The following is a 144179-nucleotide window of genomic DNA, read 5'->3' on the forward strand; positions in this document are numbered from 1 at the left end:
AAGGTTAAAAGCAAATATTTGTGTTACAGTCAAACATTTAAGTCCAGGAAATATTTAACTTGATGAGAAAGCATTTTAAGGGCAGTAATGATAAGCTGGAGGAGAAAAAGAATAGAGTTATGTAGTTTTCAGGTGGATAATATATTTTGCTTCGTATGACATTGGTCTACCTAGACAGGAAATATGTAAAGTCGTTAAAGGCTGAAAAGATGCATCTCCCGGCTCATCCTTTATGTCTTTGTTTCAGTTATCACATGTAACAGTACAAACCTGGTACCTGCAACATTTTCAGAATGAATAATAGTACATTAATCATTAGTAATGACACAGTCCTAATTGACAGCTTCCAGTTCTCAGAATAAAAAAAATCTGTAAATATTCAGATTAGGTGCTAATCTGTGTTTGGCCTCATACTTAATCTCATACTGACTAACTTGTGCATATTTTCTCTGATCTTAAAAGGCTTTTTTCTTCCTTTTGTATTTCTTGGCCTGCCGGGATCCAGCTGGGACGCACAAACCTGTTCAAGAGGATTTCTTAGTATTTGGATTGCAAAGTAGATATTATCCAAAAAACTCCTCCAGACTCTTTGTTCAGGCATAATGTCCACATCGCACACTTTCTGCCCCTCACTAACACTCTTGTTCGCTCAATAAAATTAAATCCAACATGTTTATACAATAACAGTGAAGTGAAAAAAACTAATAATTTTAGTATTTTCTTTTCAGAAAAGTTTCGTGTTTACACAGCAAGATTTTTAAAATGATGTCGAAAAGACAGAAACACTGAAAACGATGTAGTTTCTAATGTAGGGCCACCAGTGGTTGCTGTTGTTTGTTTTTTGTCAGGAAACCACATACGTCCGCAGAGAACAATATGCTGTAAACATTAACAAAAGACAATGACGTTTAATTGCTATCACAGGTGACTCTCAACTATAAAACTGCCAAGTCCCTGGAGAATGTGGACGGGGAGTCATGACACTTTCGCGAGAGTAAAACTAAATTTGTCCGATCAAAATTGTCTTCAGAAGCTGGATCCTTTTTTTTTTTTTTTATAACTTACACACACACACATCTGCAGCATTTTAATCAAACACGACTTCTCAACCGTGAGCATCATTGAAACGGGCTCTTCTTTACAGTCCATTCGGAAAAGCATTGGAGAGTAAATAGATAGTGAAGGAGGGGACGAAGTGGATGACTGATGGATGGATCATTCATTCTGCTCTGGTTGGGAAGCCCTCTGGGCGATGAGTGGAGCTCCATCACTCCGTTCATGGCCATCACTTTGTCTCTGATAATCTCTCTCTCTTCTTTCTCATGTATCTCCAGGTTTCTTTTTTTTTATTTTTTATATGGAGGTATAGTGTGTGTCTAATATTCTTCTCCTGTGTTAACATGCCACCCGTTCTCTCAATCGTGTGGTAACATTAAAGGTCATAGGTCACAGGTTGTCCCTGACTCGGTCATCAGTCTTGTGCAGGTTTGAAAGCATGGCCCTGACCATGGCTCCGACAGATTGGTAGCCTAACTGTGCTGCGTATTGATAAATCACATGATGAATGCTCCCACTCGGTCAGTCTCCCCTTTTAGAAAAAGAACAAATCATCTCCTGCATACAGATGTGCCTCCATGCAATGATCGGTACATCAGAAACCATAGCCGGCCGGGATGGGCTCCAACTCGGTTAGTTTTTTAGAATTTGCCCCGGATTGATGCCATTCTTGCAGCCAGCGTCACTCTAATCCACTTTGAACACTATCTTCTCTTTCTCTACTATTCCTTTATCTCACAGTGCTCTCTCTTGTTTTCACTCACACTGAAACGAGGACATTCAAAACAAGTCCAGCTAAATGAATAAACGGCAGAAAAAGGGAGCAAGCAGCGTGGAGGCGATGAGTGACTGCTGAGCGTCTGTGACTCACCACCTGGGACTATGGGCTTCTCTGCAGGATGCCGTCCACAGGCTGCACGTTGTGCATACGAGTGTATAGACTAGGAATAGTTATGTGCACATGAAACACACACCGATAAGGAAGCAATGAGTTTTTAATCCAGAAGTTCATTTATTCACATGAAGGCGCTGTCATTTATGTATTGATTCAAAAATTGCTGCTTGTTTCAGTTGTGTAATAATGATGGTGACAGGCCAAACTGTGTATATGTCGTAGCTTCATTCGGCAATCCTGGAGTATCCTGGCGGTAAAAAATGCAGTTCTTCACTTGGGAATCCCCCGGCGGGATCAAGTTCCAGCTCGTATTCATCGTCCTTGAACACGACACCAATCAAAGGCACTCTGACCTCCCCTGTGAAAGCCATTAATGTTTGATGCTGTGTAGAACTGACCGCATCGTCTATGTTGTTGCTGCAGGACTGGGCACTCACCACGGGCCTCGGCCTTCAATATTGGTATATGCTATTCTTCATCTGTACTCTGGTGGGGATATAGCTCAACACTAAGACCCAGAACTGAACGTTAAGATGCCAAAAGAAAACAGGATTAGAATGAAAATGATGACTAAAAAGTTCCCTGCACAGCTTTGTGTCACTCGTGCGTTGTGGGTAATGTAGATCCTTCATTAGATATGTGTCTATTTGAAGAATGTGTTTCTGGGACGAAGCAACACGCTTTGGAGTCGAGCTTTCATTGAATAAAATGAAAAATTTAGAAAAAATGATCTATTTAAACTGTGATGTAGTTGAATATCCAGCTATATTTTGTTCCCCTATCATAACTTCAAGCCTTGATGTGAAGTCCTTGATCTTAAAATAGTTTTCACTGACTGCATGTCGGCTGTTTGATCTGATGATGTGCGTACAGCAGATTTCGGTGAAAGCTTGACGGGGTCTTCAGCGCGCTCCTCCCTGCAGACCGACCGTTGGATCAGCATTTTAACTCGCTTCGTCTGAGTGGCTGCTCAATAACAACGCTGAATGGAAGTAAAGGAATATGTAAGAGATACGGCGAAAACTAGCTTTCCCCTGTGTTTACAGCCTGTTACAAGAAATTCTAATCCTCAGAGGTGAAATAACGACAATGTTCCTGTCACTAAAATGATTTACTTCATTTATATTTAAACCTATTGAGGAAAACTATGAAAAAATGGCTTGTGTTATGTGAAGGGTCTCAAAGCAAATCCTAAACTCCATGCAGCTCATATCCTCTCAGATCGAGTGATTTTTTAAGTTTAAAACAGCTGAAATAATCCACAGATTTCACCTTTCATCACTTGTTACAGCCCGAGACACGACACCCACCTGGTACTTTATGGCTGGTGAGATGTAGCGTATCATCATGATTCTAATTGCAGAAACCCTGAACTAAATCAGAAAATCATCACACTGCTTTTCCCTGCTAAATAGGTCAAGAGCAAACTGTTTGCTCCAGGGCTTTAAGGTACTTCATATTATAGCACGTATAATTTGAGCGTACTGGATTAAAAGCCTGAGGTAGCTGGTGAAAAATTACAAAATCTTTAGATTATAGGATGTTTTTGAATTGAAACTCGACACTGTGTGAGCACTGAAATATTTTGACATGTTGGAAAATTTGGAATACAGTGAACTGTGTTTATGTTGTAACATAGAGGCTAACTGTGTAACAGCTGTGAGCTTTGGCACATTAATGCCTTATGCCATCATATTGAGCCAACCAGTAGTTTTAGGCCCCGTTTACACATTTCCAGTGAAAAAGCATTGGTTTTTGCGTTCACGTGTCAGAAAAATCTGGCATTGACACAAAAACGGAAATGGTAGAAACGCTGAAAATTATGAACTACATGCGAACGGGGTTTGCAAACCGGATTTTCAAAGCTAAACCATGCAATAATATGGTTTGATGGAGATTTTGATCATCTTAATCAGAATACTGTTACAAAATGCTTCAATCTTGCAGTAATCTACTGTTTGTCTTCTTGGGAAGGTCATATGATTGAGATGACTGAAAACGGTTGTGTCAACCCGGTCGATAACCCCCACTCCACCCCACCCCCCCACCCCCCACCCCCAGCGGCTGATCAATTAGTCAAATGCAGCAGGCGAAGACAAAAGATCATTATGGAGGCGAAGCTCAAACGATCACCTCTGGCCCAGTGTGGATGTGTGTGTGTGTGTGGGTGTGTGTGTTTGGTTGATTGCTGTTTGTGTCTGTCAGTAAACATGTAGGTTGTGCTGCTTCTGGTGCAGAAAATCATTAGTGGCTTCTGGTTTTCCGGTTCTCGGCCTCTTCTCCACCCTCTCCTCCCTCTAAGTAGACGCAATGCTGAATCTGTCCGCTTTTAAAGCGGTCCAATGCCCCGGTGAGGTTCGACAGATGTCATCAATAATCTTAAGGGATGTATTGTTTGCCATTTTAATGTGGCAGGAAAATGTAGATCTCGGTCTGGTTAACATTTCCGGGATGCAGCATCAGCACACTCTAGTCTCTCTCGTATTTCCTGTCCCTCCATCCTCCTTAGAATGTCTTCACTGTCAATATCTTCCACGCTTCAAACACACCAGATCTGACCCTCCACTAAGTCCACAGGGTCCGCCTTACTCTGCTGTCTATGGAGCTCTCCCCCCACGTTTACCCTTTTCAAATCCAGGTTGATTCTCCTAAATCCAGAGAAGAGGAAATAGAGTAGATGGATTACTGATGTCTGACAGTAAGAGTTACTACTACAACCTTAAAAGACATAAACTGGCATCAAGTTATAGGCTCAGTTTCCTCACCGCAGACGGAGTGTCTTCATTTGGTTTAATGGTTGACCGTACAGCCCTTTTTAGACGAGTTCTGTGACTTCATCAAGGGTGATATTCACCTTTTAAAATGTCTCGGTGTGAAAGTGTACAGCTCTCTGAGAGTTTCATGCAAATGAAGTCTCTGCACAAACAATGTTTCTGCAAGTAAACTGCCTCTTCAGCACCGAGCGCAAAAGCATTCCTCAGCCGCGACTCCGCCAAGCCCGGCAGCTGTGAGCTCCACCGAGCTTTTCACAGCTGATGGGCTCTCCCTCCCGGTCTGACCTCGAAGTGGATGACCGCCCGTCAATCAGCTTGACGGTTGTGACTCTGCGCTGCATGTTTAACCGCAGAAATTCACAGGGGAGTGAATGAGAAAAACAACTCGCAGCACCAGACTCGGAACAACATGAAGTCATTGAAATGTGGATGTTGATCATAATGTATATAGGTTAATGCAGGGGCGTCCAACTCGGCAGACAAACAGCACAATTTCATTATATAGACGTTGGGTCAGTTTCCGCTTTGCCTTGATTACTATATTTATTTTTTGATATTTTTCCGTACTAACATTTCATTACGTTAAAAGGGTGACAGACTGAGTCAGACACAAAGAGGTTCAGAGATCATCTGCAAAGTATTAGGCGTGATACTGTTGCAGTAAACAGGCAGAAATCACAGGTGTAACAGTGGGTCCAGAAACACAAAAACTGGTGATTGTAGTAAAGGAAATAGTATGAGTTTGTTACTTTGACTCGGTTTTCCACGGAAACTCAACTTTTCGGAAACAACTGCCACTGGTCATGTGCACCACAACCGTAGTAAGAGGTTCTTCTGCACACGCTCATCTGCTAAACAGATCAACATGCAAACCAGGAATGTTCTTACTTTGAAGTAAGAGTGCTGTGCCGCACGATGCCGCCGTTAATGGCACCATTACTTTCCATCACTTGTATGAAGGATCAATCTAAATGTGAAGGGGAAATCAATACGGTGATGTATACCTCGGTATTCGAAATGTTTCAGAGGCAAACCGAACCACAGGAGATCATTTATCAAAAAGAGGACCACAGCTGTTAGCCGAACGCACGAGAGTGACAGAGAGTCAGCTGAAAGGTTGAGGATGCGATCACACCCAGCTTCACCTCAGACACCAGCAGAATGTAAAACGTGTGGGACGGCATGCGCGTGACAGTGTCTTGCATTGATTCTGGTTGGGCACACTCCGTCCTTAAGGTCAGTTCTGACATCGAGGGTTCACTGTGACTGCGGGTCTTGTTGATGGTGGAGTTCAGAGTCTGAATGAGTCACATCGTGCTGTTATGTATATAGATATACGAGTAACAGGAAAATGCATCTGAAACACGCAATGCACAAAGGCTTGTATTAGATGTTTCACGGACGAATGTGACTGATGAATACAAAGAGAAGAGATGGAGCAGGAAATGAGTGAGGGGGTGGCATGGGAGAGATCAAAGGAAAGTTATTTTTTTTTCCTCGCTTCAGGCTACAAACGCATGTTCACGACACATGAAATTCACACCGATCCCACACTGGCGCCCGATCCTCCGTGTTCAGGTTCGGTTGCGCTTTTGATCTTCCCCCTGCTTTCCTCTCTCTGCAGACCGACAGCCACACTTTCCCTCCATCTCTGCAAGTTACTGTGAAGACGCAGGAATGATATAAATGATGAAGGGGGATGGGAGGGAGGGAGAGAGGGAGGGAGGGAAGACTGGAAACTTAATTCCAAAACCCTCCGCTTTGCTTGAAGACAAATGTCTACAAGGCAGCAGACTGTAAATAATTCAGTGGCGACTGCTGGGTATATCCCTGCATTTCTCTAAACGCATAAAAAATAGATCGGGATCAGATTTGGATTTCCTGACGCCTATTCCAATTGGCTCTAGTCTTAACTGAATTAAGAAATCTGTTATATTTCAGTGTGAAAGTATTGCTTCGAGTGCAGAAAGTTACTATAGCTGTTGCTTGAAAGTCAAAAACCTCAAATTACAATTTATTAACAAATTACATTTATTGCCAATAGATCTAATATTGGCAAAGTTTTGGAGCATTTGGCTGGAACCAGAAATATAATGCAACTCTAATTTAGCTTGATTCACTACATTTAAGTGAACAGTCAAGTCTGAAGGGAGAAGGTATATCCCTCCATATTATGCATCTATCATAAATTTATATGTATGTGAGGAAAAGTCTTTAAACTGTGTTCACCCAGTGGACAGCAGAGACAGTTCAGCACATAACTAAGCTTTTTATTCCCTAGCCAAAAAGCATCACCACAGCAAATAAGAGTTCCCAGAAGGCTGTGGGTGATCTAACGCCCAACAAAATGAAAAATTGACTGACTTAAGAAAAAAAAATCAATCATGGATTCCTTCTCCTCTCGGAGGACCAGCAGCTTTTGGTTCTCAGTGCGCTCGGCAAGATTCAGAGTCAGGAGTGCGTCACAAACTAATCGGGGAGAAAAAAGTTGAATGGATTTTTGAGACTCTTTAAAAGCTTAAGATTGAAAAATGTTTAGGAAGGTCGGATAAGTTGTGGGATGACATTTCGATAGTGGTCATATCAGATCTTAATGTTTTGTTGTGTTTTGTGTCTGTTTACAGGACAACGTTGCTACGAACCACTGAAATGCGCACTTTTTTGAAAATGGCTTGCATGGAAACGTGGGAAAATGCAATCATAACCCATCCATTTTCACTTGAAATGTTGTGTAAACAGTTGCAGAATTTTTTTTAAAAGTTAAATGCATTTACTCACTTTTGTAGTGCAGCAGAGTCAGCTCACACACATGCACACACAGTGTTTGTTACAGTTAAATTGATGGTGAAACAGTTTATGAATCCTGAGACATTTCAAGAAAAGTCAACATGGTGTGTTTTTGGTGGACATCTTTTCATCCTGAACAACCTTAAATCTGCATTTAACATCTGCAGGCAGTTACAGGAACGACCCTGTGTCCCTGTTGCATGTCTTATTCATAACCATCAATCCATCAAATATGTTTTACACTCTGCGTTCACCTCCAGGTAAATTGAGGAGACTGTTCGCCTGATTCCTCCATAAACACGGGGGACACACCTCAGTGCCGACGGCAGAAACTTATCAGTGTTGTGCCAGGCGTTTTTTCTTTCATGCCCATTATCTCGCTCTACCTCCTTTCCGTTCCTTCTGCCTCCTCGGCAGTCTGACGGAGCAGGACCGCTCAGGCTGACGGAGTTATCCGCCCCCTCACTCTCTCTCCTTCCCACCTCGGTTTTCTCAGCTCTGAAATGCTCTGCCTTCTGCTTGACATTCCTCCTCCTTCGATTCCGATGTCTCTTCCTCCACTTGTTATCATAGGCCTGCACTGCACCGCCCTCCTACCTTGGAAGTACTACAGTGCTCTGTTGCCATGACAGCGAAGGTAATGTCGAAGCAAGGGCTCAGAAAGCCTGTATTTAACCTTTGTTTACGCGTACAAACGACACATACGCGGAAAGACACAGTTTGCAGCCCTCAGGTGACTGCAGGTTTATAGGTTCTGCCTTATAGACTCAATAAGATTTTGTTGTCGATTTCATTTAGTGGCCGCTCTCAAAGATGGGGCACCTGTGGCCTTCACACTGTTGCTATAGCAACCCAGATGGATCGCCTCACTTGATCAGACTTCGGAGGCAATGCTCCAGCTTGCCACAGTTCATTATCTGCTGCCTCCGAATCTCTGCGGACCGTCTGGATGTCGGCGCACACGGAGACGATCTATAGGTCAGCTGGAGTTAACAGTGGAATTAAAGCCACAAACATTTCCTTCACCACTGTGGATGCACGGTGACCTGATTGATGTTTCATTCTCACCGTTTTATGTCCCGCATGTACCACCTGGGATTTTCACTTGAGCTTTGTAGTTCTGTTCTAGATGTTGGAAATCCTCTGATATTTTTATGGTAGAACATCTAAACAGGAAGAGGGTAAGATTTCATAACAAAAGCAAGGCAGGTGTGATCGCAAAAAGGAAAGAATACATCTTAGAAAATGGATGAAAGGACAAAACAAGGCACAGCAGACAACAATCACAGGGAAATCAGGCAAGGAACATGTGATCATAAAGGTGTGTTTTGGTGCAACTTTCTGAAAATGGCTCCCGAGGTGTAATTTTTGGGAAACCGTCCAAGTCGGTCTCCGTGGAAACGGCCTCGCTATGGCTGTAGTAAAAAGTTCTTCTGCACATTAAAAAAACAAATAACAAAGTCAACTTATGGCCTGGCATTCTCGCTACATTGTTTTCAGTGTTCCCGCCATTTCTGTGTAAATGGACATCATTTTCAAAACACAAAACTTTTGAAAAATTATGCGTTTTCGCTCCAAATATCGTGTAAACGGGGCTTCAGTCAATTCAGTGTCTTCATTCCATCAGTAAAATGTGCCCCAACGCTTCATCGCAAAAACAAGCGGAAATGCCACCAATGATCTGTAGAAACCTTTTTCTTCTCGGATGTCTACTTTAAGACAGAAAACTAAAAGTTTTACAACTGAACTCTCCAGAGAATCACAAAAGCTTTAAAATGGTATCCTGCTCCAACACACTTTTGCCGCTGTAGTAAAAACACAAGGCTTTAGCACTAAATTCAAGGGAACTCTTGTTCACGTCTGTCTCAGAGCTTCTGCTGTGGATCGTGAGACTTCAAACTGAAAGGGTGAGGCGGGAAGAGCAGCTGCAGCTCATACAAATATATTTCTGTTATAACGGAAAGAACCCTGTGTCTTTTTTTCCAACAAAACACACTGCAGAGTTATTCTTTTTTCTTTCACAGCAATTTTTTGTTGTTGTTGCCGCCCTTCTGTGAGAAACCCAACCTTCACTTTCAAATCTAGTTGTCTGTCAGTGTTCAACACGCTTCTGTTTCACATTTCATCATTCCCTTGATATGTTTGAAGCCTCCAGTATCACTGGCAGCAAAACGGCCCCACCCACTTCTATATTTTAATGACACTCTATTGCTCCTCCCTACAACAAAAATGACAACATATAGAGAACAAAAGGATTCCAAACAACAGAATGGGAGTGACCTGAACACAATTTGTGTTGTTCTGCTTAGATGTCCATTACATTTAGCACGCTTACAAACAAGTCCCCAGTCTGTCCTGTTGTTTAAATATTGCATTAAAGTAAACAGACTAGATTAGCTAATTTTAACGTTAACAAGCTTGAACAGTAAGCACAATAATGTCTGAAATTATATATTCACTCGTCACGAGAAATTAAAGATGCTGTAGTGCTGGATGCTACATGTTGTCATATATTAGGTCTCGTAATAAAATAACCATGAACAAGGGTGTCAAAAAAGGAAACGTTGACATAGATTCTAACTCAAGAACAACAAAGCTCAGCGATGCATAAATAAACAGGGTGTACCAACCAAATATTTTGTCTTTTAGATAAGCTGAGTCAGCTAAAAATCATCAGCCTGCGATTCTGCTGCTTTTATCCGTAAAACCAGGAAAGAACTGGCTGGACATGATCTGTAGCTGGATAACAATCAGGCCAGTCGAATTTATAATAAACACACGTAGCACAAACTGTGACCCTGACAATGGACCATGCTGTTTTTCTGGCTTATTTTCTGTAGAAGCGAAAGTTAATGCGAGCTGGTGATTAATGGGTCCATATACTTTATTACATGGAAGAGATTTTACCTCCCGACAAACACAAAAGCAGCTGATTACTGCCTGTTTGCAGTGCTTATAATCACCGCATGAGATCGTTGCCCCTGAATGACAGCGTGCATATAGATGGAGTCGTTTGTCACGGATTAATGGCATATTTAAAATAAATAAATAAATAAATAAATAAATAAATAAATAACAGCATCTCGATTCACACGTCATCACACTGACTAATTAAATGGGAAACCAAAAAGATATATTTATCCCTCTGACGAGTGACTGCGAAGTTCGCTTCACGTTCTGCTCTCATTTCTCCACGAGCATTACCCAAAAGTTATTGTGGTCATTAACCAGTGCCAGCTTTCTTCTCTCTAATGGCATCGACTGCACACTAATCTGTCTCTGTGTGTGCTTCCTCAGCCTGACTGAACCAGCCTCCAGTCCCCATTACCTCGCCCTAATTAGTTTCTGTGTTTTCTTGGAACATGCTTACTTTCGATGCCACACTGCCGTGGATTATAGCGGCTGATTCGAACACGTACTGAAATGCCAGGAATCTGTGCACACAGCATGCCGTGAATATGTATGTACATGTGTGTATACAGTATATAAAGGTCTCTGAAAGTTGTTTAATTGTGTGCATCAGTGAAGGTCATTCGCAGGATGACTCATTCCCTCCATCCTACAGTGCATTGGGGACAGATATCTCCACACGGACCGACACATAGAGGCTTTAAAGAGGAGCAGAACGAGAGATTGGAAGGCCTCCAGGGGACGAGACAATAACACTGGTGACTCAGACTGCATTCAGTCTTACACCGAGCTCAGAAATGGAATGTTCATCATTCATGGTAATAATAGAGAGGAAACTGTATATACTTAAACGGCAACTATAATGTGTTTATATCGATTTCTGGTGGGTAAAATCAGGTGGAAGGTAACTTGAGAGAAGCTTGACTCATCGTAGATAACGATAAATACGGTCAGGGTCCTTGACTGCCGTCGCTTTTTAAGCAAAGATTGGAAACACTCAAATTAATCCAGGAGAAAATCTGCATGTAATGGGACGGATAGATGAGTAACGGTTCCAAAACACTTAATAAGATGAGCACTTGTACTCTCATCTTCAAGGATATTTAACAGGTTGAACGCCTGATATAAACACTGGCTTAATAGATTTTAACATATCATGCTACAACATAAAATCTCTTTGCTTTTTCAGGGATTATAAAAAAAAGGCTCTTTTTCTTGGAAAACATGAATATTATTTTAAAAAATAACCATGTGTTTTTAAATACTGGTAATACGACAAACAAAGACATGCTTAATCATGAAATTAATAAAGCTCATTGTTAAACAATAACTTTTGTCTTCCTATGGTTGTATTCAGGCTTCAAAAAAGGTATAAATAATCTCTTATGTTTCTGCTTTGATTGTTTTATTGGCGGACCTGTTTGTCCTTGTTGGACTGCACCATGTTAAATGGTTGAGGGTTTGAATCCATGTGGATTTGAACCATCAGTCAAAACAACATGCATGAGAAATTACTTCATAACTCTCAATTAAGTGTTTCTACTGTGTCTTTTGTTGGTGCATTGCACTTGTACTTAAAAAAAACTAATCTATAATCTGTCAGATGACACAATCGCTTAGTTTTGAACTTATCTTGAGTATGGAGAGAACCGGACTTGATCTATCCTGTCAACTGAACCTGCCAATGTGGGATCATGCTCCAACTCCAGGGCCCATCATTTTAGATTTTAAATATTTAATGGGTCATATTATACACCTTTTCAACACTTTCACATGGGTCTCGTTGGTCCAAACTTTGTATTCAAACTTTATTTCCCTAAATCAAGATAGGTGTTTTTTCATCCATTTGAATATTGGATCATAGGAGCTGCATTCAGAATCTGCTGTGTCTGTGTGAGCTGGACTGGCTCCGCCCACACATGCCCATCTTGGGAAGAGGAGGAAGTACTTCCTCTTGTGGTACCATGTGCCAGAGCAGAGCTGTCTAATTGTGGGAGGAGTCAAAGGGAGGACCTACCTTGATTGGGATTGGCTAAACCTCCGATGACACTATATAGGGTTTGATTTCTGATTGGCTGGTTGGAGCGACACACTTTTTAAAAACTGAAACAAGCCAGGGAGAGAGAGGACAGACTGTCTTCACTTCTGGGGCGTCATTCCAGGTATGGGGACGATTATTACTGTTGGAGAACCATCAGAAAGTGAAGTTTGCATATTTAGTATATATTGTAGTTTGCTTTAATGTCCTCTCAGTTTTATTGTCAGATGAGATCAACTTGAGCGACCTACAGGTTGGAAAATGAAACAAACCGACAAACATTACACTACATAATGATTTTATTCTTTATTTTATTTCATTTTTATTCCTGTATTTAATCACTATGCATATCATCTGTGTGTTATTTGACATAAAATATCATTTAATTAAATTTGTGCATGTGTGTGAACATTGATCATTTTCTTCATGTGGAAGATTTCTGACATAATGTCTTATATATGAGAATATCATCTCTATTAATAATTCCTCGGCCGCGCTGAAGTTCTGTTTTGAATGCCCACTTCTTCTCTGTCTCTCTCCTGCCACTTCTCTTTGTCTTCCTCAGGTGAAGTTACGTCACTGAAAGGAGCCGGTATGAATATGTTTGATTCTCCGCAGTGTCGGCTGTGTCACTTCAACAACAGAGCAGCCTTGATGAAAGGCTTTGTGTCGAGCCAAGTCTTGCATGTACAGTGTGTATAAAGGGCTCCCATGACTGAAACCTTGATACTGTAGATACGAAAAGAGAAATGGCGACTGGTGGAAAAAAAGCAAACACTTTCTTGGAATCACATTTCTTGGAAATTACATAAGAAGATTGTAGAATAATTTCAATAATGCAATGTTGGACCGAAAGGCCGATTTTATCCAAAACATTGATTAAGACAAGACATGATCGTGTTTTATTAAAGTAGAATCCAATAAGGAAGATTACTATTGGGATTTGGCTCAGTTGGTGGATCAGATCGTATTCTCAGAGGTTTGATGTTCCAGCTCCTATTTCTTCCTGTCCATGTGTCTCAGTGTCCTCTGGCGAGATTGTGTAAGCACACAAAGTCATCATTGTGTGTATGTAGGTGTGTGTGTGTGTGTGTGTGTGTGTGTGTGTGTGTGTGTGTGTGTGTGTGTGTGTGTGTGTGTGTGTGTGTGTGTGTGTGTGTGTGTGTGTGTGTGTGTGTGTGTGTGTGTGTGTGTGTGTGTGTGTGTGTGTGTGTGTGTGTGTGTGTGTGTGTGTGTGACTAAAAACAAATAGTCTAAGTGTAACTTCTTTCCCAGCAAGCTTGATATTTTATATGCTATTTTGTCTCATTACACTATATTTGTTATGCCTAGGTGTGCTTTTTTTATTCCCCATATTTCATATTATTTGATTGCCTCGATTTACTTTAAACTTTTAATTCTGGTGATATATTTTTATTATTGTTGTCTGTTTTATAATTTCATATGTTTTAGTCGACTTTGAAAGCTTCCTCTCTTGATCGCATTCATTCTTAATGTATTTCATATGCTTTTTAAATTGTGACGCAATATCACCCGTATTTCATGTGTGAAGGATGCGATTGAAATCAAATCGTTTTAATCTGTTTGGGTTTATAAAAATATGAATGATTTTTATTTTATTTTTTTTTAAGTTTGATTTATTCATTAAGTTGAGATATTAAAGAATAACTCCTTACAGATGTCTTAATAAAATGCCACATGCACAGTTGTATTGCTCATGTCTGGTGGTGTAAATTATCCAGCACCCACATGTGCGCAGGAAGAACACGCAAACACTGGACATTCTCGCTATGCTGTACTTTACTATACTACACCACAGTGCGTGTAAATAAACAGAATTAGGATGTGACTCATTTCTGTTTTTTTTTGTTTTGTTTTTTTAAATCTTGTGGCCGTCTAGTTATTTCACCGAGTTTATTTTACACTGACTTTTTACTCAACAACGCTCTCTGCCTTGTCCTTCACAACTACAACTCATTGAACCTGCATTTTCCACCGCAGACATCAACTTTTGTCCTCGGTCCTTCAGTGTCTCTGCCTCCTCATTCCACTTCTTTTCATCTTTTCATCAGCCACAAAATGACCCTCGAACGCAGCAGACGGCTGTCTCCAAACCCACACGCATCTGCCTGACTCATCTCACCCTCTCCTGAACTAAGCTGTTCTGATGTCTTGATTTCACTCCCCCTTCGCTTCCACACCTTCTGTCATCGCGTTCCACACCTCCCCTCCAACACCAGCCAAAGTCTCTGGTCATCTATCTCCTCCAGCTCTTCTGCAATCTCACTTTTCACTTTTTCTTAATTCTTTTTTTTTTTTTTTTATATATCATATACTTTACGAACTAGGCTTCGGTGTAGTTAGAATAAGATATGGCACAAAAGATGAACTGACTATCTGTTTTATAGAACTGGTAAGATGATAGATAGATGAATAGAAAAACTGCAATTTATTTAGCATGTATGTAACAGAATATTTAGTAGTAATAACATTAATTACTGTATAACACTTAGTATATTACCAAAAAGGATAAAAAACTATAAATGTAATAATATAACATATCATCATTATATGATATAGCATCAATATAGATACACTGTTATAGACTATAGAAAAAAAGCAACTATATAAACAAAAGTAACCAAAACTTAGGCCTATATCTATCTATCTATCTATCTATCTATCTATCTATCTATCTATCTATCTATCTATCTATCTATCTATCTATCTATCTATCTATCTATCTATCTATCTATCTATCTATCTATCTATCTATCTATCTATCTATCTATCTATCTATCTATCTATCTATCTATCTATCTATCTATCTATCTATCTATCTATCTATCTATCTATCTATCTATCTATCTATCTATCTATCTATCTATCTATCTATCTATCTATCTATCTATCTATCTATCTATCTATCTATCTATCTATCGAATAAACTAATGCATACAAATGAATAGATAGTCAAATTACTTAGCTCAGGTGGGTTTAACCATGTATGCAAACCAGGTTTCATACCATTGACACATGAATATGTGTCCAACAATTGTAATGAGGTATCATGCGGTTTACTATATCCATTATTTGTACTTAATTCCAATAAAGAAAATCTCTATCTTTGACTTTCCGTACATGTTTTGTATGTTATCCTAATTTTTTTAATAATAATCTAATAAACTCCAGAATGCGTATTAATAATGTATGAATATCCAGAATCATACAGTGTTATTTTGTATTTAAAGGCTTGAGTCAGTCATTGAGCTTAAGTAACTAAAATAGACTTGGAAAGTTGGTTTAAGTACACGTAAGAAAGATTTATTTGTCACTTCTCTTAGTTCCTGTAAAATCTTAGAAAAACCTTTCCAGGAAAGTTATTCATGAATGTATTCAGTGTCATCCGATATATTAAGTCTCTTGTTTGAAACTTACTTGAGAAAGAATATAGCAATTTCTTCACAAAGCTTGTGTGGCTCAGAGCAGTAGTATTTTTTCTTCTTCTTTTTTTAATCAGAAAAGCTTTATATTAAAGCTTTGCTGGTAAATTGAGCCTTGATGTCTGTTTATGACCAAAATCACGACCGTGTCCGAGCATGAAAAGAGCAGGGGGATTTATAAAGCGTGGGGATGTTGCCCAACCATGAAGATGACGGCTTTAATAAGAACAGGAATAACTAATGTGATTCCTATGTTCTCCGAGAAGTTCCCTAAGTAGGACAAATTTCTCGAGTCTAATGGGCACACATACACACACACACACACACACACACACACACACACACACACACACACACACACACACACACACACACACACACACACACACACACACACACACACACACACACACACACACACACGCACACACATGGATTCCTAAGAAGAGAATTGACTCCGATTCACTCGACCTAACCGATGGGCTACATATCGATGTACAACGAGGCCTTGTGTGTCGGAGCTCGTCTCCGCTGTATCACTGCAGATCGTATTGGAAAGAGCGAGAGTCTGTTTCTGCACCATTGAAGGCTTTCCTTGATTAGGTCCGGAGGGATTAACCCCTGACTGCTCCGCTGAACCTACTGTGGCCCGCATGCGCCTCTCAAAGACACCCATGCAAACACTTGGCATGCTAATATGCCGTTACTGCGCACGCAGCACGTCCCGGCAGCCATATCACTCTGTGGAGTAGTTATAGCATCCGAAGGGCATGGATTCATGTGGGCGTCTGGACGTTTCTCCCTGTGAAGATGACATTAACGTGGTTGAATGGTCGCTGCCCTGGCTGCAATCTGCAAAGAACATATTAAAGCCTGCTTCAATAAACAGATACAAAGTGATTGTCTGAGCCTAATGGCCGTGAACAAAAGATGGAGATCTTTTGAAAAGTCTCTCTGCTGCATTATTGATTTCGCATCTCATAATTCAATGTTGTATTTTGTGGTGTTGGTAAAAAAGAAAAAGATGATTACATAGTGTTAGTTGACAGAAAGACCGAACAAAAGAGGCATTGTAAAGGAAACGGATGATGATAATAATCAATGTGTCTGAACATTATTATACAACTCTTCAGAAAGACCTGTCCGCAGAAATAAAGGGAACTGTGAGCGATAAAACATAAAGCGGTAATAGCTGTAAACACAAACTTGACATTTAATGATGCTCAAGCTGACAGTTTGCTTGTTGTCAAGATGTACAGAGACAATATTGGTTTGAAAGTTAGAACTATATTGTTAAAAATTACAAGGAAAACACGTCGATCAATGAGCCTGGTATGGTATAAAAACATCTCCCCGAGTGCCTGAAAAAGTACTAAATTTACCACATTGCTTTGAATTACATAGGTTTTTTTTCACTTTGTGTCTTTCTAATTCTGCTGATTCCTCACTTCTACGCACTGTTCTCATCGCCCTTCGGTACATTATCTGTTCTGTCAGTGCAGTGTACCTTACTTTCTCGGCCAATTTCACATTAACTCTGTTGAGTTTTATGTGCTCTTCGTGTTGTCTTCGCTCCATCGGCTCTTGTCCAGACTTCTTTACACATTATCTCACCTGCCTGCACACTGTCCCAGCTTCACTTCTGCCACCCTGTCTGTTACAGCGCACCCTGCTTACGCCTCACCCCATCTCACTTTTTCAAAGATATTCTATTTTCTTTGAAAAAGTGGTGATTTCAATCACAGTGTTGTACCAAACTATTCTACTTTCAAATATGTCTTTTGGCCATTTTCCCCTGAAACTATAGAAACATGACATCGTGCAACTGAATACTTTTTTTAAGGCCCCAAAAGATCCCTACGAATACGTCAGTGCCTGCCTCGTGGTGCATGCATGGGTTTCCTCTCCAGTTTCCTCCCGCAGTCCCAAAACATTTGAGGTTGAATGGTGACTCTAATACTTCTCCAAGATGCATCCTGCTTTCGTTTATTCTCAGCTGGGATTGACTCCAGCCCCCCATGACCGGTGGTGGGCCCTTTATTACTTTAAAGAGACGACAGCCAGGTTTTAAAATAGAAGGCAGCATCAGACGTTCTGACCTCGCGGGTCAAAGTACAGAGTGACAGAACATCATGCTTCCGCCGAGGCTCGGCCATCAAACACCTGATGTCACTTCAATGCGAGATGAGAGACGGGAGAAGTGGAGCGTAAACACAGAGGGGCTATAACCGGGGATATTTTGTGGTATTTCTAAGGGAAGAAAGGAGAGAGGCATAGATTTGGGGGTGGGGGTGGAGGGGATGAGCAGCTCACCAAACCACTTAGCTGATATTAAATTCAGGCTCGATGACTTCATCCCTCAGCACTTAGCCACTCAGCAGTTACTACATCATCAGACTTGGATGGCAGCCCACGATGATGTCATCCTAGGGGAGGGGGAGGGTCACATACTCCTCATGTTTCGAATTAAAAAATTGCTTTTTTCACCCCAGGCAGAAGAATGTATATTATTTTATATGTAATAGATATGTTGGATATAACCACCTTATTAGGATATCTTTCAAGGTGGTATTATGTTTCTGACATCTCAGGCAGGGAAAGGAAAGAAAAATGCACACTCATCATTGTTTTCTCAGAACTTGCCATATTTTATAATAAGGTACGTACATTTACATTTCAGCTGTCTTTGTGCTCACAGTAAGGGGACAAAACACCTACAGTAAACATTATGTGGCAGACACAAGCTCACGCAGTCGCATCAGCGCAAACGCTCACAGACTCACACACCCAGGCACGCTCGCGCACATGCATCCACAATTACTGTCCCCAGTGCACTCAATCTGCTCCATTCTGTCGTCAAACAACCTAATTTAGGCTCTCCTGTACTTCGGTAATGATATATGAAATACCACTTATACTTACAAAACATGTTCAACAAATCAACCAGAAAAGTAAAAAACAACTGAACATAAATGAAAAAAACAAACAAAAAAAACCAACAATCTACATCTTCATGAAGAAAACATTGTCATTATAAAATAAACTTTAATCGTCCACATTTTTTACAGCGTTGTCAGACGGGGTGTTCATGTTTTTTTTTCTTTTTTTCTGGATTGTATATGATGGGCTCCAGGTTACTATTTATAGGAGGGAGAGCTGAAGAAAGAGCAGAAAAGGGAAAGAAGGAAAAGAGGAGGAATAGCGACATTTAAGACATTCTGCACTGCACGCGGTTACAGTGACGACTGGTTGTTGCCATGGTGACGATGCTGCATGTTACCAGGTGACTTTATGTGACAGTCTTTGGGATTGTTTAAAGCCATGGAGGGGGGGGTCCTCGAGATCATGTCCCGCCTCCCACTCCCCCACCCCAATAACTTCAAAGACAAGTTGTTGAATGATTGATTTGGATTATGACATCACTTGAAATGATTCTCCCCACAACATCCCGGCCCCCCCACCCCATCGTCCCACCCCCAAAAAACTCAAAGTCCAATGGGAACAGGCAAGCAGGACATCCGGCCCTGTCAGTCCACATTTGATCCGTTCCTGTTGTTGGACAGGATTCAACAAGGATGACGACACGTTGAGCTCTCTAATCCTCCGACATGACGTGCCACCTGGCGATCTGGCGGCGCGGGTGGTCGCAGATCTCCCTCCAGTGCTCGCCTGGGATGCCCTCCACCGACGTGCCCAGCGTCAGGCGCCCGATAACGGTGTTGGGGCAGCGCGAGTTGCCTGTTTCCGAGTCCAGCAGCAGCAGCTCCACACTGGTGTCCCTCAGGCCCTCCTCGGAGGGCAGGTCAAAGACAAAGAGCTCGTTGAAGACCGGGTTGGGGGAGCACTTCTTGACGTGGGTCTTCTTCTTGCACACTCGCTTCTTTCCGTGATACATGTTCACCTTCACGTAGGAATCTGGAGGAGAGCCAGAAAAGTCTGTGAACACCTATTCGTCCGGCCGGCATTTTATTCCCCAAACCAGATCAATACGGCAATCGATGGAGCGGAAATGATGGATGACACTGATGAGGACAAAATAGGCTGGCTGTGTAAACACTCTTATGTGTATCCGTATGTGTGTGTGTGTCATTTAAGTGCTCTCCATCACATCCTGCTCAGATTACTTTGCTGCAGTGGTGCTGTCATTATGGAAACTATCACAGCATTAAAGTAGCCGGGCGGTGTGGCAGGAAGAGAGAGATGATTTTGGTCTCATCTGTTTGAGGTAAATGAGATGAAAGCGCAAAGCCATGATGAAAGGCTGAGTTGGAAAAAATTCTTGTTTACCTGTGAGTCCGCTGTTTTCGGTCTTGGGCAGGTGGCGAGCTTTGAGGACGACCACAGTCAGAGTGTTGGTGGTGGACTGGTAGCACAGGGAGAGCAGCAGCTCGCCGCGGCCCGACGACTTCTGTCGAGAGAGGAGCAAACGGGTGAGGAGAGGTGGAGGATAAAGACGGGATGAAGTGAGACATGAGCACAAGGTGACGTAAAACCAGATGACAGGTGGGAAAAGGCACGCAGAAGAAGAGTTCCAAAACAGAATTGGTGCCAATTGACATGAGCCAAACAGCAATGTCAAAATATTGTAAGAACCATGATTAATAATGATGAAAATGTATTTCGTCTGTGCAGCCATTACACGTATGAATAGTTATAGTCTAAATTTAAATACTGCTTAATGTATTGTATTCATAATAGGAATTGACTGGTTTCAAACATTTGAATAATTGCATCAGTTATCAGTGTTCAGAGAGGCTGCATTAAAGGAATTCCATAAAGTCATTTGAGTGATAATTGATCAATTATGATATTAATTTATAAAAAAAAAAAAAGACAACCTTATACACTGTATTGGTGACATCTAAAATAAATATAATCAATTTAAAAAGGCCAAATATAATTATTGAGTACACCTCGGTTACACGGCAATTCAAAGTGGTTTACATCAACAAACATGAACAGCAACAAATACAGAAGAAAAGCAACAATGACAATTAATATATATATATATATATATATATATATATATTGCTGAAGTGAAATGCAATAAAAGGATGTTTAAGAAACATTGTATGTGAAATTGTCGTAATATTGAATATTTCTCCATGCTTCACTGATTACATTTATTTGTAAAATTGTGTTATATCTCTGGCACAAAAATCAGGCTCAGAAACTATTATAATTAAGTGCTAGAAGAAAATGAAACTACATTCACGGTGCAGGATAAACAAGTCAACCTCACATATAAATGCACAAAGCATGAGACTTAAAACAAAAAAAGTCTTATCACTGCTGGGAGTCACGGCCAGCTGACTGTCTGTCCCCTAAGCATTCTCATAACTTGACTCGCAAAATGTGTCACTGAGAGACTGACTCGTCTTTCCATCCGAGCTTTGGCTTCATCACCGCAACACACCGCACCCAGAGGTGGTAGCGTCTCGCATGCTGCGACCACACCTAGCAACATGTACAGCTTTTGTTTCTTTATTCTTGAGCCAATTCAAAGTAGCACAGCACGTCCTGACCTGACCTGAAAATACAGCAGATGGGCTTCTCTTGCGCACAATGATTGCTTATTACTGTGTCGTCTTCCTTGGTGATAACAGGGCAGTGGTTGTTAAATCTATGCCAGGCAGACAAAGGGAGCCACCACCCTTTCAGCAAGAGGCAGCATCTCATCAGAAATGACATTATATGTCTTATACCAAAACAATTAGATGATGATCTTGATCACTGAACATAATACTGTTTATTCTCTCTCTCTTAAGGTTCTGCAAAGCATCAAAATATATATTTTTTTATTCTTATGTAGTGGGAAAAAGCTGACACACAGCCAATGGACACAAAGGACCAAGCAATTCTCCCCTGTGTTTAGCTGAAAATCCATCAAAGGAATCTCAGAATAACCCTCTGCGAAGAAAAATCACAGATCCTACAACCAATGACTGATGCACAAAAGCATGTTCAGCCTCCTCTCTACAGGCTTATGAGATTTGTCTCCTCTGGGACCCAAATGAGAAATGCAATTGAAACAAAATATGGGTAGTTTGAATGTAAGCAGAGCAGAGGAGATGCTGAGAAATCTCCTCCTCTTGATTGGGGAATTTCGAGAGGGCGTTCAGTGGAGATGGAATGAAATTTTCATGCTTCTCGGAAACAAACTTCCATTTGCACACACTTCTCTGGAGTGCTCTACCGTATCGGGGATCGTTAAAGATATTCCAGATAGTTTTTTATTCCTCCCAGCAAAAGCGAGGTATGAGGGAACATTTCCACTTCCATCTGGTATGTGCTCAGCTTCCATTTTAGAAGAGCTCAGCAGAGAGAAATAATCAGCCCGGAAATCTTTAATTACTCTGATACTGGCTCCAAGTGCAACCTGAGATATGCTCACGTATGTCCGGTATGAATGGTGCTGTTTAATAGACCACATATCAGTGATACAGATCATATTATCTAACCCTGCCATGATTGAGCACTATATCTTAGAATTACAGCCATGAGCCTGTTTCTCTACAGCTGCTCTTATTACTAACATTTCTCTGAAACAATGCCCGACTGGAAATGAGCAGCTGTGCATTTGTGGTTATCTCGGCTGCTGGGAACAGCCGGTGTGGAGCAGAAGTTTATTGACCACCTGCCCACAGATCCCTGATGGTGTGGTGTTGGTGTCGCTCCATCTATTCAATACACCTTTGGGACTGGAATGATCATGTGATATCTTTACTAAGACCAAAGCAGAGACACACTCGGAAAGGAAACATGCAGCATGAGATCCACTACGGACATTACATTACATTTTTTCTTTAAATATACAAACAGCCACAAGCAGCAGCTTTAAGCAGTCCTGAGTCCAGCATCCAAAAACAAACCAAAAGCAAAGATCCACATAATTAAATCATCAGCAGTTTGTTCAAGCACAAAGTTGGACCTCATCATCAGTTTGTGAATCCTCGATGTTCCAACAGATCTCGCCTCGCCTTCAGAGGGATACAGCTTCCATCTGCTCATTTTTCTCCATTTATTCAGTCCTAAATATTTTATAACCCCACCACAGAACTTCTTCGATGTAAAACTTGAGCCACCAAGCTTGTAATTACTGAAATGATGAATTTTTTAAGAATTGTTATGAAGAAAAAGTCATGCATTTGCATGATTTGAATTAATGCCTGTGATTTACATACTGTTACATTTAAGTGAATGTAAATGATATCCAATGAGTTTCCTGGCCTGACCCATTCCAGAGAAGAGTGGTGGTTTGATAACAGAAACAAGCAGACATTGTGGAATGGAATGGTAGTTTGGGAAATCAACAGATTTTACCTTGACGTTTCTCTTGATGATGTCTCGGCTCATTAGGACACGCCCCTCAGACAAGTCGATGCCAGACAAGGGCACCAGCGTTTCGCCGATGACTTCGTCACGAGAGAACCGGTCGAAGCTCAGCACCATGAAGTGAAGGGACAACTCCGACACCCGGGCCAGCGGGATCCCGTAGAAGCTGAAGGTCTCGTCGAACGCCGGGTCCAGCGTCTTCCTCAAGACTCGGGTCTTCACCCGGTGCTTCTTTTCTGGCAGCAGGGTCAGTTTGATGTAGGGGTCGGAGGTCAGCGACTGCTCATCAGTTGGGCTCAGACCATGGGCTTCCTGGATGAACAAGCAAGTTGTGAGTCTATGAAATCAACAGCGATTTTATCATTTCAACGTATGATCGACACAAACTGCCACCACAGCGAAACACCCACATACCTTGATGTGGACGATGAACGCCTTCTTCTCCGGTTGGTACTCCAGGGAGAAGTGAAGGGTCCCCAGGCCACTTTCCTTCTCCTCCGCCTGAGGCCTGTCCACAGCCGGGGTGGGTGCCTGGCTGGAAAGGGTGCTGGTCGGGGAGGGAAGGTCACGGCGGTCTATCACACCCGGCTGGGTGAACCCTGCATGAGGAGAAGGCAGCTCCAGGTCTGGGGAGCTTCGCACTTTCTGGTGGTGGTGATGAAAGGGTTTGGTGGTAAAGTTGCCATTCAGGTCCCTCTTCTCCAGATCCAGATGCAGAGCTGTTCTCGAACCGTTTGGACTTAAAGCCAGTTTACTGGCGCTGGTCGGACTCATGGGCAGAGTGGCATGGCAGTTCCCGTTGACGTCGGTTTTACCGGCGTCATTGGACGTGTTGGCAGGTGCAGCAAACTTCTTCTTGCCGCTGAGGCTCTCCGGGTAGATGTCGACCCCTTTGAGCATGTGCACAAACTTGTAAGGAGGGGTCTTCTGGGATTTTGTGTTTTTGCGTTGGCAGCAGATCCACGCAAACGCTGACACACTGAAGACGAGGCCAAAGACGCTCACCACAGCAACGCCGACTGGCACAGCCACTGTGGGGGTGGACAGAGAGCAGGAAGGAAGGAAAATAGAAGCCAAATTAAACTGCAGAACAATCACCAATGTTCAAATTACACAACTTCAACCAATTTCATTGTGGCACAAAAGCAATCAAAGGCCTTTTTGTTTGTTTGTGGATGACACAGACTGAAGTCTTGACTCAGATCGAAGAAGAAAAAAATCGATTCAACCCTGATCTTCATTCCTGTCTTCATTTACCAAACATGGTTACAGAACAGGATTCAGCCGGCGTGCGTAATAGCATGCTGGGAAAAACGATGCAGCGTCATAGGCGACTGATTGACGTCTTGTTGGCAGGTTGACAATGATGCGCTGATCATTACATGGATTACCTGAATGATTGTTTTTATTAAAGCAGAAATCCAGGTAACCCTATAAAGTAAACAAGTGAACAAAAACAACAATGATGTTTTCACAAGTCAGAAGTATAAGAGTACCTTGCATCCATACTATGTATGGTCAAGTTTCCTTATATTGGTACTGTAAACTGTTTTACATATATAAATATGCTCTTTTATATTCGTCCCACCATAGAGGCAAACATCCGCCAACTCAGTAAGGAAAATGGTCACCACTTTTCAAAACCATTTTCTCATATTCAGCGGTGGTGGTGCGTTCAGGGACATAATTCCTCTTAATGGCACTTCTGTTTCCTGGAGGACCATTATGGAGACACATTAGAGGGATATTCGCCCGTGAAAAAGCTTCGGTCCTTCTGTTTTGCGGCGTTGAACCGTGACTCAACAACAGCGGAGCGGCTTTCTCATGCATCTCATTTAATGGACTCGTTTTAGAGGAAATGCAGACCATTTCCTACAGTCACGAGGGGCAACCCGGTGGAAAAGCACTCAGGTCAACCCGTACAAGGAGAAGTGATGTTTGATTATTCACTTTGTAATCAAAAGTGTGTTGAAGAAATCAAATGATTTTTCATTGTTTATTTACAATTTCCTCATGGCATCAAGATAAATCTGACACTGAAAGACATATTTTGACTTAATGTTACGTCATTACGTTGTTGTAGCAATAGTAAATGTTTTATGGTTTAATATTTGTATATCTAGTTTTTTTTTTCTTTTTTGAATTAATCTGTTTGAGATAGTTGTAAATCCACATTTAAAGAGATGACTCTAGGATCAGTTGGGTCTTTTCAGTGTCAGATCACAGCCTCGTTCACACTGTTTTCTCCCCCATCAATATTTCAGTCGGGGTCCTAGGTGGAGTGGGTTTTCCAGACAAACAGACAGATGGATGAGGCAGAAAATAAACAGGAGCTTCCCAGGCTTTACCCCGACCGGATGAAATCAGGTAATAGATCTGTGTTGATGTGAATACATAGAAACTCCTCCGCCCTTGTTTAGGCTGCAAGATGGAGGCTGGAAATCAATTAAAAACAAACAGGAACCACCTTTCTTTTTGCCGCTGATTATTCTCTAGTCATTTATTTTGGTACTAATATACTGAAATGTCTGAGTAATGTCTGTCTCTTTTAGATTAAATGAGATGTGGGACTCACCGAGCTGAGCTTCATCCTCCAACACTGGAGCCATGATCGCTGTCCAAGGTGCTGAAATGTTCCTTCGGCTTCCACACGGCTCTCTCTCGCTCGCTCTCACGCTCTCTCTCTCTCTCTCTTTCTTTATTTCTCTCTCCGCTTCAGTGAGGTTAAATAATAGAAAGGCTTTTCGTCTGGTATCAATAATTGAAATCAAACCACTGTTCTGTTTCCCAAAAGAGAAAGGCTGCTGTGTCCTCAGCCTGCTGCTGGTACTCTGTGATGCGCGAGTGTGTCTCAGAGGCGGCAACACCCCGTTTCTCCCCCCTCCATCCCTCCTCCCTCCTCCTCTCCCTCCTCCTGCCGGTAACGCTGAGCTCATCCGTGCTGACGCAGTCGTGACGGAGGCTGGCTGTGAAATCAGGACCCCCGGTGAAGCGGCACAGCCGACCCCTCTGATTGATTGTTGAGGAATGGACTCCCTTAGTCGGCATTCTGAGTGTGTGTGTGTGTGTGTGTGCCCTTATTTGGTATTGCCTTCATTCATTACACTAAGTGGAAAATTGGCCATCCTCTGAAACGTACAGTATTAGTGAGTGGTCTCAGTTTGTAATCTGGAGGCTACAATCCATGACATGACATGTAAACATGTCAATTTCATGAAGTTATATGGGCTTATATAGACCCACCGTTCATCCCTATGAATGCATGGGTTTTCTGTTGGTAGTCCAATTTGTTTTTGTTTGTGGTTTGAGGTTCCTGCACCAATCAGACCTGCAGCGAGTGGAATTATGACTTTGTTATGACTAATTGCGTTTTGCTTGTGTCATGGCTGCTGGAACCTGGATCTGTATCCCCCCCCCCCCACAATCTGTCTGTCTGTCCTCTCCTTTTCTCTCTTTGTATCCCCTCACCCCAATCAGAACTGCAGAAAGCTGCCACCTCTGAGTGCAAAAAATGTTGTCCTGTTAAAAGTGGTTTACGAATAACGCTTTATAAATAAAATTGAATCGGGGAAAAAAAAAAGAATGTGAGGTTATTTGGTGTCCGGAATGTGTCACTGTGACTTTGATTCGGCATCCCACAACCCTGATCAGGATGAAGAGTAGGAAGGTTTTCGACATGGGATAAAAAAAAAAAAAAGGCAAAATATATAAAAACAGTAGTAGAGATAGATTAAAAAAAAAAAAAAAAAACGAAAAAACAGGCTTGATGCTGGGCTAGAAACCACAGCATGAGCTTCTTGAACACTTTCAAAAAAACATTCGCTCTCAATATAGTTCACTGTCCAATCCTCATGTTAAAAAATCTCGCCTCCTATAAAAGCGAAACCCTTTTGAAATAGTCTCAGGTGAAATGTAAAGCTGCTCCTCTAGACACTAGAATCAAAGAAGAAAAGACATTTATTTTCTTTCTTCAGTGAAACAGATTGGTGAGAATTTACTCCAACCCCTGTAAACAATGAGGACAGAGACTTCATGAGTGTCTCCGAAGAGGGTTTTTTTTACACATGTGAAAATACACCATCAATGCTTTATAACAGGAGTGTCAAACTCTTTTCCAGCGAGGGCCACGTCAGCATCATGGCTGCCCTCAAAGGGCCAAATGTAACTGTAAGACAGTATAAATGTAACTTAATGTAAATAAATATAATGTAAAATAAATGTAACTCCTCCTCAATTTTAAATAACTCTGACTTTATTACTTACTCATATTACAAATATTACATATGCATTTGCATAGATATGAAAATATATATCTGCTAGTTGCTCTGTTAAGTTTAACTTTGTCATACTTACCACCGTACTTGGTGTCAAGATGTGGACTTATATTTTACTCTTTGACAACCGACGCGCCTCATAACACTAAAAGACAAACTGTTTTTTCTCCTTGAAGCACAAACATGTATTCTCCTCCCCATCGTTCATGAAACAGCCTTTCATCTGCATCAGGTTTTCTCTTCCTGGACAGTTTGGGATCATTTTTATTTCTATATTCTACTTATTGAAAATTGCATTGATGTTTATACACTGCAATCTTCACGTGTAATATAATATAACAATCATATATAAATTGTACACAAATTGTAAATGTGCCAGATTGTAAGAAAACTGGAAGATTAAATCTTTAGTATTTTAAAATTAATAGAATCGGCATGCATTGTGGGAAATGTAGTTTATGGTCAATGCAGTTTTACAAAGATATCGTGAGCACAAAGAAACAAACCTCACTACTTGATAAAATTATATTTTGCAGTTGGTGCAAAAGTGCATAAACAACAGTAAATCAAATTTTTGTAGTTTTTTTTTTTATTTATTCTTAACACCCGGGGCTTGAACTGGGTCTGGGGTGAGCAGTCGTCCCGTCCCTCTTCCAACAGGCCGCACCGCGCACGTCATTCGGCCCTCGTGACCCCGTGTCAGTGCCTCAACGCAGCGCACGCGGGACGGGGGGGGAGTTCGCCGCCGCGTGTGGTTCTCACGGGGGTTTCGTCGGGTGGAACACTGGTCGGCGCGGGGAATATCTTAATCTGGATATGCACAAATTCACCATTATTTCCGCCTCAACAAAGGCACATGTAATTACCGTAGTGTTGCCAATAGACGCGCACCCCAAGGCGTCCTCTGCGCGTCTATTGAAAACAATACGGTATTTTTAAAAAGACAATCAGACCTCGAAGCCCTCGCGGGCCACATAAAATAACGTGGCTGGCCACATTTAGCCCGCGGGCCTTGAGTTTGACGCATGTGCTTTATAAGCTACATCACACTTTAGCGGATGAAGCCAGTGTGCATGAATCCATTACTTCTATGTCGCCAAGCCTTTAAATATTTAATACAGTTAAATACTGACCTCTGGCGTCAAGAAGAAATAATGCATCGATCTAGAAAATAAAATGTACTAATAAGGAAGAGTTGTCGTGTACATCCTTTGATGACTAGATTAACTGTTTTCACTTTGATTTTCTGTGGAATTATGAGTTTAAATTAAAATGCAATTTCTTCTGTCTAGGTCTTTGGGTAATTCTAGTTCTGATCGAGTCCTCAATCTCCTCAACATGTGTTTACTGCTCCAGCACATACACATATGTCAAATGTCACATCATATGTCATGTGAAAGTTTCTCCAACAAAGTTTCTCTTAAAAATAGCAAAAACTGTCTGTAGGTCAACGTGATGACTAGTATATGGGTACAAGGCACAATTTATCTGCTTCCTAATAATTTAAGAATGTTCTATATAGGATCATATTGATAAAAAAAAATAAGAAATGCAATTATTAATAAATAAAAATAAATGAATTAATAAATAAGCATAGTGTCATCCTGCCCAACAAGGGGTCTAAATTGTCTGCTAACTGAGTCGCTATAAATTAAGATTATTGAATCGAATAAAAAGCAAATGATTTTATTGCAGTCGTAGTACGGTGTCCATGAGGCAGAAACGAGTCACAGCCTGTGTCGTGTTTGTTTTCTAAGATATAAAACATCTTCTTTCTTCCTATTTAACCAACTCCAGCTGCTGGCATGTGTTCTGCTCAGCCCGCCTCGGAAAGCTTTTTTTGTGTGGTTGCGTTACTTTGCCCTGTGCAAGTTTTACCGTGTGTTATTTGCTGTGAAACTTTTCATTCGTTCGTGGCCTTGTTTCATCCACCGTGTGTCAAACCATCAGTTTTCCCCTTCTTGTCGGTTGTATTGCCCTGCTTTACTTTTGGAGCAGGTGTTTTTTTTTTCTTCTAACATTTCTCAAACTGCGACCCGTGATAAGATTTCCCCTCCACACAAGCTGCCTCTTCAATCTAATGTTGTTACTGCCTGTACTCACTTCTTCTTTGCTGAGACGAGTTCTAACACGAGTTCTAACACTCTTTGCACCTGCAGCAGCACAAAATGGGCTTTGTGTCTTTCTGTTCTCTCTGCTGGTGTCATCGTCCTTGAGTGCTCGACGCTGAGCTTGTGGGAGTAACGATCCTGCATCTCTGTCTTTGTGTGCCTATAGTTGTTGTGATACAGTAGAAGAAGAACATATGTAAACATCTTGAAGGCCCCGGCTGTTCTGACGCTATGTTCATACCATGGGACGAATGCTCTCTTCACTTCGCACTGATCGATAAGCCTCACAACTCTTTCCTATTGCACAATGCTATAGACATATTTATTGCAATCATAGCACATTATCCAAACAGCAGAAACCTCTGCATATCACAGTCTGCACCCACCACACAGTCCGGATGTCGCTGAAGGCTGGTGTGGACAGATGAAGAATGCTACAATAACAATAAAAATGTATTAAAAAAAAAAAAAAAAGTTTCTTCACACTGCTTTAACAATCTGTTGCTCCCACCAGATAACAGTTTGTATTGTTTGCCTGTTTGTGAAATGGAAACTTAATATGAAGATTTTTGGTAAAATGAAACTAAAGATTCAACAGTCAACTGTTCTATTGTTTTTTTTTTTTTTTTGGGGGCGCTTTCTGAAAGAGAGTGAGAAAAATGCAACCTTGAAAGAGGTGTTGACATTCCACACACACACACACACACACACACACACACACACACACACACACACACACACACACACACACCACACGGACGCACACGCGCCCACGCACACCCACTGGGTGGAGATAACACCAGTAGATGAAGCGTCCCTGCATCAATCCTCTCATTCGTGACTCTCTTTGACATCCCGGTAAGTTAAGGACACTTTAGCTTTGGTCTTCACACTGTCAGACGTTGCTCTTTCATTTGCAATTTAACCAGCTTCCTCTAACAATGACAATTGTTTTTTGTTTACATAAACTGTTTACAGTCAGAACAACGATGGCAGAAGCACAGAAAAGCAGAAGAGTGGTGTTGAATAATTATCCATATATATCTCTAGAGCTGTATTAGGAAAGCCTGTGTGAACAAACATATTATGCATGCAAGTTATACCAAAACAATGTATTAAACTCTTAAATGTTTTTTTTTAAAAATTTGAATGCAACCATGGGCAATTATAACTGTGTCCGCTGTAGATGCTGGAAGAAGCCCAAAATAGACCAGACAGGACCAAACAGAGGACACCATTAGTGTGGTCAAGAGAATGAAATAGTGATAGGGGGGGGGGCCTCCCAAACATGCCCTAATAAGACACGGTTATTTTCGCACTAATGTTGAAATGGGTAGCACCTGTTTAGGAAGGAGGACCCTCTTCAGTGTACATAAGAACTAAGCCCAAGCGACTTATTTTTGTGTTCGATCGTGCCTAGCAATGTGTCTGATCGTTTGTGTCTGTCTGGGGACTGATCTGAGCTCTGTCTGTTCTGTATTAATAGGCATAGCCCAGTACCAGTATAGCTACGACAAGTAGCGGTAAATGTTCGCATAGTCTTCCAACGACGCATCTGGCCCAGGACAGCGGTCCAACAACACGACTGTGACAATGGCTGGTCTCAGGAGCATCCGAGGACTTTCCCTTCTCCTCACGCTGCTGTGCTTCTTTTGCTTCGCAAGAGCAACGAACAACACAGTCACACTGGTAAAATCACAAGTTGGGCCCGACATCTACTGAATGCACTTTCAAATGTTATTTCCATTATTTTGTTTTGTTATGACGTGCACGTCATTACAGGGGCTGTTCTGTGTGTGACCTAAAGAATATCTGCACGTCTGTTGCCTCTGTGTGTCTTCAGGAAATGGCCAAGGAGAGACATCAAGAAGCAACTGAAAGAATGAAAAATCTGAGGGTCGGTTGAATATTTGCTCTTTTGTTTTTTTTTCGTCATGTGATATACAGTAAAATGACATGTCATGAAATACTTTTTTTTTTTTTTCTCCTTCAGACTTCACACAAGAAGCAAATGGATTTCTATCACGGATGGACGGGGGAATTCAAGAGGATTATTGACGCGATGAGGCTGGAGGATGAGGAATTCTCTCACTCTCCTCTGTTCACCTCGTTTCTGAATAGCTCCATGCAGCGATTGAAGGAGTTAGAGGAGTACGCCCAGAATTTGGAAAGCCAAATACGTGAACTTGAAGAGGAACTGGAACAACAGGGGAGAATCATTAAATGGCTTGAGGGTGGCTGATGTGAGCTGTACAGCCAACTGTAATGTGTGTCACTGAATTTCTAGTAGTGGGTCTCATTAAATTTCTTTCAAATAAGTTTGTAGTATCACAGATTATGTCAAATTAGTCACAATTGCATGTGTTTTTATTCTGTCTTAGTGAAATCAATGTCTATCAGTGTACCTTTGATGCATATTTTATGTACCTTTCTTTTTTTTTCTTTTTTTGCATTATTCAACATCCTTTACAAATGCAAACTGCTTAAGGAAGTGGGCTTCCTGTTTAGCTGCAGACAGCGTGAGCAAATCGACGCCCACATGAGGCCACAGGCTGATTTGCAACGGAAAGCTGGTTTCAGTCACTGACGCTCTTCTATTTCTGTATCAAAGATTGACATTAATTTTGCTGCTTCTGCGCTGAATTGCAAATATGATTGCCTTATTTGTTTTTAATCTACTTTGGGAATAAAAAAAAAATTAAAAAAAGACTTCCATTGTGTCTTTATTTTTCCATATTGAAGTAAATATCATGGGCAATAGATTTGTTATTTAGTTTTGCACAAAAAACACAAAACAAATAAAAGCACTATTGAGAGTGTACTGACCTGCTGCTGTAAAGATACTCCATTATAATGTTTTTTTTCAGTTGTTTATGTGCTGATTCGCTGCATGTAACGCTCTGCTGGGAGAACCGATGACGTCGCATCTGTTTGAAATTCAATTCTCCCACAATTCGGAAGAAGAGCACATGACCACTGGGAAACTGCAACGGTTTCATGTTTTATTACAAAACGACATGGCAAAAACAATACATCTCCACAATCACAGAATGAGGTGACGGTGGCTCCGAGTCCGGTAAGGTCCGTTATTCATGAGCGAACTTATTTGTCTTTTAAAAAGTTCTGCTCGCGCCTCAGTACGTGGGGTGGCAGATCTGTGCAGCAGCCCGTCACTTCCATTGCATCTCGCTGCGTCCTCTCCAGGGACAGCCCCGCCGTGGCCACCGCAGCCCGTCCGAAGGCTCTGCAGTGGATTGATAAAAGTTCCAGAGTCTCTGACAGTGACATCTCTCTGGTTAAAGTCCTTTGGTGCCTTTGAACCCGTCGTGGTTTTGGGGTTGGAGTGGTCAGAGAGGAGAATACAAACGCAGAGACGGAGGGGAGGCGCTGGGAGCAAAGTGCATTTTTTTCCCTTTGCAGTGGAAGCGATGGAGAAAGTAAACGACGACAACAAAGGTTTTCAGGAGAACAACAATATGGCTTTTGCGTGTCTACACACGTAGACATTTCATCTTTGATTATTTTAGAACATTTTGAAGAACACAGATTAACAGCTCAGGCTGTTTGTATTTACATGAATTTACACGTCTCTCTCTCTCTCTCTCTCTCGTCCTGAGTGACTCACAATACTCGGCCCGTCAGATACAGTAGCTTCTGTCATCGTACATAACAGGGTTCTCTCACATGCTCGGACATAAACTCACATTTGCATTCATATTTGTCTATTTGTGAGTTTCTCCTGACGCCACAGTTTCCCGCCGTTCAAAGGCGGTGGACACTTTGCAATCCTACTCGTCTTCAGTTCGTTTGGAGGAAGCAAAAAGAAAAAAGAAAAGACAGTATGTTTGAAATCCGCCTCCGTACTTTCATATCGAGCTCTCTTCACACTTTGCCAGCGGTGCGGGCGATTTGAACATCGGGAAGCTCGCGAGCTCCTCGTCCAGTCCTTTCAGTCCCTCGCCCAGCCCGTCTCCCAGGCCCTCGTCCACCTCGTCCCCCTCCCCCGCCTCCCGCTCGCCTCCCTCGGGCCTCACCCTCTCCCGCTCCCCCGTCCTTCCATCCAGCATGTCTGCGGCCAGAATCTCCGAGGCAAACTTCAGCCCGCCGCTTCCCGCGTTGCAGTTGCCGTACAATGAATTTCCGTGGCCGTTGCTGGAGTTGCTGTTTATCAGGGAGCTGCTGTAGCTGTTGCCGTGGTGACCACCGTTACCCTGGTTGCTGAGGAGCGTCGTGGTCGTGGTGGAGGTCCCGTTGCGTTTTTCCGTGAGTCGGAAGCCCTCGGACAGCAGGCTGGCACTGCTGGGCGACTGAGGAGTGGCCGAGGAGCCCAGCAAGTCCCTCCCCTTTTCTGACGACAGTGAGTTGTCTGGGAGGTGACGTCCCTGGCGGGCAATCGTACGCCGTCGTGTCACGAAATAGAGGAGGAACACGCCGAGCACTAAACCTCCACAGAAGACTATGATGTAGATGGCCAGGACATGACGGCCTCCAGCTGTTGTCCCTGTCCCTCCCGCAATGGGGTCTTCTAGCGTCAGCTGATACTCCGCTCTGCGGCAGGGGGTGGGGTCTCTGACATCTGGCCCCGCCTCCTGGAAGGGACAGACAAGTAGAGAGATTTAATGTTTTTAGTAGGTAAAGTAAATATACAATAATTGGAGAAAAATGGAAAAAAAAAACTGAAAAACCAAGAAAAAAGGGAAAAAAGAAAAGGAAAAAGGAGAAAAAAACAAAAAGAAAAAATGAAGTGAGTGAGAAAATGGAAAAAAACAAACAAACAAAAAAAACTAAGAAAAAACGAAAAGAAAAAAGCAGGAAAAAAGGAAAGAAAAAAAGAGAAAAGGAGAAAAAAGGAAAACAAAAAAGAAAGTGGGAAAATGGAAAAAACGAAAAGATAAAAGAAAAGAAAAAAGAGAAAGAGACCACAAAAAGGAAAAGAAAGTGAGACTTCCTGCTCCTCTACCTGGCACGTGCAGACATACGTTCCCACGTTGTCCTGGCTGACGGTCACCTCCAAGTCGGAGTGGTGCTGCCGGGTGTGTCTGTGGGGGGGATACTCCCAGCTGCAGGGCCTGGGGGACAGATGGACGCACTGCAACAGGATACGCATGTCCTTGGAAACGCGCAGCACCCTGGGAGTCGGGGTGCAACGTCCTGGAGGACAAGAAGGAGAAGAGAATCAGCCGAGAAACAAACAAAGTGGAAAGATTCGTCTTTTGTTGACGAGAACATTTCTCCCATTTAAAATTCATTTAACTTATTGACACTCACCTTCACCCGTGGGACATTTTCTCAAGGCAGCATCCACCACATCCCCTGGTCCAGGCCTGGACACAAGACAATTTAGTACTTAATAGAGATCATTTCAGACAAACTGGGTTTTGTGTCTATTTCTCCCTATACATGTGGGTCACGGACTCCCTGCTGTACTCACTCTAGTGCCGAGTCCTTGCAGGCTTCCTCGGATGGGCTCCACACACAGCCCAGTCCTCGGGCTCTGGCACACACCTCACAGGTGGTGTACAGAGCGCAGCCCACAGCTGGAACACGAGCCAGAGACAGGGGGCTGCCCACCAGAGCCCAGCTCTGGAAACACATAGTTTTGTTTTTGTTTTTTTACAACTTATCTGTCACTCACAGACACTTTGTGCAGCATGCAGAGCATGTGTACGGACGCATGTCCTCTACCTCGTGCAGTAAAATGTTGTTAATAGGCTCAGGGGAGGGGAAGAGGGACCGCTCCTCCAGTAAAGTGGCGTTCTGGCCGACTACTGCCACCCGGTGAAGCTCCCCACGATCTGCAACACAAACACAAAGCAAGAGAAATGTTTTAATCTGACTTTATTTATTTGTTTTACGTTAAACGACTTATTTGCTTTTACGATAACATAACTATCCATCCACAAGTCCATCACAGAGGGATAGAGAGTCACATTGACAAGTGTAGTCATGGGTCAGACAGTTAATAAATGTTTTTTTAAGACATGTTCAATTCACCTGAAATTCCACAGCGTATCTGCATAAAGTATTGCTTTGACCCGCATGTAAACGTTTGGTATCCATATGCTTTGCCTCCTCCTCCCCTCACCTGTGCCAAGATGCAGCACCGCCCCCCTGCGCTCCTCCTCGCTGCCCGACAGAGTGACGGCCAGCTTGGTGTATTTGATCCCCTTCCGCACCAGCAGGGGCGCCGCGGTGACGCTGTTCTCCATCAGAGGGTGGTCCCGAACAAACGTCAGCACCTTGTCCGGGAGCTTGAGGGAAGACTCGAATCCCTCTGCCTTCAGTGCGCTGTTTAAGCACTTTAAGGGAAGATAATATTGAGTCACTCGTGAGGTTATAGCAGAATATAAATGGGATAATGCCTCAGTACAGTTTCATACCTGGCCAGGTCTCGGTGTGGGGACAGGTTCAGGGTTGATCCAGTTCTCACAGGTTCTCTTCAGCTCTTTGAAGGGACCGTCCATCACTTTGGTGATGTCCGACAGACTGAAGACGCACACTGCGGACAGCTCGTCACGCTCCCTGCAACAGAAAACACAACAGTTAATAATGTTGTCATGCGAAAGAAGAAACACAAAGAAAGTCAAAAGTATTTGTTCCCAATTATCACTTGCCCGATGAAGGGTTAAAGGCATGTCTGGAATAAATCAAATTGTTTAAATGACTAAAACTAGGACTATTGTTTAAAACTTTATGGTCTATTAGTCTAATCTGCCTGACATATTGATCTTTATTCTTGTGTTTTCACAAAATACAAACAACAACACAGAAAGTCATTTTAACATACCAGTGACTTTTAATTGGTCTAATCGGGGCAAAAACAAAAAATCACCCCTCACTCTTTAGTGTTAATAAGACACAGGGACTCAACACCTTTATAAAACTGAAGATTTTATGGTGAACAATATCTAATCGATTCAAATCAGTACTGAAAAACAATTTCTTTTATTTTTTTGATAATTTTTTTTTTTTTTCATTATCATTTATTTACAATTTTCGACAAAAAACAACAACAACCTGCACAATTGATATTGATAAAGTAATGTATTCCCCTCGCTGCTCAGCTCACCACTGTGAAGTGAACAGTCCGTAGAAGTGTGTGCTGCCGGGGTCGCCTGGGCTGTGCTGGGCGGTGAACACATCAGTGAGGATGTTGTAGCGCTGCCCGCTGGGTTTGTCCTCGCACACCAGCTGGGCCTTGAGGAAGGTGGTCCATCGTCGCTGCAGCGTCTTCATCCCTCCCACATCAGACTGATCAGAGGCCACAGGAGCACAGATCAGCCAATGACAGTCAAGGGATCAGTCAATCGTTTTATCGGGAGGCGGGGCGTGGGGGTGGGGTTTACCTTGCAGACCCGGGCCACCCTGGGCACTTTGACTTTGGTGTAGAGGTCGTACTCTTTGGCCACCTCGGTGAAAAAAAAGTAGATTCTGTCGTCGTCTCCTGACGGGTTGCTGTCCTCGGCCTGCTTTATGAAGGCGGAGCTGACGAACTCCGGGTCTGAAGAAACACCAAACACACACGCACAACATTCCTTATCTCTGCGTGTCGATACGACAGGCAGAAAGACGGTCCGGACGTGTGTCTCACCGCTGAGCCAGTTGATGGAGCGCTCCGTTCGGATGCGCCCCTGCTCGGGGCCCGTCGCCCTGGAGATGTCAAAGAGCGTTCCCAGGAAGTTACTGGTGGCCGCGGTGTAGAGGACCCCGTCTGAAGGAAAGACAGAAACGTGGCAGATACGGTCATTGGCCGCTTATAGAAAAAAAACATCAAACCTTCACTTAAAAGTCCACTGGTTCTTACCCGCCATTACAGCCGTGTAATGCTGGCTGGGTTCAAAGGGACATTTGCCCTTTCCCGTCTCCATCTTCACTCCTCCATCCTCGGCTTTCTCCAGAGTGAAGGACGGAAGATCCTGCAGGTACAGAAACAACAATACACTTTATTTATATAGACTAGTGTTTACAAACCTTCTTTGTGAGGGACTCAAATATGGGGAGAAATATAAAATCACTGAATAACAAGCCATCAATCTTGGATTGCGAGAGGAAATCGGAGCCACACTCGCACAGGCAGGACCACTAACCACTATACCACTGTGTAACCTGACACAGAACATTCCGGTAGCAATTATAAGGGTGTGTGTGTGTGAATGTGTGTGTGCCACTAACCAGGAAGGCACACTGGGGATCGAAGGCGTACGTCCCACACACGTAGATTTGTTCATTTCCCAGAAACTTCAGCAGGCGGATGTAGTTCTTGCAGTCCACCTGCAGAGGGAGACATACACAGAGAAATGAGGAACTATAGCTTAACCTCCATATATTATTAGGTTAAAAGTCCTGATTCAGCCAAACACAATGAATATTCCAAATAAATATAAATGCATGTTATGGATTACAGTTAAAACTTAGACAAAAAAAATAACTAATGTAGTACTGATATATCCTCACATTGATTACCTTCTAAATGGAAAATACATTTTAAGATCATCTATATAGGTGTAAAACAGGTTTTGTGACCTGTATATGACAGTATGGGACAGAATCTATGTGCATTTTTTTTTTTTTATAATGATAACACATGATCCCACAATAACCATACTGGATCTCCACAGAAAGGCTGGATTGAATTCTGAGAACAGTTGGAGTGTCAATAAATCCAACAGGAAATTAGAGATCCCCACTGGTGTGAGTGTTACCCGAGATCCCCACCGAGACCACCTTAACCCACTCACTCATATAGTACAGCTCATTTTCATGAAAATTAAATACAAAAAAAAACAACACACATGTTCCTTTGTAAAACCTTGTACACAAAGCAGGTGGAATATTCAGTCTGTTGTGGAAAAAACAGCCCCGCTGTCCCACCCAGGTTACCATGAAACCATGACGTAGGGTGTTTTTTTTTATATGTGTGTGTGTGTGTGTGTGTGTGTGTGTGTGTGTGTGTGTGTGTGTGTGTGTGTGTGTGTGTGTGTGTGTGTGTGTGTGTGTGTGTGTGTGTGTGTGTGTGTGTGTGTGTGTGTGTGTGTGTTTGTGTGTGTCTCATTGCGTGCTGTTCTGGCTGAACTCCAGGCTTGAGTCACCTTCTCCTCATGGGACCTCATCCTCGATGATGCCCAGATCATGTCACCCAAATCATCCCTCACCACACACACACACACACACACACACACACACACACACACACACACACACACACACACACACACACACACACACACACACACACACACACACACACACACACACACACACACACACACACACACACACACACACACACACACACACACCTCTACCGAGTCAGCTCCACGTGAGGTGATACAGAAAGACAGATAGAGGGAGGCGGTGGGCGCTCAGGCTGGTAACAATGGGCTCAGCTTGGGATTAGCTATTTCCAATGGCCCAAATTAACTTCATTCATACTAATTGGCTTTATTCGCAATCTGGCATTAAGTGGTTCGAACAGCTCCAATTTGTGTTATTTGATTGTGTTTGGATTCTGCCGTGTTTCTTGATTACATTTGGGTCCAAGAAAAAAAATTTAAATTGTTCGTTTTAATGTAAAAAGCATTTGTGGCTTCAAGTGCTCAGTGTAGAAATTAAAGGTCCCCCCACCAAAACATCTAAAAAGCTTTTCATGCTGGCATTTACATACTGAAAAGCAATTTCTTCTCTGTAATTATACTGCTGAGATGTGCCTGCTGTGCATAACTTTCTCTGCATTCACCTTCCATTATCTCTTTTTCTACTGCAAACTTTTCTTCTGCTGAGTGTTTGGTCAATTCACCTTTTCTGAGCTGGTTTAAAACACCAATGGAGTTCATACTTTTAATTTTTATATTGAATTTTTTTTCCCCCGGCGGACACATGCAGCCTAATTTCATCTTGAGTGGGCCAGGCCAGTAAAATATTGCCATGGTAAGTCTTTAAATTTAAACTTTCAAGTTTTTCTTTGTTGTGGCGCAGAGTATACGTGATGAAAATATTTTATTTAACCAAACAGTTACTATAAAAAATTACCGGAATCTCAACATAAATCCTGTTTTAATGACAGAAAATATGGTCAAATGTCCATAAAACATCTATAACTGTCACATTTTTCAGCCTTTTCCATGCATGTTTTTACAAACTCACCCGGACAACATGGCTTTGAGTCGAATTTGCTGTCTTACATGGAAACATCAGCGATACCTCAGCTCGGGTCTTAATGTTGTGTCTGCTACCTCTAAGAAATTAATTGTTCATTTAAGCTTAATTGTGACAATTCGCCAGGGGTTTTGGCCCGATTGGAGCCTCTTGCATGCCGAATTTGGCCCACGGGCTTTATATTTGATGCCCCTGACATAGAGAAGAATTCAATCAGCATCATTTAAATCTATGACGCATTTTTTGCTCACACTTTTGGCTTTCCACAACTTCACTCCTTTAATTCACTGCCCTCATCAGCATCATGTTCGATCCCAGCAGCCGTGGTCTAATATATTCACTTCATTGTAAATAGACTAAATCAGCCGTCAAAGCGGCAGATGTTCTGTATAATTCTGTCCGTCAACTCTTTGGGCAAACATTCTGCCGTCTCCTGTTGACAGCGCGTTTCTACGGGACTCAATCTACAACCGCACAGTTAAAACCGTCAACATCCATTCCACGCGAGGGTGGACAGGCAGCTCTGAGCGTGGACAAACCAGCGTGGAGCATGAGAAAAGCACGGAGAGTTCAAACAATAATCACTGATGCAACAAGAACTAGTTTTTTTTTATTGAAGACTGATGATTGCACGATTAACCACCCCGCGCCTTGTCATAAATCTGCTGCGAGGGTATCGAACCCCTGCGAAATGCAATTCTATGTGTAATTTCAACATCCCAGACTTCCTGTGGTTGAGAAACACTGATAACCGTGAAGCATTGTGCAACGTTGTCTCTGATTCTGCAGTTTTCTGCATGATTCATACACACATACACGTGCATGCAGGCAGCCTGTCGATGACTCTATCTATTTTCATCCATTGCTATCTGTCTCTCTCCCTCCTCTGCCTGTTTCCATCCCTCTCCTCCACCGTCGTCGTCTCGCACCTTCTCACTCGCATGTTAATCTTGTAATCAGTGCCTTCGCAGAAAAAAAACCCCAAAACAGGCCTTTTCTGTCCCTCCTCTTTCAGTCTTCCGCCTCCCTGCCTGCTTCCAGGGGCGGAGAAAAACACCGCGCAGATAAAATGGGTCAAAACTAATTACACTTCCCAACAGTTGAGACACTGACCTTCCATTGACTTTGTTTATCTTTAGTTTTGACCCAATTTTTTTATTTTTTACCTCGATTGAGGCATTCTTAAGCTTGAAATCGCTTCACTTTTGTTGGTAAAATCCCCAGAAACCAGTGAGGAGGAACGGACTGAATGCAGCGCCGGAGAGTTTACTGTAAGCAGTATGGACTCGCAGAATAATGAGATGTACAGCTTGAGTGTACCGTACGCTCTATTTAATCAGTTTCCATAGTCGGTTACTGGACATCTGCGACTTCGCACACACACCCTCTTATACTCTCATTGTGTTTGTGTTTTGTACGTGTGCGTGCATACACGCACACACACACACACACACCCCTGATGAGGCCTTGGCATAAGTCCCAGAACTTTTCATCTGACGCCTAACAGCACGAGGTAGAGAAACACACACACACACACACACATGCACACACACACACAGATTGTAGATGCTGCAACAAATTTCAGTTTTATTTTCTGAGGATACTTGAATCCAATAAAACACTTCAAAAGCATTACTACGATTTGCATTCTGGTCAATACTGCTGGTTTGTTGATGTCAACCAATTTTTACATAAAAAAAAAGGACTATATTATCTGAAACACAATGAGTAAGAGGGTTTTTTTTTTTTTTTACTTTACACAGGATCTGAGCAGTTTCAGGACACTTTGTTGGTTCAAAATGTTTTAACTGAGTCAAAACGACCTGCTCTTTCAGGAAGCAAGCAATTGACTGTCCTGGATGTTCCTGAGTTGCAACAGGAATAATGGAAGGCTGAGTCACAGTGAAACACACTAAATATACGTGCCGGCGACCTGCTGGAGTTCAGACGGGTCTTTTAGGTTTGAGAAAGGAGGAAATGTGTTCGAGGTGAAAAAACAAACTGATGTTCTCACCTCGGTTTTTCCCTTCGCCACACAGGACCTCCTCTTCTCCTCAGGCACGTCCCAGATGATCTGGAGGAAGAGAAACGACACATGGGAAGTTCGGGATGAGTCTCATTAGTGGCTGATTAGAGGTTCCTGTCAAACTCTTTTAGGAAACCATTCATTTGGAACGCCAAATTAGTATGAATCTAGCTTAAAATGATCAAAAACATATCTACCTCAATTTAATTTATAAAGAATTGTGATCATACGTGGCAACATCCGTCCATCGCTTTATCACATGGTGGTCACTGGGGGGGGGCGGAGCTGAATCTAGCTCAAGGTAGAACATGCAAAATCCACATTGAAAGACCCCTAAACCCAACAGACCTGTCATTCCCCTGCGACAAGCATGTTTAAGTGAGCTTAAAGGAGGCCAGAATACATCAATAATATAGATAAAAATATAATAATGAGTAAAAACCATACTTTGTGCTGATCCAATTCAGTTTCCCATCTAATATGCTTCACCGTAATACTAAGTAGTTTGTCTTATGGGATCGGAGTTTAATTTAAAATGTCTGATCATCGATGGCACCTGCAGTAAATTCTGTTCTACAACTGGGATTGATGTTGATTGCACATGTACACACACTGTACTCTCACCATGCGAGGGCTTTGGTTAATTCTCTTGATGTCCACGGCGAGTATGGCGTCCGTGGCTCCCAGGAAGAGCATCTCCGACGAGCGGTCCAACAGGAAGGTGCTGAAGTTTCCCGTCTTCCCGAACGCCCCTCGCCCCAGGACGGCTTCTGTAGGCCGAGAAGGAAAGAGAGCGGGTGAGATTTCGCTTTTCACACAGTCGTAAAGTTTCACTGAGACACGACGGCGCAGGACGCATCTGCTTATGGCTTCTCTCTGACAGAATGAGATCAATTCGCCAACATATTCGAGGCAAGAGGTTTATCGAGATAAAGCGATGAGCGATAGAGTGATGAGAATAGGAGGGAGGGATGAGTGACCCCGGTTTCACCCCGCCCTCTCGGAGCCTCAGATTAACTGTTTTAATCTCTCTGAGACTTTTTCGCCATTTTAGTGGCACCCTCCTCTCCTCAGATGTCTTTATTTTGAATACTGTGTACTAAAATGCTGTTCCAATCCGGGGGGGCGGGCAGGGGGAAAGAATTCCTACAAAATGAATATCAAATGGATTCATCTTTTAAATAGTTTTCAATCAGCTATATTTGTCTGCTTAATCTAAAAACCGTGGCGCGAATCAATTTACCAGAATCCTTTGAATTGTGTTCCAGTTTTTGTTTGCCACTCACTCGTTCTCCCTCCTACAGTTTCTGCAACAGGACAAAGACCGAGTGTGAGTGTGTCTGCGTCCCAGCTGCAGAGAGGAAGGAGCACAGCTGTGTACAAGGGGAGAGGCTGTGTGTGTGTGTGTGTGTGTGTGTGTGTGTGTGTGTGTGTGTGTGTGTGTGTGTGTGTGTGTGTGTGTGTGTGTGTGTGTGTGTGTGTGTGTGTGTGTGTGTGTGTGTGTGTTTGTGTGTGTGTATGTCTATGTGTGTGTGTGTGAGAATGTTTGTGTCTGCAGCTTTGGCGATTGTGTGAAGGTCCGGACATGTGTGGTGAGAGGGGCCGTACAATGGGGTGGTGGATACAGAATGCATGTTCTCCCTGTGTGTGCAACGGTTCCAATGTTTATCCACAGTCTATAAACATGCATTTGACAGGAATTAGTGGCTTTGAATTGAACTTGGTGTGTGAATGTTTTGTCTGTGTGATCTGATCAGTTTTAGGGTCTGCAACTCTAAAGCCACATGAGCTTTCTGGGAATCATATGCAGATCAATTCTCATCCCATTATTATTAACAAATCCGCCCACGGGTACGAATAAAGTAATTTTCAGGTTAGGGTTCATTTTATTTGCATACCTGGCTTATTTTCTAAAAAAAAAAAGACACTCATGGCTAAAATGATTAAAAAGTCTGAAACTGCTTAAATTTGTGTTCAGAAAAATGCAACGAACACCTAAAATTGCTATTTAAAAAAAGGCTACAGACTGGTAAAATTGCTAAAAAACCAGGATAAAAAAAGATGAATTGGCTCAAAAAAAAAAGTAGCCAAAATGTCAAGAATGGAACAAACACAGGTCAAACGGTTAAAACAGATAAACTCGAAATGGCTAAAACAACCACACTAACTGAATCAGTTCAAATAGGTTAAAACTGCTAAAAAAATTGCTACGAAGGCTGAGACAGTACAATAAATTCTAAAGTCATAAAAACTGCATCAACATCTGTGTTTTGTGGCTCCAGAATTATTTTATTTTGTGGAAAGTCACAAAAAACGGCCATTTTGAGGAGAAAGGTTGGAGACCCTTGGTTTCGGGTTTTGTCCAGATGGGATGGACTCCTGCAACCTGCAACCCGACGTGGGATAAATCAGTGACACATGCGACACAGACACATCAGGATGATGGATGAGCAGCTGATGCTAATGAGATTAGCACGCGATGTTCATCAAACTATCATGACCGCGAGCTGAATCCAATTCTAAAGGTTCATTACAAACTACACTTGTACAATTAGACACCTAATGAATCATGACTAATGATATTCATATAGATAATGACATTACATATAAAACTCAGAGGGATGGACGGTTGATCTGAGAGAGCTTGTAGTTTGTCAGTGAACAATAAGGGAAGTAAAATACATTTGTCAATTGGAAACTAACGAGTGAGAAATACTGGAAGTATCGCAGCTGAGATTGGGCAAAAAGCAGACTTCCTGTCCATTTAGAGACACCAATCAACTTGATATACAGCTCTATTTACTGTAGGAGACTGGAGTAAATAAAACGACAACAAAAAACAAACAAACTCATGCATGCACGGGGGGAACATGCAAACACGACACAGAGGATACTACTTTTGCCTCGTGTCTTTGAAAAACAACAAAAAGCGACATAACACTGAGCTCTCCGCACCAGCATGAAAATGCAACAATCTTGGATGGATATGCAAATATTAATACGTTATTATCATAACAAATTATAAGAAAAATGGTTATTTTAACCAAATTAAACTGACAATATTATGCAGTCACAAACAGTTAGCGGCCATATTGCAAATATCTTCGTTGTGATGTAAAAGCTTGATCACTGTTCTTCCCACAGATCTGCACAAAGATCAAATCTGATCCAACTGGACAGCATTATGCTGCAGGTAGAGAGAAGAGGCGAGGGGAGTGGATCAGACCGCGGAATCAAGATAGAAAACATTTGTTGACTTCTCTGGGAAAGACAGCTGGTGAATAAGAGCCAAGTCAGAATTTGATATAGTTCAGAAATGACACGGAGGAAAATATCTCTTCACTTTGAGGATCACAGATGGAGTTTAGAGGAGCCCGACCCCCAATTTGGCAGCTGTCGCACTGAAAGATTTAAACTGCTAGGCTCGTCCCGTTGCTTCTCTTGTGGGCTTCAAGCACCATGTCAGGATATTCTGATAAAATGCCACTCGGCGTCGACATGCTTTTCCACTTAAGAGGGCCGTCTTACGTGTGTCGCTCAGCGAAATGAAAAGAGCACACCAACATCTGCCTGTAATTGAATCACGGACAGTTTCTCTCTCTCTCTCTCTCTCTCCACCCCCCCCCACCCCCCCCCCCCCCCCCCCATGCAGCCTCGTCTGCGTCTGTTTCCCGTAACATTTCACATGAATGTCATTCCTCATTCACTGAGGAGCCATCTGTTCAGCTGGAAGCCTCCGGGCAGTCAAAAAAGCGCGAGCTGCTCCGATTTGCTCGCAGTGGGCCGGCGCTTCCTGAAAACCAGCCAATGTGAGGAAGCGGATTGAGATCGATACAAAAGGGAAAGAAGGATTTCTGTTCCGGCTGCTGTTTATTTATTTATTTATTTATTTATTTTATGCACGTGTGCATCTGCGAGAGAGCCTCGCTGTTGGCCCTGATTAAAAGTTTTCCAGTGCGCCGTCCTTCATCTGCTTCTACATCCGCAGCTATTGAAATAAACACTTCCCCCCTCAATCTGTCACTCAGAGCTGACTTCAAATGATAGCCGAAGGGGATAAGAGGCGACGCCACGGAAACATGAGAGGCCCTTTCGGTCTCATTCGCCGGCGTCGTCAGCTTTTTTCATATTTGCGTCCCTTTTGTCGCTTCTTTTCATCTGTGCTGTCAACCGTCGATCTTTTTGTCGCCTCACAAGACCAACAGCTTCTTCAAACTCTCTTTATAGACTGTTTCCTCTTACTGGACACACACACACATGCACAGACACACACACACACAGACACACACACACACACACACACACACACACACACACACACACACACACACACACACACACACACGCACACACACACACACGTGCATAAAAGCAGACATGAGTGTTACTGACACAGGCCAAAGGCAAGGTCTGGAGAGATGTCCTTGTAAACTGTACTCTCCGGCTGCATGGGACAAGACAACACACACACACACACACACATATATACACACACACACACGATGCCACCACCTGCTGTTCTCCCTAATGTACAGGGATGATTCCTAGAGCGACACCATCTGCCCTTCACACCTCTAAATCTCCACATCCTCGCGCAGACCACAAACAAAAGCGCAAAAGACTTAGAACATTACAGGCGCCTCTTTCTCATGTGTCTTTTATCTCCACGGTGACATTTGTCGACGGATGTCAGAGGAAACTTTGTGAATAAATTTGAGTTGACGCATGACGGCAAGGAAGAGAGGAGCATGCTCTGCAGGTTGGGGTGAAAAAAAAAAAAAAAAGCCTCTTCTTTGACAGCGGCAGCCTGCAGCTCACCGCGAATCAAAGCTCAGATCCTGCCCGTGTGCGTCTCCGTGCATGTGATATATGTGTTAGTACAAACATGAATGCATAGTGGGAATATTCCCAAAAGGGTACATGTTGCATCAAAACGCATTGGAGAATTTGCCCAATTAATCTTTACTATTAGAGCACTGTGCCGAAGAAAACTAGGTTTTGGTCAAAATGCATATTTTGTCACAATCAGTTTTGAAATCAATCTGTTTCTTTACCTGCTCTGCTGCATTTACTTATTGGTTCCTAACACTGGCACTAACTTCTTGCTGAGCAGGTAGATTTCCAGAGGAGCGTATTTACAGACAGCTGCTTGCTGTCGTTGAACCAGCAGAAAAGCGGTGTGAGTGAAGGGGAAGCTTAAAAGCTGCAGGCTGGAAAACTAAAGAAAAATAGCAGGAAAGCTGTAAAAATGCTCCCACAGATGCGAGGGAAGCTGCAAACTGCAAAGTTATCATCACATGGAAAGTTTGTTTTTTACCCCCTCACTTCCACCAGTGACACATTTATACCTGTGCTCACAATCACAATGTATTTTGATTTAAGAATTGTCACTCATTTAATAAGAATGCCACTCTGGCTGCCAACTTTTGACTTCAGCTTGAAAACAAAAACACCGAATCAATTAGTTGTGACTTATAAATAAGTTTATCATCAGCATATAGTCGAAACAAGACTTCTACACATTGACACCTTTCTGGGTAGAACTGACACAGTACATGCAACAAATTCAGAACTATGAGCTGTAGGCAATAAATACAGAATGAATGTCACTTTTAAAAATGGATCAAGTTGTAATCTGTTTCATCTTTCATTGTGAAAAACAGGAAGTTCAGTATTAAGCTAAAAACTGCAGTTCAGAGTGACGAAAGGCATAAAAATGTGACTTATGAGTTTGTGACATTTGGAACGTGAAGAGATTTACTCTGAAAATCCTAAATCCTGTTGTTATAGAAACAATCCTCATATTCACATTTATGAACAAGTTACTATCACAGTCTACTTTAAGTGTATGTTTTTGGACTGTTGAAAGAAAACAGAGAAAACCTACATACATCACCAAAACACAACCTCGTCTCAACCCACAAGCCTTTTCTCTATGAGTTGTGAACGCTGCACTGCTGTGTGGCAGTATTGTCAATGTGAATGCAGCAATTACTGACTGAGCGTACAAGTCTATCGAGTTTTGCTATCTTGGGTCTAATGAAAAAGCCATTTGCCTCAGGACAAGGAATTACAGATCATTAGATTATACAGTTTATTAAAGTGACTGCAATCGATGATTGTTTTCCTCAGTTTGTCACTTATAAATGTTTGTTGTTTTGTTTTTTTGCCTGCCGCTGCAGCCACACAGAAGAAATGCTCCTCTTTGATAGTGATGTTAACGAGGAGGAAAACTTGATTTTCATCAAAGGGGGGGTCTTTAAAAATATAACAGTGGTTCCCCCATAAACATGCTTTTGAGTTGCTCTAACGTAACATGCAATGCAACTGGGACAGCAGAGAGAGATCACCGGTCCGACGCAATAAAAATTATTCAGATGATGTGTCTAGCAAACCTGGTGACCTTATGCATGCTGATTTAAAAAAAAAAAAAGAAATCCCACCCAGAGTAAAAAGCGACTGGTGTGAGTATAAATGAATAAGTAGTCCTAAAATACAAAATTCTCTCCCCTGCCATGAATCATTCATTCATTATACATTAAACATGACAGAGGAGCAGCCAGGGAGAGAGCCAAGCAGAGGTTTTCTCGGTGTGTGTGTGTGTGTGTGTGTGTGTGTGTGTGGGGGGGGGGGGGGGGGGGGGGGGGGTGTCCATTAAAGGTTTAATAAACTGACTTTTGCTGTGGGGGGGACCATCCTTGGTCTCTGGCTGCAGGGCATTGTGGGACCAGACCAACTAGGAAGCGATAAATTATACACCACCCTCCTTCATCTGTCAGTCAAAACTGACGGGATGGAGAGAAGAGATGCAGAGAGAGAGAGAGAGAGAGAGACAGACACACACACACACACACACACACACACACACACACACACACACACACACACACACACACACACACACACACACACACACACACACACACACACACACACACACACACACACACACACACCTGCTCCTGCCCCCCTCTACTTCTAAACACACACATACACCCACTTCTGGGCTCCTACGGTGAGACAGGACACAGCTGCGCCATCGACACAATCCCACACTCGGCAGAAATGCACATTTATAGGACGATCATCCACTCAGTGCCATTTTCCAATTTTCCAGCTGCAGTTTCCTCTGAATTGTTCCGCAGCAGTCGGGGGGCCAGACGCACTTCATAGGTTAAAGGGATACATCGGCGTTTGGCTGATTGTCCCCGATAGACGGCGCATCCATTAACGGGGCTCCACCGCGCTTCAGCGTGCATTATTCTGAACGGCTGCAGACAGCAGTGATCATCCAACAGAGACTTCTTTCAGGAGGACTCAGCCTTACAGCCTAATTGTTTGAAAAAATGATCCTAGTTAAGGCTGATGTTACCAGGCTTGATTGCACATTTTGGCTGTACGGTTAGAAAAGAGATCTATTCCGTCCCTGCACAATTACGGGAAACTGTTCTCTATATAATTTGAAAAAAAAAAAAAACAGGGTTGCAATGACATTTTCTCTATGAAGATAGAAAGCTGACCTCAACAGCACTGTCGTCTGCATAAAAATCGACATTTTCTAATGTTTCATGTGTTACTCGATGTTCTTTAAAAGTTGTGTTATCGAGTGAAAGCGAAAAGTTAAGGACCACAAAGAAGTCTTATATAGGATCATTCACATACACAAGTATCATTACTTACTTATTCAACTTCATCTCAACTCAATACTATATTTTGGGATAGTGTGTCAAGCCCTAAAACATTAAAATAGTTGTGATTCATTACTCTGTAAACAAAGGGATTCCATTGGTTTCTTTCTAGAAACTCCAAAATTGACAAAATGTTCATTTATAATCAAATACGATCTGCAATCTTAAACCAAAGCTTTACAATCCCCCCCTAAAAAAAGCAGCCTAACTGGGGAAATAAATAATAAATGCCCCCTGTTGCAGATGCACAGACATATAGTTTTTTTTTTTACAATACACTGCGGTTTACTTTATTTCGCAATCAGAAAAATCCCAGTGTCTGCAAGAGCATCCAGACAATGAAAGCGGTTAGTGATTGTGCTCGTAATGTTTGGTTAACCTCTTGTTATTGTTCTTAAGTGGCTCATTGTCTTTGCTTTGATTGGTGATTGAAGTCGGCTATTCACGCACATCCTCTCTAAAGAGCCACGGGGAGGGAGGCCCGCCGTTCACCCAGGGCTGCTTGATGAATCAAATTAAAACACAAACATGTTAAAACCGTTTCCTTCTTTCAGACTTTTACACGGAGAAAAACGTGGCAGTACAATTTGTAGCATCAGTGTGTGTGTGTGTGTGTGAGATCAAGAGACAAGCAAGTCAAAGAGAGGGACACAAGCCTCCTCTTGTAGTAGTCACGGTCAATTTCAGCCTCGTTTCAGGCCAATAAACTGCCTCACAAAGGCATCAAAGCCCGTTTGATCTGCAAAGAGACTGACAGTCATTTAGCTCCCGTTAGCATCGGTCGCTACATACCAATGCAGCCGAGAGCCACGGCAGCTAAAACGCAACATCGACATGAAACGCTCGGGCTTGAAGGTGAAAAGTGAATTTCATTGAAGTGTTTGTTTACGTGGAAACACACAACATTCAGAGAGGCATTTGTGCGATCTTCGACTTTGGAAAGAGCAATCACATCTCAAGAAGTCACCTCAGATCACAAAGTGCGGAATAAATTAACTTTTCACATCAATGTGCAAATATAACAGCTGATATAGAAACGGCAAAATGTGTACGACACACAGACTATACAAACACTTTACATAAACAAGGTCGCTCTTAACTCACAGCAGCTCGCAAGGTCATTTTCTGCAAGCCTATTTTCTTTGTTGAGTGAGATATATTAGAGCCACAGCAAAGGGCTGCCTGTGCGCTACTGTGTCTGCAAATTTCATCAAGTCAAATGTTACAGCTTGTAAGAAGTTTAATGGCTCCCTTAATAAAATATCAAACCAATTTCGCCTCTGAAATGAAACATCTGAATGCAGAAAGCAGTTTGTGCTGTTGTGTGTGTGTGTGTGTGTGTGTGTGTCTGAGTTAAGTTCTTTATTAGGCAACAGTTTGCTGAGAAACCACAAAGTCTTTGGACCTTTAAAAGTGAAATAGGGTGTGTTTAATAGGGCCGCATATGGCTTTTTATTCAAGTTATTAAACTGCAGAAGTTTGAGAGTTGTTTGAGTTTATGTGGTGAATGCAACCATATTATAGTGATGGTGTTCTGGTCCTATTACTAAATAGGGTGTATTTTAAAATAAATAAAATAAAATAAAAAATAAAATAAAACTAAAATAAAAAAAAATGTCCATATTTTATAGGGACCAGCATTCTTAAAAAAATGTTTTTTTCACATAGAGTCACATACTTTATATGAAGGGCAAAACATAATGTAGTAATGTAATGTGTGTCTCAAAATCCTTCACAAATTTAACTTACTCTTTCGTAAATGTGTAATAAATGTAAAGAAATTAAGAATTGACAAAATATGGTCACTTAAGAAGAAGGTACAATGCATAAAATTTGGTATGCAACGATACCGATACAGGTATTCAGTGTGATACTGCGCGGCGTACTCATACTTGTAAAAGATCTCCGATACAACCCAGCGAGTATTACTTCATCCGTGAGCTTAACAGTATTTAATAAATACTCCTATCGGTACTTGGTATCAGCAAGTGGCTCAGGATTGGTACTTGTACTCGTCCTTCAAAGAAGTGGTATCGTCGCTTCCCTACAGAAATTCTTTAAATAGAAAAACGTGGCTCGTGCTTTGAAGTGCATCTATCTGGATTTCCTCCTCGCCACTCAAGAGGTGAAGACATCAAAACAGTAAGTGACCCTGAGACAAGGTCGGCTTCTCCTCCGAGGTGCTGCTTTGCTGGGGAAAACACACACACACACACACACACACACACACACACACACACACACACACACACACACACACACACACACACACACACACACACACACACACACACACACACACAAGCTAAGGTCCCGAGGGGACCGGAGGATTATTAGAAAATAAAGAGGAGGTGAGAGCGGAGAAATGAAGAAGGAGAAGAAAGTATATATAAGGAATGAAATGATACAAAAGACACGGTGAGAAGGTGAAGTCAGCATGAAGGAGGTCCAAGGCTTCTCACTCCACTGCTCTTCCTCTTCTGCTGTGTGTTTCGATACTTCCCTGCATCCTCTTGGCTCAGGTTGTTGCACCCGTTTGTCTCTTCTTATATGAAAATGAATTCCTTTGTGCATGAATCCATATACCATCACTTCTCTCCATTTCCCAGTTTGAGTACCTCCCCCCCCCCCCCCCCCCCGCCCAACCCCAACTTCTGTCTCCCTCGCTCCCTCTCCTCTCTCTCTGGCTCTGGGTGATAAGCAGTAGCACTACTAATCAGGATTGCCCTAAATTCGCCCATGCCCTGCAGGATTAGTGCGCGTGAGTGCGTGCGTGCTTGTGTGTGTGCGTGTGTGTGTGTGTGTGTGTGTGTGTGTGTGTGTGTGTGTGTGTGTGTGTGTGTGTGTGTGTGTGTGTGTGTGTGTGTGTGTGTGTGTGTGTGTGTGTGTGTGTGTGTGTTTGTGTGTGCGTGTGAATGCCGGTTTGGAAGCAGTGTGCCGCCAGCGTTCATCAGGAGTGTGTACATAGAGCCCAGTGTGTATGTGAGAATGGGTTTCTGTATGAATGAGTCATTGAGTCGACACAACACAGCTATTTTTATCTTACAGTAAGACTGTACCGCTAGAAATAGATATTTATATTAAAAAAGAAAATCCAGTTACATAATTCAGTGTCCAAACATAAGATCCTATGCAGTTCATTTCAAGAGGACTGATGACTGTATTCACTATATTCACATATGATGTTAAAGTATTGAATATTAATAAACTCAATGCGCAAATGAACATGTAAATCGCTTATTTCAGGGGGTAAACTCTGCTTTAAGTCCACAAATTCCAGGAGCAGGTAAATGAGATGGTTCTGGTGTCAAATTACAAGCACACTGATGTTGGGAAGATTTTGATGTGCTCGTAGATAAACGCCATCTATTCAGAACATCTGCGGCACTGCCCTCCCGGGGTGAGTCCAAGTGAATTGCAGTGTCCTGTGAAATCTAAACTACCAGTGTATTTATCAAGCGTTTATTATTGTATGGCGCAGAAGCCTGACTCAACTGCCAAGCTGTGTGTTTAAGTTCTGGCCAGCGGATTCAGACAAAATAAAGAGAGAATCGGTGTCTCTTAAATGCAAACAGAGCAGACGCAACCATAATATCTGTTCCACCACAGCGGCTTGTTGTGAATGTCGTTGGCTCGGGGAGTCCTCCGAATGAGGCAGCGTGTACGTGTGAAGTCACATAGCAGGCACCGGTCTGTATGGAAATCACCGGGCAGCTTTTCTTCTCAATCTGAGGGAATTGTAGAAGTCTGATAAACAATGCTTTAAGTACAGTTGTTTATCTTCCACCGACAACAGGCCTTTTTAATGGCTCCGTGCATCATTTTGCCAAGAGGATAAATTAATATCTTATACCCGACAGAAGCTGAAATATGCGAAACAGAAGTGATTCTCCAGACAGCACCGTAATAGGTAGTTTGCAGAAGTGTAGACATTTTTATTCATCTTAAATTTCAAAGTTATTATGCCACTCTTTTACCGCTCAAGATGAAATTGAGCAGACAGGCTTAAATTGGCCAGCCAGAGATCAAATTTAAACCAAAAACTCCCAATTCCCAGAATCAGTGTGGCTGAGGGAAATTTAGATAGATGTGTCAGGATGTTCGAGATCCTTTTTTGTATTTTTCAAATGAAACAAAGTGATAAACTCAATGTACGTGGCCCCTGAACGTGAAATGGACACCCCTTGTGTGAATGTTCTAAGAAATTTGCATGTAAATTCAGTCCGAAGCAGCAGGACATTAATCCAACTATTAATCACCTTGTGCAAGAATTAATACAGAAGACAATATATGTCCTGATAACCACGATTCATACAGTGTGTGAATGGCTGAAAGCCAAAAGGAAATGTGTGCAACAATCGATGCAACCGCTTGTCATAAGCTACATCAAACTGAGCACTCCCGAGATTCACCAAGCCGGAGGAAAACGTTATCCTTTCTGACTGACTAAACAAACAGCTTGTGTTGTGATTTTCAGTTGAGTAACAGTGCCGCCACAGATGTTTTCCCATTGGTACGGCGAAAACAACAGGGGGGCCGGGTGAAAAAGAGACAAGAAAGGGTTTTAAATGGGCAGACACAAGATGAGAGATACTAGGGCCATAAAAAAAACCCAGTGAGATTCACACACTTGTGTCAAAAACGACCTTCAAACACACAAAATTGTTCACTCGCAGATTTCTACCTGATGCATCTGGATGCACAAATGCTCACACAAGCGTACGATGATACAAGCTGTTTTTTTTTTTTTTTGTCCCACCACGCTCTGCACCCAGTCTCCAGTATAACTGGCAAATCCCCTTCATGTCTTTTTTTTTTAGGTTTAAAACTCAATATGATTCACTGTGCCCAAAAAACCACACTCCGAACGCTTCTCATTAAAAACTGCAGAAACTAACATCTGCATGCGAGGGCAAACACTCACACACACTCGGTCATCTGGTCTCTTCTGCCAGGGCTGAAGCAACAGCTGGTCAGTGTCGCACGTGGCGACCTCTGCTCTCACAGGTCAGAGGTCGGAGTTTACACACTGTTCAAGCTGGAGGATCAATAGGGACACACGTGTGTCGGTTTAGCGAGGAGTCCAGGAACACAAATGTGCACGAATACAGCGCATGCTGGCAATATTTTAAGGCATTTGCACTGAACTTGACTCTGTTTTCTTAATTTTTGCATTTGAAATTAAATTACATTTCTAATGATATATAAGCCATGTGGGCCACGTGACGATGAGTGTTTGTGCAAATGACTTCATTCAACTACACCCGAGACCCAATGAAGTGGAAAAAATGGATAAAGGTATTGATATCGGCGTCAGGTATTGGCCAAAACGGCTGTGGCATATTGGCATATTGGATATCAGTGAAAAAAAAGATCAATAATATGCCTCACTGGTGAAACAGGAAGCGCCATGTATCTCAGCAACAATCGACATGGCACTCAATAGTTAATCAAGAACCACTGGAGGTCTGCGCGTACTTTGGTACAAACGAGCCGTGACGCTTTCTGACCAAGGACAACCTGCACCAGGAGGATCGAACTGGTTTTTAGATCAATATCAAAAATATGTCACAACAACATAGAGATAAACATGCTATTAACAACTTATAAAGACCTGATTCCTCCATTTGTGTTTCTTTTGTGAGAGTCTAAGGCTACGTCCACACTGGCGGCCTTGATGTTCAATTCCAATTTATTTGCTGGGATTTGTTTCTTTTTGAACGAAATGGCACAGTCAATAGTGTGTAGGGAGGGGAGGGTGGGGGCAATAAAACAAAAATGTTTCATTTGCGATACTTTTATAACAAATCATTCTTATAGATTAAAAAAAAAAAAAAGAACAATCACAAGGCCAAATAAATGCAGCGAATCCCCACTTGAATAACAAACATACACAACAGTAATTTAGCTTCTAAAGATATAGTTGGTCGGATTTAAGTCCTCTCTATACATGTGGCAAATTAATGCTTTAACATTTGTATAAATGCATGGCAAGAACATGTCCAGGTGGGATTACAGGCTGCACAAGCCCAAACAAACAATTTAAAACCCACACACCTCAATAAAAACCAGCCTGTGTACAAATTGTTAAAACCGTAAAACTATTATATGTGCAATAAAGAACAGGCCATAACCACACAAATGCATGAAATAAACAAAGTTTAAAAGGTAAGAGAATTTCGGGGACATCCGTCACATCTGGCCACGCCGGTCAGCCTGTGTGGGTCCATTTTCAATTGGTTGTTAAATACGAGCCGACAAAATGTAGACAACATGACGAGGGAAAGAAGAATGAGGAATGAAACGAAGCAGTCGCATGTAGAAAAATGTCTGAATTGTTCTGGTGTGACAAACATTGGAATCGGACGCAAAACAGGCGGGATATGAGTCACTTGTGAGCAAAAAATGTGAATTGGGTCGCATTTCCCTGCAGTGTCAACAAGGTCTAACTCCGTCTCTTGTTTCGGGCTGCTTATCTTCCCTCCCTCATGTTTGATCGCCCCGGCGTCTTTCACCTGTGCCTGAGTGTGTGATTGTCGTCACCTGGTGGCTTGGGTATAAATTGGCTTTTCTTGTCTGTTCTAGTGTTTTCTGTACCTCAGTGTGGCTGCCTTTCTGTGTTCGTCTACGTTCCCGTGTTTCTAGTGTCTCTGCGTTCGGTCCAGAGGACTTTTTTGGTTCTTTTGGACGATAAAATGAGTTTTGCCCTCAACTAAGGAAGCGCCTCAGACTAGCCCTCTGTAGTTGCCTCCCAGGGCAATCTGCATTAATGTGGCCTTCTCATAGCTGTCTGCAGATATAGTTGCACTCTGCACAGAAACAACGTGGTTAGATGTGTAAAAGAAGACTCATTCAAGATGAAGAAACATCAGCATTTTAACAGAACTGGTCAAGGCTTTGAAAAACCATACGCTTCCATTGCATGCCACACACTGAAGGCCATGTTGTGCAAGAAGACCACAGGTTTCTGTTAGAAGGTGCAGTAGGTGACAATGTGCTTCAGTTTACACGGAATCAATGAGGTGTTTCTGACTCACTGAAACAGTTACTGGACAGAGCGGTGAGCGAGTAATAAATGTTGACACTACGGTTTAAAAATTAACCAGAAACAATTTCCTGTCTGCTGCCGCTGACAAACAGCATTTGCACACCTACACAGCTGTTCACACGCACACAGATCCGTTTATATTTGGTCACATTTTTCACTTCCTGCTGCTTCCAAAGAAGATGGCAGAGATATAAAAGAGCACAGACAAAAATAAGAGAGGGTAGGATTTTGCCTGAAAACAGCTTTTAGCAGCCGGCCAACAGTGTGGTCCATTAGTGAATCAGATAGTAATAGAGGCTAATAGGGCAGAGAGACAGAGTGAATCAATAATGAATACATCATTAGCCGACTCTTGGCCTGGAGCGGAGGACAGAAGTTAAAAACACTAATTTGGTGGCCATTGTGTTTGCATGGGGGCTTCAAAACACACTATATACATAGCACAATCATATCCAAAGGAAGATGTGGAAAAACTACAGCAGTGGTTTGGTTCAGGTATGTCTCTTTAACATCAGTCAAAGCTACTTCCATCTGTAAAAGAAGAAAAACAAAAATCTATCCGTTGCAGCATTTAGGAAAACCACAGACACACATGGCAGGTGACCCCACATCCTAGATCCCACAACCCAGCCCTGTAATCATGCCAACACACTGCTAAACGGTGTCATTTTACGGTTGTTTCCATGATCCACATTTTCATTGCATGGCATTTGAGAAAGCTGACCTCATTATTAAACAAAAACAGCATGGATGGGTTATTTCTTTTCCCCCATAACAAAAGCCACAGGTTTTTGGTGTTGTGATAGTCGTCATTCCATGAAAACAGATCAGATTTCAAGTTGACATTCATCCTAATGCCCTCACAAGCCAGAGCTGGTGTTTCATTTTGAGACTTGTCGATGACAAAAATGCTTTCTTTGTTGGAACAAAAGGGTAATTTCTTTGAGGTTTTGCATTTAAAATTAATATTAACAAAGGTCTTTTGTGTTATAGGATACCTCAAGTCAATATAATTCTCACTTTCTGCTTGTATAATGGGATGGGTGTCATTTTCAGAAGGAGAAAGACAAGTTATACTAAATTTGATTTGCATGGTCACGGGTATAAATAGTGTTAATGTGAGACTATTTCACAATCCTCATCTCGTCACAACTACAAAGCAGCCATAGCCGCGTCACTCGTCTCGTTGAAAAGCCCCACAGATTGCTTGAAAATGACTTATATCGGCTCCGCTGGGTTCACGGTGTCTGGAGCCGGGCCTATTGACTGACTCGGGACAAAGTCGCCAGTGTGTGGAGTCGAGTTTGGCTGCTGATGCAGCGGCCAGATCAAAACCACCAACACTTAACCACAAGCAATTGACTAACCCTGAGGGGAAGCGTGCATGTTTGTGAGGGGGAGCTGTGCGAGTGCAAGAGTGCATGCGGCCCTCATCGCTGCCATGTCAGTCACTGTTGCAGCCAGATGGGAGAACCATCTAAACCAGGCATAGACGATATTAGCTGGTGTAAATCTTCGCCGCGTCTCACTCTCCAGGTACTCGGTGCTCTTCAATGATCTGAGACTTTCGCTCGTCCTGAGTGGGGTGAGACGGTCTCAGCGGCTCGCCCTCGCCCTGCTCGCCTCTCCTTTCATTTGTCATTCAGTGGAAAGAACAATGGATGCTTTGTTGGTGAGACACAAGTGACTTTGTAATGCCTCTCGGTCTCACATTACCAAAAATAATCGCCTCTTTCTGGAATATATACGGCTCGGGCTCAGTGCACTCTCGTCAAAAATCACACCGACACACACCTCGCCGTGCGCTTGTTGCCGTGTTTATAGATTTGAGGTTACACTCCGGTAGTCCTCAACAGCCACTGACACAAACATGACACCCTCTTTGACCCCTGACCCCCTCTTCCAATTCATCCTGACATTTTCACACACTTTGAGCCGCAGCAACTGCGTTTCAGTATCAGCAGGTGTGTGTGTGTGTGTGTTGTGGCAAGTGTGTGTGTGTGCGTGACGACAGAGTCGGGAGGACGATGACCTTGCAGCTGCACGGAGGGCAGTCAAACAGTGTGGTGAAAACATGGAGAAATTCCAAAACAGAAAGGCAGAAAATGAGAGAGGGATAAAAAACAAAAATCTACAAAGTCGCACTTCTGCCTCTCTCTCCTATCGTTTCCTCGGATTCTCACCCTCCACACTCAGCTGCCTTATCAAGGTCAGCTGGATCGCTGGTTTGTTTTGATGCGCCTTCAAATTGCATTTGTTAGCAGTTCATTCTCGCTCTGTGTGTGTGTGTTTGTGTGCGTGCAGGTGTGTGAGAGAGAGACGGCAATTTTAGAAGTTAGATGGCAAATCAGCAAATCACACTGGAGGAACACCACAGGGGGGGGAAAGAGAGAGAGGAGAATAAGAACAGGAGCACAGCACAGGAGAATCTGAATAAATAGCAGTACTGATAGAAGGGTGTGTGTGTGTGTCTGATTATTCACATGAGATATGTTTGACCGATATTGTGATACTTTAAATCGTCTGCAACTGCTGTTACTGCTGCTAACCCATTAAGATCCTAAGAAATTTAGATTTCTCAGCTGTTCAAGCTGGCTCCAATACATTTTTCTTTGTTATACACATCCCTGGTTGTACGTTGGGCTCTGAAAAAAATTGCCTCCTGTAGCTTTAAGAAGTACAATTACACACATCTTCCTCAGTGAACTAAATGCATGAGTTGAATACAGGAAACTGTGTTATTCAAATCCTTTTTTGGTCACACTCTCGCGCCTCAATGTTAAATGTAAGGCCACAAGAATGACCTAATTATCATAGTTTAGACTAACGAAAGGAGAAAAGAAAAAAAACAATACCTTTGAAACAAAACCCTGGAAGGTACACCACCAACACGCATGTTTTAATCTAAAAATAAAGAGAAACTAAAGAGTTGCCTGCAGCCTTTGCTACAACAGTGAGGGAGATAACCTAATGTAGAAGTACATACTTTTGTTGTATTATGTGGATTTAATATTATTGACAAAGATGGCAAAGGTTCGTTTATGTCAGTTTATTAAACTTCAGTTTCTATTGAGAAGCAGGTGTAACTGCATCAGAGCTCCATTGTCATAAGTGCAAACAAATTATGCAAAAATGATGAAAATGTATGAAGATGCATTGAACAACGACAAGCAGTCATGAAGTTTGACAAACCTGCAACTGCAACTGTGAAACAGATGATACCAGATTGCTCATTTTTGAGTATCAGATCACATAAAAAAGTGACATGAACAGAGTTACACTAAATCCGACTGTAAGAAAAGACTTTAGTTTTTCTTTATAGTTCCACCTTTTTTTCTCCGAGACAGGGATTTACTCATGTGAAACACAAAGACAGAAAGAAAGGTGCACAGCAGCAGCATTGTAATGAAACCAATTCTATTTTCTGAGCGCGCCTGTGTGTGTGTGTGTGTGTGTGTGTGTGTGTGTGTGTGTGTGTGTGTGTGTGTGTGTGTGTGTGTGTGTGTGTGTCTGAGGTGATATATAGCAGTAAAGGTCAGAGGGTTAAGTGCTCTGCTCTTGTGAAATGGGTGCTGAGGTCCTCTGTGTGTCTGCAGAACTGGTATCTTTATCTGTCCTACAGGCGACTGTCAGGACCAAGAGACCAAACTGGAAGAACAGCTGGAGCACCGCACATCACGCAGCCCCATGTCTTTTTCATATGTATTTATCTTGGGGGGGGGGGGGGGGGGGGGTAAAAAAATACCTTCCAAACTCTAAAACCAAAAGTCATATGGAGGAAGAATTAGCAATGATCCAGAAAAGCCTTCCAGATGATGAATGTTACATCCGAAACGTTAAAATGCACCCGTGAATGTTCAACTGTAAATGTCTTGGATGACAAACGTGTCGCTTGATGAAAATGTCACTTTTCCAGGAAAATGTCGGGAACGCGGCCCCTGGATCTCGAAGATTATAAATCTTCAACCTTGGTGATATAATCCCCTGACCAAGAACACAAAATGAAACCATCAGGCGAGCAAATGAAAATATTGCACGCAGGTCTTTATTGAGACGCTCTAATCTGTGACTTTAAGCCATTGTGTACTTTGGGTTTGTTATTGAGGGAATGTCTTCATAGCCACACCCCTTACACACACACACATACGCACACAGTGAAGTGTGAATAAAACATATGTTGAAACTGTGTGTGTTTGTGTATTAGTACAGTCTCTTCTAATGTCCATTCATTTAATGCATCGTTATTCACTTTGTGCAACAGGCATCAACATCTCCTGTACACAAGAAGATTCAATATTCATTTACTATTCACTAACAGAACAACAAACATACTTTTCTATTTCCTTCCTTTTTCAAATTTAAAATAACTTTTTTAACAGAAGGAAGATCCTCGATTTGAATTGTCTAACTTCATGCAACCTTTAAGTGTGGAAAACAAGTTGAGATCCTCCGACTAACACACCCAGGATCAGGTTTAATTGTTCAGACAATGTCAAGATGTGCGCACAAAGCGTATTGAATATCTTTTTTCTTCCACAAACAAAACATCAACATAATGGTGTGAAATGCAGCCTTCTGTTTTTACAAAGGTTTCGGGAAGTTCATTTCACGCATGGCGATCCAATTCAATGTGCTGGTAACCATGTTTAGCAGCACCATGAGTACGTCAGCAAAAAAAATAAAAAAATTCAGGTTTTTATTTAAAACAAAACAAACCTAGAAAACCCATAATGGCAATCCAGTGTTGCCGTCTGCCCATACTAATGGCCTTGCATTTGTGTTGATCTTCATAGCAGGAACTCTTGCCTTGTGGCAACCAAGAAATAAATCTAAATCTAGATATGCAGATGTTTACTAGAGAAGGTGCAGTTATCAGAATGATCCAAACTCCAACCATCCAATCAGCTTGCATTCCTTTGCATGCAAAGCATTACCGAGAACCACAAAGTACATCGAGAAATTACAGCAAAGCACATGTTTCACCAACCCATTGCTGCGCGCAAAAGAGTCAATCCAATCATGAGCACACTGATATGATCTTTGTGTGCGTCAGAATAATGGCAAAAGTCACACGTCTACCCTTTGCATGTGCAAAACTGGAAAGCCTGAGAACGTGTTCTTCTTCTGTGTGACTTTTCCAGTTCGACAATGTGGTATGTGACAGTCCTGGGTGTCTTTGTGATGCTACTGTACTGAGAGCCTGGTAATGTTAGACGGGTGAGAGCATTTTCTGACACAGGACATACAAACACGTGTTAAACAAGAATTTCGGCCCAATGACAAGAGTTTGACAAAACCAACACACACACACACACACAATCACACATGCACAGAGACCGTCGCTGGTAAATAAATGATGTGCTTCGTTTCCACGTGGCTGAAGCTCCTGTGCTGATTCACTGCGCTGTCGGTGAGCTCAAGCACACACTCGCAAAAATCTCAAACATATGGCTGACCCCACACACACACACACACTGCGTGCACACGCCATTAACTTCAACCGAAACACTGAACACGAAGCGTGACGTTTTCCTGAGCTCCGATGGTAAAGGCAAAGCATTTTAACAGCGAGGCCATGTAAGGGAGTCAAAGGGTGATGCAGAAGTCAGTGAGGATTGTTTACATGGAAGTTTTTCAGTGAGCCACGGCGAAGGGGGGGGGGGGTGAGACAAAGTTCAGCCAGCGAGGAGCTGCTGCACTGCAGCTCTGATGAAATGTCAAGAGCTGATGAGTCGCTGCAGGTTATTGTCTCGGTTGCCTTTTTAATTTCCCCCAAAAAGACAAGTGGTACCTGGAAAAATGCTGTCGATTTAGTTTCTCGCACAACAGAGCAACAACAATCTTTACAACGGTGAAGATTGAGTTACATGGACAGTTCCAGTACTTATCAGGGTTACGCCTTGTTTACACGACAAGGTTTCAAGTGAAAAAAATATATCATTGTTACCCTTAGTTTCAGAAAAGTTTTGCCTTCACAGGCCAATGTTTTGGAAATAATGTCCGTTTACATGAAAACGATACACAAAATTCGTATGGACGGACGATGTTGTATTGCGATTCCGGTGTCTCTCAACTATAAAACTGCAGGAGTCCCAGGTCCCAGGAGAAGATGGACAGGAAGTCATGACACTGTGGAGACCGCCATGTTTGTTGTTGTCCATCTACTGGCGTTATAATATCTCCAGATCAAGCCTCGTCACACCGTTCTTGCAAAACATAATGCATTATGACTTTGTACCGCCCTGTCAGTCAGGTTTGGTGATTGAATATCAACTTGAAATGTTCTCCAGCCTGAAACAGGAACCTAATGTAGTTATGTTCATTTCCACAATTCCTTATGTTTGCTGATGTGGAACTGTTGTATTTGGCACTACAGAAATAAAGTTCAATTGAATTAGAAAATTTAACAAATCAGTTAGATTTTTTTTTTTTACTCAACTAAACTAAACTGATCATACTTTAGTAATCCACATACTTCCCAATCCCGATGTCTCTTGTATTCACTTTACTGTCAGAAACAATGTCACACAAGATCCAATAAAAAAATGTTAACAACTCACCCTTTGCATATTCGAAAACTATAAATATTCCCACTACTGTGGCTTACAAATGTATCATTCATGACGCTGTCTCGCTGAGTTAACAATACTTTGTTTTGGCTCGTTATTCATGCCTGTTGTTCGCTCCCAAATGCTTTCAATTACCTTGAATTAATTTTCAAAGCTCCTGCAACAACTATTTACGACCACACTGCTGAAAACTAAGCAATTAATATTTAATTTGTCCACTGAGAGCAGGGTTAAGTGATCATGTCAATAAAATTGCTTTTGAGATGATTTTTGACATTTTGTTGTACTAATTCCTCAGCACACACACTGAAATACGTGCTTCATCTTCACACAACCGTCATAGTAATCAGTGTTGTCTCGTCTTGGTTTTACAATACTGCGTTCAAAACTATCACACATATACAATAAACCCCGGCAGTGACTGTAATCAATACAAAGACATTACTGCTTTCCTCATTTCTCCCCTATAATAAATTACTGACCACCAATCGATGCGCTTCTTCCATCTACGGGAGGAAGGAGAGAGCACAATGCTCAGTTACTGCCATTGTGTACTGCAGATGTTCTGTTTAGCCTCTTGTATAAATGTTTGTAAGTTCAAGACACTTAACAGTGTGAGACGGAAAATACCGCGGATGTTTCAGTTTTTCCTATAAACACCTTTTAGAACGTGTCAGATTCCCTCTGCTGCGAAATACTAATGTGAAGCTTAGTAGAGTATATATATATAGCTGTTGTTCAGAGGAAGTGAGATATATACACATAAAGAGGCTGCATTATGGTGGGTTTCACCTCTGCAGCTGCATCTGTGAAAACGGCATTAACCATAAGTTATTTTCCCTCCCCCCACATGCAGGCCCTGCACACAGGCTCACACCTTCCTCTGCAAAGAGCACTCGGCTTTTCAAATATACATCAACCGTTTCAGAATTCGCTTCTAAAACGCTCAGCTCACACTCATCAGAGACACTGAAACTGAATGAGACACACGCCTCTCACTTCTTTCTGGACGGATTCCTCGCAGAGCAGCGAAGGAATGAAATAAAGGTTTAAACAGGTGTCAGTCAGGGATGCAGGTCCGCCTTCTTCACAGAACGATGAATCAAAAAAAAGTCAAGAAAACCCTGATTATATGACTATAATACTTATAAATGGGTTTCGCAGAGCAACTTTTGTTTTAATAGAAAACTGTGTGATACGTTAGTGTCAGATTGAGCTTAACATACAACACGCGTCTCTCAGAAAATAAAACAGAAATGGAATCTACTTTCTAGTATGCATAGCCATAGAAATAACACAAAAAAAAAGCATTACTTACTTGATTAAACAATTCCATTACAACCATTATATGAAACAAGTCCAATTCATTTTGTCCTGTTCACCACATGGAGTACGTATCACAATTGATTGTTAAATCAAATTAAAATACGTGTCTAATGATGAACAGCATGCTCCTAGATAATGTTTTGGTTTAAATTGACACACAAAAAAAAATCTTTTAGAGCAGAGGTGTCAAACACATTTTAGTTAAGGGGCCAAAAAACTCCCCTATTTCAGCTTGAGTGGGTAAAATAGTGCCGTAATAACCTTTAATTTAAACTTTAAAGTTTTTTTCTTTGTTGTGGAGCCAATATGAAAATGTCTATAATTTCACAAAACCAAACAATTGCTACTGAAATCTGTTAAAATTCCAACAGAAAGCCGTTCTTAACGATACCCTCTTGTGCGAAATCCAGTCAGACGTCCAAAGAAACTGTTGCACTGCGTGGAAGGGTGCAAAAATCTTTTGTTTTATTAGTTCCTCTGAATGTGAATAGCAATGCTGAAGAGGCATGGCCTTCGAGCATACATTATACACAAACTGTAAACTAGAAAATATGCGGCTTAAAATTAACTGGACCTTCATTTGGAGTAAATTAGAAAAACAGCTGCAACGACATAAAGGATGCAAATGTGGGAGACAACGTGTTCGATCTTAGTGCACTTTTGTCACGTATATCATTTTGAGATGACTCCAGTTTCTCTGGATAAACACGAGAGGTTTATGCTTTTGGTTCATTTGAGCGATTTCGCTGAACTCGGTTACATGCAGACTGTTCAGTATCAAAACAACACTCGCACTGGAATAAACACCCGAATGCGGTCTGGCTTGTCGTTAATCTTGTCAGTGGGGTTGCCGCCATCCATTTATCTATCTCCTCGCCACTCCCCAGCACACACACACACACACACACACACACACACACACACACACACACACACACACACACACACACACACACACACACACACGCACACACACACACGGTGACAAATTGCTGACATGGGTAGAATATTACAGAGTCTGGAGACGAGACTCCCTGGAGTCCGACCCTCTAACCTGATTTCATATATCTCTCTCCTATTCTTCCTCTCTTTCTGGCCACAGTCCTGCATACATGCATACATATCCACACACACACACACACACACACACACACACACACACACACACACACACACACACACACACTCTGTGGGCGCCTGCGCGCATCCTCATGAGCAGAGGTTTAAAGGTCATTTCCCACGATGCCCTGCAGCTCCCGGGTCCTCTGTGACGGCATCGTCACTCCGGGCAACGAGGGGAAATAAAGAGGCGGGGCTTTCCTTCCTGACACCGTCTCCCGATACAATGGAAGCTCGCGCCGTTTTTGGGGAAGTGCAGGAAAGGTTTTTCTGTGGTTTATGCAAACTGCTCGCATGTAAATGTTTGTGCTTGTTTCTCTTGAATCAGCTGCTCTTGGAGGAAACAAACAGAAGTTTGGCAGCACGTTTCCGGTGAAAGTGCCATAAACTCACAAAGAACCAAGAATCAAGCAAAGGAAATCACTGTGCCATGAAGCATCACTTTAAGGGAGAAGAATATGCAAATATAGAAGAGAAATAAGTATCTTGAACCAAAAAAAGAAGAAAGAAGTGAAATACCAATCTGGGCTTTTTGCCGCTTATTTTTTAGTTTTTTCTGAGAAATCCCATAATAGTACGGGAGTGTCAATGTGCACGCACTTCTGCAAAACAAAAGCACATGTGTATTTAAGTTATGTGTTCTTCTCTTGATTTCATTATTCAGTTTCATTCTGCCACTTAATAAAACTAAGGGAAGTCCTGTTCTTCCAACCATAATAATAACTTATACACTTTTATACGATCACATTTCATGCCACTGTAATCCCTTAGAAAAGCAATGAGGTCTGTTCAGAATAAATATTAAGAACAATATAAAGGTGGCATATGCTCATATCCAAAATTACAATTGTGGCCAAGTTTAATTTCTTTTTTTTACGATTCATTGTCGCTACACTTAATTAAAGTAGACATATTTCACATTAAAATTAAAATAGTGTCTATTTTCAGTTAATAAAACAAAAGACCTATGGTTTCACATGCAGCACCGCTGAAAACTAAATATAGAGTTACTGGCAACGCAACTTAAAGCATCACGTGGTTCGCGTTGTTATTCCAAGAGGTTTAGAAGGTCTTTTTCCAAACGCGGAGGGTGAAGCCCAGTGAGGAGGTTCAGGGACGCTCAAGCTGACGATCGGCGCGAGGAAAGGAAGATGAAAGACAGAAACAATCTGCCGTGGAACCTCCTGACGGGAAGATGATGAAAGAAGAAGAAGTGCGAGCGGAGGCGTGTGTCAAAAATTAAAGAAAATTTCTATATGCCTTTTGGAGATATTGCATTAGTTCATATGATGACAGACACACGTATTTATGTCATACGGACAAACAAAGCATGCAAGACGAGTGCCTGAAAATCTAAAATAAGCTTCTGATTGTGCATTAAAAAAAAAATAAAAAAGGGTGAATAACGGTGGCGCTTCAACAAAACATACAAAACTATGATCTACATGCAGAAGGTTTAAGAAGTTGTATAGCGATAAGTGAACACATGCTACGCTGTACACTTGCCTGGAGGCTGTTATGGAGAACCCATATCCCCAGGTACTGTCCGCCCCCTCACTCCTTCCCGCCAATCACACAAATATGCAGGACCTGTTCTACAACCGCACTGATTAGCGCGAGTGTGTGTGTGTGTGTGTGTGTGTGTGTGTGTGTGTGTGTGTGTGTGTGTGTGTGTGTGTGTGTGTGTGTGTGTTGTGAAACAGTGAAATTGGGTCAGCTGCAGGGGGGTCAGTCATCAGCTACAACCTGCCAGCTCGCCGCGGTGCCAAGAAATGAGAGGAGGAAGCAAAAGAGAGAGAGAGAGAGAGAGAGAGAGAGAGAGAGGGCGGGCGAGCGAGAGGCAGGCAGACAGGTTGTAGCACTACAGTGCGAGTGTGAGGCAGTGGGAGAGGTAATTGCATTAGTCTTTTCCTGGAATGCAACTTTTACAGTGGCGGCATCCTCCATGTGCTTCCTCCTCACGGCTCGGCGACTAACTGACATTCCGCTGCAGGTTTTGACCTCTTTTTATCAGATTCAGATGTTCAACACACGTTCTGCGTATTTAGTTACACTTATAGTAAAGTGCAACACACAAATGTGAGATGCGTGTGTGATAATAATAGGAGTCCAGTCATCATCGAGCCATAAAGCTGGATATAGTCACTTTAATGTACAAGACTGGAACCGATATAACATTATTAGTTCATAAATGCATCTAAATATAGACATCAATGTCATCCTGCGTTTACAGCAACAACAACTATAAAAACTAAATGCCATGTACCACAGTGAGATCCATAGTGCTGTAATCGTTCATGAAATAAGTGTATAATATTAATGAGGTTATCACTTACCTGGGGCAAGTTGAGTGTTTTTCCCTACATATTTCCAAGCTGTTTTATTTACAAGCACATTTGTGCAGATGTTTTATAATTGATGCTGCAAAAAAAAAAAGCAAGTAGTTTCCAAGCCAACTCAGGCTACTTCGTTTTTTTTTATACTCATAAATTGTTGATTTGACTGCCTTTGGACGTCAACTATCTTGATTTTGGAAAGATTTTTAAGTTTCTGAATGACAAGTGTCTTTTTCTGACTTTCTTCTAACTGATCTCAATCTTGTGCATATTGAGGTGCATTTTGTACTTCAAACAATAGCTTTTGGGCTCAAATAAGTGAAGAGAACATAGAAAGAGAAGATATGCGCTCAGTATAGCATAATCATGCAGTCTCACCAGCAAGTTCATCACTTCCTACCGCTCAAACTATAAAATAATGACAACTGTCAATTAATGCATCAAAATCAGGAGCTGATTGTAGATGATTATTGGCGAAGTCAACAAATAACTTAAAATGCATTGTTATGACCCGGGTCATGATTCTCATGGTGATCAGCAGTCTCTGTGTGTTGGTGTGTGATTGGTTGATGCAAGGCAGGTGGTGACCGCTGATTGATCTGGCGCGGGACGAAGAGGACGCCGGATTGGCTCACTGCAAATCAGAGTTTTTAAAGCCATCAGCTGCCAGAAGCGCTCGGCTCCTATTCCCATTTCCACCACCAACAACGCTGGCGCTTAAGTGTGTATGTGTTACCTGTGTTAAATAGGAGGGACATTTGAGTAGTGTGGAGTGGTAGTTTTTTCCTTTTGGGTTCCAGTAGGAGTGAGAATCCCTTTTTAATTTGGCATTCCCCCTTGAGCTTAGAGAATTGCCTTTTTCTTTCTTTTCTACACTTTTGATCGACAGACTTAGGCCCAAGAGTGTTTTTTTTTTTGTTTGTTTGTTTGTTTAATTTGGGCACTACTCACTTCCAAAGCCGAAATTCACTGCTTAGAGTCTCAAGAGTGAGAAGAGCCCGTATCGAGGCGCTCCCAGACCAGAGACATAACGGTTTTTAGACTGTGGGAGAAGAGATTATCATGCATGCACAGCGAGAGCATGCAAACCTCATGAACAGCTATTCTCACTGTGAGCGCAAACTGCTAAACCACAGCCGATGACACGTGTGAATCTATTAAAACTGAACTGTTGGCGTCCTCCAATCACCCCGTCCTTGCTCTGACGCCTCGGCGTCTCTTTGTAAGCACAAAGAGGCCTCGAGTCAGCACGGGGCAGCATCACAACGCAGGTGATGCACGCTCCGCTCCGGCTGCTGTCGGCAGCAGAAACACCAGCCATAACTCCAGATGGGCGCGAGGAGGAGGAGGGCGGGGGGAACGAAGGCAGAGTGGAGTTTATAAAGTATTGAAAGGGAGCGTCTCATTACGTCCCCGCTCCGTCTGCGGAGATGCTCGGCGCAACTCTGGAGAGATGCTGCGTCATTACATAATAAACATCAGTCATTCATGTGTGAGGACGGCGTGCGTCAGGATGTGCAGCAAAAACAAACAGCACAGTGTGTGTGTGTGTGTGTGTGTGTGTGTGGTCTCCGTGCTACACACACTAGAGCAGAAGCTACCTCAGTGCACATAACTGATGTTGACCTCCCATTTTCAATTTTCCTTCCCGACAAACCAAAATTAATCCTGAATCTCCTCCCTCTTGAAGTTCAACTGTGCTCTTCTCTCTCTCTCTCTCTCTCTCTCTCTCGCTCTCTCTCTCTCTCTCTCTCTCTCTCTCTCTCTCTCTCTCTCTCTCTCTCGCTCTCTCTCTCTCTCTCTCTCTCTCTCTCTCTCTCTCTCTCTCCTGCCCTCCCCACAGAGTGACTTTCCCCCTCAGCCACCTCTCTCTGTCAGGTCCGGCTCCATCCACTGTGTAAGCCAGCAGGGGTGGTCGCTCTCATCTAATAAGCCCCTGTCACACAGATTAATGCCCGCTGATGATCAGTCTCCCCCCGGACCGGGTCGGACCAACTGTCTGGCTGATTAAACCCAAAGGGAGCGACTGAGCGGGTCACACGGAGCGGGCGATGAGAGGCTGACAGAAAAGAGGAGGAAAAACTCCTCTTTTCATCTCCCCCTCATCTCGGGCTGCCGTCGCTCGACACGACATGACAGCTCACATTGACTTCCCACTTTTTCCTCTTTCCTGCTTTCATGCCCCTTCCAGTGATGAGGAGGAAAAAATGCTTTCTCCCCTCGAGTTTTCCTGCTTTCTTATCCTACTATGATCCCTCCATACGTTAATTCATAAAACTGATTTATCCCTCCAATCTTTTCTTCCATCCTGCTTGTCTGTCGTCTTTCCACTTTTCTCACCAGGATCTCCGTCTTATCCTCTTTGAAGCTATAATCCCGGAAACACATCAGCTCATCCATTTCATAGTGAGCTAATTTTACTATAAAGACTCTTGGATTGTCAAGGTGTATTTCAAGGTATTGGCTGGATATCAGTGCATTCTCTAAGATGGAATGACATACCCGCTTCTCTGAGCCAAAAGCCACATCAGTAACCTGTAAATGTAGTTTTCTATGATTAAAATATTATTACAAATATAAAATATTCTTATTATAAAATATACCAAATTAATCTGTTTATTCCAAATAACCTCAGACCATAAAACGAGGAGATCTCTTAACTTTCTCTAACACCACTGCCATGTTGAGCCACATCCGACCTGCTTCTGGAAGCTCTGATGTTTCTCCAACTTTTCCAGTGGGAAACTTTTAATTTGACCCCATTCAGATGCATCCCCCCCCCCCCCCCCCCCCCCCCCCCCACTGGTAAACGGGACTGGGGAACCTACCATTATGCTTTTACATTCACATTTTCAACCCCCCCCCAAAAAAGTAAACACACCAAGAGATTTCTATGTTGTAAAATTATGCAACACGGCTTCCATAACTTCCGCAACAAAAGCTTTGTGCCTGGATAAATGCTCTCGTGGGATTACTGCGGTGGTATTTTTACCAGCTGAGAGCTCTCTGTTGCTTATGAACTCTATCACGGAGTCAGAACTGCAGCAGGGAATTGTCCTCCGCAGATCCGCTGCGAGGATACACCTCTCTTATCCTCTGGTGTGTTTGCAGCAGAGTGTATTTACCAGTGGAACGACACCCGAAGTTCAGATTGAGGCTCCGTGTACGGGACGTTTGCAGGTGAAAACGTAAAACTTTGGTTCTGTTTTTGAGTGTCTGGATGGATGGATGGATGGATGGATGGATGGATGGAGTCTTTTGTGGATTAAAGAAAAGCTTTTGATCAGCAGCAAGAACAACAGGAAACTACTTTAATCTCATCCACCCCCCACCTTCTTAATCACCAAAAGGCCTTAAAGCCTCTTGAGTAGCCTCTCAACATTAAAAAAAAAAAATCCCAGTTTACCACCCAAACAATCATCTGTCGGGCCCGATTTATTGGTGTTTGCTTGTTTGTGCAAATCCACATGCTGTTGCATGCATCTTGCATTGCGACATTTGTACGCCGTTACCTCGAGAGTTGCTCGTGAGCGTGGGAACGCCTGAAGGGAGGAGCCTAAAAGGTTGCCTTCGGGAGACATTTTCATGCCGAATAAAAAAAACAATTGGAGCGCTCCAAACGGAGCGAAGGAATGTTTTATTGTGTGTATGCCTACATGGAAATGTGCATGAATTTTCATTGTGTGTGTGTGTGTGTGTGTGTGTGTGTGTGTGTGTGCTCCAAGTGGAACAAGATTAATGACCCTTAGCTCATTCTTGGCAAACACTAAGATCCCGTGTGTGTGTGTGTGTGTGTGTGTGTGTGTGTGTGTGTGTGTGTGTGTGTGTGTGTGTGTGTGTGTGTGTGTGTGTGTGTGTGTGTGTGTGTGTGTGTGTGTGTGTGTGTGTGTGTGTGTGTGTGTGTGTGTGTGTGTGTGTGTGTGTGTGTGTGTGTTTGACCTAACAAGGAAAGCTTTGTCTGTGTAATAGTCTTTCAGCTGCACCTCGACCTGCTGATCAGCCTCGGTAGGTGTGTGAATAATGCAAGAGCGAGCAGAAACCGTAAACGGCCCTTACATCTCCAGTTGCATTTTAAGGAGCAAGAAAAATCCCTGCAAAACTTTCACAACACACAAAATATTCCCAGGCTGAATTGAGTTCTGGCGTTTGTGGCCGACAGCTTCCTCTCCACAGTTATTTTCATAACATTAGCGGTGCATGCTACTTGACATCTTTATCAGAGGGGGCTGATAGCTGCGAGGCCGCTTTAACAGCACTGACTGCTTCACAATGGTTGGGTTTGGCTCGGTGACAAGCCGTCAAGAGTGAGCACACCCATACAAAACACACCCGCACACACACAAACACACAAAGATACGCAGGCGCACAAAAGCAATGAATTGAATGAAAAAAAACAAAAAAAAAAACAATTGTAAAAATATACTTAATGCATTTCACAAAGATCATTAGGACTCTAATGCAAAGCCAATACACGCCGAGGACGGCTCTCATGACGGCTCGTAAACGCTTCACAATTCTCTGAAACTATTCCCTTGAATAACAGACTACGGGTGACTAACTGACCGGTGCATGAGTTTTGGTCCGCGGTGCCTTTCACCTGCAGCTTGCATTGTCTCCCAAGCTGTTTGACACTTCTTTTGTGGTCAGTCATGTGACTTCCCGGCTGACAACGCACACAAATATCTCTGTGACAAAGGTTGTTGTTTAGTTTTGTTGTGATGAACGAGCATCGGCAGGAAACTGAAAGCGTTGTCGATGCTCCACCCGGGTCATCCCCGTTTTATTATCCACGAACCGCTATAAAACTAAACGTACGAGGAGAAGCGTCTGAAATTTAAAGACGCACCGGCATCTAAGATAGAGCGGCTGCTCCGTCTTTGTCCCGAGCCGAGTTTTTCCTCCATCTCCGAGGGGCGTCTCTGTTTGAAGTGCAGCTATGATGACACGCAAACTCCCTGCTCATTCATAATGCAAACCAGTCGAGCTGACTAAACCAAACACACCCATGATGCTCAACGTGACACACACTTTGTACCGAGGCCACAGAACACGGAGCAACTTTATTTTGCTGTCAGAGCACAAACTAAATAACTGCTATCTTATGCAGTCGTGTACAAATATTGACTTGCTCATATCATCCGTCTCAATGTTTTCTTGAATCGGCTAATTGGTCTGTTACATACCGAGTCAAAATTCAGAAATATATCCTTTTTAAAGAAAATAAAGTACCGCTATTTTGGCAATAGAAAATAACTCCAGTCTTCTTTATGTGGACACATTATCCCATCAACGTTTTCACAAGGATGAAAATAGTTTCTGATTCTTTGCTGAAGTCTGAAGCACATAAAACCACTTTAATAGCCTGTAAACTATATAGTTTTACCACTATATTTCACAGCTAAGTTCATTTAGTTGTTTTATTTATATATATATATATCTGCAAACACGCCAATAAAAGCTGAATTATTTTGGATCCAAATGCTGGATAATCGCTTGGGTGTGTTCAAATGGAGACTAAATGCAAAGGATGCAACTAAAAGTCGAGGCTTATCGTTTTTTTTCCACTGAGCGCAATAATGACATTGGAACCAATTTGTTCTGGTGATAAAAAGTTATTGTAGGACAGTAAAACTCTAAGATTTATAAAGTGTCAAAACAACAGCCAGGTTTTTACATGCCGGCTTACCTACTTGAGCTAACTACTAAATGGCGCTATCTCAATCCAACTTTAAAAGTTTAACCCTGACACGTGAACTATCTTCAGCATTTCTGCTTTATATGCCATTTATGGATTTAAAAATGTGATGGAAAAGTTTTTAATCACACAGAATTCCCCATTTAAAGCTAAAAAAATGTATTCAATAGATTTCCAAATACAAAGTCTCTCCAGATGTATTTGATTTAAGTTCAAAAACTGATTGAACTCTTTTTCTTTCTTTGTTTGTTTTGTTATTTTTCAACAAAACGAAACTAAATTAACCAGAATAAGCTGAAGCCCATTCGTTTAATCTGTTATCTCTGGCGAAGTTTTAAACCAGACAAAAGTAGAAGAATACAAACTGAATACATAATGGTCAGTCTCTCCTGCAGCCAATGGGTAATAAAAGTAATCTAAACTTTGTTATTTTCAACACATTGTTCAGATCTTTGGCAGCCTTGACTGTGCATCACTGCTCTGTTTTTGAAATCAATTTGACATTTTGGCGCTGTGTGGTTTATTACACAGACGATTGTTGGCACAGGAAGGGACATACTGGCTCTCCGGCTGATAATTCATAAATACTGTTAATCATTCACACAAGATTATAAACATGAGGCACATAACAGAACCGGTCTTATCCTGTAGCCCTGCAGGTCACCTGATCCACTTCCTGGTCTAACACATGAACACACACACAACCTACTAACACACACTGCCTAACATACACACTAACATGCACTCTCTAACACGCGCACATACACACAAAATCTAACATGTGCACAAACACACTCTAACATACCCTGTCTAACTAACACACACAAAAAAACACTCCAAACACACACTCTCTAAGAGACACACACATACACACTTTGCAGGAGGTCATTAATAAAGTAATTCTACATTAGGTTTGGAACAACAAGCCTATTAGTCCATGTCACACCACTAAATTCCCTCTTAAGCGCACGCACGCACGCACACACACACACACACACACACACACACACACACACACACACGGTCAGACCTGACCCATATGCTCGGGTGGGATAAGTCCACTTTAAATCTTAGTGTCTCTTTAATGCAAGTCTTCCAAGTCGAGCTCTCTGCACAATAACGCACACAAACAGTCCTATTAACAGACTGCTCCCCACTCAGCCCCATTAGTTCAGAAGCTGAAGGCTTTCATTTGCAAAATTAAACTGCATCGGTTGAAGCATTTGTTTCCCCAGAAGGACTTTGTGTTGAGGAAACACTTTCACAGAGCTCTTCGACAGTGAAATAACAGAAACAGGTGGCATTGTTTACATGGGGTTTACGTGTGTGTTCGGGTGAAGTTGGGAATGTTGGAAGAGGATATTGAAGGTTTGAAATGCCTTTCCTTTCAGGGTATTATGGTGAGAACAATTAATTTGACTGCTATATGTGCAACAGGGCACTGTTAGGATAAATATCATGACATGGTATCGAATGAAAATATTGGTTTTTAATGTCAACACATGAATTGAAGTTCCATCTCTTCTTACCGCCCGTAATAAAGACTGGTGGCACAATATCTTACTCGATCAATGAATGAAAACAAAATACGGTGGGATTTTTTTTTTGCATACACATTCTCACTAGTTTGCCAACACAATAAAAGATGCAATGTTTTATTCATTGCGCGGGTTTGTCCACGTCTGTGTGCGCATGCGGTGGCGTTCTAACACACCAGACAGAATGATATTAATCTAATCTGAACTGCTGGGGTCTCATTCCTATTCTGCTCCACGTGGACCGGGACGGGGAGCCATTATATAAAAGCACTTAAGCTGATGAGGTCGGCCAAGATGGGAAGGGAGGGTGGGGGACTTTTAATCACACGCTTAATTCATGGATCGTGGATCGATATATAAATTCACAGAACCGAATCAAGTTCTCTGTTTCTCATTTTTGTTCAGATCTTTGATCAGAGCTAATGTGCTCTTACCGTGATGCCACCGCCTATTTCTGCCGTGTAGGAGCTTTGTGATGTCGACATGCTCTCCAGATCAGTGTGATAATGCTTTTAGGAGGCTTTTCCAGCCTGAGTGATGCTGCACACACACACAACCACAGGTTTTTTAGGGAAGCCTCTCCTCTATTGTGATGTTAAGCTAGAAGATGAAAGTATGGTGTCTGTCTGGCACTAAAGACTCGCTCTCTCGCTCTCTCTCTCTCGCTCACACACACTCTCACTCTTCTGTATTCCCCGCAGACACACACACTCGCACAAAATACACAAACAGGCTCAGCAGACACCTCAATTATGATAATGTGGCTCAGCATTAATGTATCCTTACAGCACGGCTGGCTTTCAACAGTGTTGTGTGTGTGTCCCAGACAGCAGGAGAGGAGGGGCAGCTACTGTATCTCATTTAACGCAGGTTACCGACTCTATGCAGAAAAAAAAAAAAAAAGAGGAGGAACACTGAGGCCTTCAGCATTTTTAGCTTCCAAGACATTGTTAAAATGAAGGAAATATTTGCAAAAACACAAATACAACAGAAACAGAGTGGCTCGTGTGTGCAGAGAGAGAGAGAGAGAGAGAGAGAGAGAGAAACAAACAGAAACAGTCAAAATAAAGGGAAAAAACCAACATGAGGGCTTTATTTCCAGCACATGAGCCGGAGGGAGATGAACCTGCTGCACGCTTTTTTTTTTCCTCTGAGTGGAAGGAAGTCCAGATCCACAAATCCATGTACAAAATATACAATCTGAACAATGTCAAACAATAGAAATATATGATATGAGCAACCTATGCTACACCAATATGCAGAACTTCAATGGGACATCATTAAATATTTTTGGAAAAGATCCAGAACTGATATATAAATGAGCCCAAATGCACTTTATGAGCTTATTGGCTTCACTACAAAAAGCCTTGGGCAAATCTATTACAGTGTAGTGAAGGTTAACAATTAGCCAGCGTCACCCTAGAAATATCTTTTGCTGTAATGGTGTGGATTTGGGTGCGTTTCAACTGGCTGGATTTTGATCTTTTTCTCTCACACAAAAAAAAAAGGCGATTCGGGCCAAACCTGGCAGCGCAGAGAGTTGGCAAAGTTATATTGGCCCGTATTAAATATCAAAGCCCAGCCAAAACCTCAAGTACAATACAACCTATAGTGCTTTTTAATGAGACCTCATGTTTCTTTCCATATTTCCAGCTCAAAATGTTGTGAAGGGTGTTTAATGACGTACTGATATCAAGTCACCATATATTTCTCTATATCAGGGGCGGTCAAACGTAAGGCTAGTGGGTCAAAACCAGCCCGCAAGAGGCTCCCATCACACTAAAGCACCAAGCAAATTGTTTAGGTTTCCTCTACAAAATATAGAGCACAAAAAAGCAGAATCCACTTCATGGAAGTAGCACCTGGCTCCTCTGAGAAACACCTCGAGTGGTCTGTTCTCAACCACTCCCAGTCTTAAAAAGGTGTCTCCTCACTCACTCTACTCTGTCCTGAACCTATTCTCCTCAACGCTGTCATTCGCTTTCTCCTCCTCCTCCTCCTTCTTTCTTCCCCCCGCCTCCTGCTTCCTCCTCTCCCAGACTCCCTCCCTCCCCCCCCTCCCTCCCCCCCTCCCTCCCTGTAATTACCACCTCAGACTCCAATTAAAAGAAACCACAATAAAGGGAGTGGAGGAGGGAGACCGAGGGGAGGAGAGGGTCGGCGGATAGAAAGACAGAGGGGGGTATTTAACGAGCGGTTTGTACACAGACCAGTGTTCGTACTCCAAATCTGGTAGCCGATACAGGTAATCTTTAAAACCCTCGCCTTGTTTCAGGGCAAAACATTAAAGGAGGTGTGTGCTCGTGTGGTTGCAAGCATGTGTGTTTGTGTGACAGAGACTGCTGACAGTTTTGCCTTTGTGTTTTGCCTCGGCCTGTTTCCTGCCATTAAGGTTCCCCATGTTGCCCTGCTTTTCCTTAAGAGCACACAAACACACACACACATAGTCAAATGAAAACAAAGGAAGAGACAGAAGGTCAATATGTCAAAAAAAAAAAGAGTAAAGCAACAAGTTATGGAGAGAGAGACGACAAGCAAGCCGATACGTAAAATAACGCTAGAGAAAAGCTCCACAACAGAAGACACCATCGATCAATAAACACAAAGTAGGCACAGCAGGGTAACCCTCACTGTCGAGATGTCTTTGTGTGTGTGTGTGTGGAAGAAATGGGACCCCCGGTTGTGTGCCAGCAAAGACTGCCAAAAGACACACACACACACAGACACACAAAAGGAGTGTGAGAGAGAAGGAGAGCGGAGAGGTGCTTTGATTTACTTCGCCGCCAAACGAAGGGCAGCGGCGAGGAAACGGATAAGTTGCTTCATTATACAAACACACACACACCGACGGAGTGAAGCCACAGACGACCTCTATCGCTTCACCCTTCTTTTTTTTTCCTTTTTTTTTTTTATTAACCAGATCCGATGCTCTTTGAAGACCGCGCCGACTTTATGACCAGGTGTGTTTCCTTGATCGTAGCAGGAGCGGTAACTTGCTCTGCGTGGGACACTGAACACCATGTGGTGTGTGTGTGGAGAGTCTCTCTCTCTCTCTCTCTCTCTCTCTCTCTCTCTCTCTCTCTCTCTCTCTCTCTCTCTCTCTCTCTCTCTCTCTCTCTCTCTCTCTCTCTCTATTGATAACCGGTCGAACCGGCGTGTGTCTGTGTTTACAGCCGTGGACCAGCTCAACCAGACGGCCCAGTTGTCTTCCTCATGTAGCTCATGTAATTACCTCCAGGTCCCATAATTTCCTTGTTTTCACTTGGCTAATAACATCTACAAAGATTACTCCCTACATTGACCTTTTCAACCACATGACTCCCTCGAGGGACATCGGACAGTTTACAATAGACTACGACATAATCCCACATCTGCGGTGTGCTAATTAGCTAAAGACTCTCTTGGATATCCGTGCACAGACTTTTATTACGACTTTCAAACCTCCAGCATGTTGAAATGCTCTCTGAGGCAAGAGCACAGGGTCAAAAAAAAGGCCTTCATCACTAAGCTTCTATTGTTTAGTGGTGCATAATCCCAAACAAGACTACATAAAGCACAAACACAAATCTGATCCCCGAAGACCTGGGGGGGGGTGAGTGCGGCTGCTGCTTAATCCAGTCTTAAATTTAGACCAGTTTCAGGTCCCTAAAATGCTCCACAGCTCGGCCGGCTCCTCACTACCACGGAGGAGTGGAGTTACAATCAGGTAACTTCTATTTTGAGACTAATGCCAGGCAATCATTTTGTTTGTGGATGTCTAAAAGGCAGAAGATTACCGAGGCTTAGGGAAACTTCCGTGCTGTTGTTTTTACCGTCAACAATCTCCATTGATATTGGAAGCCTGGAGGAAAGTGGAGCCCACACAAGCAGTGAACACACACACACACACACACACGCACACTCACACTCAATACTGACAGTAACTTTGGTGATTCTCCAGATCACACCGTTGATGAAGTTTAATTACTTTGAAATGTTAATAAGCGCAAGCATCGGTGACGTGAGGAAGCGGTAAAAATGGAATTTCCTCTGCATTGAAACTCAGCAGTCTGCACACGGTGGCTTTCTCCAGCCTCCCAACTGTCACCCGGAGTGTAAAAATGCCAGCAGCCGCAAATCTGGTTTAAAAAAATAAAATAAAAAAAAAAAGCTGACTGCTCACTGCAGCGCCAATGTGGGAAGTGTAATGTGTCCACCTTTTCACCAACGTCTGGCAGCCAGACGACAACGTTCAGGTTTGTGGTTTCAGCTGAGAATCAAGGCGCATGCAGATAAAGTGTGTGTGTGTGTGCGGAGCAGGGTGGAGATCCAGGAAGTGTAGTATTCTGCTCACGAGATGGGAGTGAGGGAGGAGGGGGGGGGGGGGGTGAGAGAGCTGTGTGTGTTTCCTTCCTCCCCCTTCGCCAACACTCCTCCCTTTGCCTTAGTGCTGACACAGGCCCGGCACAAAGAGCAACAACACACACAAACACAGCCTTCGTCTTCAGTGTAAATAAATCACATCAGAAGCTCAACTCACTCAATTATGAATCAGATACCCATTATAATCCAAATGTCTGCGTCCTCTCGAGGGCCAGCAATTTGGAAAGTTTCATCAAGAAAAGCCGAGGAACACGTGCGAGAATAGATGGAGCCGAATATACATGGAGCGCATTCACACTCGATAACGACTGCACTCGTTGACCTGGAATCGCACACACAAACACAAACAGCTCAATCCGCTGATACCTTCTGTTGATACCAGACATCCAATCTGTCTGAGCACAAGGCCGCCAAGTCCCCGGGGATCACCGTCTACCTGCGACCACACTTGACTGTGCTATCGCTGAGAAGCCAACAGGTTAAGTAGATGCAGAAATGCTTACAGGATCGAAGGAGACCCCGCGTGGCCTCTGATCTCACTTTTGACGCTGTGAGGCCGATCACGTCCCGGATGTCTGGCTGGTTTTGTCCTGAACGAGACGGATCAATTATTCTCTCCCTCTCTTTGCCTAATGGCGTCAATATCTCTTAGTTTGTCTTTATTTTCTAACTAAATGTTCCCAGTTAGGGACATATTTTTGTGAACTTTACCTTTTAGTTTTTTGTCCTAATGCATGTGAGGGGGGGGTGATGCCTCCAAAACACTTTAGATGTTAGTATCAAGTGTTTTGTTCCAAGATATAAACAATCTAAACCTATTTGCTTCTCTTTTCAAGATTGCACATGGATAACCTTTGTCCTGGTGTACAGTACTTGAGTATTTCTTAAGGTGAATGAATGTTGCATGTCACAACAGTCCTTGAAGGTCCCTTGAGTATAAACAGAACATAATCTTCTGCTGCTGCTCTGCTGAATCTCAGTGGTATTTTTGTCTGTTTTGTTCAGCAGAGGAATTGTTCTGTTTATTCAACAGAAATGATGAGAAAAAATATATACTGGTTCCACCAAATTAGCTAATTCTGTGTTATTTTGTGTCCAACATCATTATGTAAAGTGTGTAGGTGGAATACAACACATATTTTAACAGTTTTGTACATTTCCACGTTGTATTTGCGCGTCATTGTGCCGTCTGTGTCGCTTCTCCTTCAGTTTTACTTCACCTTGAGCTGTTGGCCAATACAATCAATACTGATTTATGTGACTGATGGGGGTTATAGACCAGAGTCAGCAATATTGAGGAGCATGGCCTCTCAGGCAGGAATAGGCATGCTTACTTATCCTGGGACTGTCCAAATTCTATTAACTATCTACGAATATAAAGTGAAAAGGTTTCACTTTTACAGGAAATTGAATTGCATTCATCTACTTTTTGAACTGCTATTTCAGATTCAGGGTTATTTGGGGGCCAATTTCATTTAACTAGAGGCCAATCCTGTCAAACATGCGGCCTGTAGGCCAAAATCGCAAGATGTTCCATTTTGGCCGGCCAAACCACAGAGCAAATGGTACAAGAGTAGTGGACACAGCACAGCACTGAGACCCTGAGATCATCACAAGCAAATTAACATTAGCCTCAAACCCATGCTTCCGGGGTGAGTTTGTAAAAACATGCATATCACAACAGGTTTTTTTGGACATTTCACTGTATTTTGTACCAGAAGGCTTCATTAAAATTGACTTTATATTGAAATTGTCTATCATTTTTGGTAGAAATTGTCAGTTTTTTGTGGAAAATATAGACATATACTGCTCCACAACAAAGAAATTTAAAGGTTATTATTAGGTTTTTTTTTGGGGGGGGGGACTGTGTGAGAAAACATGCAAACTCAGATCTGAAATGGGGATTATGTTGTGAGGCCAGAGTGCAAACCATTACCCCACCTCAACACGAACAAGTGGTTGATATTATTAACGAGCACGTTAAGTGTTTCAAAGCTGAAAATGGTTCTCCCAGTATTAGGATCGGTTTTCTATCAGATGGGATTTTCACGCAACAGAGGGCCGGAGAGGCAGGAGATGAGAGAGGAAAGCAGGTGTGAATCCCAATGAGTTGATGATATTATGCTGCAAGCCGTCATCACTCCTTTTTGGAAAAAAAACCTCACACTAATGCGCTTTCAGCTTAAAGTCTTCAAAATGAAAATAAATATAACTCCAGAATGCTGAGCAGCCTCTAAGAGAGCAACGCTTCATGTCATGACACAGCACATTTCACAGGATTCTTCAGAGCGCGGGAGTGAGAGCGAGGAAGGAAAAGGAGGAATGAATGAATGCAAGATGAAGGAGAATTCCAGCGTGCAACCCACAGCATCCTACCATGTGTTTGACCTGCGGCCTGCAGGTTAAACTGGTCTCAGCGCTCTTATCTAGGTGAGGAAGGGGTCACATGAGCAATGAGACGTGCAGATTCAGGGCAGTGCAAGCGCTCCAATCACGATAATCCAATGAAGGGGAATCTGCTTGTGTTACTCGTCCGTGTGCGAGCGTGAGAGACGAGGAGAGAGTGTGCACGGCCTTTGACATCTGACTCTGTTCGCCTTTTACGCTGCCAGACCGCAGTCACCGAAATGCCTGTGTGGGCCGACCATTGACAAACAATGCGAGGGTGTTGCATGAACAACTGCGTGCGTGAGCGCCGCTAATATCATTCTCAGAATCTGAGGCTTCATAGAGAGGGCATTATGAGGCAACGCGTATGAGAATCTAATGAACTTTACTGACCAACGTAAGAAGGAGGGAGACAATCTTTTAAGTGGGAGGTCAATGACAGCTCAGAATTTACTTCTCTTACGCACTTTTCATTAACTCCTTTCCTCTCCTTTTATGCTCCAGTCAGTTTTAATAAAAAAATTAGTAATGTTGCCTTAATTTTGTCGGAGGCTTAAGCACAAGCTGTGTGCCACTTACGGAAACTAAGGCCCCGTTTGCACGACAATATTTCAAATGAAGGTGCAGTTTTTGCACTTTCGTTTCAGAAAAGATTCACGTTTACACAGCAACATTTTGGAAACGATGTCTGTTTACACAGAAAACGATGTAGTTCGCAGGAAGGGCAAGTAGTTGGCGCTGTTGTTTGTTTTTGTGATGAAACCACACGCATGGGCATAAAGAACAATAACAGAGACATTTGTATGGACAGACGACGAAGTTGGATTGTTATTACGTTGACTGTCGACTATAAAACTACCAAGTCCCAGGAGGAAAAAGAACTCTGAGTCATGACACTCTGGAGGCCGGCCATTGTTGTTATTGTCCATCTACTGACACGCAAAATAACTATTTACTATGACGGTGCATGTGCAGGAGTAGCACTGTCTCAATGTTTTGCCTTTTCACTTGAGAACGCTGAGTGCCTCTCATGGAGACTAAAGCAGGATCTGGGAAACGGCACATAAAGTATAAGAGAACGGAAAAAAAAATGAAGTGGGATGAGAAAGGAGAAGGGAGAATAAAGTATAAAGCTGAGGGGGGAACAAAGCAGCGAGACATCAACACGCAACCACTTGAGGTGTTTCGGCCAAAGAGGGCTGCTGAAGATAGGAAAAGGAGGTTTTAAGAATGCACTGGAGCTATGTCCGGGTTGAGGGCTTATCAAAGCTGAGAGAAGCACTAAAAGCATTCCCTGTGCTTATGTGCTGCCCAACTCCAGCAGGACCTATCAAGTACACTTTCATCAAACAGAGGGGATGAGAGGCTGCAGAAGAATGGTGGAGGATTAGACAATGGGAAGCAGGGATAAGAAAGAGGAAGCTGTTTTCGTGTCTTTGCATAAGCGCGTCATGCTCCCCAGTGGGAGAGACAACAACGCAGTTCCAACCAAAAACACATAATCCACTGTTGTCCACATATACTCTCACAGGCAGAACCAGACGGTTTAGTGGTTACACACTTCCTGGCCTCATCCCTAGACACTTCTCTATGTGGAAACACAGCAAACACGAGAACGCAAACAAGTTCTCTTTATAACAATTTCTCCATCGCTGTGTGCCACTGCATGTAAATATAAAGGTCACGACGTGTCTTAAAAATACGACATGAATTTGTGAAATCAAATTCTTTTCCAGCCGGCCGAGCAGCAATTGCAAAATTCAAAACAGCAGACGCGTATTTTAAAGTGATAGACATCTGAGAGTGTGTAACATATTAATAAGTGCAGAAGATTTGATGCATGAAATACCTTAAGACACTGATCGCTTAAAAGTTAGCCCAGGGCTCATCGCTTCTGGACGATATGGGCCAAAGTCTGTAGCAATTAAAATACTGTTTCTGACTGAAATAAAGGAGAAATAACACTGTTTGCTCTCACAGATCTCCGATCCATGATCACGGTGTAGACGTATGGAAACGAGATAAGGTGAAAAGCAATTCAATTCATTTTTCAAAATATAAATCGACATATCCAGTTTGTAAGTGCCGATATGCGGCGGATGGTAGACTGAACTGTGAAGTCAGTTCAAAACTTCACCTTCACCCGTGGCTTCCGCGTTTGTACATTCTGCCTGCCGTTCAGCACGATGCATGAGGTTTTTCATGTTAAATTCACTAGAAGCACAGACTGAACCCGTTTTAATAAGCCCCACCTACTTCCAACCCAAAACACATACTCGCACGGAAAACAAAGAAAGGATGGTGTCAGATGTAATTCCCACATAGGTCAACATAAGCCACGTACAAATGTTGACATGAAAACAGTGAGAAAGTACAATAGAGCAAAACATCTTGAGTCACTAAAAGTCACTGGGGTGATAAATCCTTGCAAAGAGGTTCTGTTAAGCTGCTGTTGACAGCAAACAGGAAAATGATTGGAGGGGAAAGCAGGTGGCTGCTGGGTGGCCTCCAGGGCGACATCAAGCTTTGATACCTGCATAGTTTCTGATTAACCATGCTAATCAAATTAAAACTCCTCTCTGCCTTCGCCCTCATCCACGCAGTCGCTGCTCCAGCGGGAGCCAGACTCTCCCATGTGCGTCGACACCCTAATGAGTTTCATGTGAGGGGCATTAAAGCTAAACCGGATGAGGGGCTGCTCCCATCCAGCCGCAACAGATACGCATGTAAAAATCATGGCGGTTTTCACGACTACGTCCCTTTTTTTGTTTTGTACTCCGTCATTTCGCATATCAGTCTTTTAATTCTAAATTATTTCTAAACATACAGTCGTAAATGTATATTTTAGGTCAGGGGGTCACAAACAGCCAAATTTAATCTAAAATAGTGCCCTAATAACCTTTTAGATTTAAATTTAGACTTTAATGTTTTTCTTGAAAAAAACAAATAATTCCTACTTAAAATTACTGGAAACTCAACATAAAGATCATTTTAATGAAACCCTCTGCTGCAAAATACAGTGAAATATTTTGGGGAAAAAAACCATCTCCGGCAGCTGTTGCGTTATGCACGTTTCTACAAACTCGCCCTGCTTGACGGTTTGGCCAGATTGGAGTCTCTTGCAGGCCGCTTATGGCCCATGGGCCTTTAGTTTGACACCCCTGGTGTAACCTGTCTACACAGCCTGATTTGTTGCTTCTTTTCAATTAAAACCCGACTGTCCTGTGGTGACTTCATTATGCAGTGTGTAATTTCTGCAGAGCAGTTTTACGGCCTCACCCCTACCAAAACACTTAACCAGAGATCCAATGCAGTTCCACATCGGTCTAATTAGCCACTCCACCAGTTGTTATGAGCACATTGTACAAGCAGATGGATCATAAGTGCAACGAGGCGGACAGAGAAGAGCATCTCTTCTGACGCAAGACAAATATCACGCATGTAAATAAGAATGTGTCTATAAGTGCATCAGCATGAGCTTTTCTCTTAAACAAGAGAAAACATTTGATCTTCTGGTGATGCATAAAAAGTCACAAGGTCACCACGGGGATACTAATTCATACTCTGGAGAACATGAGTGTCCGTCGGCGTCTACGTTTAGCAGGATGCAAACCCTGCTTGACACAAACACATCACCAAACAAGTGGCTTAAAAAAAACAGAAACAACTACAGAGTCTTACATAAGATGCTTTCTTCACTCATCAAAACACATACGCACAGCGACACACACCCTGACGAGGCTGTAACTAGCTCAACTCCCCATGTGAAGCTCTTCAGTGATTTTAATCAAGACCCAAGCCGTGCGCTCAGCGTGTGGCCTCTGACACTTTTGATTGAACAGGAAAACTGCTGCTGCTGCATGACATTTAGGCTCCTGATGCATTTCTCAATATTGCTCCTTTGTAGAGCCTGCATTTGAATGCTTCCCAGCCTGCTCAGTCCTACTCACGGTTATTCATTGGCTCTCGATCTGACTGTATTTGTTGCGGGGCCTGCGTGCCATAGGCCACGGTTGCATAATGACCGAGACAGAGAGCGAACTTAACAGACAGTGCATTCATTCGGCAGATGAGCCTGACTCTCTGCACCAAACAAGTGCCCAGAGGAGGAATTTAGATGTAGGTCGCGAGCAGATTGGAAAGACAAAGGTTTAAAGCACAATAAAGCCCCGCTGCAGCAGTGGGGCAAAGCCCATTAATACAGTCAGGTGACTGGAGTGCAGGCTAATGGTCAGTGGATGGGGTGACGCAAGATCCACATCTATTCCCCCTGGCTGGATCTGGATGTAAACACCATAACATGGTAAAGGGAGAGAGCGAGAAAGAAAGAAGGGCCAAGAACAAATAATCAGCCACCAAATACTGAAAAGGAAATGCAAGACAACAACACAAAACATGGAGAGATAGATGGGAAGTTATTACCTGCAAACAAAGAGAAAACATTCAACAGGGACAAAGATATTCAAATAATGGAACATACTGCAATCCCATCTTGAAATCTGTGTCACTTAATATCTTGTTGTGATGGATGTCCCCTGTCATTTTCTTTCTGTTTCCCATTTTAAGTGTCAGTCCCTTTTTCAGAAAACAGGAAGGCTGGCATGTCTGTGCTTCTGACCCTGACGGTCACAGCACAAAGAGGGAGCTTGTTAAGAGAGCCCAGCTCAGACTTATACAGTCACACAAAAATCTGTCTGCTTTTTTTTTTTTTTTCAAACATGTAACTCAGTATTTTACACACCACGGAGGAAAATTATTGTGCTCAATCTGAACATAATCCCCAATAACATTTTACACAGAACCTGCAAATATGCTTTAACTGGATTACTAGTTAAATCTCTGCACCCCGTCTATTGAAGCAAGATGCTGAATCACTACCAGATTGCAGAGCCGCTGATCCTGACCTTTGCCTTCTCACTAGGAGGGCAAATGAAAAAGACAAATTCCCCACATGCGTCAATCCCTCCAGCGCGAGAGCGCGTTTTGACTGAACTGTCCCTTTAAATTGCTGCTACGTGTCTGGATCGGCCCCGGCGTTTCTGCCCAGTCTGAGTGCACTTGTTGTTGGCGTTGAGCAGAACAAGTCTGGCACCTGCTTGCTTCGCCAGCATCACCATTTATCAAGCAACAATAAAGGCAGAAGGCAGCGGCTTGGCACCGCGCTCCCGGTGCGTAAAAAAAAAAAACAAGCGGTGCGGAGCAGAGGTGGACTGCGCGCACGGAGCGAGATGAACTTAGTGTGAGGCTGGGTTTTTTGGGGGGGGGGTTTTTAGTCAGAAAACGATATGTATCATTTGCATCTCTGCAAATGAGTAATTGACACGATGAGCCATGCAAAGTCCTGCAAACTTGCATGTGTTGTGAGCTTTACGCGCCACTTTTCTACAAACGTGCACCCATTTTCACTTTATTTTACTAATGATCATCCCCCCCAAAAAAAAGAAAACCAAGGAAAACTGTTCTATAACGTGTGTTTCAGTTTAGTTCGTCACCATGCATGACTTGTTTTTTTCTCCACCTGTGCGTTGCACAGATGCACTCACCTCCCAGTCCGCCCAGGGTCGCAGCCCCGGAGCCACCGGCGAGCAGCAGCACGGGGGAGAGGAAGAGCATCACACCGCAGAGGGCCATCCTGATTCCAGGAAGGTGGTTCTGGTTTTGATTATTAACAACAAAAGTCCCGAACTCGTGATTTCAGCTGCTACTCATCCTTGATCCAGATCGGTGTCAAGGCTCAGCTGTCAGTGCCTCTTTGGTGATTATTTACTCAAAAAAACAACAATTCAAAAGAAAAAAAACCTCCAGGAATATTTGATCTTGTATTTCTGCTACAGGTTTTGTGGTTTCCCGTGCGTTCAGAGCTGCACAAAGCGCTCAGAAGTGTGAGCGTGTGTGTGTGTGAGAGAGTGCGTGTGTGTGCGCATCCGCTCCGCGCAAAGCGTTTTATTATCCACGACAGAGGAGCGACAAGCTGCTAAGCAGTTGATACATCTTTGTAGTTGTATCTGTGCTGTATTCCGATCGCAAACTGCGCGCCAAAGTAATCCAAAAGTGTGCGCAGGAATAATGTCCGGTGTCCTGGGCTGTGATGAGCCGCGCAGCCCCGCTCCGTGCCCCGGTGTCGCTCCTCTTGTCCCGCCTCTACAAATAAACGTCCGCTCGCTCTCCGTCCACGTATTACTGGAGGAATTGCACACGATCCCAAACCGTCCTGGATTCGGAAAATAGTAATAATAAGAAAAAAAAAACATGAAATTCAGAAGCGCAAATCCCGAGCCGCAGGAGCGGGTTCACAGTGATATACGGAGGCTGGTGACCGGCTCGAGGATGTGCTGCTATAAAGCGCGAGCGAGCTCCGTTTCGAGCCCCGCCCTCTGCAAGAGGCAGCGCTATGGACGGCAGGTAAAGACTGACGTCACGGCTGTCAGGTGCGTTTTTTAGTTGTTTTTTTACATTGATGCTTTCTTTCTCTTAAATCTAATCTTATTTGTTGGCAAATTCCATATTCATGAGTGACAAAAACCTCTTTTTTTGGTGTTTGATTCAGAAATAAAGAAATACATTGCAATTCTAGCTGAAATAAAAAAGCTCTTAAATATGTATATGTATATATATAATATGTTTGTTCCTCTTTCTATTCTTTTCTCTCTCAATGGTAAATGTTTGTTTCTCTTCGTAATTGACTTGATGATAGTTAATAATACTTTTTTTTAATGATTTTCTAAAAGCAAATATTCAACTTCCCGTTAAATTCACGATGTTAACACACACATCGTGTGTAAAAGTTTAATAAGAAAACCCTAGTGTGAAAATGCCTGTAAGGTCATTACTAGATTATTACATTCCCTGCTGATTTAATGCAACAATTCCTTTGTAGACTGTAACAATAGTTTCGTAGTAGTAAAACAAAATGTTTAAGAGTTTGTCAGCAATAAAGTTATTAAGTCCCATGGTATATCAGGAGGGTATCTCATTTACTAAATAACTGGGTTTTTCTTGAGGGACCAAACTGTAAAACTACCAAGTCCCAAGACAATAGGGACTAGGAGTCATGACACTCTGGAACCAAACATTGTTGTCATTGTCCATCTTCACACACACCTTCAGAAAGTCTCATTTTCCCTTTTCTACGTCAATGGAGTTGGACAGTTTCCAAAAAGTTTTCAGTGGCCCCGAACACCGTTGTCATGTATTAGACACCAAAAACGCAACGCATTAATTCATGCATTAACAGTAAAGATGTAATACGTAGGCAAAATGTTGTGTGGAGACAATCGTCCTAAAATGTCTCAAGTGTGTTGTCTTTCAAGATTATAAAGAAAACACACGGACATATATGTTTTTCATTGACGCAAATATGCTTGTGTGTTCAGATTCGGTTCCCGCTCTGGTCTTTTCAGGCTGCGTCCCTATGTGGTCTCATTTCCTTAATCCAGTCTGTCATGCATCGGAAGCCATAAGGAGGTGGAACATCTCGAGTAAAGATGATTAACAGTAGATGCGAGGTCAACCTGGAAGCCTTAACCACCCTAATAATGCGTAGAACAGATGTATTCAATCCCTGGAAGTACTCACAGTGAAGCAGTGCTATAAATTTAATGTGTTTTTTTTTTTTTTTTAATGATTGACTGCGTAGCAGCCATAAATCCTCCCTTTTCCCACTTCCTCTCTTTTTCGCCCCAGGAGGAAAACCGGAGCGGCTGCCAGTGCTGACCGGACGATTTCACGGGGCGTGGGTTCAGACATGTACCCCGACTTCAGGATAAAGGGAGGGGTCAGAGAGTCGCAGGGATTAAAGGATTTTTGCTTGATGAAGGAGTGGGGGAGGAATAGAAGGAGGAGGACAGGGGTCAAAGGTGAGGCAGCGATGTTAAAGAAAAACCAAGCGGGGCTAAGACGTGAGCGGCGCCGTCTCTAATCGAGGCTGATTAGCCTCACACTGTGCGTGTCTCATCTTTATACAGCCGATGACTTTTGAATGGCTGAACATCATTCAATATCACAATGGATGTCTCTATCAGTGGCAGCTGCAGCGACCGTTGGAGCAGAGGGCGTTCTTCAAACCATTCCTCTGACTTTCTGACGGGTGAGCATATTTATCAATGAGCACATTGAAACTCATATTATATCAGTATTCATGTGAACAGCGTAATCCTAGATGCTTTGTAAGCTTCTGATTATGGGAAATCTTATCATCACGCCAGTTTTTTTCTTCACCAATGCGGCCTTTGTGCATCCATCCCCGTTCATCTGATGAATTTTGTTGTTTTACAACAGTGTAAAAAAGCTGAATGCGTTAAAAAGAAATGCGTATGTACTTCTGGAGTTAAAGAAATAAAAGTTTAAAAATAACAAGCGTTTGAGTTTTGTGTTCTTATGCATGTATCTGTTCCTAAAGAAATCCAAAATTGGGACTGAGATATCAATTATTAATTCAGTTTTTACGTTTCTCAAACACGTGTAAACACATCGGATCGAAATGTTACTATCATCTGAATATTAAATTTTTTTATATGCATGTAAATAGACTCATTGTCGGCATGACCGTCCAGGTCTGAATTTGGTAAAACCACAATTTCTGCATCCAGTTAGCTATCGGTTAATCTTTTTGTCCATGCAAGTGAGTTATCAATCTCCATTAGTCAGGATTTTTTTTAATTAAATAAAGATTGCATATAGGAAAAATTTAATGTAAATGGACCAAAAAGTGATTGAACCTTTAGTAAAATAGCTCATCCGGTAGATGACTAAGCTATGAGCTTCCTGCAAAGAGCCAAACTCTACAGGAATCCCATAACACAGCAGAGTCCAAAATAATCCACTTTACTGCCCATTGAACACATCTGCCGGTGGGATGAATGATACAGCCAGTTTGCCACCAGTCAGCCACTGAGAAATCGACTTGTTTTCTTAAGATCAGGTCAATGTTACCTCCACGTGGACACGGGCAAGTGTAGACGGGAAATATCCTTCATACTAATCGCATCAGACTCCAAACATGCATGAACCAGGTAAATTTAACATGGCCTCCTAGTGAATGAAACGGTTTCAGAGTGCTGCCCTCTTATGGACAGGTGATGCAAATGCTGAAAATATAAAACGACCTTTGTTTCTGGATTGCACTGGATAATAGAATTTCAAAATATAGCATTTCTAAAAAAAAAAAAAAAAAGTGTTCACAAAGGACAAAAAAAGAGATGCACAGATGCTGTCATCATGATTGAAGCCGTCAAATCATTGTGCCCACCCTGGCTTGGATTGAAACACGGAATTTGCATAATTTGGGTGTACAGATTGTCATAAATTAAGTAGGAGCACCAACCAGAGAGGAGCATGGTGTTAAAAGGATTGCCACGGCTGCTTATCTGTCCCCGCACATTAATATTCAAACCCTGATGTAAGGAAGCTGCAATACGTGACCCTGCACTCCTTTAGGTAGTGTGTGTGTGTGCGTGTGTGTGTGTGTATGCATGTTTGTCAGATTGCATTGTTCCATATGTCTGTAAATGTGTGATTCCACCTGGATGCTCCCCTCTATATGTGTCAGCTCAGGACCCAGACGGCGGCTTGTAGGTCAAAGGTTTTTGTGCTTCTGCACGAATACGTGTGTGTGTGTGAGACTAATGGCGGCGGGCCACCGGTTGAAGATGGAGGGATTGTTCTGGAGGGGGGGGGGGGGGGGGATGACCGAGAAGAATAACTGGACAGGGGAAAGAGATGGAAAGGGACAGACGACCTACCTCCTCCAGTAAATGTAATTACACGGCTCAGAATTTCAGTGGGAGCTGCTTCTTGATCAGCGTGAGGCAAACACACACAGACGTGACATTGACCTTGTCCTCGGATGTCACGGAGACACAGAGACGGTGAGTTTTATTTGGAAAGTGGCAATACTGTCAGTGGCCCTGTGCATTAAATCTGGCAAATCTGGGACTGCTCTAATTGCTCTGTCAGTAATGCATGCAGTCATGGATATTAATTCTGTTCCAGTGCTTACTCAGTCACCGCTTGTGTAATCCTGTGTGTGTGTGTGTGTGTGTGGGAGGGAGGGAGGGAGGGGTCACAAAAGGCTAGGGACTTCTGCCCCGAGGAACAGAAGGGCAGACATCCACTCAAACACAGAGCAGAAGCACTCATTTAGTTAACAGCTTTCATTTTCTTAATTAAAGTCGAGACGTCGTGAACCCTTATTGTTTGCCTCACTATCGCTCTCCCTCCTCGTCCCTGCCTCCCATTGCACTTCCCACTTCTTGTGCGGTATCTGCCCACATTTTCCCCTTCTTCTGTCTCGTTTTATCAATCGAGTAAAAGCATGACAATGTCGCGCTGTATGTGGCATGAACAAGATTACAAGACGAGAGAGGGGTCAATCCCTTACCACCGTGAGATACCCACTCCTTACTGATTGTATTGCAACTGGCTGCTCGCCAAATGATTTACCCCCTGCGTCTCACCTCCGCTGAGGAGGAAATGGAACAAACAGCCCAAAACCTTTCCCACTAATCCTCCGACAATGGATTCTGCTTTTTACTGAGGGGTGGCGATGGGAGGGGTCGAGGTGGCGGGGCCTGAACTGCTGTACCGAGCCCAGGTAAGCCGACAGATCTGGATCAACGCTCAGCATATTGCGTTCGACTTGCTTCACTCCGCCCAAACGATCCATGGAAATGTGCATTTATTTTTGCCTGTGGTGTGAATGACACAGAAATGTTGACTGATACAGTGAAGCATAAAAGCTCTCAGGAGGGTGTGAAAGCCACAAAGTCCTTCAGAGGTTAAAGTGTGATATGTGAGGACCACTTTCTCAATAAAGTGTCTGTCAGACCTGGAAAAAGCAAAAGAACAGAGTGAAAAACAATGACAGTAGTACACTCTGCATTTATAAACTTCCTCCTCTCAAGCATTGTCAAACAGACGGAATGCTTCTCGTTTGTATACTGGTGTGAGAGAATGATTTTAACTATGCATATAAAGAACTAATTAACCCAACAGCCTTGGCATGTATTTCTATTATACCGGCTCAGCCTACCAATGATGTATCCATGCTCACTTTGTCATAGGACAAAGAGGCGAACAGCAAAACATTCCCACCTTGGATGTGTAAAAAGAAGTTAAAACTATACACATAAGATAAATTCTACCTTTGAAGTCCTGATTTCAATCTCCAGCACCTGCGGCTTGCAGGAAGCCTGCCGAGATGGAACACCGAGCGGCGCGGCCACTTGAGGTAAACGCTTTCAGTCTCATTTGGCCTCCAAGGTGAATGGCTGCAATTCCCCTTCATCAAGCTTTGATTGCCGTTTTCCTTCAGTTTGGCTTCACTCAGCGGCTCGGCGAATTCAAGTATTTTGTGTAAAGTCACTTTATCATGTATCTCCGCCCATTATCTGCGTTAAACAGAGCTGCCGTGTCGAGATGACACAAAAAGAAGAGGTCAAGATCAGAGCTGCAGTTAGAACCATTAGGAAAAAACATCATTTTCAAAGAATCTGCTCGGCATTTTCAATAGGAAATAATTGTTGTTTTTTTCCACACATATAAATAGAAGACTAATCCAAGAAATGTTGTGACTAAATGAAGTTAATCTCTTCATGTTGTCGCATACATGTCACCCCACAGGCCACCACAGTCTATACATACGAGAGTGGCTTTTTGGCAGTAATCATGTGTGACACGTTGCAGGTACCTCTCGGTGTGTAGTCATCAGGGACGTGTGTGTGTGTGTGTGTGTGTGTGTGTGTGTGTGTGTGTGTGTGTGTGTGTGTGTGTGTGTGTGTGTGTGTGTGTGTGTGTGTGTGTGTGTGTGTGTGTGTGTGTGTGTGTGTGTGTGTGTGTTTGTGCGATCCTTCCCTGTTGTAAATGCACAACATGCTGACACAATGCTAAGCGATCAATTATTTACTTGTTGTACACAATCAAGCCATAGCCAAACATATGGGTGAATGCACACACACACACACACACACACACACACACACACACACACACACACACACACACACACACACACACACACACACACACACGATATCCTATTAAAAGTCTTGTCTGATTAAAGGGATAATTTGGGCTATAATTATCCTGTACGTCTGTGGCGTAGCCGTTGAGCTGAAATATAATCATTAGCCTCATCCTTCAAAGAAACCAAAGTGCTTTGTAAGACGAACACGGAGCTATTCATCAGAGGCCGGTCACTCGAATTGAATACCACTAAGTCCAATCAGCTGACGCTCGAGGCCTCCCAGCCAGAAGCAGCAGCTCGACAGTAACAAGCAGAGTAGGCATATGCCAGAAAACATATCAGATATATGTCTGCATATTGAATATACAGTCAAACTAACAATCCATAGTGCTTTTCCTATTATTTTGTGATTTTGTATCTGGACTCGATGTGTGGAATTTTAACTATAAATCTTATTTTCTTGATAAAAGTCTGTGTTATGTCACGCAATAGTCTCTTGTATGGCACAGTTAAAGTCAATATGGTGAAGATGACACTCTGGTGGCCGCCATTGTTGTTATTCTCCATCTATCTCCTCATGCATGCGTAGCAGAACTATTGACTATGGCCACGGTGCACACACACAGTAGCAACGTTTCAGAAAAGTTGACTTTTCCCCTGTTTACACAGAGTTGGAGCGTTTTCAATAAGTTACATTTTCACTTGCTCCAAGCGCCACTGTTGTGTAAACAGACACCTAAAATGCAACAAAAGTTTTTGGTTTTCACTCGAATTCTGCACAAATTCTTCGAGCAGAATTCCAGCTCCATGGAAATCTGCCACCTGGTGTCACTTTGATTATCTCAGGCTGTTAGTCGTCGCATGACCGGGACGAAGATGTCTGCGGATCCCTTCCACTGTAAGACATAAGACTGCAGATTCTCAGCTTTGATCAGTGACATCGACGCCTGTTTGGTCTGAGAAGATCGCACCGTGCGTATCTGATGTTATATTCACTCGTCATCCTTCTTCGTCTTATTTTGTAGTTGTTTTGCATCTCTTTGTAACCAATTCGATTTCATGTCATAATTTATGTTTTGTTTGTTTTTTTACTTTCTATTAATTCTTATTTTCTGTCGTGTCTCATGTCTCGTGTCCCATTGTATTCTTGATTTAGTCTTTAGTACATGTGTCATTGGTATTTAGCTCCTGTGTGATTATCTTTTTGTGATAAAAATAAATAAAAAATTGGCTTCTTATTCTCACTGTGCTCATTTTACATATGTATGTTGTTTGCTCTTGTGTTGTTGATTCTTTATTTTTTTTCCCCCCTGCAGTATGAATCTTAATTCTGGGATAAATGAGGCCCCCTGACTCCTTTGGGGCCCTGAGATCTACTCACTTGGACCATTTACTAATCTCTCTGAGATTAAATCCATTTCATTTGACTTCATCAGTTCTGGAGCGAACAGGCGTCTCAACAAACCCATGAACTCCGGCGAACGTTCTTCCTGCTTTTGACTCGGCGGAAAGAAAAGCATGCATAAATTATCCGGTGCAAGTTTCCTCCCAACAAACAAAGGTAAATCGTAATTACCCGGCATTACTCTAACCTAATTCCTTACGTGTTATGTTCTGGGAGATTGATTCCACAGCAGATGGTGCTATCAATTATTGAGTCTGTGAAGATGGATCTGCCCTCAATCAGATTAAGTAGATTATGCCAACATCAACCCCCTTATGACCAGGACTCAAGCTCCTCATCAACATGCACCATCGAGATGCATCACCAGCACCATTAGCCATCTTTTTACCCGTGTCAATCTTTCTGCCCCCGTGTGTCTATCCATCGATCCATCCGTCTTATTTCGCTCCGTTTGAACCGTGTAGCATCCCCACGGTTTGTTTGTGTGCGTTTAATGTATGCCATTTTTTTTGGGGGGGGGGGTCTGACCTAAATACGCTATGCGTTGAGTTTCTCCACGCGTCATCCCGCCACATACCACGATGGCGGCGCTGCCAACGTACTGCGTGTTCCACCCAATCCACTGCACGTCCCCTTAATCCTGTTAACCCACTCCTACTGCGTGGAGAAGCGGCGAGTAGGAGAGCGCCCCGGGGCGAGTACGAACATTGTACCCCTCCACCCTGCTGGGATCTAATTGAAGGAACAAGTGCTCGGCACAAAGTGAAGCTCCTCGGCTCGCTTGTGACAGTAATACATGACTAGTGTTCTCAAAAATCTCTTTTTTTTTTTTTTTTCTTTTTCTTTCTCTCTGATTCACAGCGTAGAAATTTGAAGAACAGGATTGTGGATGTGGGGGTGCAGCGAGGGAAGAAGGAGAAGAAGCACATTTTAAAATCGGATGCTTGAGGCGTTCGGCTGGTTAGAATCGTCTGATCTACAGGTGTGGCAGCGGCATGTGAAGAATATAACACTTTGTTCCTTATTGTTTTCATTACATAACATTTCTAAATTTTACATTGTGAGATGGATAATTCGGGAAATAATTTGAATAGAAATGTTTATAGCCCAGACCACCAGGTCACCAGGGGGCATCGTAATGAGGTGCCTCAACGTCTAGTGAATATTTATAAAAATAGAGAAGAAAATTTAATGCAGCAAGTCAGCTAGAAGGAGTAAGAAAGCAAATATTTTGAGGAGTGGGTGATTTACAAACACAAGTTTCATGCAAGCGACATGACGTTAGAACCAGCTGTTGGTTGTATTTGTGATGAAACCACACACACTTGGTTTTACATCAATACGCTATAAGAGATATAACAATGGTATACCAGCCAGCCTAATACTGGGCTGGTGAGCTGTTGCCTCGGTAGGTGGGTCTGACGCGCTAGGCGGCTATTGTTTGCCTTTTTGCTTTGTGTCCATCAATTGAGTCCAACGATCCGGTACGATACAAAAAATCTCTTTATTTTAGTGCAAGTTATATTACCTCAAAGTTCAATTCAACAGAGCACAAAACACAAGCATATTCCGATAAACTCCGCCAGAGCGGTCAAAAACCTGTGTGCCCTTCCGGGGTCAACACCTGTCTCCTCCTTCATTGCCCCAGTCTATATGCGCATGACGTCAGTGACACACCCACACAGGTCAAACATTTGTACACAATCCAATATATCACATTTGGCTCCTACAAATGGTGTAAAAATATGTGGCTCTTGCCAAGATTTAAAATCTTGTTTTTAGACATGATAGAGAATTTGGCTTTTTTTTTTTTTTTTTTTTTAACTCATTTTTAAGTCCTTGAGTTTACAGTATAATCTTGAATCTAGATTTCAAAATCTGATTTGAAGATTTCTTATCACGTAAAACATGGAGTCGGAGCGTTTTCTAAAGGTCTCATCTCAGGAGCTGTTTACAAAAAGTTTTCATTCACTATAGTTGTGTATACAGTCATTGTGTAATCAGAGGGAACTTATACAACTACATGGAGCCTCTTCACAGCCAGCATCAACATGCATAATTTTTACATTCTTAAAGGGTTAAAATATAATTTAAAAAAATGTTTGTCGATGTTCCTCAATGAGCAAAAAACCAATTGCAGAGCATATTTTGTGCCACAGACAAACAATTTCCGACATCATTGCCAACTTTTTCTCCTCCACTAAACACGATTTTCTCTGCTGCTATTGTGTAGGTGGTGATTCAGACTTTCATTGTAGTAGCGTACAAACAAAACGAGGCTATTCCACTCCGAGACGTCCAAACCGCTGGAGGACAATGCATCACCAGATAAGCTTATCTCTTCTTTTTTTTTTGAAATAAAACGATTTGATGAGCAAACATTTTCATATGTTGGTGTATTTATGAGTCTGTGCTTTATATTCCTAGTTATTCAAAAGATTTTTTTAGAGGAAAATTACATTGACCTTCACACGGTTGGAGTGGATATGTGACAGGCTGTTGACTTACAGGTGATTGGGGTCATTGTTTGTCATCGATGAAACCTGACTAGGGCCTCTGTTTGCTCGCGACAACATGTTTTGATCCCGACTTATCCAGATAAGACGTCTTGAGTTAAAAGCAAGGGGCGAGGGGCCGCTGCACTGGCCATCATTAGCGGCAGTGTTGTTTTTACAGTGAGAGCTTGTAACAAGGGTGGAGTGACATTGGAGTTACATCACAATGGCAGATTTCATGGAAGATTTCATGCTTTTCTTCTTTTTTTTTCTGCTGATACATGCTTGTAAGCAGAGTTCCCTGCAGTGTTGGGAGAAAAACTGCTGTGGGTGGCTGATAGCACAGAGATTTAACTCCTTTACAGTGAGCAGCTTTTCGACTGGGGCTAGTTTTTTGTTTTTTTTCTTCCTCTCTTTCTCTCTCTCTCTCTGTTGGCATTATATCGGCGCTGCAATGTGGGCTCCAGCAGATGTGGAAAAGTCCCATTTTTAAGCATTGCTCTGCTGAAAATGTTCAAGGCCTTTCAGTGTCAAAGCATTCACTGTTGGAGGGAGACGAAATCTTTGGCGGTAGTGGAGTCAGGCATATTAAACTGCTTCAACGGTGTCGCCACAGTGAAGCAACTTTGAGTTCGGTATTAATCTAAAAATGTCAATTAAACCTTTTTAAATTTGGAAAACGACTCAATTCACATGATACCTTGAGTCTCGATTACGCTTAAAAAAAAAAAAATCAAGTTCCCCAAATATGTGTGGAATTCATAATGTAACCCTCTACTTCTCTCTTTAAATCAAGATATCATCCCGAAACTTCACATTTTCATTCATAGAATATGCAAAAACACTATTATAATATTGAAAGAAAAAAAAAAATAGTTTGTACGTTAAGCCTTACTCATTCAGAGGAAGGGAAAAAAAGCCAGACTGTATGAGATTACACTGGAGTAATTACACAGCAGCCAGCGTAGAAAAGGAGAGGAGCTGCTGATTACGTGGAAGAAAAAAAGATTAATTCATTCAGCTGATTCAGCGGCTGATTACACAGATTACATTGCTCTCTATACATCACTGATGAAATAATTCTCAGTGCACACATGTGTAGCGGTGCTCTGCAGCGACTGGAAATCCTGTGTGGAAAATGTAGGGAAGCTGCTGGCATTTAGTGGGGAAAGAAAATGGAATAGTCCCACTGAACATAAAGTGTGAACAGGCTGTTTTTGTTCTGGGTGAAAGTGTCAGTGAATTTGATATATTAGTCTTTATATTAGACTTATTTGAAGTCACTTCAATACCAGTATGGATAGCAAGTAATTATGATTTGCCAGTCACAGAGCTGCCCCCCGCTGAATTGAGACCCTAAGAAAAAAGGAAACGAGGCCCTTGAACTTGAACTCTCTATTTTCACCGTTTTCTCTCGTCCTTCGCTGCACATCTAAAAAATTATTTTTCTACCAACCCCTCCAAAAAAATTACACTCTTGCTTTAAGGCCCAAATATGCTACCTTTATGTGTATTTCAAACTTTGTCGTACGTCATTGCTGTCATACTCCGATTACATTTATGCCCCATTTTCAAGTAAAAACTGAAAACTTTGATTGTGTTTCGGGCGTCCGTTTACGCAACAACGGCACTCGGAGCCACTGAAAAGGCAACATTTTAAAAAACGGTTCCCAAGATGGAACTTTTTGAAAACACCTGGACTCCGTCTCCAAGTCGACAGAAGAAATATCAACTTTTCTGAAGCGCTGCTATTACGCATGAGCACCACGGTGGTCATAAATAGTTCTCCTACACATGTGTGAGAAGATAGACAAAAGTAAAAAATGGCGGCCTCCAGAGTGTCATGACTCTCAATTCATATTCTCCCGTGACTTTTAGTTGAGAGTCACACGTAATAGCAATGGAACTTCATTACGAATGTCCTTGTACCATTGTTGATGTTTAGAATGTTCGGTTCTCCGCTAGCACGTGTGAGGTTTCATTACAAAAACAATCAACAGCACCCACTAGTGGTCAAACATGAAAGCTACATCGTTTTCAGGGATTTTTGTTTCCGTGTAAAAGTTCAAATGTTGCCGTGTAAATGAAACAAAAATAAGAACTGAAGCTGCCCACCTTTGTTTTGTTGTTTTTCTTGTGTGCCTTTTCATTAATCCCCGAGAATTAATGAAACCCCGCCTGGGGTACTTGGAACCTGTAGTCACATGTTGAACAAGCCGCATGCTTTGTGTGTAAAAGGCCATGGTCTAATTCCAATCATCTGATTTTCTTTTTCACATGCTTCTTGCATTATTCTTCTGTAGGTCGCGAAATACCAAAGACGCATTACATAAAACAATCCTTTCATTTCTGCATAAAAAAAAAAAAAAAAGATTGAATAGAAAAGAAATTTAAGCCCACATGAGTCCACCGTTGCCTGACCCCGTGTGTCCATGAGTTTTCCATTAATGAGCTTTTTCCACTGGTGAATGAGTAAAACATGAAACATTGGTTGTTATAATGTCCTTTCATCATATTCACTGATTAAATTAACTGTTTTCATCAGCTTTTCTCTTTCATCACTGCAAACATTTCGATAAAGGAGGTAAAGAAACTGGAGACGGCTGAGGAGGACCAAGCGGTGGTTGTTCGACTGACAGAAAAATACGATTTCTTGTATGAAAAATGCAACGTGTTGAGATTTAATGAAAACAAAAACACCAGTGGCACGGTTCAGTAATCAGCATGTGAATGTGGCCTAATAATTCAATCAGGATGGAGAACAGGTTGGAAGATGGAGGAGAGGAGAGGAGAGGGACGTATCCTGCTGGGTGTCACATGCGCACATGACAACGGATCCTTCATTCCAAGACTGAAATCACGGCGTAATAAAGGAGAGACAGGCAAACCGGAGGGAGGAGAAGTGAGAGTGGCATCTGTCCCTCCTCAACATCTGCTGACTGACTGATTTACATAGGAGGAGGGGAGAGTGTTAAGTCCGTCTTCATGCCCAAAAATAGAGCTGGCAAAATGAGCAGAGAAAATAAATGATATGTTCTTTAAATACTGTATGAGATTAGAGGATATATTATTGAACTGTGAGTCGCTTTTAAGGGGAAAAAAAAAAGATGGGAGGGGGTTCAGGGACACAGACTGCATGTCTCACATCGGCTAACGCCTCTTCTCCTCCTCTGTGTCCACAATCTGCCGAGTGTGTGTGTGTGTGTGTGTGTGTGTGTGTGTGTGTGTGTGTGTGTGTGTGTGTGTGTGTGTGTGTGTGTGTGTGTGTGTGTGTGTGTGTGTGTGTGTGTGTGTGTGTGTGTGTGTGTGTAGTCCAGAACCTACTGTCAGAGTCTCACTGTGTAAAGTGTTTTATTTGAAAATGTGAAAAAATAAGAGACGAAAAAGTGACTATCCTTGGCTCTGTTTCATTAAATCTTCAGAGAATTTATTTCATTGTGACAACAACTTAACAATGAGACCATTTTGCTGCTGAAGTAACAAAAACCTTGGTCGTTTTCATTTGGCAGGATTTCGATCTTTACTAACAAAAGGTACGTCGGGCACAGAAAGTTAGGAATTGTATTTCATCAATGGCTGCAGAGCCACAAATGAGACGGCAGATCGTCTTCCAGGAGCAAGTCTGAGGGTTCAGCTGAGGGAGCGATCGCTCTGAATGAAGGTCCTGCTAATTGTGTGCAGCCAATCACCATCAAGTAAGTCTAACTGACGTCTAACGTTGTGTACAGGTAGTACTCTTTTAAAGGCTCCCGTTATCAAATGCGTCACATAATTGTAAGTCAGTTCATGCCTCATGTGGTTGGGACTGTTTTAACATTCTCACAAATGGATGCGCCCCGCCACTATCACCATCTGCTGCATGCACCGCAGCTGTAAACCAGACAATGAGGCTGGTGTCAAATTACATGCAAAGCTGTCCCAACTCGGGGAAAGCAGGCTTTTTTTTCTCTTAAGGACGGCCTTAAAAAGATAGAAAGTACAACAGATTGCGTCAGAAGAAAGTGCAAAGTATATTTGTATGTGAAATGCCCAGCTCCTTCTTGACGATCAGGCCAGTAAAAACTTTCCCCAAAGTCTGTCATTGACTTTGACTTCTACACAGCATCTAAACAATAAAACCGTCAAATCGGTAAATTATGAAAGTCACCGTGACCCGAACCAAGTCTGATCTCATCACACCGTGAATTACACCGGAGAGTGCTTCAGCGGCTTGCGTGTGACCACTTTACAAAGTGCGGCCGGGTGTATGGCGTCGTCGCCGTGCCGGTTGACATCAACCTGCAGTGGCAGCTCCTGGTGGAGATATAATTGCTTCGAGTGTGTTGTGATCACAGTTTGTCCGCCATTGAGGTGAGAATGAAAACGCTTTTTGACACCGCTGGGGAAAAAAAAAAATTGATTGCATGAACAGGTAAGTATATGAGGGGTAGATTGAACCTGACAGGCTCGGTTGCCCGTGTTCCCCCCGGGGGCGGAGAAACGTCCCGAATGCTGACCTGTCATGGGGAGAAAAATGTAGACAAACACGTGGAAAAAAATCGCCAGTAAACGTCACAGAGTATCACATCACTTTAGGTAGTCAGTCGCTCCTGCGAACATGACATCTCATTCTGATGATTTCTTTCAGCACAAAACGAGAAGGAATCATCCAGGATTAGGTTCTGACACATCTTCTTTTTTTTTGTTTTTTTTTACGGGGATTTGACGGTAAAGTCTTGCGAGTGAAAGAAACTGACACAGAAGGATAGAACTTTTATATCGGATTGAATGCTCAGGATGTGACAAGGTAATAAGTTTCGTGCTCCCAAGTCTCTTAACTTCTGACTTGAAAAGTATATAGTTACTTTTTATGTCTTACATATTTAACCATTTTTCAACTTTGATCAATGTAAAAATGTCTTCCTTGCTACCAGAGGGCCAAAGTTTGACTAAACTTCTCCAACACAAGGACTTAGGTAACCCAGATTCGATAAAAAAACCCACTAATGATATGTAATTTTCTTCACCATGAATACATTTTTAGTTTGAAATAATCTCAGTATTATAATATTGTGGAGAAGCTTTGATTGGTCCAAATAGGCCAAAAATGTCCACTATCCCTCTAATACCTCTGAAACCAATAAATTATTATTATGTTTTATTAATATTGATGGTCGTTTATAGCAGAAATGTAATAATATCATTACAAACAAACTACAATCTGCTTTTCCCAGCAGTTGCTTCATTGCACAAATAACTTAGAATATTAATTCTTGGTTGTCGCATACAGTTGATCACAACATTGCAAGTCCGAAAACATTTTTCATTAGAGTTGTTCATGGTCTAGCTGTTCCTGAATATAAATACAAGCCTTTCATTACAGTGATGATGTCATTTCATATGCAAAGGCAACATAAGGCTGAAGAAAGAACTTATATGTGCCGTAAAACAACATTATGCTGATGTTTCACACTGCCCACAGCATCTCGGAAACATAACTGGAGGTTTCTGGCACTGCCCCAAGTTTACCCCCGGGATACAGATCTAAAGAAGTTTAATTATTTTCACCCCTGCAACATCAAATACAGCCCCAGAATTCTAAGGTCTGAGGCAAGTGGAAAGCAGCAATAAAGTCCTGATGTTCAAAATGATTGGTCCAATCACTGCAACACTTTAGCAGAGCTACTCTATCGGTGGTTTACAGCCTCGGTCTGCATTGATTTGAAAGTCCATCTGAACCAAACTGGCCAATTCAAACGACTGTGGCCTTATCAGGATCTAGCAAAGCTTCATGACAAACAGTGTATAATATTAAGGGTAGAGAATTGTTTACTCGTAACTGTACTGAGAGTATTGAGGGAAAAAAAACTTGAAACCAGGACAAGACCAGCACAAGATGAACTGCTGGTTAAAAAGCAATTAAACTGAACAGGATCTAATCATATAATTTGACATATTAACTCGACAAAATAACAGCAGCAAGCACATTGGTTCTATACAAACAGAGAGTGAAAGGTTAATGAGACCCAGGTGACAACAATCACTTGAAGGAAAACGACAATCGCCACAGAGCAGGACCGCCGGGACACACCTGACACAACAAGACAAATAAACCCAACGGCCTATTAGATACAATCCCCAGAACGCTTTAATGGACTCTTTCAAAGCGAGAATTGCACTCTTGAGACCGACACATTTTAGAAGAGCAGCGGTGAAAAACTCGAAAAAGAAGAATTCTTTTCATCTATCTTCACCCTGCTTGGTCCCTATCACAGCGACAGTATGGAGAGCAAAGAAGCCCAGACATCTCAGTCCCCTGAAGCATCCTCCAGCCCTTCTGGGAGGAACCCAAGCTGCTCCCAGACCAAACCAGATCTCTCCAACGGGTCCTGGGCCGACCTCAGGCCTCCTCCGAGTTAGACATGCCTGGTTAGACCAACCAATTCTTCTAAACAGACTTATTCACTTGGACGGTGTCTCTGGCACTGCCTCTAAATAGTTCAGCTCCTGCCTTACCACTAGAAAATGTATTGTACTTATCTATACTTTCTTCTCAGGAATCCATGAAATAATATGTGGTGTACCCCAAGGCTCATTTCTGGACCCCTTGCCTTTTCATTTTCGAAAATTCGACAACCACAACAAGATTAAAATCTGGACGGAGGATGCTTGGTCTCCAACTGCTGAAGATGGAAATGTGGACGTTACAACATAGTTGATCTGAGGCCATTTTGAATATTTTCAAATCCATTTCTTTCTTGGAGTAGCTGCCCTATCATTTCATGATAATACAGGGATGTATCCACCATATTTTCCGAGGCAGCTGATTTGTTCTCAAGAAGCAATCAATCTTCTTCCCATCTATTTGCCGCCCAGGATTTTCCTCCGTGTGCTCATTCCTTCTTCCATCTTCCTTGCAAACGCTCCCAAGCTTCTCCCTTTGAGCTCCTTCAAGTCCCCGAAGACAGATGGGGAAGCTTTGGGGGATGGGGTGACGGCGGTGTCGATGGGGGGATGGAGGTAAGGGTGTGAAGAATAGTGTTCCCTGATTGTCAACACACACACACACACACACACACACACACACACACACACCCAGGAAGCAGCTCTCTCACCACCATACCCAGTGGCACATACGAACAACTGCTGCCAGTCTTTCAACACAAATCCCCCTCCAAGGCCCCAGCATGGTTTAATTGGCGTAATTATATTTGCGTAAGGCCGTCCTCTTTCAACACTCACACATGCACACACACGACTGGTTTTAATAGGCAGGATAATTGAATATGGTTCACTCTCCAGTGCCCTGAAGGGTCTATCTATCTAAATTGCAAGGGGTCGAGCTCTTTACATTTACCTACATAAATAGGTGCACTTTTGCCATCCACAGTTAATTATAGGTTAATAGTTTTATAGCTGATTGACAGAGGTAAGTTGTCACGACCGACTCAGTGACATCCAGAAGATAACCCACTCCGTGTACAACACCACTAACAAAGTTGTTGTACCACTTTTCATGCATGGATGCGCACCACCTTCAAGAAAATGTTAATGAAAAACAGTAAAATATAATGAGGCAAAGGCTTGAAGTGTAAATGAACTTAACATTTTCCCAGGAGTGATTTCTCTTTCTAATTATTATCAGGGTTGATGCGACTTAATGTGTGAGACTTGCTGAATGTTTGCTCCTTTGTTCAGAATGAGAAGCAACAAGGGTAACAACATAATTACCATCTGAGCAATGCAGTCAGAGACCCTGACTGAAATACAAGAATTTTGTTGTTTTGACGACAAATGAAAAAAAAAAAAAAAGGCCTTGAAGAGGAACACGAGAGGATACATTTAATGTAAAGGGGTTATTAGATATCGCAATGGAAATTATATTCAGATTCTAAACCACTACGCCTCAATTAGAAAGCTTGGACCAATGTGTTTCTATTTCTACTCCTTACAATCTCTAAACTGTTCCTGCATTCAACCGCGACAGAGAATGACTTAATCTCTGATAAAAGAGTGAGTGAAAGTCCACTACAGACACACAACAAATAAAACAACTAAGCAGTTGTTGAGTTTACATGTTGAAACGTCCGAAATGTTTGACTAACGTGAGCATATTGAGTTTCTCTTTGTTAAATGGTTCATTCTAATATGTTGTTCAGATAACACGGTTAAATTGGATTCAATCTACTTCATCTGAATAGATGAGAATGTCTGACCGGATTAAATTACATCACATAAACAAGTTGTGTTTTTGAGTGCAGAAGGTACACCGAGAAGCCTGAAGGTTGAATCCCCCTGTCAAACCCAACCATCAAGAAGACATATCGGCACAACGTCTGGAAATAGAAGGCTTTCACTTTAAAGATAATGGTAACTTTCCATCCATTGCCTACAATTACCTCATTTGCTACACTAATGGTTTTACATAATAGTCTATTTTATAGGATTTAACTAATTAGAACCCATTACAGAACCTTCATTTCCTACTGAGAACAGAAGTTGAGGCAATACTTATCAGGATATCCCTTTACCATGTTTGTCTACGGCAGTGGATGACCAATAAGACAGACACAAGTCATTTGTAATAATGTACACCAGTCTTCACACACTCCGAATCGGTGACTTTGAATGTGATTGTCTGTCTTTTCTGTGCACCCTGCCTCCTCCCAGTGCTAAGGATGAATAGACACATATCACATAAGGATATCTTCTGGAGATCGAAAAAGGGTCAGAATCCTATTTTCCAGTGAAAATAGCACCACTGTCCTTATTCCAAACCAAAATAGAGACTCAGACAACAGAGTAACAAGCACTAAAAGCACTTCACGCCCACAATAAATGGAGAGCAATGCCTTCATAATAGTGGTTTCCATTGACAGCCATCCTCACCACGACAGCCTTCGGTAATAGAAGCGCAGCAGAGGTAATAAAACATGGAATCCCAAAGGCCCCATGTAAAAAAATGAATAAATAAAAAATAAAAAAAACTGTTGTGCCAGGCCAAACCATGAGTTGAAGTCAATTCTGCTCAATAATAACACATAAATAAACAGAAAACAAAAACAGCATGACAGATGATTTTGATTAGCTGCTGTTGTTCATGAGTCAGGATTTTATATTTCTCTGCATGTTTGATTTGATGAAAGCAATTGAAATTCCAATCCTTGGAAACACAAAATAATCTTCAGGAGATACTTACATGAAAACAGAGCTTTTTCTTTTTTCTTTTTTTTACCAGTAAATAGCCAACAACTCAAATACCGGGTAAAAACACATTGCATTTCACTCCAGGGGTACCTTGATGTGGCTCATCTGAAGAAGCACAAGTTGTTGAACTTTGAATCAGTGTTGAAGTGGTTATTTGTTACAAATGTCAATGTTGCATTATTACTATAGCATGCTTACCTCTCATACCAAGTGCATAATGGTTTGCAGCAATATTCTTCTAACACAAGCTGAGAAAATTATTTTTTTCCATTTCTGTTATTGCATTTCATTAAAACACAGCAAAGTCTCCCCCCCCCCTCCCCACTGCTACACTGTTTAATGAAATGAAATGGAGAAAAATGCAACATGCGACCTTTTGCTTTCTGGTATTACATGTAAGCATGAATATTAAAAAAAAAGAAATAATTAATGTATTACTCAAATGTATTCACACAAACAAATGCGGCAGTAAATCATCTCAAACTAAACTAAATGATTATGAAATGAACAATAATGAAATCATATCTAATCTTCTTCCTCTTAAAGTGATTTTAAGTGATGTCTAAAGACGAGGCTTTTTTGATATTCACCAAAGTCCTTTTTTTCTTTCTTTCTTTTTTTGCTTTGTTATCCATAGCTCCCTTCCCCCTCTCTCTCTCTTTCCCACTTTCTCTCTCTCTCTCTCTTTCTCTCTTTCATTTATGAACCCTCACCTACGCTATCCACCCCGCCCTCCTCTCCTTCCTCCTCCACCTCCTCATTTTACACTCACACACACACACACACGCACACACACACACGCACGCACGCACACACGCCGAGCCCCTCGCCTAAAAATGAAATGTGAATTTCCTTCTCTCCCTCTCACTTTCAGTCTCTCTCGCTCTGTGGATGAGGGTCTCTGGGTCTTTTGTTCATCCACCCGCTCATGTGGCCTCCTCCGGTTGCCACGGCAACGGCGTGTATACATACTGTTGCTCCGGGAGGAGAGAGATCGAGATGTGGAAAAGAGAATGGGATGCAGGCAGAGATGAGAGAGGCTGAGCTGGATTTGATGGAGTCCAAGGAGACGGAGAGATGAAGCAAAAGGATGGAAGACGGTAGAGATACAGTAAAATGATTTTTTTTTTTAAAGGTGAGTGTGGAAGGTGAGGAAGACTGTAGGGGATAATGAAGACTAACAAAAGAGCAATCCAAAAAAATGTTATAATGAGAAAACTGCAGACACCCTGCTGTAAGAACAGTGGTTTGTTTTTTTGCACAGATTATTGTGCACCGAATTAAAATACTCTCTTTCCTCCAAGCCAACATATACATGTACGTCCTGGTTCAGTGCTCAGCACTTCTTCATTGTACTTTATATCCATTTGTTAGGCAGAGCAGGTTCATTTTTTGAGGAAGCGCAGCAAAGTTAGGAATCGAATCAACCCTGCCCTGTTTCAGTGACTTGACTGCCACACACACATTTAAAGCCGAGCCACAGTCACACTGCATATGGTCCAAATCAGAGCATCAGCGAAATCTAGTTAAAATGGAAATGTTCTGCTATGGGAATGCAAACCACGGAGACAAATCCTGTCAATCCTGACATTCATAATTCATATTGCGGAAAATATGTCATCTAAAAAAACATTCATTTATTTCTTTATTTTCAATATTCTGTCTGTTTATTTGAAACTGAAAGAAACACGTGAGGGATAGCATTTAAAAAAAAGAACATGAAGGAGTGGGCAGGAAAACCGTAAATGATGCTAAATAAAGGAGGAGAGCATATAATGTAAGACGTAAAAAATAAGAATAAGAAAGGAGAGGAACAGGGAGAGAGAGAAAGAGAGAGAGAGAGAGAGAGACAGAGGAAAACAATAAATAGCAGCGTCCTCACCCGGGCACCATCTTCTCCCACCCAGTTGTCTGTGTTTGCCGTATGAGAGACCCTGTAGGAATCCAAACCCTGCAGACAAGCAACCATCTGCCATCCTGGCTGCGGTCCAGTTCTGCTCTGTCGAGCCAAGATGGCGCCCAGTCACGCACGTTCAGAAGAACCGCGTCCAAAAAAAATAAAAAATCACAGTCAAAACCAGACATGCTTTATAACATATCGAGACGTCTGGAGCGAATAAAGTCTGGAGCAAATGTGTCTTGTTTTGTAAAACTGAAAAATGTATCGGCTACTCCATTTAAAATAAGTTTATTTCACTACTGATATTAACTGTGACGAGCACAAGCGGCAAACAGGTAAATGTGCCCAGGATGGAGAGCGACGTTATCCCGAGCCACTCCCAGACCAAAGAAGAGATAAAACCCTGAAAACTCCGTCAGAAAGTTGCCGATAGAGCTCGAGTGGGAAGCAACATGCTCAAACCAACTCATCAAACAGAACAGCCATTTTAAAGCAAAACAGATTCAAACTACAAGATCAATTGCTTTGTTGTGGTTTAATGCAGATACACAAGTACAGTCTCATGCAGCATTAGGCTGCCAAAAAAAGAAACTGAAAAGTCACCTAAATCATTTCAACTAAAGGAAACTTGGATGGAAGATTCTCCTGTTAAAAGCTGTTGACACGATGCCACAACAGTTTTCCTTAAATCCTTGTGTTACCAAAACACCGCGTGCCAAAGCGTTCCACGCAACTAAGGCCCTTTTTTCTTTGATCGCGTTTCAAGTGAAAAAGCATCGTTTGTGTTTCTGAAAGGTTTCGTGTTTACACAGCAGAGTTTGGAAAATAAGGTCCGTTCACATGGAAACGGCAGGAAGGCTGAAAACAATGTAGTAGTTTTCATATTTTCACATTCGTATGAAGAGACGACGAAGTCGGATTGTTATTACAGTGACTCTCAACCATAAAACCACCAAGTCCCAGGAGAGTATGTACTGGGAGTCATGACACTCTGGAGGTAAATATTGTTATTGTCCATCTACTCATGCATGTGCAGGAGAAGTATTTTTGCACCGTAGTCAAGGAAACAGACAAAATACAACAAAAGTGCATATTGTGATGTAAACAGGGACTAAGTCAGGTGTGGAAGGACTTTCCACTATTGTTAAACTCCACCATAGCCTCTTTCTGGTAGACAATCAATACATCAATTATTTTCCTGAGACGCCCCGGCTGCACATAGTTGGCTCCACCAAAGCTTTGAACCCTTGAGGTCTGTGTCACACGGTGTTTGACGAGCCAGTTTCCCCAATAAGGAAACACACCGCAGGGGCATGGAGGCACAGCTGTCACACCCGGTTTGACGTGTGGTCGTGACGGCCGGCCAGAGGGAAACTGCCACTGTGAAATCCAGATGTCACCAAAGACCAACCGTCAGGGTCCATGATTCACGCGTGTGAAAGGGAAGTAACGATGAAAAGAAACCCTTGTAAGTCTGCATATAGTACCATACAGTCACGTTCAACCAGTGTTTTGGTCTAAATAATATTTTTACCTTCCTGTCGGTCCCCTGGTGGCGTGATTTTCATTTTTGGTGCCACTTATGAGGTGAAGGTGGACCTTACAATGTCAGCTTGATGAGCACAATGCAGACTACAAGCAAAACATGGAGGGAAAGACTATCAGAAAAAGTATATTAGAATTTGGATGTAAAGCTGAGATGAGATCACGACCAACAAGGACACGAGATGAACGTTAACGCAAACTGACATCGGTGTGGCGTTGCGAGACGAACGAGCCTCCACTGACTGGTGGAGTCGGTGGCGGCGTGCTTGGCTGGGTGACCTGCTTATAACGAGGACTGATAGGCTGAACCATGGCGTTGATACACTGTCGAGCAGCGGCAGGAAGGAGATAGACGGAGACAGAGGAGCTATCGGTACCCGAGAGATTACCCACGCCGAGCTGCACATGCACGCACACACACATCCCGGGCTGGAGAAGGATCATGACATGATACTGTGATCTCCAGCTAGACTCGTTGGCATCACTCCATCGCACAAAACACACACACACACACACACACACAGACTATTTCCTGGCAATTCTCCATTATATTCATCTCCAGTCTCTCTCATGCATATACATACACACACACTGCGGTTGTAACCAAATTAAACAGAGACTGTATGGATGTTTGTTCTGTGGCTCGAAAATACATATTCCACTTTAATTAGTACAACAGTGTTTATTTTTGAACTAGTGATTATGTTATTTGAAAAAAAAAAAAAAATTCAGGTGAAAATGTGCTGTTGACCTGAATCGCTGAACAAAAGGGGGGAACCATGAAAGCTTCCCGGTATATGTAAAAAAAAAAAAACACTGAAAAAGAAAGTCTGACCACAGAAAGGATTTTAACTTCAAGTAATAATGTGCAATAAGCCCTGAAATGACTTGAACTGTAAGTTAAATTGTTGGTTGCTAAGTGGTTGCTATGGGGGAACTGGTAGTTAGAAGGTTGATGCCAAGTGGTTGCCGTTTCATTTAATTATTAATTTCTCTACTAAAATCAATACCATGTATAATGAATGTCTCCCTCTTTACGTCACAGCTCCATTCGGTATGCATCAGTATTTTTGAACCGAATGAAAGCGGATGTTTAGAAATGTAATTTCTCAACAAAATTTGCACCAATTTGTTTGTATCTACTTTGACTTTTATGAAATTTAACCAGCGACCTCACACTTTTTGGTACAAGTCAGCGATCCTGCTCACAGTAGACTTATTTATAGTATTCCATGGGGTTAGTTTTAAGATCTAAAAGTGACTTTATGTCATTTTTTTTTGTAACAAAGCAGTGCGAGCACCTCGTATGGCTGCTCTCAGCTCTGCTGTGTGTGTGTGTGTGTGCGTAAGTGTTGACGATATCAATGTGTAAATAACAGTAGAAGTGAAATTCATTTACCTTTAGCGTACATATACATGGGATATAAAACAACCAATAAAGAAAAAATGCACACAATTGGACGTTTATGTCACACCGATAAAAAGAAGTAGAGCTCAGAATACAAAAGAGGTCTCAAAGTAATATCAATGCTGTAATGAGAATTTTTGCAATAATGGTGGAAGCTACACTTTATGGCAGTGTAAATACTGAAGGTACTGTTTATATTTAAAAAAAACTAAAAAAAAACAAGCATCAAATCCACTAATTAAATAGGGTGAAGTACTTTTTTTTTTTTCCTTTAATGTTGTTTACACCTCTGTTCTGGTAGAAAGTGGACCGGCTCAATACGTGAATCTAGCACTTTTCAAATGCAGAGAGAAACTTTTGCAGATTCAGCAGAACACAGGGACCTACTTAACACCTTACCCAGTTTACCTTCCGAGCAACGTTATGCAGATTTCATGGAGGGATATTATTCCGGTTTATCTCTGCTGGAGTTTTCACCACTGATATAATCTACAACTATCGGTTGGGCCGATCTGTGTCCACAGCAGGTCAGGGGGAATTATAGTATGTGTCACCCATGTCCAGTGTGTGCCGATATAATTACAGATTACATGTGATTACACAAGTCACATGTGTATCGGTATAATCCTGAAATCATTCTGGTGAAAGTCAGCATATTTGGTTTGTTTGTGTGACGACTGACACTGAGACAGATTAATAGAGAGCACTTAATCATCTTAATAATCTGTGTGTGTGTGTGTGTGCGTGTAACAATATGTTACTATATAATACAGTTTGTGCAATCAGTCACGAGTCTTCTATATATCTGCTTTTGTAACCATGCACATGTGTTATTATCATGCATACATTGATCACGTATGCAAATGCCTGCATGTTTAAATATGTGTTACAGCCTCTGCTGGTGTCATGCGGTCGAGTGCTGAGGGGGCAGTATTCTTCAGAGAGGATTGTCACATATAATAAAGAGGCTGTTAATGATGTGGGGGGGTGCTGGAGGGCCGAGTTTATAATCTGCGGGATTAGTGCCAGTGGATTGAGACTGGGATTAAATTCGCCAAAGCATGGGCCGCTCCCGCAGACCGGCAGATTAATGGGAGGTCCTGTGCTTTTATCAGTGGCATGTCCACGGTCCAGAACGGGAAACAAGACTGCACAGGAGAGATAATTGGGGTCATTTAAAAGTCGGTTCTTGGTTTGAGAGAAGTGTTTTGCCCAGACATCAAATATGCACAATAAGCCTGTGCAATAATCAAATATGCACAGGCTAAGAGACAAACCAGATTCCCCAGAACTGGCCGTGTTCATGTTTGGACATATTTGTACCGGCTAAAAGCCCCCCCAAAAAAGGAGAGAGAGAAAATACACACTAGCCGCTCCAGGCTCCCGTGATGCAAACATGCCAGCTTTTTTTTTTTAAGGTGGGTCCGACTGCAGGGCGAAGCCTCAAAGACACTCCAACTCAAAGAAATACCCAAGAGCGCCATCACTCAAAAACACATTCAACAGTATCTACTGTGAGAAAGAGGAACTCCCTCCAATATAAAGTGAATAAGAAAGTCTATTTGCACCTCAAAGTACACACACGTACACACACACGCACACACACACACAAAGTGATTGTGGAATTATAAAAAAAGTCTTTACTTTCCACAAACTTTAAAAACAAGAAATTGCTGCTTTGCAAACCATTCATCTGTTTTGTGTTTGCTCAAGGGAACAAAAAAAACTTATTGACAACTCTTATTATTCAGCTCGGTCTGGTTAATCACTTCATTTAGAATATCTTTCTGTTCATTCTCTGGAGGGCTGCGAATTGGTTTTCACCTAATTTAAACAAATTCATAATGTTTTTGTCATTGTTTTTTTTTTTAAACTTACAAATTCCCACTTGGTCTATATGCCACACACACACACACACACACACACACACACACACACACACACACACACACACACACACACACACACACACACACACATACACGCACACACACACACACCTGACCTTTAAACACACTGTCAGTTGTTGTTTTTTATATCTTTGTTGAGACACAAACAAAACCTGAAATTGCCTGTGGGCTCCTGCTCACAGTCTCACGATCAATGCTTTCTGACATTTGCAGAGGGGGGGGAGGGCCTCCTGTGTGTGCGTGTGCACGTGTGTGACTGTGTGTATGTGTGCGCCGGCGATTTCGCATCCATATTTGTTTGTACGAACAAAACAACCAGTAGATGTCCCGGACAGGTGAGGTCAATTCTTATTAAACTCACATTCCAAAACATATCCGCCTGCATTCATTAAACCACACTACATTTTTCTACACTTCATAAATCAAAACTGTATCCTTCCTGGGAAGGTCAAAGATCGCGATCACTTGATAAATTATGCTAAAAAGCGAAATTGTCACACATTTAATTCTATCTAATAGAAACTTCTATTCATAGTTTCAAACCATTCAAACACTATACACATGAATTGGAACATTCATAGAAAGAAAACCTTCCTGATTGCACAGGATAAAAACACTCTCGGTCCACTGCCAAAATCAATACGCGTCCAGCGATCCCAGCTAATGGAAGGTAGTGCATACAGTGTATGTACAGTGGCATCGAATCAATTTGATTTACTGAAATCACACAAAAAAAAATACTACAAAACGATTAATTTAGGGGAAGTGGTTTGAAGAGTATGAGATAGGTGGCACAGAAATGTTTTAGCGTCGATGACCTATTGGAAAATTGAGCTCGCCCTCAGCACAGTCGATACAGTATGAAGCACAGCGGAGGCAGCGCTGTCAATTTAAACACAGGGGTGCTCTGCATCCGCACACTTATGCACACAAATTGAGGCTGTGATGCCTTCCTGTGGCGTCCTGTGGTTGAAGCGACTCTGATCAGGCGTATCCCGGAGGAGGAGGTGTGGTATGAAATGTCAGAATTAAAAAACAAAACAAAACAGACACACACACAAATCCTTCCATTCTTGTTCTTGCTTTTTCAGCGCTCTAACAACCTTTTTTCCCCCGACAAACCCCACCAACACAATGTTTTTAAGTGAAAACGGAATACTTGATGCATTTTGGGGGTCTGTTTACACGACAATGCTCAGAGTGAAAACTGTGATAATTCAATGTGTCTGGGCCTTTTGTTTACACGTGAATGAAGCCACAAGTTACTGAAAACGATTATGACTGAAAACTCCAGTCAAAGTGGAGATTTGGAACAACTCTGTCTTTCCGTTTGCATGAAGCCACTCGGGGAGACGGAGTTTTAAATCATGGCATGCGACAGAAACGTCATCAGTATCATGTGTGTGCGACCTGCGTTTACAGTTTTTCAGGATTCTGATTGGCTAATGTGGCTTTATGGCTTTCATTACACTGTCACCTATAGGTTTGGCATGCTCATTGTCGCTCTTAACGAGGTTTTTATGCAGGTTTGTGTAATTGAAGTACATTTTGGGGGGGGGGACATAGAAGGGGAAATATTAGTTTTTGTAAATACCCAGCTATGTGTAAACGTGGCCTTATGGTTGAGAGTCACTCATAATAGCAGTACAACTAGTCCATGCAAACGTTTGCAGTCCAACAGCGCCCACTACTGTCTCTACATGAAAGCGACATCGTTTTCAGCATTTCTCACGTTTACGTGTAAACAGACATTGTTTTCAAAAACATTACAATGTGCACGCAAAACCTTTCTTAAATGAAAACACACAAACGACGCGAGTTTCACTTGAGAAACGTTGTTTCACATTGCTTTTAAGAAAAGCTGTGGACTCATCACAGTGAGGCCACACACTGGAGATCAAGCACCCGTTAGTATTGATGTTTGAGAATACTTCAGAACCACTGACGTAGTGTGAAGGCCATCCTCAAAACAAAAGGGATAGCAGCAGGACTGAATGCCACATTGCCCAACAGTCAGCAATCAACAAGGTCATCCTCATTATCATCGGCTACTGATGTCCAGGGCTGGTAATGTCTTCGTATGTCAGCAGTGTAAAATGCAGCTTTTTGTGTCTCTTGACATTAACTGCAGAGTCAACTGTAAACTGTGGGGACATTTTAAAATGTGGCATTTATTTCTTATTTAGTGTTCCAGCTATATTTAATCCTTTCAGATTTTATGAATAAATGTTTGAAAGAGCAGCTTTAAATAGACAAAAGGAGCAGATAAGTTGAGAGATAAAAGATTCATGAAGCAGATGATGGGAATGTGCTGTGGCAGTAAAACAATGGCTTAAACCCTTAAAGGTCAAGGGGATTTCTAAGACAAATATCATAAGACAGAAGAGCCATTTACCTTCTCTTCCACAAAAATGACAGAGATCTACAGTTACACTGTGCAGGCTTCGACGCGGAGTTCTTAGAAAGAGTCCTCGGCTGTCCTCAGGCTGTCCTCTGAGTCTTGGAAGGATGTCCAGCTAAAGGGTAGGGAGTGCTCCGGGGTGAGGGCACCAATTAGAGGGAGGTCAGAGTCTGAGCCAGTTTATTTTATCTTTTTCCTCTTGATAGTCATCTAGGGTCTGATCTACCAGAGCTTTGTGTGTATAAAACATGGTACTGGGAGCGCGCACACACACACGTGGAAACTGATCTGCTAACTGAGGATCCCATCTAACAGACACTATCGATTTGGTTTCTTGAATTTGGAATATTGGGTGTGTGTTGCAGACTGTGTGAAATGTATTCATACATAAGGCACAATGTGATTTTCTACGTCTGCGTTGTTTATTATCATTGGTGGTGAAAGCCGACTCAGCCCTCAGCAGAAATGCTGCTGTTTTTGTGGCGTGGCGCACCCTCGCTGCTGGCTCCACACGACTTTTGCATCAGGACTTTATTATTTTAAGAGGTGCACGTCAAATTTTGATCTTAAGTAGGTACATGAAATTGTTCCTGGTTTCAGGCGTGACGGCTAAAGGAGGCGGGGGCGTGTCTCTAAACAGCAGCGTTGAGCCTGAGTAAACAACTGCAAAACAACTGACTTAAAGTTGTTTGTACATCCGAAACAAACAAGCACATTACGGGAAGTGCCTTCTGTCTAGACGGCCGCAAGATCACAACACGGCGACACCCCAAAACCAACGGAGACACACTGACACCGCAAAGCCTTGATTGCTGACAACAATGGGATTGGAAGAGAGTTAATACCCACGTTCAAAAACAGCCCGTGAACCCCTGTATCCTGTTTCATAATCCTCTTTCTCTTTACACCCCAAAAACACTCAAATAATCAGCTTAAAGGTGCCGTCCACCATTCAGGAGGAAGACTGTTGACATGTTGAACTTGGAAACCAAACAAATACACACTTTGCTTTAATATTTGACTCTTCATTTGAGTTTAAGACCAAAAAACAAAAAGTTGCAATGTTTCATGCTACTTCCAAGAAAAGGATGTAATTACTCTACTGATAAGAGTATATATATAATATTTCAGACTCATTTTTTATATTAAAATAAAAGTCTAATTTATTTTATGTAGTTCCATCCAGATCTCAATCATACTTATAATACACTCTACTATTCATTATTTCAAACACTGGCACCGTAATTCACCTGAGCCTATTACCTTTTGTTTCGACTTTGAATGGTATTGTATTATCCCTCTCAGACTCTCAATTGTATCTGTCATTGGCAATGATTGGATCAATGGGGCTGATTTAATCCAGCCTGAGCCGTCAATATCTGTAACTGATGCTAATTTAGATGTAAATGATACCATCCAAATAACACACATTGCAAGTCAAGGTCATGAGGAAACACGGCGCTGTTCTACCAGAAACAGACAAAACTATACAGGAGGATACTGTTTTGGATGAAAACGGAATAACCACAAAGTGGATTTCAAAAGTTACACGTAATGAAAACGATTAAAAGCCATGCAATGTGGTCAGCCATGTAACATATACAGTAGATACAGTTTACAGTATAACTTAAAATGTTTTACTGCTCTCCTTAAAGGTCGGAACCAAGCAACCTGTATAATAGTGACATAAAGTAATTTAAATACCAGCATGGACTCTGTAGATGTCGGCTCCTGAGACCTGTGCGGTCACTTTAATGGATTATCTGGCAGGACAAACCCGAACGCTGTGTGTGTGTGTGTGTGTGTGTGTGTGTGTGTGTGTGTGTGTGTGTGTGTGTGTGTGTGTGTGTGTGTGTGTGTGTGTGTGTGTGTGTTCATGAAGGCAAATGCTTCAGCCACCAGCAGGCTTTTTCGACCTCAAAACACAAGTTTAATCCCCCAAAGAGGAGCCCCCGGTGTACCCATTCACCCTCTGCGACTCAAACACGCCAAGATACACGGACACACACGCGCGCACGAACACACACACACAAACACACACACACACACACAGCTGGCTGGTCATGAGATGCACCCCCTACTGTGTGGGAACATACCCTCTTGACGGGAGAGCGTTAAAGACTGTGTGTGTGTGTGTGTGTGTGTGTGTGTGTGTGTGTGTGTGTGTGTGTGTGTGTGTGTGTGTGTGTGTGTGTGTGTGTGTGTGTGTGTGTGTGTGTGTGTGTGTGTGTGTGTTTTTGTTGTCTGCGTGTGTGTGTGTGTCCCTCTGTTGCTCAGTCACCTGCATGCATTTGATCATCCATTATATCTGTGTGTGTGCGTGTGTGCGCGCATGTGTGCGTGTGCGCGCATGCGTGCGTGCATGCTCTTCAAAGAGGAGCTCAGAAGACAAGCATTAACAATGATATCACTTCAGCCCCTATGAATCTCTTTCTACCTCCCACCGGGCGAAGAGTGGTGGGAGTAGAGGGAAGAAAACGGGAGTGTCAGAAATGAAAGGGAAGTGTGTTTGCGCCTGGTGGGTGATGAGTGTGTGTGTGTGTGTGTGTGTGTGAAGGAGGGGGGGGGATTATAACGGGAAAATTGATGACAACAAAGGGGTGCTGTTGTTGGCATGTTGCCAGCATCTAAATCAAGGCTGCAGAGGACAGAGACTTTATTAAAGGAGGAGGATGAAAAAAAAAAAAAAGTCTTCCTGTGATTTGTGCTCTCGCTTAAGATCTCTTTGTTTGTAATGTTTTCCTTTACTGTTTTCCTTCTGTTCTTCTTTCTTTTTCATTTTAGTCAGGTGCAGCTGTGTTGACTTAACAGAGGCATCCCGATCCTGTGAAACACGGCGTTATTAATCTTTATTTCTATGCTTCGGCTTTTTTGCTTCAGAAATTACTGCATACCACACTTTGTTAGGTTTGGTTTGACTCAACCAACTACTGATGTGATTGCAGCAGTCGGTGGTCAGAATGTGGAAATGGTCATACAAACCACAAACAAGTTTGATTAAAGTCACAGAATAAACAGACAAAGCGAAAGAACTTAATATGAGATAAAAGGTTTATGTGTGTTACTGCAGCCGGGAACACAGCGCTGTTACGTAAGCTCCTAATGAATGTCATTAAATTGTTAAATATGGGATTTGTGTACATAACTTGGCCCAAGTTCAGCTTTAATACAATGTTTTTCATTCTTTTTTATTTTGGTCCTTTCTCAGCATCTGGACCCCACTTTCCTGGGATGAATACCAAAACAGCAATGTTGCATGCTTATTAATTATATAGTGATTAGCTGCACAATGTATAGTGTCTCAATGTCAACGTTAAACAATATACTTGGCTGGATGAAGGGTATATATTTTTATGGTAGTACTAGAACAGCTGTGGTTTCCTCTTATTTCTTAATGGATTTCAAACTACAAAATCAGATTACAAGTATGGAATAAAAGCATCTCGTTGTCAAATCACATTATGGAACCAGATCAAATTGATAAACTGCTCTCAGAGCGACATTATTGTGTTTCTTCTAACAAGCAGAGTCGGGCCAGGTGACCTGTTTCAGATGACCAGGCGACAGAGAGCGTTAATGACAGAACCCGCAAAATCTAAGAGCAGCTTCAGACGCAAGGTCGTCCCCACTTGTGCCTTGAGCTTCAGTCTACTTTGGCATTTACGATTCGCCGATCAGCCACTCTACGATTTCGACTGGTGAAGTTTGACCCGGAGTACAGAGAAGGCTGTGGCCTCGTTTACACAAAAGAGAAAATTCTAAACCTTCAGGAAATTTTCAGTGTTTGCGGCGGAAAATGAAGAAAATACAACGTTTTGAGAACGCTCATGCATAGTATCTGTGTAGATGGTGGAGGCGCTGCTACGACCCCAGTGCTTCATGGGTGTAGTAAGTAGTTCTTTTGCACATGTGCGATGGGCAGTAACAACAATGACGGCCTCCAGAGTGTCATGACTCCCAGACCATGTTCTCCTGGGACTTTATAGTTTTATAGGTGAGATTCACCTTTAGCAGAGCTTGATCGTCTGTCCATATGAATGTCTTGTGTACTCCCCATTGTTAATGTTTTGTCTGTACAGCTGTGTGTGTTTGTGGTTTCATTACAAAAAAAAACCCCATAAATATTGCACACAATAGCAACAAAAGTTAACGTGAGTGATAAAAGAAAATAGATGTTTTCGTTTTTATTATTTATCTGCTGTTTCAAGACTGATTGTAACAAATGAAGTTGTTTTAATAGCAATGACAGTAAAGTTTTCTGATTCGAAGGTTGTCTGATATTTAATTCACAGAGGCAACACAACAAACACCTCGACGGAATTCTAATGTTGCAAACCTATTTCTCAAAACTCTAAAAGTACTCCATGTGGATTTCTCCGGAGGGCATCCATTTCAGCGTGGAAGACCGGCAGCTTTTTCTCCATCCTCTTCATCTTTGTCATTAGCAAACCTCCACACGGAGCTCGGCAGGAAGTGGAAAAATCACATTTTCTTTGGGCAAGACCACACCGATCTCCACTCTCTCAGTCTTATTCTTTCTTCCCTCACTCCACTTGCCTCTCTACCTTTTCTCACTCTTCTTCTTCTTCCTCCTCCCTCTTTCCCTTTCTTGTGCCGGGTCTTTCATGTACAGATCAGAGAAGCCTGCCACTTATCACAGGAGTCTGGAGAGGCTTTTAATAAAAGCTGGCGTTACATGCCTGATTTAACAGGGCACACACACACACACAAAGAGGCCTCTATCTCTCCGTCTATCCTTCCCGAGGATATATCTCCACAAACACATTTATCTCCAAACAGAAACAATGTCGGTCACTCGTCTCCCTCGCGCACATGCGCTCGCGTTTATTGGCCTGCTCCAGCTCTTGTTCTGTCACAATGGGATTAGTGGTGTGATTCTTCCACTCTTTTTAAGTGGGCACGCCACCAATCCACTTACGATGGACTCTGTTGAATACTAAAAAGAGTGAAGAGGAGGGGAGGAGAAAGGAAAGGATGGGTGGGGGGGGGGGGGGGGGGGGGGGGTCGGGGAACTGGAAAGGGGACCCAAGAAGAAGGAAGTTTAACCAAGGAGGAAAAGCGAATGTCAATAACACATAAAGAGGAAATACAACTTTGTGCGATAATGAATGAAGGGAGAGAAAATCACACATAAAGGAGAATTGGCATTACTTATTGGCAGAGGTGAGCCAATGACTGCATAACTGCACACACACACACACACACACACACACACACACACACTAACCTGTTGCCAGGGTGACAGGAGCCCGTAGAGGCCCCGCCCTCCCCTGCTGTGTTTCACACAGTGATGTCATCGGTTGCCGCCGGCGCCGGGTGGGCCCTTAGCCAATAGGACAAAGGCACCGGAGGGCGCAGTCTGTCCTTGTCTGATTTTATTCTCCCCCCCCCCCCCCCCCCCCCCCTCGTCTTTTTGACTCCCTCTCGTTCTCTCCTTTCATCAGGTGCTCTCTCGCCCGCCCTCTCATTTTCTGGCCCGCTTTCTTTCTGACTTATTCAACTCAATCAGTGGGCGGCTGCAGAAGTTGAGGCTTTAGGTCTTTCAGCTCTGATGAAAAGTGAACCTGATTAGGGCAGTTGGGAGAACTGTTCACGGCAGGAGAGGCCACAGCAATTATTCCCAGTAGATGCAACTTTGTTTTGATATTTTCTCATTTTTTCAGCAACTTCTATTGAGATGAAGAGATGTTCTAAGTAACAAAGAAAATAAATAAAAATGCTTCACAGCGAATGCTTCTGCAAAGTCAACAATACTGAAGTAGGAATAAAGAATGAATGGCTGGAGGTTCAGTAGTTAAGCTTCATAAAACTGGGCCAAACAAGTGGATCGGCTTACGATTGTCTCATTCGATCGCAGCAAAAAAAATAGTTATAAACCTTCAAAGCTTAGTTGGCCTGGAAATACAAGTATGGAGTAATTTCACTTTTGATGGTTTCCCTGTCGTCATTTTACACATTTTGTTTTTTGTTTTCTTTTGAAATTCTGACTATGTCTTTGGTTTAGGTCTGGATGATTTAACCTGCCCTGATGCCGTTCACCCGTGCCTGAGTGTGTGACTGTCGTCACCTGGTGACTGTGGTATATATTGGGCATGTTCTGTGAAGTATGGTTGTTGATTCGTCTGTCTTTCTGTGGCAGTAACTAAGGACTCTCGTCTGTTCTGGGCCAGCTTCTGAACGGTTCCCCAAGTGTATTTGAGGGTTATGATCTCCTTTTATACAGTCTGACTATGATGACGGTCTTCATGCTCTCTGGATTATTGAGAAGTTGTCAGTTGAAGATGGTCTGAGGCGGAGGATCCATCTGAAGTTGTCTCATTCCTTCCAAAACTCTCTGTTTTGTGCGTCTTCTTTCTTTGCATCCATCACATGGCCTTGCATCCACCCTGTAGCGAGCAACATGAGTCCTGCATGGGACCCTATTCTTCTCCTTCCCTGTTTAATTAGTCACTGTCTTCCTGCTGACGTTTGCACTTCTGGGTGTTTTGGTCTAAAACTGAAATGTGGATTGCATTGATGGCACACTGCTCTCTCGAGGAAAGTGATTGCACTATTGATCAAGCAAATGCAGGTTTCTCAGTCAAGTCTGCAACTTTGTCTCATTAAAACATGGACACAAAGTCCACAAGAACAGAGAACTTTGTTGGCTTCTGTTGTTCTTTCATCGTAGTCATGGGAGAGCAAAAAACGTCTATGTATGGACCTTTAGGGGTAAAGTGCTGCGCACTTACATACTCAGGTGGGGTACATTGCACATGCCTGCTTATTGTTACATCCAGGGGTTTCACAAAGGCAAAAAATCCAAACAAAAAAACAGATAATACTGTAAACATGTCTATTAATTTACATAAATGTGTTCATTTTACCCAACATGCTTTGGCTTACATTCTAATTCTCTTTTTGGGGAAACGTCCTTGCCCCTTCCCTTTGCTGAAGAAAATGATGGGGAAGTTAGAAGTGCCGGTTTTAATGTGTGTCATGTCCTAACTCTGTGAATTTATATTCACAACTTTGTTTCCGTGTGTTATGTAATGCTGATTTATTCCTGACTCATTAGATTCAAGGGCTTGAGATGCACAGTGTGAAAATGACGAGAGGGATTTTGTTTTTATTACTTGTCGCTGTCAGCCTCCAGAAGAAAAACGGGCTGACTCTCTTACTTCAAACACAACTCAGGCTGAACCTTTTTTTTCTACACAAGTTCTTTACCGAGTCTTGTTAAAGTGACTAACGTGGATTTAGACGAGTCACTTTGAGTGTGTCCACTCTCGCTCTGTGAAATGCAACCTTACATCTATTATTTTTTTGAAGAGATCACTGTTGCACGGATTAAATGTAGCACTTTTATTCCATTACTGGGCATTTAAAAATATAGAGGTAGGAATACAACATTTTAATTTACAATCCAACATTTGTGCAACTTGTGCAACAACAAAGCTGAGATATGCACATAATGTGCAAACTCCACAATCACCTCATAGCCGTGGCCCTATAATCCAATGTGGCGCATACATGCATATAAAATGAACCAAATTCAATAGTTTTCATCAATGTTTTTCATTTCTAAGATAACTTTTCACCTAATTTCCATGCATATAATTATATAAAAACATTAAGATAAAAATTTGGATCCCCAGAAAAATAGAAAAACCAAATACATACATGTATTTTTTTTCTGTCATGCATATTAGATTACATTCAACTTTATTTTTAATACAGTGAAATGTTGATTGATGCAAAAAAGCAGTAAACTGCAGTAGTAATAGTAATGATAATAATGTGTACTTCAACGCTGATGTTAAATTAACAAAATGTAACTGCTTTTAGACGATATGAACTGTAACATAAAGAACCACTGGGGTTAAAAATGTGAACGGGTTGAAAAGGAAGTGACATTTTGATTGCCTATTAAAAACAATAGAAACTTTAGCTTCCCAGATGTAAATAAAGCAAATTATAAAAGCCAATGTAGATAAACCCAGCACAAAATCTCCTCATTTTAGTGATTACTTAGGTTATTCTGGGCACCACTGCCCTGCTGTACCCCCTTCAAGGACCACTTCAGACACTTCAGACAGTTTTTTTCATCTCCCACATAAAAAGAGCTAATGAAAAAAAAAAAAATAGGGATCAACTGTATTGGGAACAAAAGAGTGAATGGTAACTTTCTCTACTCGCTGTGTTTTCACCACCCAGTGTTTTTCCTCGGCTCTCGCAGCAGCTCTGCGGGGATGATTGCCCTTTCCCCATTACATTGGCAACTCCACAGTAACTCGGAGAGCAAAACCCTCACTTCAGGAGACATTTAATTTTCAGTCGCTGATCTAAGAATAAAGAATTAAAAAAAAATTAAAATGTTATTCGTGTTTCTCCGCCTCCAATAAAAGTATGACTTATATTGTTGATTGCTCTCTAAAGGCTGTTACATATTTTTTCTCTTTTCATTAAAGACAAATGAGAAGAAAATCTGATTAAAACCAAGATGTACGGAAACCTCATTTCTTAAAGTGCGCGTTGGTTTTGTATGCTCCCCGGAGGTTTGCCCGAACGTGGACGTTCCCCCAAACTTTCTCCGTTGTGTTCCACTCTGTTTTATATGGCGTAACCTTGTTTTATCCTCCGCCGTTACACCATTTCATCTTATCCCTGCATGCAGCAATAATGTTTCACTGCCATGCGGTCTCTCTCCTCTTTGCCATTATCTCACGCGTCTGCCATCCTTTTGTCACAGGGGAGAAATACAGCCACGGCTGTTGTGCTTTCTTGTCCCAAAAGCTGCCGACTCCAAGGACTCTTCAGAGCAGATAAGAACACTCTGCAGACACACACAGACAATAATTGATAAGCTTTTTTTCCTTCTTCTTTTTTTTTTCTTTAACGACGACCGTCCATTATGCAACCTAGTGTGTGAGTCTGTGTGTGTGAGTGTCCATGACACGCAGTGAGTCCCGGGTCAGTGAAAGGAGCCACTGGGGCGAGACTGATTGCTAATTATTGCGTTGGATGTTGGCGGCGTGTGGAGAAAGGATGCGATAATGGGGGGTAGAAGGGAGCAGGGCTACCGTCACAGGCCTTTACCTGACACATACACACTAATACGACCGAAACACATTCGCCCCCTGTGAACATGCATGCTTGAATTTGCCTGAATTTGTGTGCTGTGATTTTCCCCTCTCTCTCTGCGCAATCTGCATATGTACCTCTGCTTTCCTGCTCTTACATAAATCTCCCTGTTGACCCCGTCGGCTGCTCCAGGCAACACTTTCCTCTTTGCCGAGTGCAGACAGGAAGCAGGTACACCCGGAGGAGACCCCGACAGGAACGTCTTCCTGTTTCAAAGTTAACAAAAGATGGACTGAGGTCAAGTTTTTTTTTTTTTTTTTCTCTCTCTTTGCCTGCTTCCTTGACACATATCGCAGCCATAACAATTAAGAGTGAAACCTCAAGCGTTAGAGTGCAGATCCTGTCAGGAAATAAAGGGGCTGCTATCAAATGGCCTAGTTCTTCTTCCAGAAATGTTAGAAAGACATTGTTTATGTGGCTTTATTATGTTTTCATTTCACATATGCTGAGTTTAGAAGGACAGTTAAAGTATAGTGAATAAAACAAATAGCAGGTCTTTGTTTGAAATGAATAAAACTATTGGGAAGTACTGAAGTTCATGAACTGCTACAACCTTGAATTAATGTCCCAGTGGCAACCAGCAATTACAGTTACAATAGAACCATGAAATAAATTCCTAATCTTCACACAAAATATGTCACTTAACTCATCTAGTTCAAGAGTATTTATACATTTTCAGATATGGAATTCTTGCACTGATATTTTTGACTTTAGCGAATTGAGAAAAAAATCCTAATTTCATTCTCAGTCAGCAGAGAAACGGCTGCTTATAGTAAAAAGTACTGCATATATTGCTAAAAATCCCTTAGTGAGGAGAAGTTCTGAGTGAAAATCAGCATTTGAGTTTTAGAGGCTTTATTTTCACTGAATTCATCAGGTAGCAGTGTTCTTGGGTTTGTTTGAAGTATTTCCAATAAGAGAGGAAAGGACAGACCGGACGCAACCTGTCAGAGAGAGGACGATGAATTGATGGATGTGGAACAGGAACCAGTATACTCCGGTAACTCTCAGTAACTCTGTGTGTATGATTTGGTTTAAGCCCTGATCCAGACTCCAGCACTGTTCACTTGTTCAAAAAAAAAGCAGAAAATATTACATAAAACGCATCACAAGTCCTGATCTCTCTCACCTGTGTGTCATATGATGGCCTCCGTTCAACTGGTAAACAAGCACAGTCACAAAGCGAGAAAAGCTCCTGGCTGAGCAGATGACGTCTCCTCGTGTCAAGAGGGTTCATTGAGGGGTGATCGCCGCTATTGGTCTTCACTTGATTAGAAAATCAAAGGCTGCATACATGGAAACAGCATCATGTGACGGGTGAGCGAGGCACAGCTGAGATAATATTTGAGCTGCATCGGGGCGAACGCAGTTCACTGCAGACAGTCTGGGTCGTTACGGAGAAGGAAAACAACAATCGGTTACAGTGAAGACATAAATTTAATGGACGTCACCCGACGTTAATCAAGAGCCAGCAACCATTCAACTCAATGACAAACACAGAAACATTTTAGTCCTAACCGTTATCTGTGCGCCGCATCATAAGTTATTTAGTTCTACATTAAAACTAATGAAAATCTCAATCTTATATTGGTTTTGGGACTTATTGTGCACAAGTTGATGGATGCCTTGGGACAGACCAAAGAAATCACTTTTTTTTTTTTTACGGTCTAAAAAATGTGTATTTTCCTAAAGATTACCTCAAAGGAAACATTTAAATTACCCCTTTTTTTTTGGTTTGTTTTGTTTTTATGTAACAGCTCTGCAACCGCCAATAATAAAATACCTAAAAGTGTAATAAAATATTTGGTAATAATTAGAAAAACTTAAAACAAGAATGAATTAGTATAAAAAAAAACATTTATGTAATGACTGGAGCTAATGATGTAAAGATGAATTAAAAAAAAGCATATAAATATATATATAATGGTAATAGAATAGGAAATGATATATAAAACTGCATTTCTTTGACATAAAATAATTTTTTTTTGTAGGTTTTTCACAGTTTGATAATGAAAAATAAGTTTAGTAGGTGGCATAGCGATTACATTCATTCACTGAGAATTCATACATACAAAGTTATTACAATAGTTTGTAGACTCATTACATATTGATGTTTAATCCTAAAATATGACTAAATATCATCAATATGCAGTAGCTTAATTTTTACTGTATATACAAATTACATCTGAACACACAGAACGTAACTTCTTCACCACCAACTCAAGTGCAAACCCGAGTTTGTCTATAATCGCACAGACGAAAGCGAAATCCAAACACAGCGAGGAGGCAAAGCAGCCTGACATTACTTTCACACTTGATTGTATTTTTGGGCCTCAAAGGTCATTGAGCAGGCTGCAGTTTAATCGCACAGTTCAAACACGTGCAATTTCCGACTGTAAAATACTGTGGTGGAATGGCGACGTGTCCAGGCTGTACTTCGCCGAGTCGTCAGCTGGGATTAGCTCCAGCAGCCTGTGAGTGGATGAAGCAGTACGGGAGACGGGAGAATCGAAGTCATTAAGCTGGTGTGATTGTGAGGATTCCTACAGCGACGTGCATATGCATGGACTCTTTTGGGACTCTGTCAAGATGGAAAAACGGCAAAAACGTCTCCGTTTTCCAACAAAAATCTGTTGTTTGTTTGGCTTTCCGATCAGAAATTGCGTGAAAGTTGTTGTTTTTTTCCCACATTCATAAAGGCACAGACGTACCTTTGGGATGAGAGTTTTGACATTAAGCAGGTAATTAGTGGTGAAGGTTAAAAATCGGCGTCCAAATGTGGAGTGCAAAAGAAAAAAGCTGCCAAGTACAGACGCATAAATAATGCAACAATGCAGAAACACTTATTATTCATCTTTCTCAGTCATTGCACTTAAACAGGTTGGTAAAAAAAATAAAAAATTTGAGGTATTAAGCAGTTGAGAACGTATGTTGTTAACATGAACGCTATCAAACAAACACAAGATCAATCTAAATCAACTTATTTCAGAGACAAACTATGAAGAAACGACTGGAGGAAGAGAAAATGTAGTTCAGTGTGAGTGAAGGACGAGAGGAAGAGAGAACAAATCAGCCGAATCACTCTTATCTCATATGCATATTTTACTCGGCAGGATTATTAAACTGTCCATTTCACCATCGTGCCAATGAGACCGAGGCATTCAGCTGCGTTTTAAAGCCTCTAACCTAGTTTTCTCGTAGTCGACGGAGCACTTTTTGAGTCCAAAGCAATTAGGCAAACCCAGTGGCTCCGTCGGTGAAAGCGATGAATGCAGTCCTACACTGAGAAATTAACAACTATGCTTCCACTCTCCATTCACGACACATCTCTCCTCTTCTTCTTTTTCCTTCACCTCTTTTTATTTCCTCCTGTGAAGAAATGACGGAGAGGAGTGATTAGCTGCTGAAATCTGTTTCGGGGCTCCATTCAAAAGTGACACACGAAACTCAAAATCATCATTGGGGGGTGGGGGGGGTGGGGGTGGGGGGGGTGCTATTTGGAGAGCCCGATTTCCATGACAACAGGTCCGGGGATTAGGGTGAAAAACTGTCATGCCAGAGCAATTGTCAGTGCACCTTGATTCAGAGGAGCACTTATAGGAGCCCAGGGGAGAGGAGAAGAGGACGGAAGGGTGGGAAGGGAAGAATATGAAGGATCAAGGATGGAATGAAGGAATCGGCAATAATCCCACCGAAGATCCCTTCACCCCCCCCCCCTTCCCGCTCGGCGCAAGTCACCATGGATGAGTGGTAATGCAATTGCAGATAGAGGTATGGTATGGGGGGAAAAAATGGATGAATATAGAAGGGATGTGAAGAATAAAGAAGGAAAAGAGTAAGGGGAGGAGATGATCACAAAATGGAAAGCTTCCACCTCACTAAGGTTCTAAAATAAAATACAGCAGACATTTTTACCCCCGACACTGACACTAACCCTCCTCTTCGGTTTGTCTGCGTTTGGGTCGATTGAGTCCGGCCGTTTTTTGCCGGCTCACTCGTTTGCTGTGTCCTTTTGTGCAAAACGATCCGCCACTGTGATCATCAATTATAGGACGGCCAAGTGGAGGGAAATGCAGGATTTTCCTGTTTTGACCGAGATAGAAAGAGACAGGAAACGCTGCCATTAAACATTATTTATATGGAGCCGGCCACAACAAATATATCTATGAGATTGATGGATGGATGGATGGATGGATCCATCACATGTTTCAGCCAATGTCATAAACTGGAAAAGCTTTCTATTTGATCGGTTCTTTACACTGCAAATGATTTGGCACTCGCCAAGATTTAAAATCTTGTAGACATGAAAGATAACTTGGTTTGTTTAAAAAAGTTATTCATGTATTTTTAGAAGCTTGATTTTTACAGTATAATCTTCAATCTAGTTTTAAAGAAAAAAAGAAACTTATTTCAGGATTTCTCATCAAGTAAAATTCACTTCCTGTGTGGAGAGATGATTTCACTAGTTTAAATTAATTTCCTTTCAGAATTTAGAGTTAATATCTTCTATTTGGGCAAGTGGTGAGAATGTAATCTCGTGGAAAGTCATTAAAATAAATTAAAAAATGTGTAAACTCGTGGAGTTTGAGAGGCAGAAGAGGTTTAGGAAAAACCAGGGTAAAAGTCACATTTTGGTCAATTTGGTGCCACAATAAGCCGAAGCCAAACACTGATGAAAGAGTCGCGTGTCAAACTCTAATATCAGGTCCACACTGAAGTCATCATGGTCCATTCCATTTGATAGCAAAACAGCTTTTGTCTTCAACATACCTGAGAAAGAGCAGCATGTTTAAAATCCCCCACGTGTTACGTTCAGACGAGCATTTCAGCGCCAGCAGTGTGGAATGAATCCTGGCAGGTAAGAGGCGGAAAAGAAAACTGCGACGTGAGCGTGAAAGACTCTCAGCCGCACAAGTAATTTTAGGTTCACGAAGCTGGCGGCAGGTTAAAGAAACACCTAGACATTATGAATTGGAGTTTCTTTTGGCTTCCCCTAATCTGTGGAGGACAGAAGGATCGCCTCCCACTAATTTCATATCCACTTTTCAAAGCACAGCCAGGAATCAAAATCACCTTGCCTGCAGGTGGTTTTCTCTCACAAACAGCACGCCACTCTCTTTCTGAAAACCCCTCACTGTTTTTCCGACTGTATTAACATATTTTTTTTTTATATATATTGGTCATAATCTCACTGGCTCGTTGAACTCTGTCTTTACGCTTTACTTGTTGCATGGAAGTGATTTCATTCCGCCCCGCCTGCACACTCACTAACCTTAACCAATTAATAGGGTAAGTTTGCAAAAGTCTGATAACAATCCGAGCCGGGATTCGTCTGCGTGACGAAGTGTAGGAAAGATCGAATTACACTCATCGATCTTCTTTATGGCCACAGGGCTCTGGAGCATGATCTTGATTAAATAAGACCCTGCGTCACACAAATAGGGTGCATTAGTTCCTGTTTACACATTAATAATGTGCTGGAAAATGGTTTGTCTTCGTGTTTGTTTGCTTCAGTTTAGCGATTGACTTGAGCGCACAGGATAAATGTAATATTGAACGTGTTGGTAGGCGAAGTCAAGAATCATATCAGATCGTAGCAGCAAATAAACCTAAAATCTGACTGGAAAAATAAAAAGCAATATGGGGAGACGGATGGTCTCACAACATTAACGGCAACATCCTCGCAAAGCCAACACGTTTCAAACACATTAAAAACAGTCGTGTACAGGCGTATACTGTCAATTTATATATACATGCTCATGACACGAGTCTTTAATTTATGATCATCAGTTGAACAAGAAGCATGATCATGTTAACAATGGCCCCCACATAGATAAACACAGAGGAAGACAGTGTTCTGGGGGTAGCAGAGACGTCGCTACCATCAAGTACTCGGCTCCGGTGGCAGCAGGCCTTCTTCACCTCTCTCACACACACTCACACACACACACACACACACACACACACACACACACACACACACACACACACACACACACACACACACACACACACACACACACACACACACACACACACACACACACACACACACATTACAGCCACTCATCAAATGCATGTTTTCCAGTGTGTAAAGAAACGTGGAGGAAAACGGTTCTAGTTTCAATTGGAAAAAAAATCCAAAAATATCTCTCTTCCATCAGAGAGGTCCTGGACTACGACATTAAATTCACTTGCATGTCATTTTATTTGGGAGATATGGATCCAAGCTTACCTAAAGATGACCCGATAGCTCGTGAATATATTCACGGCAGCGAGTTAAAAGGCTTTAGCGAGGCCTCCCGCGATCAACCAACTGGTATCAATAATCACAAACATCTAGTCTATGGAACACATGACTTTCAGTTTAAGACTCGTAAAGGATAAATAGGATTCTCTCTGGAAAGCAAATGGGACACATACGTCACAACGAGAGGCGATAATCTGTTAATGTTCTGCATTTTGTTTAGTTACTGTTTACTGTTCACTTTAGCTTTTTTTTTACTTACAGTCGATCATTTGTTAGCTTCAATGACCCCGAAGTGTTGAAACCGATCAATCAATGCATTTTAAGCTTTTTTTTCTTTTTTTTTTATGACACTAAGCCATTGAAACTGAGTGAGGAGAGAAAATCCTTGAGCTTAAAGGCATTAAAACACGGCACCCCAGCACAGCTGCTCACTACATGGCCCATACTGCCACTTGTTCCTTTTCTACATGTGGGACGGAACAATTACGAGCAACAACAGGGTGGATTGTCGGAGATCCACGTGACGCATCGGACGATCGGACGAGACCGTGCGCTGGTGTTAAGTGTTACTGTACAAGAGCTATACTGTCTATACTGTCCCTCGGCAGAGATAAAGCAGGAAGTGCTTCCTGACATCTCCGCGTCGCACATATGGAGATGGGACACAAAGCAGAGCAATGTCTATTGTTGCTGCTGTCGACTGTGACCGTCTCATGCTTAAAGCTTCCTTTTGTACCTTTTAATAAAGCTTTTCACTAAGTCAGCTCCTGAGTGAAAACCTTTGTGAGGTGCGAGTGAAACTGACACCAAAAAAAAAAAAAGCTCTTTAGAAAAACCATCAAACCTACACGACACAACTGAATAGGTATGAGACTGATGACATAACAGCCATGTGGTCTCGAAATAGTCAACTGCAAGCCTTTTCGGTGATATAACAGGTCGGGAGGATGTGATATATGTATTAATGAGCCCGTGAGACGAGCAGGAGGACGACCTGACCAGAATCACGTCATGCAACTCGCAGCATTAGTTACCAGCATGTTAATAGTCCGGCAAATGTCGAAGACTCTCGCCGGACGTTTTTTTTTTTTTGTTGTCCTCCAGAGAGCGTCACTCCTGCTCATGTGGTACATTACGAACACTGACTTATTGATGAGGCTCACAGTCACAGGACTCTCAGGAGCTTTCCAACCTGACTTCTTCTACACAAAAACACAAAAACAAACACGTGTGAGGATGCCGTGCCCGCTGTGCCAGCAGCAAACGGTGTCAAACATCTGACAGACAGACGGCAGGAGAGTGGACCATCCCATTTCCCCTCTCCTCTGCTGAAAATGTTCCCCGGAGGCAGAGCGGCAGAAGCTCTCCATCCATCATCTCATTAGTGTCCTCTGATTTCAACAACAAATTAGATTACTGATTGATACGTAATGGATAATTACATCTAGCGGTGCTTGAAAGGTATCGGTTTACGAGCCGAACTAGCAGGTGGAAGAGCAGCAGGATCGACTGCGCGTGAGTCCTCCATCAAACCGAACACAGACCTGGAAATCTGAATAAAGAAAGCTTTTCGAAACAATCTGGAATCCTCATTTTAAACATTTACCAAGAAAGCGTGTGGGAACCTGCTGGTCACAACTGCCGCACAATTTGCTGACAGTCGACTCGTTCAGGTCGATAATTGGAATCTCGCCTGTTTTACACATTCAGCAGAAGCGTCTGACCTACAAAGTCCGATGTTTTTGCTCTCTGACCTCATTACAGCCCCGGCTCGCCCTGTTATTACTCTTATCACTCTCATTTGTTGAAGATGTGAGAAGAAGTGCTGCATAGGCAAGAGAGCAGCACTAAAAAAAAAACAAGACATTAGTGTTGCCTTTAATGGATACTGGTAGCGAGAAGCTGGATTCAGTTTAGATTATCTTATTTTCCCAGAAACAGCCCAGTTTAATTTGTGTTATCAAAGGCTGCGTTCTGGGTGTCCCTTGGAGTCACTGAAAACACAACTTTATGAAAACAGAACATTACATAAACAAATGACAGCGCCCACCAGTGGCCCAAAAAGAAAACTACACCGTTGTCAGTGTTTCTGCCATTCCTGTGCAAACAGACATCGTTTTGAAAATGTTGTCGCGTAAACGTGAAATTTCTCCGAAGCGAATACACAAACATTATGTATTTTCATTTGAATTGTCACGTAAACGAGGCCTAAGAAAAGCACATCATCTCCTCTCTCATTCTCATGTCTGGACTGAAAATAAAGAAGTGAATAATGAAGATGGATTAAGTTAGCACAATTTTAATTGTAAACAAAAACCATTTGCAATGCATAAACCTGATCTAAGCAATTTTCTTTTCTTAGATTTTAAAGCAAAAAAAATTATTTTGTAAAAACATTCTAGGTTATAAATATTAAAGTGCAAACGTTTAATTTGTTATTTGCATAAAAAGAAGAAAAAAAAAAGGATTGATTATTAAATTGTGTTAGGAGTAGAGCCAGTAGCACTGAAGAGCCCTCTAGTGGCCTCTAGTGGAAAAGCAGAATTTTCATAAACGAAATCAATTACAAGATATTTAAAATCATCACTAAAGTTAGAATATAAGGATAATTAACACAACATTCATTTTTCAAATGAGTATTAAAAGCATTATATTTAATTGTTCATTAGTTCATTGTTTGTAATTGTTCAAAAATTGTTAAGAAGCTTTATTGTCATTGTTCAAGTACAAAGAAATTCCGTGATCAAATTTGAATAAAGATAATCCATAGATTGTTATTATTTCTTGAAATAGTGTGTGTACATTGAGCTGCTGCTGCTGCCCTCTCAGACAGGAGAACAACACCATTAAAAACCCTCAGAGTACTTAAGTTTGGCTTTGTGCTCAACACACACCGCTAAAAAAGCATTCCAGTGTACCCATTTTCCCACCCAGCTTAGTAAACACGCTCAGAGAATTAGTGCTTACCATCTTTAAGCTTAAAACGTGCACACACACACACTTCCGAGAACCGAAATGACACACAGATCCTCTAACAATAGGACTGGATCCCCTCAGAAAGAGGTCTCCCAGATAAAATATCAGCCTCATTTGTGCTGGTTTGTACTCAAGAGTGTTTAGAATTAAGAATAATGAATGCCTCAGTAACTTAAAAAAGTTTATGACGACGGAGTTGGAAAGTTTCACGTTGACGTAATCGTTTCAGACGTTGCCCCCTCTTGCACAGAACATGGAGTCAGTCACATTTCCTCCTGAGGGTGGAAGCCTTCAGGTGATTTAGAGAAATCCTATTCTTTCACATGCTGACACATGCGCTCTACATGTGGGGTGGAGATCTGTGTGCTCTAAGATGGGAACATATTGACATCCCACCGCAAACTTTCCGCAGGTGTCTTCGTAGTTCCAACCACCAGAGCTGCTGCTGCTCTATGAAAGTATTCGGAGTTGTGATCAGTTCCCTCTCCGTTTTTTTTTTTTCTCTGGAGAGCTTCATCGAGGCAAAATATAAACCTCTGTAGCTGCAACGTTCAGACTGTATCGGCTCTGTGTGTGGAAACAAGTTCAGCGGATTTCCACTCTGTTGTGCAATGACCGACTCACGTCTCCTCCTAAACCAGGTTGTTACGCAGACCGTAACATGCAGACAAGCTGGAGCAAGTCTTTGGGGGGGGGGGTTTTCTCATGATTTCCTGCACACAGGAATCCATGCGTTTTCTCTGGATATGCATGTTAGAATAATCTCATCGATCTTCTTTACCCAGTTTAGAGTCAGAGGGTGTTGGAGGCAATTCCAGCTGATTATGGCAGCGGGTTTCACCCCTGGAAGAGTCGAAAGGGCAAAGACGTTCACACCTAGTGGTAATTTTTATAATGATAATTAAGAATACATCAACATCGATATAGAACCCAAACAACGTAACGATAGTGATAGTAAGATTGGAGCTGTTTTACTAAACGTTCCAGCTGTAAAAGCAGATTTCTGTCTGCTATCAGTTTGAATCGGACTCTTCTCATGTCCTGAATGAAGAGTGAAGAAACTCTAATTTCATGCTCTTGTTCACATCGTTGAGATTTTAACCAAAACTTCTCTAGGCAGCGAACCGCTTAACACAACCGACTTCATTTAACCTCAATCGCTTGGTGAATAAAAGTGGGGGGGTTGGAAAAATAAAAGTAAGATGAAACAAGCAACCAGTGTGAACAAGTGGTGAAACTACTGGGCAAACTTTCCCCCTCGCAATCCTCCAGAGTAAATCAAAAAGGCACCGAGGATTAGCACCGCTGCAAAGCCCCCATTGACCTAGAAGTACGCGTGTTCGTCGCAACTAAATTGGGAAACACATTCATGTGTGTATTTCATTAAGTGTGTTTGTACGTAAAACTGATTAAGTTCCAATCATATCGGCGAACCTAATCCTTTTAGGCAACCGTCATATTTCAGTCGGAGCAGTCAAGTCGATGCATCCCGGCTGCAATCTCACGCATGGGCATATATATGTTGTGAGGTGGAGGAGGTGTGAGTGGAGGGTGACATGGAAAAACTGTAATCGGGAACATGGCGAGCAATTTAATTGGAGGGGGGGTGGGGGGGGGGGGGGGGGGGGGGGCGTTCAAGAAGCCACCACCCAGTGGTGGAATTGGCAGAAAATTGAAAGAAGTGGGTTTCTCAGAAAACCACACACACCTCATCTTATCTCCCATAAACACATGTGCGTGCTTCACACTTCTTCGTGTGTGTGTGTGTGTGTGTGTGTGTGTGCGCACATGAGTTATTACTATCTGAACATATTGCTGACTGTTGAGATGATCTGATGTGACATGTAATTTCTCAAACGACCGATAATATGCATGATGGTATTCTGGGATTAGGACTACAGAATGTGACATTTCAAAAAGGACTACATCGAGAATCATCAAGTCATCTTTTGAGAAACACCTCAGTGTTACGCAGTTTGCTTCTCACGTATTGCTCAGTCAGGAAACTTTTTATTTTCCAAACTCTTCAACCATATTTTAACATCACATTTTTAAATCTGTTTGGTATTGAACAGAATGATAAAAAATAAAAAAAAATAAAAAATACAACGTGACATCCCCACCACCTAGCTAAAGATAGTCGTATTGAGACAATTCTCAACACCCCAAAATAATAAATAAATAAATAAATAAATAAATAAATAAATAAATAAATAAATAAATAAATAAATAAATAAATAAATAAATAAATAAATAAATAAATAAATAAAATATAGAAAATAAATAAATAAATAAATAAATATTATTAATTAGATAATATAAAACTTCCCCCCCCTTTTTTAAAAAAAATAAATAAAAGAAAAAAGTGCTTATTCTTGGCAAAAATAATCATTTATAGGGCCTTAAAATAGTTACTATGTTTAACATTTATCACAACATCTAGGTTGTAGCTGTTTGTGTGTATGAGGTCGATTTCATGTGTACACACACACACACACACACACACACACACACACACACACACATTTTTCATTGATAAAAGCCGTGAAACATGTGTTCATCTTAACGTGAAACAACAACTCTATTTGATATCATGTTGTGTGTAATTCATCAATTCACTCATGTTAATCTGCCTATGAGCTGTTTGTGTCAGCGAGGAGACCGATTCTAAAGTTCAATACAGGCAAAAAACAGAAGTTTTGCTCTTTAGCCTCCGTTTTAAATGAGGTTACCTTTATTTATCTTTGTGCTGAGAATAGTTGAGGAGATGATGTAAGATTAAAGTCTTAAGGTGAAAGATGTGTGATTGATCTCACTGTGAGACGAAGAGGATTCGCCTCAGAAAAAGGTATTAAGAGAGAAGCGCAAGATCAAGCTCTCGCACGCATTTCTTCAATATGCCATCCGCACTGGGTTTTCACCTTTGAAATGGCCCGTCTCTGTGAAACCTCACAACAGACCTGGCTCTCAGGACAGTGGCTTTAAAGGCTTCGCTGATAAAAAAACAAAAAAAAAAAAAAAGAAACACAAAAAAAACAAAAAAGAAACCACGCTCATATTTACGCGTTTGAACCCTGAGACAGGAAAATGATGTAAGACGGGCCCACTGGAAGGTTTATGGCAACATGATGACAGAAAGCTGAAATGTTATTCATCTCTTGGTTTCAAAAATAGTATTTGTAAACTGAGTCTTTGGACAGGGGCTGAATTGGGAATGTGTCTAAGACACCTCAGGTATCTGACTGAGAGATAGTATGATTGCTTTCATTACTCTGTGTATCCTGATATTTCTTTCTCTCGTATGAAATGTATAACCTGTCCGTTTCCCAGCAGCCTCAGCTGCAGCTTTCATGTTCAGTGTACAGTTAATAAAAACGGATATTATAGAAAATCCTGACATTTGGGAAGCAGCACAGAGCTTTGAGGATCCATCCTCCCATCCTCTGAACAGCTTTACACAACATTGTGTGATGTGGTGCTGATCCCCGTTGAATGAAGCCAAGTTACATCCTGGACATTCCATCACTGGACAAACAGGAAGACCCACACATACACACCGAGTGAGTAGTGTGAACAATGTTATTTTGAAAACTGAGAAGGGGGGAATATCTGTTTTTGTAAATAACCAGCTATGTGGCAAGAGGCCAAACCCACATCTCCTAACAAAACTCCCTCCCTTCAGGTAGTGCCATACCATCATCGCTCTCCCCTGCAGGGCTTATATACCTGTTGTATACCCCCCACCCCCACCCCATGTGACCAATTAATTTAGTTTTCTACAAATGTACCCACTCCCCTCATTACCTGTTTCACTAAAGTCCCAAAATAAAATAAATCAAGGGAAATCAAAGTGTTTCTACTGATAAACTCATCACACTCTACCTCTAATTTCTCCACACTTGGTACGATCCACTCAATTCACTATGAAAGGGTTGAGGACCTCCTACTTCCTGTTTGCCAGTCACACCTGGGAGCTGCCGAAGAGCTGGAGGGACGGAAGATTATCAAACATTTTGGAAGCAAATGAACCAACAATAACAACAATCTTTGGGTCCAATATGCAAGTATTTTAATGTAAAAAACTATGAGCCTATGTTTATTTGCAAACAGTTAACCAAGCAAATACAAGGCTATAGCAGGCTGAATCCTGAAAGCTGAATCAATTATTTGGTCAATCTAGTCCTGATCTAAATATTAATGTAAGTTACTATAGTTAGTATAATGGAACAAGTGATTTCAAAAAATTCCCCAAAACTTTTTGAACAATTCCAGTATTTTCCTGATTATAGGGTACATCGATCAGAAAAATGTGTAATGAGGAAGAAAGGAAACATACATAAGTCGCATTTATTTTTCTCTGTTCAAATGTAACCGCACCATGAATGATCCTGTTCATGCCATTCGCTGTTTGAAAACCCGTCTTTTGATTTGTAAATTCAATTTTCAATCAGTATGAATGGACACTCACAATCCCTCATCTCCAGTGTGCTGTTTATGTACCGTGTTATTGTGTCTTATCGGGGAGTTATGGACAAGCGAAAGAAGTCTTCAGGTTCCTCCAGCGCAGGCGCTTTGTGGCCCTCCTCATTCCCATGGCAACCAGCCAGAGTCCTGGCTGACCACCGCGGTGGTTGGAGACGTGTGTGTTGATCTGCGAGGATCTGGACGACTTCTTGTCTCTGGCCTGCTGCCTGGACGGAGTCTGCAGGATACCATCAGCAGGAATGTCGACTGTTGTTTGTGGTGAGGCAGATAAAGATTAAATACTTCTGAAAGTACAAAAAAAAAAAAAAAGACTTTCTTTCCTATGAAACTTTTCATCTGAACTCATATCCCTACTTTTATTCCTACAATTCATTTCTACATCCTGTTATCCTTTTTTCCCCTCATTTTGTCTTCCTGTCATTTAGTTTTTTGAGCAGGTATTACCTTTAAATGCATGTTTTTAGTGCAGATTACCAAGATAAAACATGCAGACGTATCTCTTGCGTTTAAAGTGGCACATATACTCAGGTCCTGATCCAACGAGTGCAACTCTAGAGGCCTCTCCTCAGCCTCAGTTTGTAACCACAAGCTTTGACTGATCATCATTTGATTACTTCCTCTCACAGCTCCATTCAGTCGTTCTGTGGAAACCACAAGCAAATAATAGATGGGGGTTTATTTTTTTGTGTGTGTAAACAGTCTAACGCACGCAAAACCCACATTTGAATACTTCTGTTTGTGCGTGATATCACAAATGGTGTTATAGTCAGTAAATCCTATTTCCTGAATTGGAGATGGACACAGACATGTTTTGATGAAAAACACAATTCAAAGTTTGTCCTCTGGCAGTAGAAATGGATTTTTGTGGCCCTGACAATCATCAACCCTGACGAATGTGTACGTGGACCTTGAAGGATGATAGAATATCGGGAATGTTTTGTCCGGTTGTTTTGGGACTTTTTTTGGTTATAGAAGTAATTTTCTCTGAATATTTGTCAGTTTTTTTATTAGTTTTTTTCTTTCTCTTCATATCCATTATGAAGGAGCGTCTCTTCAGCTGCAGACCAGCTCCAGCTGAATAGATCCTCTTTGTTATTCAAGCTGTGCACTTCATGCTAATGTAGAGAAGGGGTTCCACTTCTACCTGTTAAATGAGCTCTCCTCGGATCCCATTCAGCATATTTAGCAGCTGCAAAAAAAAAAAATGTTTTTAAAGCATCTCCATCCGTTTTAGGGGCTGAAAACAGTCCACTTTAAACCAGCTCTTGGCATATTTTTGAAAGGACCTTTTTTTTTTTTTTTAAATCATCTGTTCGGATAAACCGGTAAAACTGACATCAGAAAAGTAGTTCTCAGTGCAGGAATCTCAGATCAATCGTTTCATAGTGAGCCCTGTGCACCTTAGTTAAATAACGTGTTTCGAGTCATTCTAAGTAGGGGAAATGATTGACATCAGTGAAATTATTGACATCATTCACGTGGCGCTTTTAGCGTAACTTTTAATTAATCTGAATGTAATTCAGTGCCGGCCTCCGGCTGACATTCAGCAAAGGATACAAAGCACAGAAAGTGAAGACGAATGCGTTTTTGATGTCGGCAAATTGACACTTTCAGGGGAAAGGAGTAATAAGCTTAAATTACTGAAACCAGGAGGTGATGCAGAGCGAGCCGAGGCATGATACTGCTCTTCTTGGTAACCTTACGCAGCACGTCCACGAGGATCTCTCCAATCCATCCAGATCTGTTGGGGAAGCTCTGGACGGATGATTACACTAAGACCAAACTGTTTCCGACAGCGGCGGATATGAACGGCCGCTCAGAGACGCTGAGCAGAGACGTGACGGGCGTGTTTCTGAGCCACTCGTGCAACACATGTTTTCATTTATGACATGACTGCGTGGCCATCCTACATGTGTTCTCCTCCATGATCAGCAACAGATTCCACTTTAAGCCTAACAGCCGGAAGCAGAGACCGGAGCACATCAATAATCCTATTATAATCACCATTTACTGCTGCTTTAATGTGATTCAGTGGGGTGCCAGCCTGGGCCTAACATTAGCTCATTCCCCACCCCCGCCGCCATTAAGCATGTAAATGTCACAGACGGCCGATTTCATGTCTATCCATTATCAGATTTCCGTGTTGCCTTCTTGTGCAAATCTTTGAGTTAGAAATATGAATGATTAATAAGAAAATGTTGTAGTTGTTCTGCAGGGATCCATTCACAGAATAGCGCCACTTTTAAACCAAAATAAAAGCTTTTTCGTGTCTGAAAACTCAGTGCGAGTGTGGTGTTGGGTCATCGCATTGAACCCTATGTGGCTATTCTGTGGTGGTGGGAACTTGCTGTACGAGGACACGGCGTCTGACATCATATTTTCAAGTTAGTCACTAATTCACTGCTGTGTCACATCCCTATAAAGTCCTCCAGCATCACTCCGGTCAGACACCCAGAATGCTTTGTTGTGGCGATGTTGTGTCCCGCTCCTCGGAGCAGACGAGCTTTCATGTAGCCAGCTGGAACGATTCAGATATGGAAAGAGTTGTGGATTTGGATCATCGTCGAGGCTTTAATGATGGAGGCAGTTAAAAGTGATAGTGTTTGTTTTATGTGGTTGCGGAGGAGCAGCAGTTTTGGCTTACTTTCAAGGGAAGACGACGAGCAGATTTAAGTTACTGGACAGTTTCATTTTGTGAGTAAAATATTAAAAGCCAGTGGGGTGTGAATTGTGTTTGTGGCTTTTTTATTCATCTATGCTTTCTCCCGTCAACTCAACAGTTGTTTTCCATTGGGGATAATCCTTTTTTTTAATATACTTTTATCATATATTTTGCTGCTTTGTGGGTCTCAGTGTTTCCACACTTTGATGAATAAACCAGGAGGCAACTATTATTAACTATCAAGTATTGTTTTTTATTTATTTGAATGATTTTTGTTGGATTGCTGTTACTCTCAACTATAAAACTATAGTTTTTAACAGGAGAATGTGTACCGGGAGTCACGACAAACGTTGTTGTTATTGTTCAGCTTCGGAAAATTTTTCCTCATTTCCACGGAGTCTGAGCTTTTTCGAAAGGTTGGGTTTCCCCCGGTTTCCATGGAGACGGAGTCGGAGTGTTTGCGTAAAAGTTCCACCCTGGGAGCCATTTCCAGAAAGTCGCATTTTTAAACGTCTCCAAGCACCGTTGTCGTGTAAACGGACGCCCAAAATGCAGCAAATGTTTTCCGTTTTCACTTGAAAACATGTGAACGGGGCCTTAAATGCAGACCAGTGCTGTGTTTTGTACGGTGCAGGACACCTGAACCAGGATACCTGAACCAGGACACCTGAACCAGGACGCTGACGGTAAGAGTCGCCCATGCAAACACAGGAAACGACACTAATTCAAAGCGTTGGATCATTACAGCACAGACACCGCGAGTTCACGGTGAACTACACCATCTCATTCCATTGAAACCGACAGGAAAAGAACATTCCCAAACACTCCGGCGGCATGAAGGAGGTCTGTTATCTATTTCCTGAGCAGACTTATCTCCCCCGCACTCTCTGCGTACTTTTCAAAAGTCGTTCCTCTGTTGAGTTGTGCTGCTTTGACCCATTTCTGGCACTGTAATATTGCTAGTCTCTGTATGTCTATACAACACACATGTCGCAAAAAAAAAAGAAAATTGGCAACAATCTGGACATTTTCTAGAGCATAGTTTCTTCATCACTTGTCCCATTTTTGTAAGTCGAAGTTTGTTGGAGAGAAAGTCAGTCCGGAGTGCTTTGAGGATGAGGGGGGGGAAGTCGAATTGTCAGGAACCGACTTCCAGGAGTTAAAGAATAATGAAAGCAAGTTTGAGGGAGCGGGCGAAGACCGTCTTGTAAAAATATTTATGCACCATCTAAAATATTTATCCCGTAGTGTTAAAAGATTTTCCGTACCACTGCGGGAAAGGACGGAACTGACTGGAAGCCTGCGTGCGAATGACTGTAATGATGATACTGAGAGTTTTGAGCGTACCTGGCACAGTTAGGTGAGTTATGCAACACTGCCTGCAAACCTGTCCTCATCCCTTGACACTGCTTTTACATAATATCTTAAGAAAGAATGTTATTTCTCGTCCTAGTTCATAAACCCTGCTGTTGCTTCCCATTCAGAATCAGAGCTCTTGAGCTTGGCTGTATTTGCAGGGCGAGAGGATAGAAGAGGAGTGAGTGTTGTAAGTATCCAGAATCACTTGTGTCCCTGCAGCAGTGACCCGAGTGCAAAATGTTTTGTCTCTTATTGTATTCATCGATCAGCGTAAAGGCGAGTCGTATCTCTCTCTCTCTCTCTCTCTCTCTCCAGTGTCTAATAAAAACACTCTGCCGTTCAAGGAGAACTGTTTGGATTCGAGCCTTGGAGATATGTTGTGAACACAGTGTGGTGATGGAGTTGGATAAGGACTACACCCTTTAAGCTGCTTGTGAAGACACTGGGAATAGATCCGTGTGTCCTCGCAAGTGTCTATAACTCTGAGCACAACGGCTACGGCGGCATCCACCCTCATGTAAATCCCAGTGTTTTCGGTATTATTCTGTGTGCCTGCCTCTTTAAGGTTTATGTTTTAATGCATTGTCAGAGTGAAAAGGACTTTTAGAAAATATTACACTCAAAAAGTAATTTGTTGAGTTAAGGTAATTTATTCATGTTACACATTTCCATCTATTCAGATTAAGTAGATTAAATCCCTATTAATCGCGTTATCTGAGCAACATTGGAATGAACCGTTTAACAAAGACAAAGTCAATATGCACATGTTAATCAAACATATTTCAGATATGTAAACTAAAGAACTGCTTAGGTGATTTTGTTTTGGTTGACTTTTTTAAAAATGATTTCTTAATTTTCATATTAACGATCTTTTATCATGTGCAAGGCTGTAAAAGGTCACAACAATCTTGCTTCAGGAGACCTACAACAAAGATGTCAAACATAAGTTATGTGGGCCGAAACTGGCCCGCAAGAAGCTCCAATTCCGGCCCAACAAACCATAAAGCAAATTGTATGAATTTTAAAGAAAATTTTGAGTTTTAAAAACATTTCAGAAGAGTAGTGGAGGAGGGGGAGTCAATACAATTGGCCTTTTGGTAGAAATGTGATTTTTAGTAGTGATTGTTTTGTGAAAATATTAACATTTTTATCACATATACTCTTTACATTTAAAGACCATAATGGCACTATTTTACCAGTCTGGCCCTCTCAAGATGA

General features: G+C 42.1%; 2 protein-coding genes and 1 long non-coding RNA gene across 3 annotated transcripts; 1 reads left to right on the forward strand and 2 right to left on the reverse strand.

Moving 5' to 3' along the window:
• Window positions 1–18534: 18534 nt before the first annotated feature.
• On the reverse strand, window positions 18535–26080 carry syt4 (synaptotagmin IV). Its single transcript, XM_080486790.1, has 5 exons — window positions 25814–26080; window positions 23653–24269; window positions 23227–23550; window positions 20191–20311; window positions 18535–19818 (listed from the first exon to the last, which is right to left on the reverse strand). The coding sequence occupies exons 1-5, from the start codon at window positions 25845–25847 to the stop codon at window positions 19499–19501; spliced, it is 1416 nt and encodes a 471-aa protein (XP_080342916.1). The 5' UTR covers window positions 25848–26080; the 3' UTR covers window positions 18535–19498.
• A 4231-nt stretch (window positions 26081–30311) lies between these two features.
• Window positions 30312–32308, forward strand: LOC308123825. Its single transcript, XR_013936261.1, has 4 exons — window positions 30312–30481; window positions 31110–31312; window positions 31467–31520; window positions 31617–32308. It is a non-coding gene; the product is annotated as an uncharacterized lncRNA (long non-coding RNA).
• A 296-nt stretch (window positions 32309–32604) lies between these two features.
• On the reverse strand, window positions 32605–88240 carry sema4f (sema domain, immunoglobulin domain (Ig), transmembrane domain (TM) and short cytoplasmic domain, (semaphorin) 4F). The gene is made up of 15 exons (XM_080486834.1): window positions 87417–88240; window positions 42429–42574; window positions 41793–41852; window positions 37796–37894; window positions 37428–37539; window positions 37215–37334; window positions 36970–37124; window positions 36693–36874; window positions 36004–36145; window positions 35709–35922; window positions 35309–35418; window positions 35055–35206; window positions 34892–34947; window positions 34584–34774; window positions 32605–34212 (listed from the first exon to the last, which is right to left on the reverse strand). Exons 1-15 carry the CDS (start codon window positions 87502–87504, stop codon window positions 33490–33492), a joined length of 2550 nt encoding a protein of 849 aa, XP_080342960.1. The 5' UTR covers window positions 87505–88240; the 3' UTR covers window positions 32605–33489.
• Window positions 88241–144179: the final 55939 nt, after the last annotated feature.

Source organism: Lipophrys pholis, assembly GCF_963383615.2.
Source record: "Lipophrys pholis genome assembly, chromosome: 18".
In the NCBI taxonomy this organism is placed as follows: Eukaryota; Metazoa; Chordata; class Actinopteri; order Blenniiformes; family Blenniidae; genus Lipophrys; species Lipophrys pholis.

What these genes read in the sequence shown, in the direction of transcription:
- syt4 (XM_080486790.1), bottom strand. Translation starts at nt 25,847, where the DNA reads ATGGCTCCAGTGTTGGAGGATGAAGCTCAGCTCG. An exon ending in GGAGGATGAAGCTCAGCTCG is followed by an intron (nt 24,270 to 25,813) that starts GTGAGTCCCACA and finishes CCACCCCCACAG; the next exon opens with TGGCTGTGCCAGTCGGCGTT. An exon ending in CGTTCATCGTCCACATCAAG is followed by an intron (nt 23,551 to 23,652) that starts GTATGTGGGTGT and finishes TTGTTCATCCAG; the next exon opens with GAAGCCCATGGTCTGAGCCC.
- sema4f (XM_080486834.1), bottom strand. Translation starts at nt 87,504, where the DNA reads ATGGCCCTCTGCGGTGTGATGCTCTTCCTCTCCCCCGTGCTGCTGCTC. An exon ending in TTAACCAAAGCCCTCGCATG is followed by an intron (nt 41,853 to 42,428) that starts GTGAGAGTACAG and finishes CTCTTCCTCCAG; the next exon opens with ATCATCTGGGACGTGCCTGA. An exon ending in TGGCGAAGGGAAAAACCGAG is followed by an intron (nt 37,895 to 41,792) that starts GTGAGAACATCA and finishes CTCCCTCTGCAG; the next exon opens with GTGGACTGCAAGAACTACAT.